At 37.3% G+C, this 144179-nt stretch overlaps 9 protein-coding genes, 1 long non-coding RNA gene, 1 other non-coding gene and 2 pseudogenes across 22 annotated transcripts; 10 read left to right on the top strand and 3 right to left on the bottom strand.

Moving 5' to 3' along the window:
* The first annotated feature begins 38459 nt into the window (after window positions 1-38459).
* Window positions 38460-40181, top strand: LOC130745662 (homeobox-leucine zipper protein ATHB-7-like). The gene is made up of 2 exons (XM_057598026.1): window positions 38460-39063; window positions 39502-40181. The coding sequence occupies exons 1-2, from the start codon at window positions 38686-38688 to the stop codon at window positions 39844-39846; spliced, it is 723 nt and encodes a 240-aa protein (XP_057454009.1). The 5' UTR covers window positions 38460-38685; the 3' UTR covers window positions 39847-40181.
* A 1931-nt stretch (window positions 40182-42112) lies between these two features.
* Window positions 42113-42192, top strand: TRNAL-UAG (transfer RNA leucine (anticodon UAG)). Its single transcript has one exon. It is a non-coding gene; the product is annotated as a tRNA-Leu (tRNA).
* Window positions 42193-55797: 13605 nt separating this feature from the next.
* Window positions 55798-59728, top strand: LOC130745642 (pyridoxal reductase, chloroplastic). The gene is made up of 9 exons (XM_057598005.1): window positions 55798-56047; window positions 56127-56355; window positions 56979-57072; window positions 57258-57381; window positions 57660-57761; window positions 58133-58284; window positions 58398-58491; window positions 58973-59154; window positions 59255-59728. The coding sequence occupies exons 1-9, from the start codon at window positions 55937-55939 to the stop codon at window positions 59256-59258; spliced, it is 1092 nt and encodes a 363-aa protein (XP_057453988.1). The 5' UTR covers window positions 55798-55936; the 3' UTR covers window positions 59259-59728.
* Window positions 59729-61483: 1755 nt separating this feature from the next.
* On the bottom strand, window positions 61484-63869 carry LOC130745633 (ubiquitin-60S ribosomal protein L40). Its single transcript, XM_057597993.1, has 5 exons — window positions 63711-63869; window positions 63533-63619; window positions 63222-63324; window positions 61852-61918; window positions 61484-61742 (listed from the first exon to the last, which is right to left on the bottom strand). The coding sequence occupies exons 1-5, from the start codon at window positions 63811-63813 to the stop codon at window positions 61716-61718; spliced, it is 387 nt and encodes a 128-aa protein (XP_057453976.1). The 5' UTR covers window positions 63814-63869; the 3' UTR covers window positions 61484-61715.
* A 14130-nt stretch (window positions 63870-77999) lies between these two features.
* LOC130744655 (protein FAR1-RELATED SEQUENCE 5-like) lies at window positions 78000-79397 on the top strand (annotated as a pseudogene).
* A 2674-nt stretch (window positions 79398-82071) lies between these two features.
* On the top strand, window positions 82072-85219 carry LOC130732005 (probable 6-phosphogluconolactonase 4, chloroplastic). The gene is made up of 3 exons (XM_057584147.1): window positions 82072-82421; window positions 82531-82666; window positions 84640-85219. Exons 1-3 carry the CDS (start codon window positions 82087-82089, stop codon window positions 85102-85104), a joined length of 936 nt encoding a protein of 311 aa, XP_057440130.1. The 5' UTR covers window positions 82072-82086; the 3' UTR covers window positions 85105-85219.
* A 4512-nt stretch (window positions 85220-89731) lies between these two features.
* On the top strand, window positions 89732-93634 carry LOC130745581 (probable 6-phosphogluconolactonase 4, chloroplastic). Of its 4 annotated transcripts, none has more exons than XM_057597941.1 (4): window positions 89732-89873; window positions 90436-90735; window positions 90851-90986; window positions 92954-93634. In XM_057597941.1, the coding sequence occupies exons 2-4, from the start codon at window positions 90590-90592 to the stop codon at window positions 93416-93418; spliced, it is 747 nt and encodes a 248-aa protein (XP_057453924.1). In that variant the 5' UTR covers window positions 89732-89873; window positions 90436-90589; the 3' UTR covers window positions 93419-93634. The 4 variants fall into 4 exon arrangements, with proteins under 4 accessions (XP_057453924.1, XP_057453906.1, XP_057453915.1 ...); XM_057597923.1 differs by having other exon boundaries at window positions 89733-89873; window positions 90364-90735; XM_057597932.1 differs by having other exon boundaries at window positions 89734-89873; window positions 90367-90735.
* On the top strand, window positions 89740-103767 carry LOC130745609 (DNA-directed RNA polymerase III subunit RPC10-like). The gene is made up of 4 exons (XM_057597962.1): window positions 89740-89873; window positions 102534-102728; window positions 102803-102893; window positions 103426-103767. The coding sequence occupies exons 2-4, from the start codon at window positions 102615-102617 to the stop codon at window positions 103554-103556; spliced, it is 336 nt and encodes a 111-aa protein (XP_057453945.1). The 5' UTR covers window positions 89740-89873; window positions 102534-102614; the 3' UTR covers window positions 103557-103767.
* A 1347-nt stretch (window positions 103768-105114) lies between these two features.
* Window positions 105115-111093, top strand: LOC130745574 (bifunctional fucokinase/fucose pyrophosphorylase-like; annotated as a pseudogene).
* Window positions 111094-111400: 307 nt separating this feature from the next.
* On the top strand, window positions 111401-113523 carry LOC130745602 (protein LEAD-SENSITIVE 1-like). Its single transcript, XM_057597952.1, has 3 exons — window positions 111401-111524; window positions 112090-112269; window positions 112910-113523. Exons 2-3 carry the CDS (start codon window positions 112176-112178, stop codon window positions 113386-113388), a joined length of 573 nt encoding a protein of 190 aa, XP_057453935.1. The 5' UTR covers window positions 111401-111524; window positions 112090-112175; the 3' UTR covers window positions 113389-113523.
* A 591-nt stretch (window positions 113524-114114) lies between these two features.
* Window positions 114115-114696, top strand: LOC130744640 (uncharacterized). The gene has a single exon (XM_057596810.1). It carries the CDS (start codon window positions 114115-114117, stop codon window positions 114694-114696), a length of 582 nt encoding a protein of 193 aa, XP_057452793.1.
* Window positions 114697-122336: 7640 nt separating this feature from the next.
* On the bottom strand, window positions 122337-124261 carry LOC130745556 (dof zinc finger protein DOF2.5-like). Of its 2 annotated transcripts, none has more exons than XM_057597872.1 (2): window positions 124107-124261; window positions 122337-123561 (listed from the first exon to the last, which is right to left on the bottom strand). In XM_057597872.1, the coding sequence occupies exon 2, from the start codon at window positions 123521-123523 to the stop codon at window positions 122717-122719; it is 807 nt and encodes a 268-aa protein (XP_057453855.1). In that variant the 5' UTR covers window positions 123524-123561; window positions 124107-124261; the 3' UTR covers window positions 122337-122716. The 2 variants fall into 2 exon arrangements, with proteins under 2 accessions (XP_057453855.1, XP_057453864.1); XM_057597881.1 differs by lacking the exon at window positions 124107-124261 and adding an exon at window positions 123699-124091.
* A 10457-nt stretch (window positions 124262-134718) lies between these two features.
* Window positions 134719-141884, bottom strand: LOC130745511 (uncharacterized). 8 transcript variants are annotated; one of them, XR_009021802.1, is made up of 8 exons: window positions 141564-141884; window positions 140072-141401; window positions 139613-139680; window positions 138758-138871; window positions 138399-138467; window positions 138189-138316; window positions 135798-137613; window positions 134722-135733 (listed from the first exon to the last, which is right to left on the bottom strand). It is a non-coding gene; the product is annotated as an uncharacterized LOC130745511 (long non-coding RNA). The 8 variants fall into 8 exon arrangements; XR_009021808.1 differs by having other exon boundaries at window positions 134719-135733; window positions 138758-141236; window positions 141305-141401; XR_009021797.1 differs by having other exon boundaries at window positions 134720-135733; window positions 135798-135987; window positions 136136-137613; window positions 138758-141401.
* Between the last annotated feature and the right edge of the window lie 2295 nt (window positions 141885-144179).

Below are 144179 nucleotides of genomic sequence, written 5' to 3'. Positions count from 1 at the left end.
CGGGCCGGCTATTACTGGCCCACCCTGGAGAAAGACGCTGCCAACCACGTCAAACACTGTGACCCGTGCTAGAGGCATGCCGACCACCGCTTAGCCCCACCCGAACAACTCTCGACTATGGTCTCCCCTTGGCCTTTCCACCAATGGGGAATGGACCTCTTGGGACCTTTTGAAACCGCCCCGGGACAGTTGAAGCACCTGGTGGTCGCGGTGGATTACTTCACCAAGTGGATTGAGGCGGAACCCCTTGCCATTATCACTTCAGCCCGCATACAACGTTTCTTTTACAAGAACGTCATCAGCCGGTTCGGGGTTCCTGGAGTTCAGGGAGCTGGTGGACGGACTTCATATCAAGCACCACTTCACCTCGGTGGAACACCCCCAGACGAACGGACAAGCGGAAGCGGCGAATCGAGTAATCCTTAGAGGGCTCAAGAAAAGACTGGACGACGCTAAGGGCAATTGGGCGGAACAGCTCGATCATGTCCTATGGGCATACCACACAACTCCGCACTCTACGACTGGGGAAAGCCCGTTTCGCCTGACTTTCGGAACCGAAGCGGTCATCCCAGCGGAGATTGGAGAGCTGAGTGCTCGCACCCTGAGCTACGACCCGGGGGAGAACGATCAGCTCATCAACGAAGACCTGGGCCTTCTCGCCGAAAGGAGAGCCATCGCCAACTGCAGGGAATTAATCGCGAAACAGCATGCGGCCATCCGCTACAACAAGAAGGTCGTCCACCGCGCGTTCCTACCCGGGGACTTAGTCCTCCGCAACGCCAGCATTGGAGCCCGAGGGACCGAGAGAGGCAAGTTGGCCGCCAACTGGGAAGGCCCATACAGAGTAACTGAAGCAACCGGCACCTACAAGTTGGAAAAACTCTCTGGGGAAGAGATTCCCCGCACTTGGAACGCCACCAACTTGAACCGCTACTACAGTTAACTCTGCCAACCAAATGCTTGAAACCCGGTTTTTTCTTTTTTAAATGTTCTTAAGTCTAGTTTCATGAGAATCAAGGAACTGTTTCCAGTCCTCCTCTTGTAACCGAAAGGCACACTGGCATTATTTAAAGAATCAAGAAGGAGCGTTTTGTTTAAGTTATTTTCGCATGGATGCCGATCGAAGCAATTTAAAAGACCCACCGGGCACCAAATTTAAAAGACCCACCGGGCACCAAAATTAAGAGACCCACCGGGCACGAAAATAAAAAGACCCACCGGGCACAACAAATTAAAAGACCCACCGGGCATGGAATCTAAAAGCCCTCGGGGCACGATAACTAGAAGACCCCGCGGAACACAAAAATTAAAAGTCCCACCGGGACAATCACAAGACCCAACCGGGCAAGTCAAATAACATAAGTCGGAAATGAAACAAACCGAACAATCTATTCATTACTAATAAAAGTTGTCATTACAAACGGTTACCCATTACAATTGCCCAGAGCAACTCAAAACACTTAAGTAAAAAAAAAAAAAAGAAACAAAGACTAGAAACAAAACAAAATTACAATCCCCTCAGGGTGCCTGCTCCTCCGGGAAGGTCGGGGTGAATTTCCCTTTGGAATCCACAGTCCCGATCCGTCCCCAGAGACCACGTTTCGATATCTGATCGGACCGGTCTCCAAACCCGGGTTGACAACCGTAAGCTGGCTCACCGCATTGTTGAAGGAAGCCTTGTTGATATTTGACACGGTGGCCGCCAGCTTCTTCTTGTCAGCCTCCTGAGAGGCGACCCTGGCCTCAAGCTCCTTCTTCACGGCAGAATTCTGTTCTTGCTCCAAAAGCCGAGCGGCCTCTACCTTCTTCAAGCGAGCCGCACTAGTCTCGACGCTCCCCTCCGCAGTCTTCAGCCGCCCCTCCAGGTCTTGGCGAACCGCATCGCCATCCAGGACCTTCTTCTTCAACTGCTCATTCTCAATCTTCATGTTGTCCAGCGCCTTGCTCAACTCTTCGATCGTGGAGCACCCCTCTTCCAGCTCCCTGCTCATGGCGGATATTAGCTGATCGTCCTTCTCGACCTTCTGCCTGAGCGCCTCCAGTTCAGGCAAGGTCTCCAACTGGAGATACCGGACAACATAAGCGGTCTTGAGCGAGGCCCGGAGAGCATAATTGAGGAGCCCATAAGGGTTCTGCTCACCCAAGTATTTCTGGTCACTCTCCGTCAGCACGAGGTCGTCGATCTGATCCAGGTGCTCCTGGCAGTTGGCGGCCCTAGGACCCCACATCGAAATTCTTGTGGGGGGGCTATCACGGTGACAGGCTCTGCCCGCTCCGGCTCGGAGTCCGGCCCTTCACCCTCGGCATGGTCTTGATGGCCCTCCACCCTCCGCTTCTTTGCGGCCGGGTTCCGGGTATCCTCTTCCTCGTCAACAGCCCGCCCTTCCCCCTGGACGGGAACGGACCCATGATTGCCTTCCAGCGAAACCTTCTTTGCCGACCCAGAAGTCCCCCCAACGTCAACCCCTCCCCCATCCTTAGGGTCGGGGATGGGCTGATTTTCAGCACCCCCCTTTCCCCCTCGGCAGCCTCAGCCTCTTGGTCCACCTCCTCATCCGTGGACTGCCCGTCTTCAACCTGCATCGCGTCCAACAAGGTTCTGTCAATGTCCGCCATGTCACCTGCCCAGGGATCAAAACAACATTAGCAAACAAAATAATGAAAGAAACGCCGAAAGGTATAATAAGTGAATAACTTACGCAGTAACTTAGCATTCCTCCGAACGCTGAAAGAACACAAGTCATAACAGCGAAGGGGACGGACCGGGACTTTCTTGTCCCCCTCCATGACGTAACGGACGGCACCCAACAACAACTGCTTGAATTTCAAGTCAGTCTCCGATAGGGAGCCCTCGTCTGAGAAGCTGAATGACGTCACCTTTTCCCTATAATGGGCCGCGTTCCAGGCCAGTGGGAACCGCGGCCGCATTCCGCCACTCGGCCCCTGCTCGAACCACCAGAAAGGAGGCGTCGAGGTCGGCGCCACCCGGTAGAACTGATCCTTGAAATCTTTATACGAATCGGCAAAGGCTTTAAATATCGGGAACACCGTCCTCAGGGTCACCATGCCGTAGTCGCCGTGACCTTGGGTATGTGCGACCGCGAAAAGATGGAAGAAAAGAGGCAAGGACGACACCTGCCCAAAAAGCACGCAAGCGGTCTCATAACCGCGCACGAAACCCCAACCCCCCGGGTGGAGTTGGGAGGGCGCCACCATCATATGCCTAAGCACCGCGACCTGGAAGTCGGTTAGCGGCATCCGCACCTTCACCTTCTTCATCGTATAGATGTTCATATAGATGCCGAACGGGGGGGTCTGCGGGAGCCTCTCCGTCTTGCCAGGGGCAAAAACGTCATGCCCAGGACCGATCTACTTCTGTGACAGATAATACTGTCTCCGGAAGTGCCCCTCGTCCTCGTTAGCATAGTAGGACTCGATCTTCAATATCTCCCTGCATCAGTCGTCCAATGGCGCCAGATCACCCTCCAGATGGGGAAACTTCTTTCTATCGATTCGCTTCCGTTTCAGGGCATCCTTACTCATCTTCGGCTTGGAACCCCCCCCGACCGCTTTACCCTTTTTCTTTTCCACTCCTGTCATACATAAACCTGCGCAAGGGAAAACGTCGTTTCAATATTACAAGTTATTGACCACGACTCAAAGGGGAAAACCACCAGGATCCGCCTTTGTCCCCGGCAGGGAGAGCAAACCCTGCGCCGGAGGACCGGCCCACGGACCGCCCCTCCGTCGCACGGGGGGAGGAGACAACTCTCTCCCACCCGAAAAGACGCACCCTAGGAACCCCTAGAGAACGGAACTAGGAGGAGAAGGAGAAGAAAAATAAAATAAAAGACAGAAGACGTTGAGAAGAACTTACCAAGTAACTGACGAGGACGACCACCGGGAAATCAAGAACGACCGCCTTGAAAGCTGCGTCTAACGACGTCGGAATACAGAAATTTAGAGGAAGAAAAGAGGAGAACTTGAGGTGCGGAAGAAGGAAAAAACGCAAATGAAGCCCCTTCTGCCCTTTTTATAAGGGAAATCAGGAATGGGAAGCGACGCTTCACCAAACCCTACGATGGTAATGATGACGCTAGGGGAGGCGGGAAAGCTCTCGACCAATCAGCTTCCGCCACGTCAGCAAGGGGAACGAAACGACGTAACGCGTGCCACATCTTGTCAGACGCATTAATGGCGCTGCCAAAACGTCGCTTCAAGTAACTGTTGCGTAACGTTTGGGATTCGGGACCACCCCGTCGTCCCAAGACCATGGATGGTGCCGATCGGTTACCCCTCACTCGGATCCAATGTGTCGGGCCATCCTGAACTCCGACCGGTCCGCCTACACCCGTCCGGACACAACTCTAAAGCTCACGCCTCACTCAGGCAGTGAGGCGGAGCTGGGGGGCAAGTGTTCTGGTAAGGGCTGGCAGGAACCGACCAGAATGACGGAGGGACGCTCACGTGAACCTTACTTAAAGCTCCTAGCCCACTGCTTTAGTGGGCTAGAGCAGTGGGCTAGAGCTGGGGGACTACTGTTCTGGGACGGGCGGACCACGCATGGGAACGACCACTACTGTTCTAACGCCCGATTATGATCACCCGAGGGGGACCCAATGGGTGTAAGATCAAGTTTTGATCTAGTAGTACAACTCTATGTTTTGATGATTACAAGTTAACCTTTTGATATGAACAATTGTGGTACTCTAACGTGTTTTTCTGAGTGTGCTATTTACAGGCTCTGACCTCTATTCAATCTCACACAAATCAGAAGCACTGTGCTTAAAGAGTGTCCCAAGCAACGCTTTCGCATTCACCATGTTCAATATGAACAGTGGAAAAGCTTCATAAGTTCTGAAGTTATACAAACTCTAATGTGGACTCAGTCACTAGAAGTTCTGAAGATCCAAAAAGTCTGATAACCAAGAAACACTGAAGGTTCAGATGTTCTGATGGTGTAGAAGACTCTGAAGATCCAGAAGCTGATTAGTGAAATTCTGATGTCCAGAAGCAAGATACTCTGAAGACCATGTACTTCCCTCTGAGTTCAGAATCAGAAGATACAATGGTCAGAGGATCTGGGCTTTCCCTCTGACTCTGATCAACCGGCTTCACAAGTTCCAACATGAAGTTTTCTCCTGATCAGAAGTCTCCTAGGTTTAAAGGTCAAGTCGCTATCCAAGTACAAAAGCAAATGTACCTTCCTGACGACCTACCTAACAGTCTCAGACACAGCAGAAGCTGGATTTTCCAGAACTGCCCTCCAACGGTAGCATTTCCCATGCAACGCTCAACCCTAATCCTTGGAGTATATAAAGAGGCTGAAGACTGAAAGAAGCAGCTAGAAGCATTCACATACGCGCAAGACAAATTCAAATTCTTCTAAGCTTTCCTTCATCTGAAATTCATTGAGTTTACTATTAGCTTTTTAGAAGCAAATCTCTTGTAAACAATTCTTTGATAAACAGTTTGTTTAGTTCCTTTAGGAGATCAAGGTTGATCGGATCCTAGAGAAGACTAAGAGAGTGAATCTTAGTGTGAGCTAAGTCAGTGTAATTGTTAGTCACTTGTAGGTTTCAAGTGCAGTTGTAACTCTTACCTGATTAGTGGATTGCCTTCATTCTAAGAAGGAAGAAATCACCTTAACGGGTGGACTGGAGTAGCTTGAGTGATTTATCAAGTGAACCAGGATAAAATCCTTGTGTGCTTTTCTATCTCTTATCTTTAGCACTTAAGTTCTCGAAAGATTTGTCAAAATCTTTAAGGTGGAAGGTTTATCTTGAAAACGTTATTCAAACCCCCCCTTTCTACCGTTTTTCATACCTTCAATTGGTATCAGAGCGCAAGTTCTGATTACCACACCTAACAGTGTTCAGTGATCCGGGCCGGTGTGAAAAACAATGGCTGCCACCACCAGTGAAACTCAAAGAGATGGTTACAATGCAAAGCCTCCTATGTTCGACGGTCAAAGGTTCGAATATTGGAAAGATAGACTGGAAAGTTTCTTTCTGGGTTTCGATGCATATCTCTGGGATATTATTGTGGATGGCTACGAGCGTCCAGTTGATGCAGATGGCAAGAAGATCCCAAGGTCAGAGATGACTGCAGATCAAAAGAAGCTGTACTCACAACATCACAAAGCAAGAGCAATTCTTCTAAGTGCTATTTCCTATGAAGAGTACCAGAAGATTACAGATCGTGAGTTTGCGAAAGGCATTTTCGAATCTCTGAAGATGTCTCATGAAGGAAACAAGAAAGTCAAAGAATCAAAGGCATTGTCTTTGATCCAAAAGTATGAATCCTTCATCATGGAGCCAAATGAGTCCATTGAAGAAATGTTCTCCAGATTTCAGTTTCTTGTAGCTGGCATACGACCTCTCAACAAGAGCTACACAACAAAAGTTCATGTCATAAGGGTCATCAGGTGTCTTCCTGAAAGTTGGATGCCTTTAGTGACTTCAATAGAGCTCACGAGAGATGTTGAGAATATGAGTTTAGAAGAACTCATCAGCATTTTGAAATGCCATGAGCTGAAGCGTTCAGAGATGCAAGATCTGAGGAAAAAGTCCATAGCCTTGAAATCTAAATCTGAAAAGGCTAAGGCTGAGAAGTCAAAAGCTCTTCAAGCTGAAGAAGAGGAATCTGAAGAAGCATTAGAAGATTCTGATGAAGATGAGCTGACTCTGATCTCCAAGAGACTCAATCGCATATGGAAGCACAGGCAGAGCAAGTACAAAGGCTCTGGAAAGGCAAAAGGAAAGTCTGAATCCTCAGGTCAGAAGAAGTCCTCACTTAAGGAAGTCACATGCTTTGAGTGCAAAGAATCAGGGCACTACAAAAGTGACTGTCCAAAGTTGAAGAAGGACAAGAAGCCAAAGAAGCACTTCAAGACAAAGAAGAGTCTGATGGTGACATTTGATGAATCAGAGTCAGAGGATGTTGACTCTGATGGTGAAGTCCAAGGACTCATGGCTATTGTCAAAGACAAAGAAGCAGAGTCAAAGGAAGCTGTTGACTCTGACTCAGAATCAGAAGGAGATCCTAACTCAGACGATGAAAATGAGGTATTCGCTTCTTTTTCTACCTCTGAACTGAAACATGCATTGTCTGATATCATGGATAAGTATAACTCCTTATTGTCTAAGCATAAGAAGCTGAAAAAGGACTTATCTGCTGTTTCCAAGACTCCTTCTGAACATGAGAAAATTATTTCTGATTTGAAAAATGATAATCATGCTTTGATCAATTCTAACTCTGTGCTTAAGAACCAGATTGCTAAGTTAGAAGAAATTGTAGCTTGTGATGCCTCTGATTGTAGAAATGAGTCTAAGTATGAAAAGTCTTTTCAAAGATTCCTAGCTAAAAGCGTGGATAGAAGCTTAATGGCTTCAATGATCTATGGCGTAAGCAGAAATGGAATGCATGGCATTGGCTATTCTAAACCAATTAGAAATGAGCCCTCTGTGTCTAAAGCTAAATCCTTGTATGAATGCTTTGTTCCCTCTAGTACCATATTGCCTGATCCTTTACCTGCTAAAGTTGCTAAAAACCCTCTTAAAAAGGGATCTTTCTCTATGTCTAAATATCATGCAAATATTCCTTTAAAATATCATGTTGAGACACCCAAGGTGATCAGAACCTCTGGGGTAACTAACAAGAAAGGACCCAGAAAGTGGGTACCTAAGGACAAGATTATCTATGTTGCAGATATCCTTGATAGCTCCACTGAAACACCAATCATGGTATCTGGACAGTGGATGCTCGCGTCACATGACGGGAGAAAGGCGTATGTTCCAAGAGCTAAAACTTAAGCCTGGAGGCGAAGTTGGCTTTGGAGGAAATGAAAAGGGTAAAATTGTTGGTACTGGTACTATTTGTGTAGATAGTAGTCCATGCATTGATAATATGTTATTGGTAGACGGCTTAACACATAACTTATTGTCTATAAGTCAATTAGCTGACAAGGGTTATGATGTAATATTCAATCAAAAATCCTGCCGGGCTGTAAGTCAAATCGATGGCTCTGTTCTGTTTAACAGCAAGAGGAAGAACAACATTTATAAGATCAGATTATCTGAGTTGGAGGCTCAGAATGTGAAGTGCCTTCTGTCTGTTAATGAAGAGCAGTGGGTATGACATAGACGGTTAGGGCATGCCAGTATGAGAAAGATTTCTCAGCTGAGCAAGCTAAACCTTGTCAGGGGCTTACCCAATCTGAAGTTCGCTTCAGACGCTCTTTGTGAAGCATGTCAGAAAGGCAAATTCACAAAAGTCCCTTTCAAGGCAAAGAATGTTGTCTCAACCTCAAGGCCGTTGGAACTTCTGCATATCGACCTTTTTGGACCAGTGAAAACTGAGTCTATAGGTGGCAAGAGATATGGGATGGTTATCGTTGATGACTATAGCCGCTGGACATGGGTAAAGTTTCTAACCCGCAAGGATGAGTCTCATGCTGTGTTCTCTACCTTCATTGCCCAAGTACAAAACGAGAAGGCTTGTAGGATTGTGCGTGTCAGAAGTGACCATGGTGGAGAGTTTGAGAATGACAAGTTTGAGAGTCTGTTTGATTCCTATGGAATTGCACATGATTTCTCTTGTCCCAGAACTCCTCAACAAAATGGTGTTGTTGAGAGGAAGAAAATAACTCTTCAGGAGATGGCTAGAACCATGCTCCAAGAAACTGGCATGGCTAAGCACTTTTGGGCAGAGGCAGTAAATACAGCATGTTACATTCAGAATAGAATCTCTGTGAGACCAATTCTGAATAAGACTCCCTATGAATTGTGGAAGAACATAAAACCCAACATTTCTTCTTTTCATCCTTTTGGCTGTGTTTGTTATGTTCTCAATACTAAGGATAGATTGCATAAATTTGATGCTAAATCTTCTAAATGTCTATTACTTGGTTATTCTGAGAGATCTAAAGGTTTTGGATTTTATAATACTGATGCTAAGACTATTGAAGAATCTATTCATGTTAGATTTGACGATAAGCTTGACTCTGACCAGTCAAAGCTAGTTGAGAAGTTTGCAGATTTAAGCATTAATGTTTCTGACAAAGGCAAAGCTCCAGAGGAAGCTGAGCCAGAGGAAGATGAACCAGAGGAAGAAGCTGGTCCCTCTGACTCACAAACTCTGAAGAAGAGCAGAATCACTGCAGCTCACCCTAAGGAATTGATTCTGGGCAACAAAGACGAACCAGTCAGAACCAGATCAGCCTTCAGACCCTCTGAAGAGACCTTGCTTAGTCTGAAAGGATTGGTGTCCTTAATTGAACCCAAGTCCATAGATGAAGCTCTTCAGGACAAAGACTGGATTCTGGCCATGAAAGAAGAATTGAATCAATTCTCCAAGAACGATGTTTAGAGCTTAGTGAAGAAGCCTGAGAGTGTCCATGTAATTGGAACAAAATGGGTGTTCAGAAACAAGCTGAATGAGAAAGGAGATGTAGTCAGAAACAAGGCAAGGCTAGTTGCTCAAGGCTACAGCCAGCAGGAAGGAATAGACTACACTGAAACATTTGCTCCAGTAGCAAGACTAGAGGCAATCAGACTGTTGATCTCTTTCTCAGTGAATCACAACATAGTTCTACATCAGATGGACGTGAAGAGTGCCTTCCTAAATGGTTATATTTCAGAGGAATTCTATGTTCATCAACCCCCAGGTTTTGAAGATGAGAAGAGGCCAGACCATGTGTTCAAATTGAAGAAGTCACTCTATGGTCTGAAGCAAGCTCCCAGAGCATGGTATGAGAGACTCAGCTCATTCCTTCTGGAGAATGAGTTTGTAAGGGGAAAAGTAGATACAACTCTCTTTTGCAAGACTTATAAATATGTTATCTTAATTGTGCAAATTTATGTTGATGATATTATATTTGGTTCTGCTAATCAATCTCTATGCAAAGAATTTTCTGAGATGATGCAGGCTGAATTTGAGATGAGTATGATGGGAGAACTCAAGTACTTTCTGGGTATACAAGTTGATCAAACACCAGAAGGAACATATATTCATCAGAGCAAGTACACTAAAGAACTTCTGAAGAAGTTCAATATGCTGGAATCTACAGTAGCCAAGACTCCAATGCATCCTACATGCATTCTGGAGAAAGAAGATACTAGTGGTAAAGTATGTCAGAAGCTCTATCGCGGTATGATAGGATCTCTTCTATACTTAACTGCATCTAGGCCTGATATATTATTTAGTGTTCACTTATGTGCTCGTTTCCAATCAGATCCAAGGGAAACCCACTTAACTGCTGTTAAGAGGATCCTAAGGTATCTGAAAGGCACCACTAACCTTGGCTTGATGTATAAGAAAACATCAGAGTATAAGCTTTCAGGTTATTGTGATGCTGATTATGCTGGAGATAGAACAAAGAGAAAAAGCACTTCTGGAAACTGTCAATTTCTGGGAAGCAATTTAGTCTCATGGGCAAGCAAGAGGCAATCAACCATTGCACTATCCACTGCAGAGGCAGAATATATCTCAGCAGCAATTTGCAGCACTCAGATGCTCTGGATGAAACATCAGCTGGAGGATTATCAGATCCTTGAGAGCAATATCCCAATCTATTGTGATAACACTGCTGCAATCTCATTGAGTAAGAATCCTATCTTGCATTCAAGGGCAAAGCACATTGAGGTAAAGTATCACTTTATTAGAGATTATGTACAGAAGGGCGTACTTCTTCTGAAGTTTGTTGATACTGACCATCAATGGGCAGATATCTTTACAAAGCCCTTAGCAGAAAACAGATTTAATTTTATTCTGAAAAATCTGAACATGGACTTTTGTCCAGAGTGAAGATGGATCAGAACCTCTGACTATGATACTTCTTGATCAGAAGATGTCTAGTCCAGAAGGTAACTCAATCAGAGTGTGTGTACCCATTGGTACTGACTCTGAAGCTGAGACAGCAACACGTGTGTCAGTATTTCTGATGCATAGTTCCTTGTGCCCGTGTGACAGTCTGTCATGTTGCGTGTAGATGTGCTTCTCTCCTGTGTGTGATATGTGTATTTACTGTTACTATCTATCTTTAATTTTCAACCGTTGATTTTAAATTGCTTTTTGAATCAACAACGGTTATTTGTAAAAACCCACTATACACACACGATCTCCTTCACTTTCGGTTTTTACTCTCTCTCTTGTTTTTTTTTTAAAAAACCGCTTACTCTCGACTTCTCTCTCGCTCTCTCTTCATCTTTCAACCTTCATCTTCTACCCAAAACCTTCAACCGTTCCAACAATGGTGAGACAAACCAGACGAGATACTGCAGATGCAGCCCAGTTCCCTCATATGGTAGTGGGTCTAGCAACAGGTCAAAGGAGTCCTCAAAATCCGAATCAAGATCAAGGTCAAGCTCAAGAACAGATCATTCCGATTGCAGAACGGGGCTGTGTCGTTCACTGCGTATATGCTCCTGAGGAACTTCAAGTACTGGCAGAATGGAGATTCGACCTCGACAACCTTGCTACAAATGGGTATGATCTTCGTCCTGAAGTTCAAGCTCAAGGTTGGGAAAATTACTTCAACAGGCTTCGAGGACCGGTGTATGATAAACTGATCAAGGAATTCTGGAAGCACGCTGACTGCGATGATACTCAGGTAGTCTCTCACATTCTTGGAAGAAAGATTATAATTACAGAGAAGTCTTTCGTGAATCTGCTGGGTGCAGAAACTGCTCGTGGGTATCGTTTCCAATTCAATGAATCGAAGCTGAAACCCAAGACGAAGGATGAGACCAACAAGGCCCTGTACACCAATTACAAACCGGGCAAGACTAATTACAAAGTGATGGACCTTCATCCCAAGCTCAGGATCTGGCACAAGATTCTGCTGAACTGCATCAACCAAAGACCAAAGGGCAGTTCCCCAGATTACATCAATTTCTGCCAGAAGGCAATGCTTGTCTTCATCCAAGACAAGAGGAAACTCTGCCTCCCTTTCTTCCTGTTCTCATACCTGAAGGAATGTATCCGGAAGTCAAGGACTACTGCCTCCATCAAGTCCGCAATCAAGTATATCCCTTTTGGGAGATTGTTGTCTGATCTCTTCATTGAGAGTGACCTTATTCAAGATCTAATCAATGCTGGATGCGTAGAGGATTTGACCACCATTGTCAGTGATGTCTTCACTGCAAATTCTCTGAAGAAAATGGGTCTGGTCCAGAAGAAGATTGCTCCTGCCCATGAAGACACATCCTCTGAAATCCGAAAAAGGAGAGTCCCTCTGAATGACTTTCCTGTGTGGACCCAGGCAGACAACCCTGAAGCAATCAGGTGTTTTGTTGAGGATTTGAGGAATCAAGGCTTTGAGATTGATGTTGATGAGTTCTACAGAATGCTGCCTCCTGCACCAGAGCTTGATTCTCCTCTCAAGAAGAAGGTTCAGAGGAAGATGATCCTCGAAGAATCCGCTGAGGAATCAGATGTCCCTCTGACCAAAGGGAAGAAGGCTGGTCAATCCAAGAGAAAACATGATGAAACCAGCAAACCAGATGATGATGATGATGGTGATAATGAGGATGGTCCTCCTTCTCCCAAGAAGAAGAAGAAGCAGGTCAGAATAGTGGTGAAACCTACCCGGGTGGAACCAGCTGCTGAAGTGATCAGAAGGATTGAAACTCCTGCCAGAGTGACAAGATCATCAGCACAATCAAGTAAGTCTGCAGTTGCTTCTGATGATGATTTGAATTTATTTGATGCACTCCCCATCTCAGCCATGCTCAAACAATCTTCAAATCCACTCACTCCCATTCCTGAGTCCCAACCAGCTGCACAAACCACCTCTCCACCACATTCCCCAAGGTCTTCATTTTTCCAACCTTCTCCAACTGAAGCACCTCTCTGGAATTTGCTCCAGAACCAACCATCTAGGCCAGATGAACCAACCTCACCCATCACCATCCAGTATAACCCATTAACTTCTGAACCCATCATCCCTGAAGCTATTGAAGAAGCCAAAAGAAAGAAAGAACAAGCAGAAGAAGCTGCACGTCAAGCAGCAGCTCAAGCTGAACAAGCCAGATTAGAGGCAGAACGACTTGAAGCTGAGGCTGAAGCTCTTAGATGCCAAGCACTTGCACCCGTAGTTTTTACTCCTGCTGCTTCTGCTTCCACTTCAGCTCCTCACGCTGCTCAGAATGTTCCTTCTAGTTCTACACAGCCAAACTCGTCCAGACTCGACATTGTGGAACAACGTCTTGACACTCATGAGTCTCTGCTGATTGAAATGAAGCAAATGATGATGGAACTTCTGTGTCGATCTGATAAACCCTAGCTTTAGGATCTCTTCGTTTTGATTCTTTTTCTTTTTCTTTACCTGTGTTTTATTTCATTAACCCCTGGTTCCTTCTTGTTAATCTTTACTTTGCTCGTTTGTGATTATCTATGCATATATATCTATCTGACATTATGTTTGCAATTTTTTATTATTCATCATAAACTGCTTTTACATCATACATGTCTGTCTTTTCTCTAACAATCCTAGAATGGAGGATCCCTCCTCATTCTTCTGCATTCCTGGCGCTGCTCTGACCTCTCCTTCTCCAGGCGATCCAGTGCATACTGGATGTTGTTGAGATTGACAATCTGCTCATCCCTCTCCAGAATTTCTTCTGCACTCTTGAGCTTCTTTTCTATGCCTTCCTTCTCTTCCAGCAGCTTCAGTTCAAGCTGGCTGAGTTCTTGCACTTCCTCCACGAAAGGCAAGAAATTCCCGCAAGTCTTTCTTCAACTCTGGACGCAGGTCCTCCTCCAGCAGTGTCCGTGTTAGCTCTGAGATAGTCTTTGCACCCTCTGGATGCCTAATGTTAAGGAACAAGTCCTCCTCAAAGGCTCTCTTTCTCAGCTCTTCTAGTGCAATCATGTTTGATGCCATTTCTCTTTTTATGGTATTGTTCGAGCTGTGAAGCTTACCCCATTCTCCATCGCTTTATATAGGCTTCACTTTCTCTCTGAAAGTTAATGCTCCTACAGTTTCTCGAGGTTAAGTTCTTGGTAACTGATCCTTCTCTTTACTCTTTTGGCTGGTGGTAAACCGTTCCTCTTGTGCATTAACTCTTCTCTTTATTTCGCCTAATTCTGATTCATGCATCGTTTTAATTTTCTTCAAACTTAGACCTTCTCTAAGGGGGAGTACCTTGTACTTCAAGCTAAGTTTTTCACACCCCAAGCTTTTTGCTTATGACAAAAAGGGGGAGTACACCCAGTTTTTGATGTGTAAGATGTGTTAGTGTGATTTATTTTTTTTTTGGAGAATTTAAGAGTTCCACCTTTATGACCATAGATGTGTCACTGGGCAAATACAAGGAATACATTTCACTTCTTCTGAAGTGATTTTAGTTTGACTCTGATACCCAAGACTCTGATTACTTATGCGCTCTGATTACTCTATTTTCATCTATGTCATAAGTTTTTCACTCTGAACTCTTATACCATTTAGCTCAGAATCTAGACTTTACTAACGTTTTCATCAAGTATTAGATTCAGGGGGAGCTAAGCTCAGAATCAAGCAGTGACTTGAATTCAGAATGAGCAAGATAAACTATTCACATCAGGATAAGTTTTATTCTATATCCCTAAACTCTGAGTGAATTCAGTTTATTGTTTAAGAATTGTTCATCAAAAATCTTAGTTTTGTCATCATCAAAAAGGGGGAGATTGTAAGATCAAGTTTTGATCTAGTAGTACAACTCTATGTTTTGATGATTACAAGTTAACCTTTTGATATGAACAATTGTGGTACTCTAACGTGTTTTTCTGAGTGTGCTATTTACAGGCTCTAACCTCTATTCAATCTCACACAAATCAGAAGCACTGTGCTTAAAGAGTGTCCCAAGCAACGCTTTCGCATTCACCATGTTCAGTATGAACAGTGGAAAAGCTTCAGAAGTTCTGAAGTTATACAAACTCTAATGTGGACTCAGTCACTAGAAGTTCTGAAGATCCAAAAAGTCTGATAACAAAGAAACACTGAAGGTTCAGATGTTCTGATGGTGTAGAAGACTCTGAAGATCCAGAAGCTGATTAGTGAAATTCTGATGTCCAGAAGCAAGATACTCTGAAGACCATGTACTTCCCTCTGAGTTCAGAATCAGAAGATACAATGGTCAGAGGATCTAGGCTTTCCCTCTGACTCTGATCAACCGGCTTCACAAGTTCCAACATGAAGCTTTCTCCTGATCAGAAGTCTCCTAGGTTTAAAGGTCAAGTCGCTATCCAAGTACAAAAGCAACTGTACCTTCCTGACGACCTACCTAACAGTCTCAGACACAGCAGAAGCTGGATTTTCCAGAACTGCCCTCCAACGGTAGCATTTCCCATGCAACGCTCAACCCTAATCCTTGGAGTATATAAAGAGGCTGAAGACTGAAAGAAGCAGCTAGAAGCATTCACATACGCGCAAGACAAATTCAAATTCTTCTAAGCTTTCCTTCATCTGAAATTCATTGAGTTTACTATTAGCTTTTTAGAAGCAAATCTCTTATAAACAATTCTTTGATAAACAGTTTGTTTAGTTCCTTTAGGAGATCAAGGTTGATCGGATCCTAGAGAAGACTAAGAGAGTGAATCTTAGTGTGAGCTAAGTCAGTGTAATTGTTAGTCACTTGTAGGTTTCAAGTGCAGTTGTAACTCTTACCTGATTAGTGGATTGCCTTCATTCTAAGAAGGAAGAAATCACCTTAACGGGTGGACTGGAGTAGCTTGAGTGATTTATCAAGTGAACCAGGATAAAATCCTTGTGTGCTTTTCTATCTCTTATCTTTAGCACTTAAGTTCTCGAAAGATTTGTCAAAATCTTTAAGGTGGAAGCTTTATCTTGAAAACGTTATTCAAACCCCCCCTTTCTACCGTTTTTCATACCTTCAATGGGGACGACCAGGGTAGTATGTCCGGTCCCTGACCACGAGCAGGACGACACTCTCCCCTGACCCTGGGACCTGGACCCCACCACCTAGGGGTTGACCTAGGCCAACCACCCTACGGAACTAGGGTGGTTGGAAGGTGGGTCCCTAGGCAATCTAAGCCGTTTGATCACTGGCTACCACAGAGGGAGCAGAAGGATCCAACGGCCCTTGACCCGCCGGTACGGACCATGCATGACGTTGCATGGCTCCAACCCTAATGCTCCAACGTGTATATAAAGGGGGCAACTCACTCACTCTAAGGTACGTTATTCTCTTCACTTCATTACCCACTTACTCGATTCCCCCTACTTACTTTGGCATTGGAGTCCCTTGCAGGAGCCCCTCCCGGGATCACCCGGCACACCAGCACACTGGTTCCACCCCTTCACTTGGCTGCCCCATCATCCCGTGATCCTCCCGATCAGTCTTTGACCTATTTTCTTCTATAAACAATGGGATATTGTTGGGGAGTCAGTAGTCAACCTTATTCAGGGTTGCTACGTACTTGAATCATAGCAAGCTCAAAAATTAATGAGACATTGATTGCCCTCATTCAGAAAATTGACAAACTTAATAGTTTGAAGCAATACCATCAAGTTATCCCATGTAACGTCATTCATAAAGTTATGATGAAGGTTTTGGTTAATAGGTTGAAGCTGGTGCTGAATTTATGATAATATTGTGATTGCACATGATGTCTTTATTTTATGTGCACGCTCTGTTGGAAGCGAGATTGGGTGGCTGTGAAGGTTGACCTAGAGAAGGCCTATGATAGAGTAAGTTGGATCTTTATGCAGAATACTCTTCTTGACACTGGCTTTGGGGGAACACTTTTTAAGATATGGTTCTAAGTTGTGTGAGTCTATGCTCTTTCCAATGGTGGTTGGGGTTGTGGTGGTGATCATGGTGGTGGAGGTGGCAGTGGTAGTGGTGGCGATGACAGTGGAAGGAGGTTGTTTTGGCGGTCATGGTAGTGTTTGTCATGGAAGTATGTAGTGGTGGTGGCGGTGACAATGGCAGTGGAGGGTAATGATGGTGGTGGAAGGTGGTGGTGATGATGGAGGCGGCGGTAGCAGTGGTGGTGATGGCAGTGGAAATAGCGATGGCGGCATCATTGGTGGTGGTGGAGGTGGTAGAGGTGGAGGTGGGGGTGGCAATGGCGATAGCGATGACGATGTTGACGATGGCGGTGGCGGCAGTGGTGGAGGTGGTGGCGATGATGGTGGAGGATTGTGGTGGTGATGATGGAGGGTGGTGGTGGTGGCAGTTGATTAAATATTTTCATGTAGCTTATACACCACACTCTTATCATGCTTAATCCATCATTTATAGGGTGGATTAAATAATTCATCACTTTAATGTATAAGAGGAGATTGATGTATAAGCTTATACAATACAATGTTAGCACCAAACAATGGATAAATCCATAATGTATTGTATAAACTTATATTATTATGCTTAATACGACGTACTAAACGAGCCTTAAGAGACACCAATTTTTTTTCTAAAAAATCTTATAATTAGGAACGGGGAAGTATATCACTTGTCTCTCTCGTCTTTCTATCTATTTTTTTATTTGAGTGGATATCAAATGTGATGCATTCATTACTCATATTTTTCACTACCCGGCAGTCCATGCTAGCTTACCGATCAGTGCACTATAGCAACTTTACTATTGAAAAGAACTTTACTATAGCAACTTTGCTGGCGACCTTGTGATTCCTCAAACCAAAATCCTGCCGCACCAACAAAGTTATAATTGGAATATCAATATAATCTGTGCATTTTAGTGGGTGAAAAGTAGGAAAAGTGAAATTAGACCATGATTCTGCCAACAACTTAACAGGCGATGCAAATAAAACCTAAATTTCCAGTAATCACTTTCTGTTCCACCTAAAATTAAAACATATATAGAAAAAAAAAAATCTTATTTTCCCTTGTCCGTGTGTTGCGCACCTGAATCCCACTAGTGATCATATTAAAGATGTTGATATGCTTAAATTGTAGTTTAGTCATCCCTGGTTTATTCACTTTATTGTGGTCAAGTCGAAGGAAGTAATTGATTAAGTACGTAATAGACTAATTAAGCAAGTGGGTTGACTTAATGTAGTTCAGCATTTTGTTAGCAATTGGTTGGAGGTTTAGTTCTCAACTCTTGTAAATAATAAAAACTCATTGGTCAGCAACCTCCTACCGTTTAGTGCGGTGATGATGGGGTAGCTATCGATTTTCTGATATCTTAGTTAACAAAAAAAAAAGTAATTAACTTAAAAATCGCCAGCTGCTTGCTGGTCTAGAAATAAAGTTATTTAATTTCAATGTTTGGTGAATTTGGAAATCAAGAATAAGTTCATTAAAATGAAGCTGCTTCAATTTCTGAAAGCTAAGTTAAAAGGCAAGCACGAACTGTGTAAGATCAGAGTGTCTTTATCCTAGGGACAAGGAAAAAAATGAAAGGGTCTGACACCTCACATTGAACTTCTTTTTTATACATATTGCCATGAAGCTTTATCTTGATAACCAAGGAAACTATCCGTCTCTGCTTTGTTAATTCATGTTTGGATTGTAGCAGCAGCAAGGGTGTTCTATAGTTCAGTGTACACTAGCAAATTGGCTGTAAAATAACTGCAAATTAACTAAGGATATATTTCGGTTACTAATTTCTCAGCTAATTGAAAGCTATTTCCTAAATAATTATATTGTCATGTGATCCCTACAAGAAAAAGTATGACAGCCTTAACGTCAAAATTTAGCGTCGGTTCCAACGCCAGCACTAATTTTCAAAATTTAGAACTAGTTGAATCGATCAAAAATGTCGATATCTAGCTATGTTCCACTTAAAGATAGTGTCGATTGGCCGACACTTACCGACACTTATTAGCGTCGGTTCATTGTCCATTAGTATGAACTCTAGATGCTAAAGTCATCAGTTAATATAATGTCTGCATGTTGTCCATTAGCGGCGAATCCAAACAAACACTAATGTTAAGTGGCTCTGACCCATCTCTTGGACCAAAGCTAGTGTCAATCTGGCCGACGCTCATGTTCCATGATTTCTTCGTCCAAGAGGAAGATTGTTCAAACCTTCTCTCCTCTCGAATCCTCACACCCTTACTCCCACCTCACCATCGACAACGCCCCAAGGATTCTTTCACTAATCTTTATCTATCCTTTACGTATGTTAAAAGTTAGTTTTGTGAAACAAAAATGATTGTTGAACATCATATTTCTGCAACACGATGTATACACTAATAATTTGTGGCGATTTTTGACAACTATAAATTGCAGAATTTATAAAAAAAAAAAAAAAAAACTCTATAATTTGTAGAGGTTAGCCGTGAGAAACAATTACAAATTATTGGTCGTAGGTGTCACTAAAAATCTAGTGTCAATCAATCGTGACGGTTTGTGAAATGGCCTGGGTACTTAAGTTGCCTATCATTTTTTTAGTTAAATTAAATATTTTTTGGTTTTTTTTTTTTTCGACGTATCTCTACAGTCGACAGCTATAAGACTAATTAATTCCATCAAGACTCAAATATCATATTCAATGAGTAGGTCTCTTTCATTCAATTCGATCTTCTCCATTACATGGCTGGAAAAATCTGCATTTCTTTACTTCTAAAAGATAATTAAGATTAATGAAAGACTACGACTCCTTTTATATATTATTCAAACATAACCAGAATTAATTTGACATGAGCTAAGGGGATATATTAGGTACACATAAAGAAAGGCTGAAAAGAGAAATTCAAAAGATCGATTTTTTTTCAAAAAGACAGCAGAAAGAGGTCTCCTTTTATAAAGAAAGAAAAGATAGCAATAAAATTGAATCTATTCTCCTTTCAAAAAAAGATTGAATCTATTCTACAGAATTTTTTGTCACACGCTAGCTATATGCTTCTTCAACTTACTATTATCCTAGCCTCCTTCTATTAGTGGCTTCCACTTAAAAGTAACTTATTACTTAAATTGACCAAAAAAAATTGAAAGAAATTCTAAACAAATAATTGAATATTTAGTAAAGCTGATGAGATGATGGAGATCAACACAGCAACCAGCTAACCTGGAATTCTTCACACCAACAACCAAAGAAGAACCATTTGATGAAATCAAATATATTATATTATTACAAAAAAAAAGATTATATTAATAATTGATTTGTATGGTATGGAGAACTAAGCATATAACTTATAAGCCTAAGAGGTTAGCTATATGAAAACCCTAAGAAACTAGGGAAAAGGATGAGAGCAAGAACCTATACATATAGACAGACATACATATAAGGTCCTCAAAACCATCATGCAAAATTCAGATCTAATGATATAGAAAAGCCAAAAATAGTTTGCATATATAGGACACTCAAACTGAGAAATTAACAAAACATGATCATAGCCAGAACTGAAAATTAAGAAGTAGAACTCAAAAGCCAATGATGGCTACCTTTTTCAGTTCTGTTGAAGACAAGAGCATGTGCAGTCAAACCTTTTCATCATTACATAGATCTCACACAATAAAATCTCCACAAGGTAAGACAACACATTAATTATGTGTCTGAAAATCTCCCCTCTAGCTTCTGAGTTTTAGAATTGATTCTGAGAAGTTAATCGAAATTAAACACACTATGAATGAATAACTAGCTAGCAGTGTGTGTGGATGAAAATTGAAAAAAATAACGAATAATTATGATAACTTACCTCAGAGAGAAGAAAAGAGAAGATCAACAGCAGCAACTCTATTTGTATTGGTTTAGATGCATATGGAAGCTATAATTGAGGGGAATGAAGCCTGGTCCGAGGAGACAATATATAAATCATGAAACAGAAACACAATCAGGAGATGTATCGATATTGTTACATCTGAACCGATCTGCATTAAGTTTGTGAAGATATAATAGGTCTCTTCATTCTTGTGTATCCTTGGACCAGGCGGCATTCCCCACAAAAGATGAGAGCTTCCTGATCATGATCGATCTTTGTTGTTCACAATAATCTAAAATCTGATCTATAAGGTTGTGTTGTCAGTGTTGGCTCAATTTCTGATGTTCAAGGAGTTAAGCAACAAATTCCTTTATATGAGGGAATGCAATGATGAAGATAATCATTTGGTTTTAATAGAAAGTAAAAGTAACATTTGAGAGAGAGAATAAGGAATAGTGATGGATGGGGGGTGGCGGTCATGGTCATTTCTGGAACATATTATATACAGCTGTAGTTGTTGTTGGGTGAGGTTTAAAGCTGCCTCTTCTCCCTTATATATGCCGTATCATATTCATTTCTTTATGATTTCGAATTAGAAGAGAGATCAACAGAATCATGCAACAATTGGATGGACTCAATTCTTTCTAGTTCAATTCTTACCATAACATTTTGGATCCTTAATGACTCATTTCTTTATGACTCATGATTAATGTCAATGGTATTAATTAGTCAAGGGTAAGATAAGATAAGTGGTAAGTAAGCTAGATCCCGTAAGTATGAAAGTAGTAGTTCAAATCCTGGGAAAAACATTTGTTTAGGGAGACATGCAACCGTTTTCTGAATGAGGAGCAACATTCGTCAAAGATCAAAATCAAACCAATGAAGAATATGTCCTTTGTTCAAAGATGAGATAAATTAGCTATTTTGAAGCCAAGCAAGCCTTAAAGAATGAAAAGAGTAGAATTCAAACTATGTAAGTCGAAGGAGTTGAATCTGTTCGAGTCGACATAGGTCAATATCTCATTCGAAGTTTGAGGAGTCTTAAATGGATGGCAAAAATGATCATCAAAGGGTAAGCACAAATTGTCTTAGTTATGAAGAATTACTGCAAGTGACCGACTCAAGATGATAAGCCCCTAAGACACAATTGTCACAATTCCAGGAGCACTTACCCATGATCAAGCAGTTGCACATGAAGATTTCTATGTGCCCACACTCTCAACTTACGATTACACAGAAGTGCGACGAATGAGATCAAGAAGCACCAAGTAGTTTGAAGCTTCGTGCAAAGTTCGAAGCTTCAAGGATATATCGAACGAATGACTTAGATTAGTCGGGTTTTTCTAGTTTTATTTATGTTTTTATGATTAAATTTGCAGTTATCATGTAAATACTACAAATAAGACCTCATATTGGAAAATGGTTGGATATATTGACTACTAATACTCTAAAAGTTTACGCCATACGACCTCACAACGCTCATGTAAATAGATGTCCTCCCACTTTTTTTTAATTAAATCGTACTTTAATTAATTTTCTTTTGAAGTTTTCCTTTTAGTTCAGATCATGGCTGGCCCAAGGGTAAAGGCACCTAAGCAAGGGCTTTAGGCCTCCCAAATTTTTTTTACTTAGTAAATAATGCCCAAAAAAACCAAGCATTAATACTAAGTTAAAAAAAAATCTCACCTTAAAGTTGGCTTTATGCCTCGTTTAATGTTGATACTTTATTTTCTTTAGCCTCAACATCCTTCAAGATGTTTGATTTTTAACTTAGTATTTTGATCTTTGTTCACCGAAACTTAGATCTTGTGAGATATCGTTGGATAACTTGGTAATCCTTCATATGCAGTCAGGGACGGATGCAGATGAGAACTCAAGGGGTCAAGTGCCCCCACTAGATTTTCACTTTTTTACAATAATATACTAGACTATATAATATCAAGTGAGATTAATTGCCCCCACTTAAGAGTTATGCCCCCATTCTTAAAATTTATCAAATTTTGTTCTGATTTTTTCCTCCAGACTACAGTATCCACCGGGTATCTCCACACTTCTTTCCCTCACTTTTTCTTTCAACCGTACATATACTATATAGATAACTTTATTCTTACTTCTTAGTCCAGAAGTGTAGCATGTGAAATTTGTCAAGAAACTAACTATCCCAAAAACTTAAGCTGTTGTGTAAGAAAAATGAATTATTCTATAATATTCTAACAAAACTGTACTATTATTTCTTAATAGCTTTTCTTTTGATCAATCCCTTCTTGAGGGCTTGTCTTCTCTAATTTTTTTAACTTTTACTTCTTAAATGCATTACTAATGGTTATGATATAGTAAGATAGGCCACGTATTATAATTTTAATACTATATTTTTATGTATGTTTTCCCCCACGACTCAAAATCTCTGGATCAGTGGTGGATCCACTTCACAATGAGGGGTACATATGAACCCCCCCAAAAAACATTTGCTCTTACTCTCCAATATAATTTTTTTTAAACCCCCTGAAAATTTTAAATTATACTAATAGACCAAGTTTTGCACCTATTTGCACCAAAGACTCACACTCACTTACTCCTCTTACTCTCTCTCACACTCAACCACTCACGACTCACCCTCTTGAAATGTTTAGGACTTGATAAAGATTACACATTCAGCAAATTAGAAACAATGTTAAATATATTTACCCCTTCATCTATAGACAAGTTCATGATATTTTACAAAGTTGAGTATTTTTTTATGTAAAAGATAGTTGCTATTTTACAAGTTCATTGTTAAATCATTATTTTGAAAATTTGAAATAAATTATTCAGAAGTGTTTAGCTAGGTAAGAAGAATGATTTGAAAAACAACTCTTAATGCCTCTAGATTAAATTCTGTGTAGCAATTAGTTTTCTCTTTGTATCTGATGCATCAAGCAACATAGATAGATGTGTGGCTCAATATTGTGCCTTGCTCAATATTGTTCTTGCTTGTCCTTACTTTCCCTACCCTTCTCCTTCTAAGCCTCTAAATTGTGAAGCCTCTGGTTCTCAAACCTCCACCACACTCTCCTATAATGAAGCCAACACTTGATAGATTTTGATGGGGTTGAAAGTTGAATCTTGGATAATTATGTGGAAAAAAAAAAATAGAATTACAAAGTCAGGTTGACATGAAAAACAATTAACCAGTGGTGAGCTAAATTAGCTTGAACCTGTTAATTGGTCAACTTGTTCCCTGACTTCTACTTTCCTCTAAGTCTCTAACATATAGTTATGGCTGACTTTTGGTCTTAATATTGTTAGCAGGTAAATCTAGTCCTAAATAGGTTTAAATGCAATTTTTTATTACTAAAGGCATTTGGTATCCCATTCTCATTTAATGTGGGAACTGTCCTAACTGACTTGTATAATTTCTGATGTATAAAAATATTAAAGTTGTTTTTAATTATATTTTTACCGATATGTTCATTTGAAAAATTTGAACCCCTATCTCTGGGTCCTAGATCCGCCAGTGTTCATATATCACCTTAATGACACATTTTCAAAATCACACTCAACACATAGTACATTGCAAGTAAACCATCAAATTTAATAAGTCTTACTAGGAGGACCTAATCCAAGTTTGAGGTTGCTTTGGATTCATTTGTTAGCATTTGCAATTTTTATGCTTAACCATATAGATTTTTTTTAAAGCGGTTACTTCATGAGATGGTTGTTCTCATGCGACTTTTTCTTCAATAATATAATATATTCTGCTTAACCATTGGTCGTGTGCTCTTTTCATGCCCGGTGGTGGCTCGTTGGTGGCTGGCCTATCCTTTTGGGGTGCGGTTTCGAGAGGAAGATACACACGTTTATGATTTCATGGCTCAACTTTTCGAGTGTGATGATTCAGGTGTGATTGGAGGCTACCTTATGTTCATGTGTGCAGTTTGGGAGTGTCGGAATCGGATTCTGTTTCATGGTTGTCAGCCCACGACGGAGGCGGTGCTGCGGTTACAACATTTGATGACGCCTCCTAGCTCTTCTAGTGGGAACACGACGAGGACCATGGAGTTTGGAACGGTATGGAGACCTAGGTGAACTGTATCAAAATTAATTTTGATGCTTCTTTTGTTGATAATGTTGCTAGAATGGGGATGGTGGCAAGGAACCATGAAGGCTTGGTCATGCCTGCAACGTGTGCTTACTCGAATATTGATACTTTTTCAGTGCTTCTAGCAGAGACTTTAGCTTTCTGATGGGCGTTGTCTTTGGCTTTGGACTTGCATTTTTTGGAGGCATGCTTTGAAACAGATTGTTTGCAGTTATTTGAGGCTTGGTAGAAGGGTGTGCAAGGATCTTCTTATTTTATGTCTGTTATTTCTGATTGTAGGAACTTAGTTTCATCTTTTATTTCTTTCATTTTTTCTTTTGATCGTCGATCCGAAAATTTTGTGGTTGATGGCTTAGCCAAAGACTCTTCTAAATTCTCAAACGCTGTTTGGATAGAAGAGGTTCCCACGAAGTATGAGACTTTGGTTCAATCTGTTATAAGCACCAATTTGGCAACTTAATTTCTTTGCTTAATGGAATTACGATTCAAAGAAAAAATTTATTGACGGTGTAATACACAGCTGTAAGTTTTTTTTTGTGGTCAAAACACAGCTGTAAGTTTAAAAGCTCAGGAGAAACTGGAGCATACCCTTAATTAGCCAAAAGCCACAGGCCAAATTTATAGGCAAGCCCGGTTTGTTTTCTGGGGATTTAAGCCCGGTTTATTTAATATTTTTAAGACTGCCTCGGATTTTTATTGTAAGAAATGTTACATGTCCAGCGAATCATTTTTATTCGTCATTACCTACTGGTGAATAAAGTCGTTGGAGCCATTTTTGGTATGAAACTAAGCCCAACAGTTTGCGTGGGTTTCTTATCCCAGTGACCCACAATTTTTTCAACAATAAATAATAGTGAAAAAGAAAAATAAACAATTAAATTAGCCAATTAAGATGTAACATTAATCAATTTCAAAAAATTTCATAAAAAAAAACACTAATCGTATTTTTTTTTGTAAAGTGTATAAAGAAAAAGGAAAAAAGTGTGAAGCAGCCCGAGCTTAGGCCTCATTAACGAGGTCTTCATCACATCAGCTGACAACAACAATGTTTATTAGTTACCTAAATTTTCACATTAAATATTTTAGAGATTTGGAGTAGTCTTTGTAAGCAATCAGAGGTGTACATGGTACTCTGATTTTTTTGTTTCCTTTGTTTCTTTTCCTATTTGTATAATGGGTTGTAGTACCCTTGTACTCTCTTTTAATACATCTTTGACTTATAAAAAAAAACTCAATTAACTAACAAAACACATATTCGGGAGGTTGTGATCTTCTAGTTTGGGTTCCTGTAGTCACTTATTTCCTACTTTTACGCATTTATAAAATTTGGACCATATGATCAAGATTGGTCGACTCATATTTTTCACTAAATTTAGACGATAGAGATATCTTACAATTGATTGGACAGTTCAGATTCATTGACAGTGTGAATTTAGGGATTATCCGACTACGAGCAATCCAAATTTGTAATATTTCTTTCACGTTTTAGTGTTCACATTTTGGAATCTGCAATCTCTTTTTCTGAGGTAAGTGAACATAGTCTGTCTTCAAGGTGGAAGCCAACCATTTATTTCTAAACATAATTTTTATGTTTGAAAACACACATTTACTTACTATTTATGAAAATGAGAAAAGTGTTCAATCTGAACATGCTCTTTAAAATGGTCCCGGAAAAAATTCATAGATTTCAGTTCCGCTTTTTCTTTTTATTTAAGTTACTCTCTAGAACGTCATAGCCCATATTTGACATATTTTCACATTTATTTTAGTTATTCAAAATTCCTTTTAATCATTTTTTTTCCTACACGTTCTCATTTTTTTTCTTCTTTTTTTTCCTTTCCTCTTCTCAACCACCATCTAACCTCCACAACCACCACACAACATACACATCATTTCCCCACCTCACCCAAACCTTCTCCCGCCCCTCCCTTTTCCCACAACTGTCGTATAATATACACATCATTGTGGAGGTTAGGTGGTGGCTAAGAAGGGAACAAAAAGAGGAAGAATGAGAAAGTGAATGACAAAAAATATCAAAAAATAGTGATTTAAATGATTAAATTTGATGTGAAAATATGTCAAATACGTGTTATAACATCACAAAGACTAATTTAAAACAAAAAATAAAGACTAAAAGCTATGAATTTTTAGGGACCGTTTTGGATTCGAATGCATAAGTCAAAGAGTAAAAACATATTTAACTTTTTATTAAAAGAAGCTGAAAATGAGTTATGGATAAGTATAAACTTTTATTCATTAACTAATTTGAACACCAACTTGGATTGACACAACTGGCAACATATTATAGGTTTAACTCTCACATCTAATAGGTTGTGAGTTCGAACCCCCGACATCTACTTAAATCTTAATTGGTGGGCAACTCTCCTCAGGAAGGTCCCCTAGCCCTTCCTGGGCCATGTTGGCATAATGTGTATCCGCTTGCGGTAGTAGCCGACCATGTTACTTTGGAAAGGGTCTCTTTAGTCTCTCCTCTGGAGCATGCATTGACACCCAATTTAGTTTTGGATGTGTTTTCTTTCAACATAAAGAAAATAAATTATCCGAACTTCAAAAAATAATTTTAAAATAAACTATATGAGTTATAAATTATATACATAAATACTTTCAAACATTTACATAAACACTTACATAAACACTTACAGTATATTTCAAGTTTTTCAAGTTTGGCTGCTGACATAAGTTTCCTGTGCCAATCCGTTCTCCAATGTCTATGATTCATTTCACAATCATTAGACGAATCTAACACAAAGTAATAATGATTGGAAGAGCAGTCACTTCATTTTGGACTTTGAGGCACCTAATACCTAACCATGCTCACCAATGGGCTTTGAGGGCCACCCTCTGGCGCAATTTGCTCCTTGACACCTATTCCCTCCTCAAAAGCATAAGGACCCATGGCCGTAAGATTTTATTAGCTTGATGTTTACAAGAAGAAGACCAGCTTCTGGGATAATTCATACTTGCCCAAACGGAAAGCAAGGTTAATCATGGCCGTTTGTGGACAAAACTCTTGTCATTTTCCCAATGAAATAAAGGTTGGCATGGATGGGGAAATGCTTCTCTCCCCACGCAGTTTCTAGCACAAAAAGATGAAAAGAAAGAAACCAAAACATAAAATAAAATAAACTAGGGTATAATGAGGTTGCCCGGTTTCTTGGACTTGACAAGGTCCGTTTGTCCTACCTTTGTCATTTCAAAAATGATACCTCAAACACCCTATTGTAACAAACACCTAAGGACACCCCTCATTTAATGCAATCAGAGAAATTGTAATGTCACATGACCATCTCTCAATCGTTGATCTTTGCACATGTTCTGGATACATGTTCATAGGTGTTTGTCACTATAAGTGGTTTACATATCAAAACTCTTGTCATTTGGTATTGTGTATTAGTTGATTGCAATATGAAGAAAATTTCATGATAAGAAAGTTTCAGTTGAAGTGTACACTAACGTCTATTTGCACTGATGGTTATCAAATATCTAAATATAGTCTTAATGTGTTTGGATACTAAGTGCAATGCGAATAAACTTTTATCAATTTATAAAAGTTTAAGGCTTTGTTTGATTTTCTACTAGCCTCCTTCAAAATACTTTCATATTGCATAGAATTTTACATCCACTTATTTGGCTATCTTTTTCCTCAGTTGACTCAACTGAATTTGAGCCTTGAACATGAGTTTGATGAACAGATTGAGCATATTACTTCTGAGTTGGTTGGATAATTGATATTAAATTTTAAAATTGACAAATATCTTAACTGATATTATTACCCTCAATTGCTTTTGACAATTAAAAATGAAGGATTATTACTAATGTCTTTTATAGTAATTATACACACTTAATTTTTTAAATTTTCTACTAGCCTCTTCAAAATACTTTCATATTGCATAGAATTTTACATCCACTTGTTTGGCTATCTTTTTCCTCAGTTGACTCAACTGAATTTGAGCCCTGAACATGAGTTTGATGAACAAATTGAGCATATTACTTCTGAGTTGGTTGGATAATTGATATTAAATTTTAAAATTGACAAATATCTTAACTGATATTATTACCCTCAATTGCTTTTGACAATTAAAAATTAAGGATTATTACTAATGTCTTTTATAGTAATTATACACACTTAATTTTTTAATTAATACTCACTCCGTTTCTATTTATAAGAAACAAATGGGAGGTGCACCTTGGTCCTTTTTATAAGAACCAACTTAGAGTTTGTGGTGAATTAATTAATTTTGTACAAGAATGCCCTTATTAAATGAATTTTCTCTCTCTTTCCACTTTCTATAGTATTAATGATGCATAAATATTATGAATAATGAGTGAAGGGTAGCTTTGGAAAACTCATATAAATTGAGAACAAATTTAATGCAATTACCTAAATTTACTAAATTTCTTAAGGGGTGTGAAGTTGTTGCTTGGTTCTTATATTAAGGAACGGAGGGAGTATAATCCAAAAAAAAATTCTTTTTCTCAAACTTACTTTTGAGATAAATATATCTAAACATAAATTTCATTGCAATAAACACATTTTTAACCGAACTATGTTTTCTAAATTCACATTGACTCAAACTCTCTTTTACAAATTTAAATCCAAACATACATTAAATCACTTTTATCTTAAAGTATTACCAACGTCTGTTTAAATAGTGTTAACGGAGTTTCAAAAAAAAAAAAAAATAGTGTTAACGGATATTAGATTTTGGTTAGATTACATGTGTTTTAGTTTTTAACCAATTCACCATGTATTCTTAAAATGTTCGGTTTCATAACTCAAATCTAGAAAGTAATTAAGTGTGTGTTTATGTAGACTTTCGGACGTGTTTGCAAACACTTTTTCTGCGTTGGCTCACATTTTAAAGCCAGATTTGTGAGATTGAGGATTTGATGAATTAGAAAAAAAAAATGAAATTTTCTCGGGTGCAATGTGTTTACAAACACACTCTTCATCCTCAACGTGAAAGTTCTTTAAAATAATTCTTCTCCAACATTGAGTTCACGTTTTCTATATCATTTAATGTGTTTTCACGTTTTTCGTATATGAGAACCCGCACCAATGGATTGTAACAAAAAACAAACGTATTTTGTCACTTGACATATGGTGTGTTTGTAATATAGTTCTGCTGAAAATAAATATGCTTTAAATTTATGAAACTTCATGGATGCTTTCATATTTTCTATTTAGCAAAGTGGGATCTTACTTTCCAATAAAAATTAAAAGTATTTTTATCTCAAATTAAACAAACCAACATTCGTCTTAGTTCATAATAAAGTTCCTGGCGTTCATTTTTTATTTTGAAGAGTGTACTAACCTTCATTTGCATGATGTTGTTAAATGTCCAAACATAGTTTTACTGTGTGTTTCCATACTATAATTGAGTGTGGTGCGAATAGTCGACTTTTAACTTAATTTATTAAAAAAACCGCTCCTCATCTCCCAGACATTTGGCATTCTAGGAGAGTAATGATATATACACACCTCATCTTTTAAACACTTCATTTCCACCTATTTTTATTTCTACCTCTCTCCTCTTATCATCTATCACATCTCATACGTTCTCTCTCTTACTTTTTCTTTTCTTCCTATCTCTCTCCTCCTCCACCTCCTTCCACCTCAAAATGAGGTGTGAAGAAAACATTTTCGATTCTAGGACCTTGGAAGATGCATAGAATGTATAGGCTTTCCTGAGTGTGGAAAATGGCTTCACAAAATGTTCCAAAACTAAGCTTGCAATTATGACATCTAAGTGTAGCTAGGGGCATATCAACTTCTGCACCTAAGGGCTTTTGTCTTGCTTGTACACATGCTATAGAGACACATCACCAAACACTTATAACCACCAACCATGACACCAACATAGACCTGCCAATTAATCTGCTAATGCCACAAACCATGGATCATAAAGCCAACTTAAAACATTGCTAGAGCCTTAACCTGATAAGGACTTGTAGCCGTAGTTTTTGCTACAAAACAGAGCCTGGAATTAAGTGGTTTTTTTTTCTATGGCCAAGTAGTATGATCGGCAATAAATGTAAAAACTCGCTTTCTGTGATTTAACACCACAAAGTGACAGTGTTTTTGTTTGTATTAGGCGACATCTATTGCCCCTTATCTTGTGTGTGATGGAAGCTCTACATTATTCTTAAATGAATCCTATCTCTTCTTATCTTCTTATCTAACCAAGTGACTGACACAAATATAAAATATTACTATACTATAGCTTATTCACTGCTGCTGAATTGCTAATTGTAGTAATGTAGCTAACTGCCTCCAATTGTGTATATATAAAAAAATTGCTAATGCTACAAGCCTACAACAACCATCATTCTAAATTAGCATTTTAAAGGAGCCAAGTAAATGTATCTTTTGTTTAAGCATAACTTTTATGTATATTGTGTACTTTAACTAAGATTTTGTTTGGATGCGGTAAAAAAACACTTGTTAGAATTTATTTAATATTTTTTAGTAGAGAAGTTTTAATAAGTACTGTTTTACTGGTATCCAAATACCTTCCTATGCACCTTTTTTTAAAGCTTAAATAAGTTTTTGCTAGCTCCCTATCATTTACAAAATGCATGATTTTCGTCCCTCGCCGGAGCAAAGGTGGGTTTTAGTCCCTAACCTTTGCCAAAAGGTTTGGTTTTCATCCCTCCGGAGTTCTGGGTAACGCCGGAGCTCCGATAGCCCATGTGGCATGACCACGTGGGATTAATGAGCTGACGTGAAATTTTTTTCATTTAAATAATAAAAAACCTAATTAACCTAAATAATTAATCCCTAATTAATTTTATAATTAAATTAAATAAAAACATTAAAAAGGGGAAAATGAGGGATCTGGTGATGCAAGAAGATTCCAAGAGGAAGAAGACCCTGTAAATCCCCTCCATCACGCCATCCGAACCTCCATATCCTTCCATCACCACATCGTCGACGGTGAGCCAAGCCTCAACCTCTCGGATCTCCTCCATGGCTTTCTACTCCTTTGGCACCACCTATGATATGCGCTCACACTACTAGGGGAACCACAGTGATGTCGACCTCTTCGCAGCCTGGAGCCACCGTGCAGCAATCGATCCTCCTATCACCGCCAGGCACCTTGCTTCGCCGCTATTATCGTTCGCCTTCTCAATTTCTCTACATTATTCCAAACCCACAGAGGCACTGAAGAACATATCTGGGTTGGGGTTTTGGGGTTGGCTCAGTGTGGGTGTGGTTGGGGGTGGTGGATCTGTATGTGTGGTGGCTTTGGTTTTTTTGCAAGGGCTGGAGTTGTTGGGTTTTATTATGGGATTTTTTGCAGATATGGAATGGTTACTGCTATGTCCTATGGGTATCTTTGAGAAGTTTGGTAAAGAGATGTTAATATCTTATTAATAACATATTTGATTTGTTGGTGTCTCATAAGATAGAAATTCAAATGTTAATGTTTTCTGTTTGTTAGGAGATACCCTTTGCATCTTCAAGTTCAAGTCTGATTTTTTTTCCATGTATCCTAACTCCTCTGTATTGATACAATATAAAAATTTGTTCCTGCTATCTTCTTGCTATTTGCCTCATTCGATTTATTATTTGGGCTTGAAGTAGAAGGTTGATTTATAGTGCTACTGGTGGCTTGATAGAAGGTTTTTTTCTAGGTTTGTTGAAGATGAGGATGAAGAAGCACTGGTTTTTTTTTTTTTGGCTTGATGGAGATGAATATGAAGATTAATGATGAAGAGCAAAATCTGGGTTTTTGATGAAGAAATCATGGAGATAAAGAGATTTGTAATTGATAATTAGGTGAATGATTTAATTAGGTGAAAGATTACTTAGGTTAATTTCTTTTTTTTTTTAATTTAAATGAAAATAAAAATAACACCTGGCTTCAGTGTTATCAGACTCGGACCGGTAATCGACTCGGTCGAGGCACTGGGTCAATGAGTCAATGGTTCAACCACTGGGTCACTGGTTGAACCGTTTGACTCGGTTGACAATAAAAAAAAATTTAAATACCATAACAGAATACCATAACAAAATATCACAAAAACAACAAGGAATGTTTTACCACAACAAAATGTCACAACTCCAAATAACATGTCACGACTCACAAATAATTGAAATAAGTTTTGAGCATCATCAAACAACATCGGTTTGACGCTTTAATTATAACAAAAAGCACATAAACAAGCTTAAAACATAATTCAACAACCAAGGTCTTGTTACCAAGGTTGACAAAATCGCGAGTCAACTCGTAGAATCGCACGATTCTACGATGTTACAAGCCCCTTACGTGTTGAATCGGTAGCAGAATCGCAATCTGGTAGAATCGAGTGGAATCGCCGTTGTTACCGGTAGAATCGTGGAATCACGAGCCGTGACCGATTCTACTTTCTGGAAACCAAGCCCGCTGACCCATCAAACCGGATCCGACCCGGGATTTTAAATGGAACCCTACAATTTTAGAAGTATCAAAACACGTTTCTCTTCCATTCACAACTCACGCCGCTGCTTCGTTCCGGACCTTCACTCCTCCGTCGTCGTGCTCCTCCGTGCGGCGACGCTCTTCTTTGTTCTGGTATGCTTCATCGTGCTCCCACGCTCTTCTCTCTTCATTGCACTTTATTGTTCTTGCTTACCTCTGGTTGATGTATTATACACAGAGTAGCCAAATCAATTGGCAGATTTCTCTTTTCTTTTATTATTTGTTTGTGTTTTTGTGAAATAAAGATGCTATTGAATTGACTCAGGCTAGGAATATAGATTGAGTCATATTCCAGCTTTGCTTTGTTTTTCTCGTGAGAAATAAATGAGGCCAAGAATGCAGCATAGAAAAATGAAAGATAAAGAAGAAACTGTAAAAGAAAAGATGAAACCTGTTGAGTGTTGATGAGCTTAGTAGGGCCTGTTTGGTTTACCTTGTTTCCTGTACACAGTTTCAAATATATCTCAATTATATTTTGGTACATTGGGATGTAATGCTTTATTTTGGTACATTTTGATTTTGGAACTTGAGTACTTTATGACAATGACAATGACAATATTATAGATTATGCAAGTCTATCAAAGTGTTTGTTATTATTTAAAGATATTTTTATTTTATGTTAAGGTATTTTGTATGCATATATATGAATTTATATGCATATAATATATTTATACATATTTGTGGAATCGTAGCGTCCTTGTTACGTTTATACGAGTTTACGATTCTGCACCCCCTTTCCCGTCCTACGTAGAATCGCGATTCTGTCAACCTTGCTTGTTACAATGCTAAATATAGCAATAACAATGCCAAGTTTCTTCATGTCCAAGTAGGAAAGGGAGGCAAAGCTTCATCCAAGGAAGGCATCACTTCATCATCAAATAAACTGAAAGTTTCTCCAGCATTACTTTCATTCCCATTTGCACCTTGTGCATCCTCATCATCATCATCAGTGAAAAACCTGTCCTAGAGTATATGAACATCATTCACTTCAAGAAATCTAAGTATTAATGCTCAACAGTCATTTAAAAATTCTAGTTAAGAAACCTCAATAATGATTCAGTAGGTACAGCTTACATGAAACTTGGAATTCATGCTTAAAAACAAATGGCAAAACAAAGCATAATAAAGACCACAATCAACCACTCGCACATGCAAATTATTGTTATCAACATCAATCAGAACAATGATAACATGAATAAAGCAGATTGAATAATTTGGAACACAAGAATAACTAGAAACAAATCTTATAACCAACAATTTCTTCAAAACTCAAAATCTGTAACTTTGGAATACGATTAATCCTAGAAATATCCGAGACAATTTAAAGAAAAAAGCCAAAACATTGTCAAATAAATACTAGAAATCCAAACTAAACAATAGCATTTGCAGCACTTGCAATCCTAGGCCACAGATCAGCACACTCCTTTCCAATTGGACCAGTGATAGCAGAACCTACAATTACAAAAACAACCATAATAAAAACCAGAACAGAATGCACAATATGTACACAATCAGCCCTTCAAATATAAACCTATTAAAATCCATTCCAATCACAGTCCTTCAACAAATCGTTTGAAGTTAATAAAATCAAACTATCAAACACCAATTCCAGTTGTCAAAGACACAAGTAAAAGGCATTTTAAATAGCTTGTCTAAACCTTACTTAAGCCTCCATTATAAGCAAAGCATTCAAGTAGGTGTATACAAGAGATAAACTAATAATGTATTTGAACTGAGATAGCCAATTACTAATTTAAGAAATTGAACTCAGATAGCCAAATGCAATTACTGATTTAAGAAATTGAACTCAGATAGCCAAATGCAATTACTGATTTAAGAAACAATCAACAATGTATTTGATTTAAGAAACCAAGAATTTAATCATTCATATATGTTTGGCAAACTGTATATCCAGGCATCATCAAATGAAATTAGCAAAAGAAAAGCAATCAGATATGAAATTAGCAAAAGAAAAGCAATCAAATTGTAAAATACAGCATATAGCCATAGTAATGCAACACGAATATACTATGGTGATGAAATTGTACTGAATTATTGTGGTATACTATGGAGATGAAATTGTTCTGAATATAGCATTCGTGTTATTAAGAAGCACGAATAGAAAGATTGGCTGCACCAGTAATAGAAGGGGAAGGAAGAGCGTGCACGGGGGGTAGGAAACAATATAGCATATTTAAGAAATTGAACTGAGATAGCTTAAAATAGAAACACCAAGAAAGGAGAAGAAGCTCACCAGGAAGAAGAAGCTGAACCGTGAACCGCGAGCAAGGCGTGGTGGAGCGGCGGCGGAAACAAGCTTCACGTGGTGGAGCGGCGGCGGCGCAGGCACTGAAAGATGAGGAAGATCGAATGGGTGAAGGATGAAGCACTGAGGTTGAAGATCGAACGTGAGACGGTGAGAGTTTGAAAGTTGAAATTGAAACTTGAAAACCCTACTCTGCTGAAGCCTGAAACGACACAGTTTTGAGATTTTTCAGTTTTCAGTTTTTTTTTTAAATAGCGAACCGGTCCAACCGTAAGGACCGAGTCACCGGTTTTTTAATTGAACCGGCCGGTTTTTTCCGGTTCGCAGCGGGTGAATTGCACGGCCGATCCAATGCTCGGCTCGAACCGGTTTAGGGTCCGGTTCCCGGCTCAACCGGTCGAACCGGCCGGTTCGAGCCGAGTTTTATAACACTGCCTGACTTTTCATTAATCCCACGTGGCCATGCCACATAGGCCACCGGAGCTCCGGCGTTGACCCAGAGCTCCGGAGTGATGAAAACCAAACCTTTTGGCAAAGGTTAGGGACCAAAACCCACCTCTGCTCCGGCGAGGGACGAAAATCATGCATTTTGTAAAGGATAGAAACCAAAAACTTATTTAAGCCTTTTTTAAATTAAGAATGGCTTAAGAATGGAAGCCATTTTTATACATTTCTCATTTCTACTTTATAGCTCACAAAATGCATATGGTATTCCTTCATTTCCCTTCAAGCATTAGTACAAATTAGCATGTGGCTCAGCCTTAGATATTGCCTCTTTTCCTATAGTTTTGCAAGCTATTCTGCAACCGATTTTTTAAGCTATAATTAATTTTAGGGAGAAGTTTTTGTGATTAGCTTTTGAGTGACGGAATTGATTTTGAGAAAAAAAATAAAATGATCCAAACATGCTACTAATTACCTCAACTTGGCCAATTAAACAAATTACCATTGATGAAGAAAGCAACATACAAATTACCTCAAACGTACTTTGTCACTTGATATCTGGTCAGAGGATGTGTCTTCATTTTGCCGCCTAATTAAGTTCAGAAAGCAACATAAGCATAGTGACACAGGATAAGAATTCTTCGTCCACAGATCCAAACAACAAAAGAGAAATAGGTCCACTATTGACAGAAACATCACTCCTTTGCTCATGACAAAGTTATCCAATTTGGCTGGAACGTACAATCAAACAAAGTAACATCTTTTTCAGCTTTTGACACCCATTGAGTGAGAGTAACTCAGCTGAATGAATGATAACACTAATGTGCCTTCAATTTACTCTCATGGCCTCAAACGTGTTGCATATGCATACACTTGTGTCCGTTTCTAACCATTCTTTCTATTCTTGTCACTTTTGATTCTAGATATCATATAACCAAAACTTCTACATGTGTGGATATTTGCAGTTATTTTAGATTATTAGTTGACCCATTTTGCTAAAAATCAAGCGAGTTCACGTGCTTATACAAACAAAACCATGTCACAAGAGTTCAGAACATCATAACGGAGGAAACTCTCAATTTCATCTTTACCTTGACAAGGTTTTTCACATTCATCCCTATACTAAATAAACACAAATAAAGTCCTCAAACTATACGTACTTGTTGGTCATCTTATATATTCCTTGACCTCTAATATTTTGTCAGTCATATTAGTCCTTCATTACGTACTAATGTGAGCATCAAAATATATGCAGAAGACCTTTATCCTTGTTTTTTTTTTAAGAGTATCAACTTCATCTTTGAAACATTTTGCTGCCAACAAGTTATTCAAGCTGTTGTAGAGACTAATTAACATTCAAACATATTTCCTCCTTCCATATATTAATTGTCAGCGCAAAATCTTTTGAAACCAAATTAACCATTTACTAATTTCTTAATGTGGGTACATAAAAAATCTTGATAAGGTGACATATGAAAATGAGATTCACTACATTATAATACCACTATTACCACTAGTAGTTGAAAGAATATCAAGAATGTACTAATACTATGCTAAAATATTTATACTTAATAATAATTAGTTTTAGAAACTACTTCCACAATGTATAAGATTAGTCCGGTGCATTAAAGCTTCCACAATGTATGTGCTGTGAGAAAAGTCCATCTACATAGTCTAATGTATGCTACTTTATCTTATTTTTCGTAACTTAAATCCATGACCTCATTCGCATGACAACAATTTTTGCCGTTGCGCCAAGTGTTCAAACTAATTGTATTATTTTTTTCTTCTTGCTAATTATAAGAAGGCTTAAATAACCTTTTGGTCCTTGAAATTGTAAAGGGAATCAAATCTGGTCCTTGTAAAGTTTTCGCATCAAATTGGGTCCCTAAAATAGTTTTTTTAATCTAATTAAATCCTTTTGCTCAATTTTGACCGGTCAACAGTCCAGTGGCAAGCCTAGTCAGCTAAGGACGGCCACGTGGATTTTTTCACATCAATTTTAGTCCCTTGAAAAGTATTTTAATCAATTTTAGTTTCTGTTCTTCCACCTTCATGTTCTTCCACTTTCACCTTCTTCCTCTTCCTCCATAACTCAAATCACATAAATTGAAAAGGAAGAACAAGGTGAATGTGATAAACATATAGTTTTTTTTAGGGTTTTGAATTTCTAGGTTTAAGGATTTGAGTTATGAAGGAAGAGGAAGAAGGTGGAAGAGGAAGATGGAAGAACAAGGACTAAAATGGATTAAAATATTTTTTAAGGGACTAAAATTGATGTGAAAAAAGTGCATGTGGTCATCCTTAACTGACTAGGCTTTCCACTGGACCGTTGTCTAGTCAAAATTGAGCAAAATGACTTAATTAGATTAAAAAAATAATTTCAGGGACCCAATTTGATGCGAAAATTTTACAGGGATCAGATTTGATTCCCTTTACAATTTCAAGGATCAAAAGAGTATTTAAGCCTTATAAGAAAGCAACAGAGACGTGTGCCATTGAGTGTGACAACTGACAAGAAGAAGTTCCTTCCACATATAAACAAAGATAATTTCTTCCAACATAGAAAAAGATAGTAAGCACTGCACGGTATCTAATCCCATAGGTCACTATGATCCTTCCATTAGAAGTCCCCAATAACGTGATAGAAATTGCCTTGATATACTTTCTTTATTGCTAGCTATATATTCTGCACCCCATTCCCCCATACCAGACTTTTAAACCAAACAACAATTTCTTTTATACCAAAATCCTCTCAAAAGCTGTGAAATTCAATTCTTTCTCTCTCACTATCCACATGATGGAAGAAGATGAGAATATTCAGGCATCAATAGGAGAAAATGTAGAAAGCTTCACCTGCAGCTTGGAGCCACCTCAAAACTCAAGGAAGAAAAACAGGAAAGTAGAGAACAAGAGGAGATTCAGTGATGAACAGATTAGATCACTAGAATGCATATTTGAGTCAGAGTCAAAGCTGGAACCAAGAAAGAAGATTCAGCTTGCAAAAGATCTTGGATTACAGCCTCGCCAAGTTGCAATATGGTTCCAGAATAGAAGGGCAAGGTGGAAATCAAAAAGGATGGAGAAGGAGTACAGGAAACTCAAAGATGAATATGACAATTTAGCATCAAGGTTTGAGTCCTTAAAGGAAGAGAAGGAGTCTTTGCAATTAGAGGTAAATCATGTCCTTATAATAAACAAGAATCCGGGTATAAGAAACTAATATCTCTAAAATATATCTGATGTCTAATTTTGGCAATGAAATATATTGCCATAATTACAGAGAAAAGTATCCTAATCACATCCTAATTAGGAACTGAGATTAAGAAATATATCTGATATGTAATCAAGGTACTTTATCTCTGTAATCAGAGAGAGATATAGTATCCTAATTAGAGAGAAAAGTTTCCTAAATACATCTTTAATTAGGAAAACTGAAAAAACTATCTCTAATTAGAGAAATATAGTACCTTAATTACATATAGTGCCATATATATATTTCGTGATCTTGGTAGGGATATAATTTCTCTTGTACTCAAATTCTCTTTTCTTTAACAATGACTCCATACATACTCTAGGTACATCTTAACTTTGTTATTTGTTTTTCAAACAGTTGCAGAAGCTAAGTTATTTGATGGAAACATCTCATGATGGTGGGAAGGTTGGCAAAGAAAATAGCACAGAAGATGGGGGTTCAGGAAGTGGGTACAGCAATTGCAGGGGTGAAGGAAAGGTAAGGTTTTCAAATGAGGGTTTGGAGGACAGAGTAGGTGTGTATTCAGATGATCAAAATGAAATCAGCAAAAGGGCTGAGAAACCTGACCAACTTCTGAGAATGGATGATGATCATGATGCAGAGACTCCATTCACATCACTTGAAAAATGGTACAGGGTGGACCCAAGTGGGATCTTAGACCAGGCATGTAACAGTTCTCAGTGGTTAGATTTCTGGACTTGAAAAGTTGCATGCACCAAACTTCATGTTGCAGCATGTTTGGTGTTTGATGCAACATGGAACTTGAAGCACTGGTACTCAAAACATGGCATCCTCAGCAGGATGTTGAAACTTGAAACTCATGTCTGTTAGGCCAGGAAACTCTCCAAGTTTTGTAGGCTTGTTTTGATAGAGAAGAAATTAAGTTAAGATAGCCTCACTCAATTCATTTGTTCACACTGATTAGGGAGAAGAAATAATGTGCAGTGTTAGTTTCTGTTTATTTATCCTACCATGCCTTTCCAATTTATGTCTTTGCTCTCTTCCATTGATTAAGCAGGATTACCATTTCTTGTTCATCTGAATTTTCACTTTAATAATTTCTTGAGACTCTAAAAGGAGGAGGGTGATTCAAGAGCTAATTCTTGAATAGTCACCTTTCGGATGCCGACTATTAAGTGGTACATTTAATCACAATTAAGACTCTTCATCTCTTTTGCGAGAGTTCTTCCTGCACACTCAATCTGCATTATCAATCGAGCTACTCATTGTGGTTGTAAATTTCAGTGTTCAATTTCGATACGAAATTGTAAACTAATCAAACAGGTGTGACTGAGGGCTTAAAGAAAATTCATCAATATAAGTAGTGCACTCGAAACACAACACAAGCAGGGGTATGATTACGTTGTTATTACAAAAACTTATTATTTTTCAGGGCGAATCTAATTTGTAGAAAATTGTTGAAAAAAATAATAAATTATGGTTGTGTTATCATGGTTGACATACCAACGGGTTATGTTAGTCTGTGTGTGGATGGTAGCTATCGAAGCCATGAGCATTGTATGGGGGCAGGAGGGTTACTGCGTGATGAGCTAGGGTAGTGGGTGAGAGGTTTCCAGGCTTTCCAAGCAGGAGGGAACCCACTGTCATCAGAAGCTTGGGCCTTGAAAATAGGATTACAGATAACTTGGGATGCAGGCTTCAGAGATGTGATTTGCAATTTGGATTGTGGTGAGCTTCTAAAATCCTTGGGAGAGGTTGACAGCAGACGTTTCCTCCCTATCTTGGATGATATTATTCAGTTATTGGATAGACCGTGGAGAGTCTCTTTGAGTGCCTTCAGCCGTGATTGTAACATGCCTGCTGACTGGTTAGCCAAAAGAGGAGCTTCGAACCCAGAACTGCCTTTTTGTCTGCTAGATACTCCGCCTATGGAGCTTGAAACCCTCATTATGAGGGATCGTTTGGCTGCTTTGTAGTTGTTCTTGTTGTTGTTTATTTTCCGATGTAACAAAAAAAAATGGTTGACATACCAAAAAATAAATAAATAATGAAATAGAAAAACAAGACAGAACAATGACATATTGTGACAAATCTCCTTAAGCTAGCCATTAGAACCTACAAATTGGATTGTGTCTCACCATGAATTTAACCAACAAAAAATGGTAGGAGGACCGGTTTGAGCCAGACATACATTTTCCTTAGAGATATTTTCTGGGATTGGATTGTGAAGTTCATGCATTTACCTTAGAAGCGCAATAATGTGGTGAATGCTTTGGCGCGACAAGCTTTAAAAGGGATCGATCATCCTTGCGTTTTTTGAAGTTTTCCCCCTTCTTTTGTTAATTATAGTCTTCTTTTTTCTTAACAAAGCAAAACTACACAAACCCCAAAGAATCACGCAGAAACAGAGTCTGGAGGTCTGGGCAAGGATCCTCCAACACCGTCAAGCTCGCCGGGAGTGGCAAAAGCTTAGCTAAGATCAAGACATGCTTGAGCAATTTCTTTTAATTAATTTTCCAAATGTAAAACAAAGAGTATTTTTTTTTCTGGAACAATACATACACACATGCTTACATGATAGTTAATATTTAGTTATGCATAGCCTCATTTGAATGTTTCATAATACTTTTTTTTATGTATTATATTATTAATATTTTTAATATATCTGAAAATTATATCTTTTTTTATCTTAAAAATTATATCTTAAAATCATTTATTTATTTTTTAATTTATTGTAAAGATATCTGGTTCAACAAGTCCTGGAACGGATATTTGAAGGGATTTTCTAACTTACTAACAACTAACCACTAACATTTGCCTATAGAAAAAAAAAAACCAACTTGAAGTCTTGAATTTGAAGTTTGAACGAATGTATGTCGACTTTAAGAAAATAAAACAAATCTGTAAAAAAAAGAACTTCAACGAATGGATAAGTCATAAGTAGCTGAGTGTTACGCTAAATCAAAATTATTAAACTAATAATTAAATTACAAATGTTTCACCAACAGACAGTTTGGCCGAGTGGTCTAAGGCGCCAGATTTAGGCTCTGGTCCGAAAGGGCGTGGGTTCAAATCCCACAGCTGTCATTTCTATTTTTATTTTTGTTATTTATTTTTCTTTAGTTTAGTTTTTTTTTTTGTGTTTTGTGATTTTTGTCAAAACTCGTTCTCATGGAGTTGCTGTTACTGTCCAGAACCTCCCCATGACCCCATGCTAGCATAAAACAAAGGCTCCTTGATGGAAAACAATGTCACACACTGTAGTAATGAATTCATTGATTCCTACCTGCCTGTTCACCAAATTGTCTATTGGCAAAAAGGAGCTAGCCAGCTTGAAATAGTCATTGTCTCTTTAGTGCTGAATGAGGCTAAATTCATTAAGGTTGCTTTTGATAATTTATTTACTTATTTTCATTTTTCATGTATTTTTTTTCTTCCTTGCCTCATAAGTACTGCTGGAAAAAAAATGAAGAAGAAAAACACCATAGTAGTTGCTGAAAACACTAAGCAAATGTTAGACGAGTTTTCTTAGTTTAGGTCACCCCTTTTGCATGGGGCTTTATCTTGAATATTCAATCTCATATATAACGAATTTTAGCGGTAAATTCAAGTTTTATCTTCCTTTTGCATTGCATAAGATGCATATTACTTAATGGCAACAGACGAATGAAATTTGAGGTTCATATTTTGGGCTAAGAGTGTTGTTCTTTTATGTAATCTTGAGTTATATAATAATGCATGGCTCTCGATGGTGGCTTTAATATTTAAGGATGATGTGATTTTCTGCTCTCAGAAATTTTTTATTGTGAAATTTTGTGCTCTTTGGAACAACAAACTTGTGAGGATAAGGAATTTTTATGCGCAAAGGATAAACACTAATAAATACTTTACAACATATAAACCTAACAAGCCGAAGAAAATGCAGTCATCCATAAAAATAGAACTTCATACTTCGTAGTGCGATTTTCGTTTATCTAGGTTTCATTTTTCTACCTTTGTTTTGAGTACACCAGAGAACAATTGACATTTTTTCCTTGCCAAGTGTGACATGTTCCGAATACGGTGGCGGTCGCACCTAATAAATGACTTTTCTAAAACTTGATCTTGTGACATCACCCTTACGGGGATCGAGCTTGCCTACCACTAGACCAACACCTTGTTGGTAAAACAATTATCTTTTAATCAATATGATCAATATTAAATGGTGTAAATTACTTTCCAACAAACAAGTTAAATTTTGAAAGAGTTTTTTAACATTTGTATCACCTTAGAGTCATTTGCTCGCTAGATGTTGATCTCTTTGCCTGGCATTGCAACGACGCACAAACTACACAATGAGTGGTTGAGCTTCAAGTACATGGCAATTGGCTCTCAGACTGCAACAGGATGGGAATTGGCGGTGTTCTTGTGACTCTGTTGGTCGTTGGTTAATAGGTTTGTCAACTTGTCTTGTTAAAAGATGTCCTTTTCATGTGAAGCTTGTAGAGGTAGAGAGGAGTCTTCTCCATGTTTAGGAATTAGGGCATAGAGAGGTTACAGACTTAGGGATGGCAATGGGTCTCGGACCCATACGGTACCCGTAAAAAATACCCACTATGGGTAGGGTAAAAACCCGCTAGATGGGTATGGGGTTGGGTATGGGTAATTACCCGCAAAAAGTAATGGGTATGGGTGCGGGTATGGGTACTATAGTACCCAACCCGCCCCATACTCGCACACACATATTATTATTATTATTATTATTATTATTATTATTATTATTATTATTATTATTATTATTATTATTATTATTATTATATGAACAAATTAACTTAAGCTATAGCTTTCAAACTTAATTATTTTAAAAAATAGGTGACTATTTAAGTATTCATAATCATTGCTAATTTACTCCTACTTATTTTAAAATTAGTGAGTTAAAACCTACAACTTTAGGACTATATTATAAATCCAAAATTAAAAATTAAGTTATATCTTTCTTGCTTATTCGTTCTAAAAAAATATATTCTTAGTTGAATGATTTTATTTGTTACGTAGATAATCTTTTGTATTTATATTAGTGTTTTTTATTTAAAAAGTTAGTTGTATTTTTTGTTTTCTATTAACAAAAATAGTGAAAAATATATTTTGGTTAGCTAAATTGCGGGTAATGGGCACGGGTACGGGCATATAGGTACCCAGAGGGTACGGGGACGGGCATTCAAGTTGCTACCCACGCGGGTATGGGGACGGGTACAGGTAATTTTTTAAAACGCAGGTATGGGGATGGGTACTATAGTACCCTACCCAGACCCTACCCATTGCCATCCCCAGTTACAGTTACTTATGTGTCAGATTGCAGGGATGTTGTGGATCTACTTAGGAACAATGTTGTAGTGCGTAATCACTGGTAGTGGAATGATATTGTGAGGGTCAGGGATCAGTTGAGTTGGGATTAGAATGTAATTTTTTTACATGTTTTCCATGAGCGGAACATTGTTACTAATGTTTGTGTAATTGTTTTGTTTGTCGTTCAGTCTTCAAAGTGTACCAAAAAAATACAATTTAGATTTGTGGTTGTTTGGAGTCACGAATAGAAAGTTTTATAAAAAATTCATATAGTGTGAAACATCAAACTTCATTTTATTAAATTTTAAGATTTAAATTTTGGACATGGGCTTTTGGCCCAAACTAGCTACCAAACCCTAGTTTAATATTCCTTTAAATTGACACAATGACAGTACAACAACGCCGCTGAGTCTCAAGTCTCAAGCACCATCACATTTGTGTGCCTTTCTTCCTCCTTTTTCCTTCTTTCTGATTTTGTCTCTGTCATGCTTTACTCCTCTTCTCTTGTTGTATCTTTTCATTTTTTCAAGGTTGACCCACAAAGATGTGACGTTGTCGAAGATCGGGGAAGATAAGTGGTACTTATGTTTGGAATCGGCCAAATTTCTCCTCTAGGGGTTTGATCCCTGAATATTCTCCTCCCCAACCCACATGGTCGATCTAGAAGACATGATGGTGTTGCAGCCAAAACATCCATCGGTAGTGTTCAAGTTTTTTTTTGCACTAACCAATTATAACTGAATCGGTCAATTTGGCCTATTTCTACCTGATTATTTGATATGCTATGGGTAAATTGCATATTGATCTCTCTTGTATAACCAAATCAACCATGTTTTTAATTTTCGGCTGAGCAGGTCCAATCAGAATTTTCATATCAATGATTTGATTGTCTTCATTTTATTGCATCTTTAGGAATTCATAAGCATTGCAAATTTACTTTATTTTTATACAATAAGTTTTTCAAATTTAAGCATTTCTTTCTCTTATTCATCATTTTGTATCTTCACTCATCACTTTGAGATTTCAACAATGAACGGTCGAGTCATTAGAATCATTCAAAGAAATAGAAGATCCATTTATTATTTTTACTGACACATATCATTATTTAACAGGTATAACTAGTTTTGTGATGAGAGTGTTTTTGTCTCAATAATAGTGTTTTTATTTAATGTCGTTAGTGAGGTTTTATTAAAAATGCTTCTTCGGGTCTCTATCCTATTAATTTGTATCGCCAATGAAATTTTAAATTTACAATAAACAAATATTTGAGTGTGTTCAATGGTAATCGTCAATTTGATAAAGGGAGTGTCTTCAACATAAGACTTCTTGCTCTTGAGGTATTTTTTTTAGTTTTTTTATATTTGATTTTTTTTCATTATTTTGTTGGATGTTTCTTTGTGTTTTCCAATTTTGACAGGTTCGTATGGTTGCTTGAAGCTATCTTGTTGTTTATGTAACTTGTTTTCTAACCTACCCTTATCTTTCTCACCAACATTGTTGTTGATGTACAATTGTGGTTTCCTTTGTCGTTGTTGGTGCTAATGCGGAGCTTATCTTCCCAGCTGGTCGCCCTCCGGTGGTGTTCTTTAATGTTTTCGCTCCTTCTCTTAATCCCACCGTGAGGAAAGGCGGAGCACAAAGTGACTTCGATTCATCCTCTATTGTAGACAACAAGCAGGTCCTACATCTGAATCTGGTGGATCTTGACCTTAATGTTGCACCTCCGCCAGAGATTGTCTAATCTCGACATTAACCGATTCTCTATTTAAAATAGATATCGGAGAGTGATGATGATGATTATTATGATATAACTCGATCGCGTAACCCATCAAAACCAACCAACAAGCCCAAATCAGGCATTCAAGCTATATCATGATCATCATCATCATCAGTCTCTGATCTCTGTTTTAAATACAAAATCTGATAAGGTAGAGATCATGAAATCTCTAGTGCAGGTGGGGAATTAAGGTTAAGACCCACCAGGTTCGGATCTAGGACCCGCTCGTTTTCCACAATAGAGGATGAATTGGAGTTGCTATGTGATCCTTCTTGCCTCACGACGGAAGTAGGAGCAAAGGCATCAAAGGACACCACTAGAGGGTGACTAGCTGGGAAGATCATATTGCAGCTGTTAGAAACCGCCACTAGTGTTTTGGTCGGAAGGGTGTACAGCAAAATTGTATGTTTGCATCTAGTTCTCTCACTCTTTCTCTCGTAACCCTACCACTCTACATTCCAAGAGTTTTAAAGCCTTAACATTCCAAATTCCAATTGCAAAGGAACATGGTCCTTCCAAAGTTCATTCCTGGTTGCTCTGTTCTCTCTCTAGAATCTAAACCCGAGTATAATTTCAAGCTCGTTTGTAGCTATAGTGGCAAGATCCTTCCTCGCGCCACCGAGGTTAAGTTGCTACGTCGACATCCTCCCTAGAGCACATGAAACCATTTTCATCCCTAACTCACTTGCAAGTTCTGTGATAATATTATTAAATTTTAAATTTTGGACATGGAATTTTTGCCCAAACTAGTTACCAAACCCTAGTTTAATTTTCCTTTAAATTGACACAAGACACTGCAACAACGTCGCTGAGTCTCTCACACCATCACATTTGTGTGTCTTTCTTCCTCTCTTTTTTCTTCTTCTTGATTTTGCCTCTTCCATGCTTTACTCATCTTCACTTGTTGTGTCTTTGCATTTGTTTCAAGGTCAACCTACAAAGGTGTGATGTTGTCGATGATTGGGGAAGATAAGTAGTGTTGATGTTTGGAATCAGCCAAATTTCCCCTCATCAGCCCACATGGTCGACCTGCAAGACATGATGGTGTTGCGGCCAAAACAACCATCGGTAGTGGTCAAGTTTTTTTTCCCTAACCAATTGTAAATGAATCGGTCAATTTGACCTATTTCAACCTATTTATTTGATGTACTGAACAAATCAAATCGGAATTTTCATAACAATGATTTGATTGTCTTCTTCATTTTATTGCATCTTCATGACTTTACAAGCTTTGCAAATTTTCTTTATCTTTTACCCAATAAGTTTTTAAAATTTAAGCATTTCTCTCTCTTATGTTCATTCAACATTTTGTATCTTCACTCATCACTTTGAGATGACAACAATGAACGGTAGCGCCATTAAAATGATCCAAGGAAATAGATCCATTTATTATTTTTGCTGAATAAATTTTTTTACTAGTTTTGTGATGTGAGTATTTTTGGCTTAGTAATATTTTTTTATTTAATGTTGTTAATGAAATTGTATTAAAATATTTATTCATGTCTCTATCCTATTTATTTGTATACCAATGAAGATTTAAATTTACAATAAATAAATATTTGAGTGTGTTCAAAAGTAATCGTCAATTGGGCACATTGAGAAAGGTAGTAAGTTGCTAAAGGGAGCGTCTTCGGCATAAGACTTCTTGCTATCGCGGTATTTTTTTATATTTGTTAGTTTTGTGATATTTTTTTATTTTGTTGGGTGTTTCTTTGTGTTCTCCAATTTTAACAGGTTTGTATGGTTGCTTGAAGTTATGTTGTTGTTTATGTAACTTTTTTTCCAGTCTACCCTTATCTTTCATGTCGTGGTTGTTGCTGATGCTACAATGGTGGTTTCCTCTGCCTCTATTGATGTTAATGCGGAGCTTACCTTCCTAGTTGGTCCCTCTGGTGGTGTTCTTTGATACCTTCCATCTGCTCCAGCTCAAGCTTCCGTCGTGAGGCAAAGCAGAGCATAGAGCGACTCTATTTCGCCCTTTTCTGGACAAATAGTGGGACCCAAATCTGAATCAAGTGGATCTAGACCTTAAAGCCCAACCTCCTCCAGAGATTGTATAATCTCGACGTTAACCGATTCTCTATTTAAAACAGATATCGGAGAGTGATGATGATGATGGTGATGATGATGATGATGATGATGATGATGATGATGATGCAAATACCAAAATATGAGCCTGAAAAGGGTATGGCTTTACTTTCTATCATTTACATACTTTTTTTTTATAAGCAAAGAATATATTGAAATGAAGTACAAGGGGTACTTCAACCCAATACAAAAGAAGAGAAGGAAAGACTGAATTACAACTCAAAAACAAAAGCTAAAACAGCCCCCTTGGAGGAAAGATTGCATAAGCTAATGCCTCATTAAAACCCTACTAGGAAAATCCCCTTAATGAAAACTTAGTGAAGAAAAAAGAGTACATAGTTTATGCAATCAGAACAACACCTCCAAGAAGTCCAAAATAAGTGCTCCCTAGTACATGAGTCACTCTCTAGTTATCTCCTTAAAGTAGTCAAATTATATCATCAAGTCACCCCACGAGCTCACAGGAAGCTTCCAATATCCATATGCTAGAAGGAGAAACACGTATTCAGAGGCCAAATAATTGTTTCTATCATTAACATACTTAACTAGTTTGATTATTATAAGGAAACTTTTTAGGGGCTATTAATTGTATGTTGATGATTATGTATGAGGCAAGTATTTGAACTAGTGGTCTAATAGGGGATGAGATAATAATTCTCAGTTTCTTTGTGATGAAGTGGTCTAATTGCTAAAAAGTGACTACAATTGGCAGCACAACTCATACACATGCACCATTCTCTCCAACATTTAGCCCAAACGGATCAAAATTTAATTTGGTTCTAGAACAGAAGGCAGCCCACCAAAATCTTTATGTTCTTTACCATGCCATGCTTAAGTAGATCAACTTTTTTTGTTCTGCAATAATATCTTTTAATTAGTTAGATGTGTTTTGGTCTCATATTACAAAATGAAGTGTTGGTTTTGACTTTTGATTTGTTTGGAGGTAGTCTGTTGGGTTTATGTGAATTCAGATGTAGAGAGAAGCAGAAAAAAGAAGGTTTTGAGGTAATATTTTTGTTTTGTTTCTGCATACGTTTAATTTATGTTTGTGTAATTGAGAGACAGAAAGGGTTTAAATTTCTCTTTTAAACTTGTCACAATTAGTATTATGCTTCCACTCGTCAAAGAATAAGAAATTTATTAAAAAAATTGATAGGTTATTTCTTCTATAACTTTATTGTAGATATGTTTTGTCTTCATTATTTTCGATCACAACATCAAATATTTTGATTGTTGTGGGTTTGGAGGGGATGACATGTGATCTTGAAAAGGCCTTAACTCTTTATATTTTCCAAGTCCATCTATAGATCTAAGCGTGCTAGGAATAGTGTATGTTTTGATTGGTTGATTTTTCCTCATAATCTCTGAATAAATATTTTCATCCATCATTTACATTTCAAGAGGTTAAATTAAATTTTGTTGACTGATTGACATTGACAAGAAGATGATGAGAGAGGTGGCTCATATAAGAAAGATAGAGGATCTTCATTATGGTCAACATATACAAGGAGAACTACTAAATCAACTCCAATTTTCTTGCTAAAATGGGTACAGGCCGTACAGCTTCTGTTGGAGTAAGTAATTATGGACTAGAGCAGGTTCTGAAGATACATGATTAACTAACAAATCGTGGAGTTCCCTTTAGCTCGACCAGGTATAAAATTACTGCATAATTGTATAAATTTCAAATTTAGCTTGATGTATTGGGAGTATTCATTTTAATCCCATTAGCGGGTAATAAGCATGGTTTGATTATCAAACCAGTCACAAATATCCTTGAGAGACTTAAACAAAAAAGGAAAAAGATCAACTTGAAAATTCAGTCATTAATTGTCATGCTCTTCTGGTGTTTTCTGATTGACCTTCTTTGTAGTTTCAACATTTAAGGTGCAATTTTCTTTGCTTACAATGGGCAAAGATCAACTTGAGATCAAGAGCATATGTGATTCTCTAGGTATTCGCATGATTGCTTATAGTCCTCTAGGACTTGGAATGCTTACTGGGAAATACTCACCATCTAAACTTCCAACTCGGCCAAGGTGTGTTGACATAGCCAAATACATTATTAGATCTTTCTTTGGTATTATATTTTTACTAATCACATTTCACTGGGGGTTGCTATTTAAACAAATACTTCCAGCACTGGATCCTTTATTCAGTTCCATGACAGACATTGCAAAGAAAGGCAAAAACCATGTCACAAATCCTTTATCTATTTTTTTCCTTTTTTATGCCAGTGATTTTGTATTCACTATATTTTGATTATCTGTAGTTAGATACTGAAAATGCATTATCTGTCTGAAGGTATATGTTGTATATCTTACATGAATGTCTGCTTTGTCATTAAAGATTTATCACTGGATTACTAACTAAATCATTTAAGTTTAATGCTTTTTAATAGATCCCTAGAAAGTATATTTTTGTTGTCCAATTCTTAGTCACTATTATGTTAGGAAATTCAAGGTGGATGATTAAATTTTACATTTGTTTAAAATGGAATAAACGATGATAGTATAAAGAGGAAAAACACATTTATTCATTTCCTTAAGCTTTTTGGGTGAATATGTGATGTCAAGCTCACTCTTATGATCTGTTATTTTTCCCTTGATACTAGAGAAATACTAGCAAGTGGCTACCTAATGCACTCTTTTCAATACACTACTTGGTTGTTGAAATTTATATGGAATCCATTAAGTCATTTGTGTCTCACTCTCAGTTTGGTGTCTCCAACTCTTAATTTGGGTAGGACTCACATGACTTCCAGAGACTAAGAAAGTGTGTTGAAAAAATGTGTTGCTAGTCGCCCTCTCGATACCAATGGTGGTTAGATGGTTATGTTGTGGAGCCATGATGTATGGTACTTGGCTCTTGATAAATAGCCATTTGCAATCAATAAATAGATAGTTCTTTAAGATTTTCTCTCCTTTCTGTAGATTTTATTTCCTTCCATTCATTTTTCTGAGAATCACACCAACTACTAAAATATATTTTTTAATGTTTTCATCCATCAAGTACATGCTCTCGATTGCATCCAATCTGGCAAATCTAGACCCTCTCAGCTTGGCCTGTCCCTTTGAGATCATGATATGATCCAATGTTGCAGTCATACTCTATATGCATCTTTATTGGGCCTCTTAATCAATCTTTATTGTACTCTACACCCTTTATGCTCATCTAAGCTCCATATCAGCAAATATTATTGTGGAGATGCTTGTGCACAAATACTATTCAATTAAATATCATGCGATATCTCACATCATTGATATCTAAATTTTGGTGTCACAAAGGAACTGCTTTATCTTATCCACAAGAACATCTAAACTACTTTTACTTCATTAAGAGGATCATCATTGATATGTTGTGCCTTAGGTGTGTGACAAATGACAAATGTTGACCACTTACTTTGACCCACCTTGCATGAAATACTTAATCATCTAATCCATAGCTTTATCATGTTAGATTGCTATTAATTGGTGCATATGGTGCAGGTCCAATCCCTAGAGCCAGATCAGTAACACAAGCAGAGGAAAATTTGGGTGCTCTTAGTTGGAGTCTGTCCTCATACGAGTCGCTTCAATTGGAATATGCAGCAGAGGCATCACCTCGCAGTATGATCAAGAACATTTTCCAAACCAGATTTACATATTATCTCATTTGGAACTTACATATCAGATATTAAGAGGCTAATTTCTTTTGAAAAAATAGCTTTAATTTCAAGTCGCTTGGCTTTCATAGCAGATAATCAGAAGGATCAAGGCCTCAGCACACGGTGGGCACTCATAATAAAGGGCAAATCTGGTGCTATAAAACTCGCGTTATGGGTAAGGTCCAGGAAGGACCCGGATCCACTTTGTGTGGACTCAGAATAACAAGGCAAATTTTGTCTGGCTGAAGTTCTACATAGTTTCTATCATGAAAATACAGAGAGTACATAATTGAACTGTTTCCATTTTACTCGTCCAGGAGATATACCAGCTATAAATCACTGTAAAAACAATGGCCATCTCCTTTTTTTCTCTATCAATAAAGCTTGCATTGAAAGCTAAGAGGGAAGCTAAATGGCACTTGCATCCAATGGGGATCTCAAACTCGTTGTAGGCTTGATTTGATAGTTAGAGAATTAAGATAACCTTACTCAACTCAATTGTTCAGAGATTTGGAAGATAAAAGAATGTGCAGTGTTTGTTTGCTCATCATCCTTGCATGCATTACCAATCTATTTGTTTGTGTTGTGCCATTTTCAAAGGGTTTAAATCTAGAACTTCTATCACTTTAGCTACGCCATTGTATGGTGACAAAATATGATTGGTTGGTTTCAAAATTTGTTAACTTGGTGTTGTTTGATTCCCTTCCTGTTAAGATAGTAAGATCAACATGGGACAATATTCAGTATAAGGAAATTTGTCCCATAATAAAGTGTTGAAACTAGATTACACAACCTTCTTAAGTAGTTAGCACAAATGAAGCAGAGCTGTATTGCTGCAGATACATAAGTAAAGTAAAGGAAGAATTTCATTGCATCTGATTTTGATTTGGATAACTTGTAAGACTCTGAAAAGAGGAGAATGATTCAAGAGAAAATTGTTAAGTGTAAAATTCAGTCTTCAATTTCTCTACTAAAATAAGCACCGAGTATAAGCTAATCAACCATGATAGAATAGGATATTCTTCTTGTAATTAAGCCTGATTTATTGTAATTGTAATTACACCTAGGTTTGACTTTATTTGTAAATGTACTCTTAAGTCTTAACAATGATTAATGAAAGGTACCAAAATTATTCCATATTCTTAGAAACCAGGTGTGTGTGACTGTGAGGGCTTAAAGCAAATTCATCAGTACAAGTTTTGCACTTGAAACACAACACAGGTGGGGTTCTGATATACGGTTCAGGTTAGAACTTTTACGTGCAATATTAAGATATAGTTGATCTCATGGAAGATTTTATTAATTTTAAGAGAAACTTATTTGTAAAGCGATAGCTAGTGAAATTGTCAATACTATTTTATAAGCAATATGTGTTATGATCTGGCTCTGCTGGTGTGATGACTTGACTTCTGAGTCAAATGATGGTTGGCTTCAAGTGTTTAACTTCTTGGAATGGTGGTGATTACATGCAAAACTGACTCTGACGCTCAAACTAGTTTAGAATTGAAACACTCAAATCAATTTCAAACTGAACAAAATAATTGTAAATAAAAGTATGCATACTCCGAAGTTTCAAATAAAGTTGTTACTTGGTGGTTATTTCCTTTTATTCGAATAATCCACAACATCTACAAATGCAAACTGATTTTAGGAGATGAGATCCTTATCTTCTTGTTGGTATGACATTTGGGCCAAGCCAAACCCAAATTAAACTTTTTTTTTCGAAAGGAGAAAATATATATAATAATAATGAGGAAACTGATAAGATATACACCAAAACAACCTCAACACGGTATCAAAAACCCACACGACCAAGGCTGCCCACCAAAAAGAACAAAAAAAACCAACCCAAAACAGCGGCAAATAAGAACAATAGCCTCAAAAACTAGAAGCCGCAATTGCAACAACTACAAAAACCAAAAGTCGTTTGCAATACCCAAAAAACTCTCAAAGGACTAGGAAAAAACCTATACAGCCCATAACTCGCCACCACCCCAAATCTCACCCTCAACGACGCAGAGAAGCTTTCCGCGCCTTGATCTCATTGGCAATTTGAAAGAGAGGGATATCATCAGGGCAATCATACCTCAAGCCTAAGCGCTTCCCCATCAAGACGGCACTCCTCGCTCTAGTCAATACGCCATAAGGCTCCGACATCTCCGTCGGCAACACCATCAGCTCTTTCCCTGTCTGCTCTGCATCAGTATACCCTGCTTCCATTGTAATAGCACCACCAGAGCTCCCAGCAGCACCTTGCTTCTTTCTGCCTCCACCATCACCTTTCTTAGGTCTTCCCCTCGGGGTTTTCACATGATCCCTGGGTACGGAAAACCCAGTATCATGAGAAACCCCCAGTTCAGAAGATATGGAAACCATATTAGATGTGCTACCAGGTACAGAACAGCAAGAGGCAGCTATGGGTACATCACATAGGACACCCAAGGACGTCAGCATCACGTCTTCCCCCTCCACCGTCTCAAAGCCCCTAGCATCCGCAGAAAGCTCCACCGTCTCAATACCCCTAACATCCGCAGAAGAGGTTTCTGGGAAAAGCACCGAAGTTGAGAAGCTTGGGGATGGAGAGCCGCCTCTAAAGAGGCCAGAAATCATCAATTCTTCACTCTCGGAAGAAGACAACTGACGTCGATTCCCCACTTCCCCGATTCCAGCAAGAACCCCAGCATGCTCCGACGATCTCTGATCTCTAGCCGCAAACACCCTCGAACCAGCAACTCCACGCCGCGGAAATCTCGCCCAAGCAACCGACAATGGCGTTCCTCCCAAACGAAACCCATCGAGGAGGTTAATCGCCTGAGAAGCAACCTCCAAAGAAGAGAATCTAGCAAACCCGAACCTATGGCTTCTCCCAATCTTCCTCTGTCTCTGGATAAAGACATTCAAAACCCTCCCAATCTGAGCAAAAAGACCACGAACCTGGAGATAATTGACGCCGTCAGAAATGCCATCAACGAAAAGGGTGAAGATCGAATTACAGTGGAGGTTATTCTCCTTCTCCAAACCGACGTCGTCGCTCCTCGAGAAGCCGCTGCACGCAGCTACTTTCTCCTCCCTTCGAACCTGGATGGAAGCGTCTTTAGCTTTTTCTCCACCCAGGAGAAAGCCGTTTTTCTTCCTCCGGTCAGAACCGTCTCCGTCGCTCGTCGTCTCGCCGCCATCTCCGTCGCCTTCTGCTTGGGTATCGTCCTTGGAGGGAGATCCGCCGCCATCAGAGTTTGGAGCCCTAGCAGAGGTGGGTTCGCGACTCATTTTTTAAGCTTGTGGGAATATCAAACCCAAATTAAAAATTAAACTTGTGTGCGAGGTTGTTTGGTCCCGTTGAACATGCTTGGCTAAAGTAGGTTGGGCCGACTATCTTTGGGTCTGATTGAGTGAACCATGAATTTGGTACATAATATGAGCATTTCTAAAAGATTCAAAATCCTCTTATGTAATTGCTAGCTTGAAGAGTGATGATCACATTAAAATGGGACTATATATTTTAAAACAAAACATTTAATCTCTAGCCCGGGTAAAATATTACTTCCTCCATCTCTTATTATGAAACTCTTTATTGTGAGACAATAAGAGGTCTTATAGTTGGGGGCAGAGCAATTAAATGCTAAGGTTAATTAAGGGAGGAACTTGTACCCAAACTAAAGGATAGTTTACCAAAAGGATTTTCACCCTTATATTAGTACTTACTAAATATCTAAAAATGTCAGTCACACTCTTTTCGGTAAACTTTCATTGATGAGTTAAAATTTAAGTAGAGTTTACCACACTATGGAATCCCACGAGTTTTAACTAATTAATAGAGAATGTTAAAGATTTAAACCAAAGTGTAATTGACTCACCATGAAGTGATCCATAACGAGTTTGAGGATCAATGGTTACCACATGCACACGATCAATCACCACAGCGAACAAAACTACCACCAAACTGACCCCTTTTCGTGTTGAAAACTGTTGTGTGAGTGTGTGAGTTCTACTCAGCAATGGCACTCTCAGCTTGCAGCAGTCTTGGTCCCTCAAATATCAACCCTTTAACAACACCATCTTTCTCATTCAGCTCTCTCAAATTCCCTCCATTCTGGCCAACGCAAAAGGTATGATTTTCATTTGAATTTGAATTCTACCTTCATGTTGATGTGGGTAGCAACCAGCAAGCTTCTATGGTTGTTGCAGGTGAAAATGGGTCCTCTGAGTGTGTCTCCAATGGGGTTTGGAACATGGGCATGGGGGAACCAGTTGCTTTGGGGGTATCAGCAATCCATGGATGATGAGCTTCAACAAGTCTTCAACTTGGCTCTGGAGAATGGTATCAACCTATTTGACACTGCTGACTCTTATGGCACCGGAAAGTTTAATGGGCAGAGCGAAAAGCTTCTGGGAAGGTTCATTCGAGAATTTCAAGGTTCATCACACTTTCCTTTGATTTGGTCTAAATTCATCCTTGTAGGTTGCATTGCTGGTGTATGTAAATTCATTGTAACTTGTTTAATTGATGTTAATTTGTGGTGTCATGTCATAATGTGTATTCATTACCATTATTATGTTAATTCAAAGTTTGTTCCTTTAGTGTCTTGCGCTTTTTTGGCAAAACAAATCCTCATGTGAGAGTTGATGTTACTGACAAGAACAGTTAAAGGCTTCTCCCCATAGCTCTCTCATAAATGTCTTAGGGAGCATTTAGGCAAATATAGCTTAATTAAGTGCTTATGGCAATACGCGTTTATCGCATGAATGTTCATTTATAAGCTAATTTGATAAGTTTATTGAATTAAGCTCGAAAGAGATTATTAAGTAGGTATGAGCGCTTATTTGTAAACTAATCTGAGCAACTTAGGAAAAAAAGCTCAAAACAGCTTATGGGTAGGTTAAGCTATTGGCATGTGCTCAGCCAAACATAGCACTTATGTTATAAGATAAGCTTAAATAAGCTCTTTCAAATAGGACCTTAATGAGAAGATATATGACGGGTTGTAGTGAATTCTTAGATTCCCACTTGTTCACCAAATCATGTGTTCACTTTCTCAGAGCAAAAAGGGAGCCAGCAGAACATAGTGATTGCTACTAAGTTTGCAGCGTATCCATGGCGCCTTACACCAGGGCAATTTGTCAAAGCTTGCAGGTATTCGTTTTTGGTTGTTCCTGATATATTCTCATTCTGCTTGACTTGAATGATTGTACTGGATTAATATAATATATCCACACCTGTCAAATCCTTCCTGAGCTCCCCATTCTTCTCCCATAGAAGTATTTGCTTGATTTATTTCTGTGCTTATGATTTTAAACTTGAATGGAATAAATTTTCAGGGCATCATTAGATAGGATGCAGCTTGAGCAAATCGGGATAGGACAACTACATTGGTCAACTGCAAATTATGCTCCTTTCCAGGAATCAGCTCTTTGGGATGGTTTAGTGGCAATGTATGAGAAGGTTACAATAATTCATGTTTACAGTAGTTTTATCTGGTGTATATGCAATAATTCAACTACTGTTGAAAGGCTAGCAGTATTGAATGTGGATAAATTCACTCAGGGTGCTTTTGATAATTCATTTACTTACATGGAATTTCATTTTCCATATATTCTTTTGAAGTTTCAGATCAGCATATTTAAACATTGAGTTCCAGTGTTATTTCTGAAAGAAAAAACAATAGTTTTGATTTCTTGATTGATCAAAATTTCTAACTTCATATTTATATTGTCATTTAGGGTTTAGTTCAAGGTGTTGGAGTAAGCAATTATGGACCAAAGCAGCTTTTGAAGATACATGATTACCTAAAAGAGCGTGGTGTCCCCTTATGCTCAGCCCAGGTATGCATAATTGGATTCGAATTTCGCTCTACGTATTAGGAAAGTTCCTTTAGATCCCAGTAGAGACTAATAAAGCATGGCATGATTGTCAAACCAGTCACAAATATCCTTGTCTTTGAGAAACTTCAAAGCAAAGAGAAAAAAGAACAAGCAGAGGAAAGGTAAACATAACAAAACTAATAACTACAATATAGTACGACGCCTCATTGAGTTTCTGAAAGAGGTTTCAGTTTAATGAAAAAGAGTTACTGAATAAGTCCAATGAGTTGTAATTCCTGCACATCATTTTATCAGTATGCAGCAACCGGTCAGTAATTTTCATGGTCTACTGGTATTCTCTCATTGGTCTTCTTCATGTTTCAAAACTTCAGGTGCAATTTTCTTTGCTGAGCATGGGGGAAGATCAACTTGAGATCAAGAGTATATGTGATTCTCTGGGCATTCGTGTGATTGCTTATAGTCCTCTAGGACTTGGAATGCTTACTGGGAAATACTCACCATCTAAACTTCCATCTGGGCCAAGGTGTGTTGATATTTTAACAAGTGCTTTAGAACTCTACTTAGTGATTATCTTCATAGCCAATTACATTACTAGATCTTTTTCTTAGTATCTTTGTTGTTGATCACATTTCACAGGGGGTTGCTATTCAAGCAAATACTTCCAGGACTGGATCCTTTATTGAGTTCCCTGAGAGACATCGCAAACAAACGGCGCAAAACCATGTCACAAGTAAAAAAAACAAATCTTCTCATTTTTCTCATGTGTGCTGCTAATTTCATATCAAATTATTCTTGTTTCGATTCAATTTCATATAAAAGTATTGTTTTTTTCAATTCATTGTGAGGCGGATTTCAGTTGAGAGTACTTTTAAGTTTTAACCATTGCTAATAGGAGTCCAAACACACACATGGAGTGGTCGGCTAATAGGAATCCAAACACACTAAATTTCATATAGAACTACTGACCAAACCACTTGTGTGTTTTTGGATTCCTGTTAGCAATGGCTAAAAGTACTTTCAACAGAAATCCGTCTCACAACGGACTGAAAAAAAAAGAGTACTTTGACGTGAATGCAACGGATATCCAAACAAGCTTATTATCCTTGTTTTAGGTGTGTGACAAGTGACAATGCTGGGTGCTGAACTTTTACTCTGACTAATCTTGGCCTGAACATACTTTATCATCTAATGCATCTCTTTTATCATGCCAGGTTGCTATTAACTGGTGCATATGCAAAGGCACAGTTCCAATTCCTGGAGTGAAATCAATAACACAAGCAAAGGAAAATCTTGGTGCTCTTGGCTGGCGCCTCTCCTCAGACGAGTTGCTTCGGCTGGAGGGTGCAGCACAGGAATCACCGCGCAGGATGATCCAGAACATTTTCCAAACCAGGTATGCACCCGTATTATTCCATTTGAGACATTACAGCTAAGACATTAAAAGATTAATCAAAAAAGTGCTAAATATAATTGAGCTTGGCTTTGAAACACAGATAATCATGAGGGGCGAGACCACAGCACAAGGTGTGGAGTGTGGACCTATATAAACTGAATGAAGGCTACATTAGTTCCTATCATCTGGCATCGTGAGAAAGCAAGAGCAGGTAATTGAACCATTTCAATTTCGCTCGCCCAGAAATACCAGCAACAAAGCACTCTGGTGCATGCGTATTGTGACAGACCAGCTCAGTAATTTCAGGAGACCGTGATGGCTCAACGTACTTTTGTATAGACATTATATATAAATTCTTTTACAATTGATTTTAAACTTGGAATCAATTTTGATTAGAAGCATGTGTAAGTACAAACGTGCTAATAGTAAAAGCTACTTCCAGCAGCATGCTAATACACTATAGTCATGTTAGTACATTACGTTTTTTTTGTTCAAATGTTAGTACATCACATAACTCCCACATTTTTATGAGGAACGTTGCTCTAGTACCTTTATAAAAATATATGATTTGATATTTTAGTGTATTGTATTTTTTTTTACATTGAAAAGATAAATTACACCCTCCAAAGATTGAACTCTAGACCGAATCCCCAACCCATATATCCCCTAACTCTTTACTACTTAGTTAGCTATCCTTTGGGGATGTAGTGTTAATAAACTTTATTTCAACGTCAAAATTAAAAAAAAACTTTATTTCAAAAGATAATATGATACATCAAGTTAAGAAGGTTACGGAAACACATCATATTATGACGGAGAGAATTATGTATAACAGTAAAAAACGTTTTATTGACACAAACATCTGCTGCAAATATTTGAGATATCACGGTTGAAAACAATTTTATTCAAATATAAATATAATTTACCGCTTAGTGCGTTGACCGTGGGGTGAGGGATTAATCTCACGACTATCGGCGGTGGGATACCTTGGTCAATATAAAAAAAAAAAATTGAGCAAGGAGTTCTACGTTATTCACTAAGAATCTGTTTAGATTGCACTACCTATAAGGCTATTACACATGGTAAACACCTAGATTCTTCCATACGTATATTAATTTAAATAAGATTGAACAAGGAGTTTTATGTTATTCATTAAAAGAATCTATTTAGATTGCACTACCTCTAAGGCTATTACACATGGTAAACACCTAAATTCTTTCATACAATCCTACAAAAATCATTTAAAACTTACTTGACAATACTAAAACAATTGTAACGATCTTAACATGAATTATCTTAGTTCTAGTTAACTATTAAACAGGCACACTAGGGATGTCAATGGGTACGGGTGGGCATGGATAGTATATACTCACCACCCGCTCCATATGTAAAAATTTATATCCATATCCGCTCCATACCCACATGAATATCCATTTAATGGGTTTCAACCGGATTTTAAACTATCCGTGGATATCCATGGGCACCCGACACCCATGAACATAAATGAATTCAAATATATTTATTCAAAAGAAAATTATGTTAAATATAAAATTTAACATTGGACTTTACAGTCAATCAATGTGTAAATGAAAATACTTCTTTTCTACTCTTTTTTTTGTCTAAGGGCTTCTTTTTACCATTACCATTGTATAAGTTTACTTGAAAAAGAACTATAACTCAAACACAAATTCATTAGATATTTAATATACATCTATGTATATACATATAAAAGATATTTTAATATTTTATATATCGGGTGAGTATCCGTGGGTATGGATACATCAATATCCGTACCCACCCCATTAATAAATGGATAGTGAAAATATACATGAAATAAATCCGTGGATACCCGTGGGCAGGGGTAATTTTACCCATAGCGAGTTTTTATCCGCGGGTATCCACGGATGTGGGTAATTTTGACATCCCTAGGCACACCCTTAAAGGTTGGCTACAAAAAGTCACAAATACAATATAGGAAAATTGAGTCTTCCTTTTTTCCTAATTCTTAATCTGTGAACTTCACGTCAAATGGAAAAAGCAGCCAACCAACCCCCCTTTAATAGTATAAACTAAGAACAGCTCCTAAGGAAACTCATGGCACTCAAAATCAATGAAGTGATCAACAGGTTAAACTGACAGTAATACTAGATGGCATGAGCACAAAAGCTTACGTGCCAGATTTCATATCACTTTATTCACTCACCAAGTCAAAACCTCATTGATTACAGTCATACAACAAAATTGGGTAAAATGATTTTAGTTGCTTGTCCCATGCCATCATGCAAGGAATGAGATGAAAAAATAAATAAGTGGTTTGAGGGGAAGGGGGTTCACGAGAAACAAGGATATCACGCATTATCATAAGCAACAAAATTGTCATCGCACAGAATTGTAGCATAATAGATTTCAACCCGTCTCAAACTGAAAACAAAAATCATAAAGAGTAACTATGCCAGTCCAATTTCCAACAAAATTCCTACATTGCTGAGAAAGTAATTATCAGGATCACAAGACATCCAGCAATCCATGAAAACACTACTCATTCCTGCAATCAGAACAGTTTACTTGATCTTCTTCTTCGGCCTCAACTGCAGTACCAAATAAAAAGGCACCATTATGACCAAATGATGATAATTAAAACATGAAAATTCCATTCAGTAAAATAAGAAGCACAAGCTATTAACACTAATAAAAAACCTGGTTGCTGTGTCCACACTTCTTTTTCCTGCAGTTGACAGCACGGGGATGCAGACGTGCATAACACCTGCAAAGCACAATGATTGTGAATTAATACATGGCATATCAGTGTACACTAGTCTCAGTTCCAATAAACTACACACAGATGTTTTTCAAGTAGTCATTGAAATTGAAAATGAATAGTACAAAGTTAATGCATCACATGATGGCTTCTAATATTCACCTTCCAACGTGAAAGACCTAGGTTCTCAAAGAGACCATAGTTAAAGAATATTATCATTCTTGTTTTCAAGAAATAATAGATGGTTTCAAAATTACATTTGCTTTGTAACACTACATTTTAATTGAACAACACATTTCCTTACAAATAACATGTTTGATTTGATTTGCTGATTGAAAAGGCGTCATTTAATAGGAAATGATTTGCAAATCATATCAATAGTTAGAAAATTTACAAACAAACATCACAGGCAATATGATTCAATGAATTATACTTAAATACTCAATTCAGTCATGTTTCACAATCCACTTGCAAATGAAATTATTTCTTTCATCACAACAATTTAACGACAATTAAGCAACTATTTGAAAGTTTATGTTATAATACATTCAGAGTCATCGGAAAATTTCAATTGCCCAAGGTGGTCAAAGGTTCAAAATTGTCTTCTCTGAAAGGATACATGTGGTCTAGACAAAAAGGAGGAAAAAGGTTCCCTTGTGTGTTCGGTATTGAGCACCTATAGGACAGAGATGCATAAAGTGCATGTCTCACTAAATACCTGACTATGTATTAATTAAGTATTTAAGCTGTCTCAAAGGCAAGTTTACGTTTTTAAACATTTGGACTATTTTGACTACCTTTGGCATTATGTTCTTAGACCGAAATTTTTGAGATTATCAACAAGGCCTGCTAAAGGAACCAAGGAAGTGTTCTCACAGAATTACTCCTTGGGCACCAGTCAAATGAGGTAATTCAATGAGAAACTTGATTTCCTTTAGCATACCTCATTGACAACAAACATTTAAAAATCATCAAACCCGAGAACATGCTAGACTTGTTTGGCACCACGATTCAATTCATGACAAAGGAGATAATACAGTGACGAAGACTCTTCAACCCCAAGAACATGCTAGCCGTGTTGATCTTTTTATCCCCAATTTGAATGTTATGCATACTTCAATTATACGAAAAAATAATACAAAATAAAGGTTCATTTTATGCATCATTCTCCTATAGGTGCTGAATACCCAAGCACATAAGAATCCTGAGAAGAGCCATGTAAACAATTACCGGAATAAACCAAATGCCACTAGTTACACTTCAGGATCCACAACACAAATAACATAAAAGCTAAAGTCTATAAACTTACTTGCGGCAGATCATCTTGTCCTGGTTATACTTCCTGGCCAATGCCATCAGAGATGGCTCAATAATGCCACCACGAAGCCTCAAAACAAGATGCAAGGTTGACTCTGCAAAACAGAGAACACAAATCTAATAAGATTCACAATCTAAACCAAACAAATTCAGCATGATTCAAATTGAACCTCCAATCTACAAACATTCAATTACCATAAACAGAGCTTAACACAATTTCCACAACCCTAAACTAAACTAAACAATCAAAATGCCCAAACAGCATGCATGAAATCTCGAATTTCGATGTTACGATTTACAAACCTTTCTGGATGTTGTAATCGGCGAGGGTACGGCCATCCTCAAGCTGCTTCCCGGCGAAGATCAACCTCTGCTGGTCCGGTGGAATCCCTAAACAACGAAAAAGCGAGAAATGAATCAAACGAGAACGAACAAAAGAGAAGGAGAATGAATCAATGGTGATCGTTCAGTTGAAGCTCACCTTCTTTGTCCTGGATCTTCGCTTTGACGTTGTCGATGGTGTCGCTTGACTCCACCTCGAGGGTGATGGTCTTGCCGGTCAGGGTTTTCACGAAGATCTGCATCTTGCTGCTTCTCTGGTTCTCTCTTCCTCCACAATCGGCTATTAGGGTTTCTGTCGTCGTTCGTATGTATTTATACTGAGTGAGGATTTTGAGATTAGGGTTTTTCAGTGTGTTTGGTAACCCATGTTAGTTTTTACCTTTACTTTTCCTCTCTAACCGTGTTTACTGATTCCGTTGTTTGGTAAACCATGTTACTTTTTGTTTTCATAGATTTTTTGATAAAAAAAAAATACTTCTTCTATCCAATGGAAGCAATATCAACGGGGTTTGGATTTGTCACCCCACTTTAAAAGTAGGGAAATACTTTAATGCCCCTCCGTGTTTTATTTCGGAATAATGATTTTCGAAATTCTTCATATGCCATGTTTCTGATCTACTTCATAAGATATAATTCCGAAGAGTGTTAGTATTAAAACATAAGACGGGTTTCATGTTTCAATTCCATTTCACTCTCTACCTTTGAAACTCTTCTCAATCTTCGATTTCCAAAGCAGAGCGACCTGGAGGGCAATTTCAACCCCAAATTCAACCCTTCGATCGGTTCCATATTCAAATCGTAGAGGTAAATGTTGTTGTTGTTGTTATAATTTATATATTAGGGTTTGAAATCGGAAAATTTGGGTGCAATTTGGGGATTGAAATTTGAGGTTTTAGGGATTTAGGGATTGTGGGGTGTTGTTTGGGGGTTTGGGGATTGTAATGCCTTTTGAATTAGGGTTTGAGGGGTTTGGGGGTTTGGGGATTGTAATGCCTTTTGAATTAGGGTTTGAGGGGTTTGGGGGGTTTGGGGATTGTATTTTAGGGGAATTGGGGAAGTAAGTAGCGAGTACAAGTTAGTGGGGGTAGAAGAGCCTTAAATCTTTAGCATAGATTAACAAGCCAAATTGTTTAGTGTGTGGTTGTTGTGAATTTTATTAAACTAAACTGTTTAGATCTAAGTTGAACTCAATGTGTCAAATTCTTACTCATTTGGAATCAATCACATTATATGCTGAATTGAATTTTCTGTTTGCAATATGTGTTTCATGTGGATTTGTGCTTTTTACTCTGATGACGGTTGAAAGAGTAATCTTTCCATAATTTGTTTGGATTATTGAAACTTGAATGGAATGGAATGGAATGACAAATATTGTATATAAGGAATGTAATATAATTGAATTGATAGATAACACATCACCTATCATTTTTGTATTTTGTAATCCAGTTATGTGTTTGTGTAGGAAAGAGGAGAGTAGAAAATTATTTCGAGAGAATACATGATTTCCTGGTTATTTTATATTCCTTTTGTGATTCATCTGAATAAAAGTCCAAATCATTTCTTCATTGATTTTATATTTTTCATATTCTATGTTTTTTTCTGAATCTGTGCATTATTAATCAGGCTTATATTTAATCTTCTATTGATATGAGTAGATGACTCAGCTTGGTCCTAGGTGGAAATAAGTGTGTCTTTTGGATTAAAAGAGGTGGGTCTTGTTAGCTTTTGAGGGTTAGTAAAATACGCCAAGTAAAACCTGTTAATCTGTAAGTTTTACCAATGATCTCTGAAACACAGATTTTGGTATGTGGCATTACATTAGTTAGGTAAGTTTTGAGTTAGAACAGATTGTTGAAATTCAAAAGTAAGAACAGGATTTAACATTTTGTATACATATTTTATATGTCCTGGTTTTTATTCTTTGAGCATGTTTACATTTATTGATTCAACATTTCAAATCACTTCTTTCCTTCATTCAAGTTTCTGTTTGGGGATTGTAATTTTGCTACTGTGTGGATTGAACTCAAATCCAAATTCTATTAATAAGCAAACTTATTTGGGGATTGTAATTTTGTTGTTGTGTGGATTGAACCCAAATCCAAATTCTATCATTCCTTTATTCTTGTTGTTATGCTTCTTCTCATACTTAGATTTGGTAAGATTTCCACATTGCTGGAGTCCCTAATTTCCTATGCCTTTACTTGAATTGATTCTTATGGGTTGAGTAGTTTCACATGAATGGTGCAAACAATAATTATACAATTGTTTGAAATCGAATTCGATGTGGAAGTAGTTGAATTTAGCATTAATCATCCATACAGTTGTATTTAATGGTATGTTATCTTGAGCTTTACCGTTTATATTATTTGCTATGTATCCTGCGCAATGTCGTGTTTGACTCACCTTGCACTATTTTTACTCATATGCAGATCACAGGTTAAGCAATGAGTCTCCCTCTGGTGCTCGCCATCCATGCTGATTTCCCGTCCCGCATTGGCTGGTATCTCGAGCCCAATTCAGGGTTCTGCTTTTATAATGGGCTAATAATGTTGCGGTGTAGGGCACCAGGATCTGATGACATAGGTTATGTGGTGACGATCTCTCTAGCATTCTCATTTTACATGCCATGGCACACAAGGAGGTTCCGACCACCAGTTCCCGATCCACCACCACAGCCTCAGCCCAAGGTGAATCCAGTTCCTCAGTTTGGTGCAGATTCTGATCCTCAGTTAGGAGTGGATCCCATTCCTCAAAGGGGACCAGTTCAAGCTACACCAATTCAGGTCAGGAGTCTGCAACAGCCCTTTACACCCGGTCAAGCATCACGAGAGTATGTGGGTTCACCACCCCGGAGGACCTCTCCATGCCTTAGGACCACCGCTCGGAAGAGAGTGCATTCACCTAGTTTTTCTAAAGACACTCGGATATACCATCAAAGGTTTTTGAGAGCAGACGACTTGGGGGAGAGATTACCATTACCAGTGCATGAGGAGGGGAACAACGGCGAGATGGAGGAGGATCCAGAGGAGGAGATGAATGAGGAGTGAAGCGTACGGTCCGAAGAAGTTTCTATCAGTTCTTCTTGTTATTTAGTTCGACTTTATGATGTCTGGTGGGGACATGTGTGTCATCTTTTGAACACTCTATTTGATTATGTCATGTGTACTCTATGGTGGCCCAGGCCACGTATGTTTGTGTGTGTGATGCTAGTTATTTTGTCACTAATATGTTTGTTTTAAATGCATGGTCATTCACCTGAAGGGTTAGAAGAGAACTCTTAGACTGAATACGGTCTCAGTGGTCTCTGAGTTTAGATCATAATCAGTAAGGGTTGGCAGTAACTTGACAAAAAAAAAACGTCGTGTCGCTCGCTCCTGAGGTGATAGGAGTTGGGTGAAGTCGTCACTCATGGAAGGGGGACGTGACACAATATGGCCCCGTTTGGATAAACAGCTTAATTAAGCGCTTATGGTCATAAGCGCTTATGACATAAGCGCTTATTCATAAGCTATTTTTAAAAATTTATTGAAATAAATTAAAAATAAGCTGTGTATAAGCATAAGCTGTTTTTCATAAGCTATCCTGAGTAGCTTATGAAAATAAGCTGAAAATAGCTTATGGCAGACCATAAGCTGTTTGCATAAGCTCTCCCAAACACTGGCATAAGAGCTTATGCTATCAGATAAGCTCAAATAAGCTCTTCCAAACTGGGCCTATATGTATATTTGTGGATTTGTGATTAAGCTATTATTGAGTTATTGATTTGCCATTTTTATGCATTGTTAAGTTGTAAATCATATGTGATTATTTTCCTTTGTAACAAAAAAAAAATCATATGTGATTGCTATATATTTAAAGTTGTGGAATTGGTATTGACCAAAAAAGAAAGAAGTTGTGAAACCGATGAATCGAACCAATCCAAACCATTCATCATCAATTCGGTTCGGTTTGGTTTTGGAATTTTTTTTGCTAACAATGGATTAAAACTGAACCAATGAATTTTGATTTGGTCAGTTTTTGGTTTCACTTAAAACTGATCCAAGCCGAATCGCGAATACATAGCCCTAGTTAGAGGTGTACAAATTATATACTTTTTCACTTTATTACTCTTAAAATATTTATTTCAGATTTCATATACAATTTTTTATTAGTCATTAATGTGGATGATAATGTGTATACTACTAATGTTCCCAATGTACACATGTTTCTTATACATTCTTTTTTAAGACAAAGACTTATAATAATACTAATAATAAAAATACAAGTACTATTTAGACATAAAAATATATGGAGAATTCAAACTTTGAAATATTGAGAAGCAATTTTTAAGATTATGAATAACTTATAATAAATTTCCAATATTCATCTATATATGAATTAATTTAGTATGTATTTTTTATGTGTGTATTGTTGATAAAAATATTATAAGTATTATATTAAAAGTCTCATTTCAGCCACTGCAAATATTTTCCCCAATATGTGCCACTAGTTTTTGATTGGGTTTATTTGGATCGGTTTGTCGGGTTTGATTGAATTCGATCGACTTATGAACACCCATACAAAAAACTACTAGATTCTGTGGTGGTTACCGTATAAAATATTTAATTAACCAAAATATGATATTTGAATCACCAACAAAAAGCAAACAAATTAAATTTTTATTTTTCTTAATATTCACCAAATGGTAGATCATTTATTGATAAAATAAAATTTAACGCATTAAAAAATAACTATATTATTCAAATAGAAACCAAGTAATAAAGGTAAAAAAATTCATAAATATAGAAATTATAATGCAAAAACATGTTAAATTCATTAAAAAAGGTACAATTTTTCCAAAAAATGTAGTTAATAACTATATACGACGACACCATTATCTTCCTCATCCTCTGGCCACATAAGATTGAAAAACAGGTAGTTGGACTCCCTCCCGTTGGCAGTCTCCATCCTGAAATAAAAAAAGCTACGCTTCAACATCTTGAACTCCAGTGCCACAAAATAATTTACATGGTACTGGTTGAAGATGATGGTGGTTAGTTCGTCAGTGAAGAACCCTCCATTGATATCACTGCTGATGTTGTAGAAGAATGTGTTGCCCGCTACGTCTTGGACTTCAATTCGAGGGAGAATACAATGAAAAAAAATGGAGGGACTCAGCTGGAGGTCTTGGGAAATAAAATAAAAAACATATCAGAAGTTGGACAAAATGGAGTAAAATAACTACTTATGCGGATTGTTTCAGACATCGCATGGTATTCATACAATAGGGTTCTTCTAGATGATCCTGAATTTGGTTTAGTTTTTACGCCAGATTTGTGCTTCCATGGTGGTGAGATATGTGAATGTTGAAAGACGGTGAAGATGTGTAAACTGACGTGAATAATTGGAAACACAGTGAGTTTATAAAGAGATGTTGGAGAGAGTTATTGGGTGGACATTCATTAACTGGAGTTGTAGTGGAGTATTAACCCGATGCAAATCGCTGCAATTTTCAATATCAGGAGTGGCTTTGTGCATGCACTACAAAGAAAGTGAAGGGTTTTAACGTATTGATTTAAACGTTATATTAAAAAATTTGGTAAATTTTCTTCAAAATAATGTTTTATAGTGGTTAGGTACTCTGCTAATAGCCTCATAAACTTGGTTCGAACCTGCCGAAGGTCATTTTGTGTACCATGATTTTCTTTTATGTCGAGTCCATGTTTGTATCTAAGTTCGTTATATTTTAGTATTATATAAAGATAAGATTTCTTTCTTGTGCCAGTGCTATGAGACTTTACATATTGCCTCCCAAACATGGTTCGAACCAGCCCCATGTAAAAAAAGGCATAGATATATGGATTCTTGTTTTCAATTTTTTTTTTCACATGCAACTATTAGCTTTTATGGTGGTTACCAAATACTACATATCCATAACCACAATCCAACATACGAATAACCAAATAAAAGCACACAATAAATTTTTCTTTTACTAATATCCACCAAATGGTGGATCGTTTATTGGTAAAACAAAAGTAATGCATTCGAAAAATGCGCATGTCATTCTTTTATTTGAATTTTCTTTGGTTTCACAATAATTCACCGGCAGTTAATATGGTAACCAAATACTATGTTTGGTTTACCCCGGTTGGTTGCGTAAATACCCATGATAAGACAAACAAAATAAATGACTCATTTTCTTAATATTCACAAAATGAATGTTAGAGTTTTGATAAAAGCATTAGTAACGAATTCAATATAATTCAATTATGTTGACTTCTAACTTTAAATCTCTAATTGTCTAGGAAAAAACAGCGACTTCTGTGCTAGTAACCAAATAAGTGACTGATTAACCAAAGAAGGTAACACGATTCATTACTAGAAATAAGATAAAATAGTTTTTTGTATTTTTAGATTAACCAACAAATGATTGTTAAAGTCACATTAAAATAATTAATAATGAAATAAATTAGGGCTCACGACTTTGTATTGTCCAACTAACCAAATATATTCGAACAATATTTTGTTCACACCTCATTTTTTAGGTGTGAAGAGGTGGATATATATTCAGCAAAAAATACATACAAATTGATTTTAAAAAAATACACACAAATTACTGGATATTTTAATGTTACTAACCACAATATATCTCAGGCTTACATTTTACATATATTAGATTCAATATAGTTAGGTTTACAAATTTCCATTGTTTTAAAATTCCGATTGGCGATTTTTCCCCTCTTAAATGTGGTCCAAGGTGTTTGGGATATAGAACTTTCCATGCATCTCCTGGGTTGGTCTTTAAGTCAGGTGTACATGTTTGAACGTGGCTTCTCAAGCAGATTATCATCGGTGCATCATCAGTCTACATGTTTGAACGTGGTTGCTTAGGCAAATTATCATCAATGTCATCATCTGTATGCATGTTTGAATGTGCAAATTATCATTGGTGTCATCATCAATTTACATGTTTGAACGTGGTTGCTCAGGAAGATCATCATCGGTGTCATCATCAACATGGGGTATAACAAGACATTCAGCTAAACCTGATACATTAAGATATTGGAATAGTAAATAAACTATTCTACATATTCCATCATAAATTTTGACATTACAATCATGCATGAGATACATTAAACACACATGGACACCAACCCCTAGTATTTTTATCATCCTCATTTGTTGAGGTAGTGTTTTTCCAGTCAAGCAAAAGAGGTGCTTCTATCTCAAGGAATGATATCTTATCATCTAATAACTTAAGCTGTGAAATAAAAAAATCATGTTCTCGTTTGCCCTTTTTCGACTCAACAAAGGTTGGACACCAATGGCAGAAACCACTAGGTGCCTTCTCTGTAGCTTCCCTTAAAATATCATCATGAAGGTCCTCATTTTCTACATTCATTTCTTCATATACCTATCAATGTGAAAATGCAACAACAAACTAGTGGAATTTAAAATTCTTACATGACAGTGTAAACTATACAACTTCAACATAATCCTAAACTTTCTTATGAACAAGTTTTAAACATTGTTGACAAATTCCATCTTCCGTGTCACAAGGGGATTCCAGTCCAAAACTTGAGGAAATTTATTTACCCCACAAGTGGCTGTGGATATCTTAGGTGATAATACCAAGTGTTCCAGAGCCCAAATCTAAATGTTAAAAAAACACGATATAGTAAAGATACTAAACAAGCATAATAAAAAAAATACACAATGTACACCATATGAAATTAAAATCTTATTTCCATAGGAGATGTGTACTTGTAATACTGCTGCAGAGCACAACCTAAGATATTTATCTCATGGGAATTTGTTGCCTCCTTCAACCATATGGCCATAGAGTTCAAGCTATCAACCAAAACATCGTACACAAGAACACCCCAACTATATTTATGAAGAGAATGTACGTTAGAAAGTAAAATCCTAAATAGGGCATAAGAGACAGTATGTTTTATGTTGGGGAAATAAAATAAAGCAAAACCAAGAAGCACATATAGCCCGACAAAAGTCATCAACATGTTCATCAGCCTTGTACTTTTGAAGTTGGGCATAGATGGTTGATGAGGTGATTTCCTTTCCTTTAAACAACTTTTTAGTATAATAGTGATCCTTAACCTCTTCATCAGATTTTAAACTCGGACTTTCCCATAATATGCGTAGGCCAACTGCTAAGCAGACAAGGGAGTAAATGACACTAGCTTATTTTTGTGTTTTAAAAGCCAAACTCCACTCCCATAAACATTTTGGAGACTTGTCTTACAAGTAAAAAAAATTAGGATAAAGGAAAAAAACACGCGCAACTAAAGTTTGATTATTCGACATGTAACGCCCCAATTTCTCAACTGAGGAATCACATTAGTAACCTAACAAGTCTAAGGACTATTTAGCAATCCCAAAATACAAGGGTAATTTTTTTGAAAAGAATTAAACGCTTCATCGCCAAAGCGAATACTTCTGTCACTTGTTTGATAAGATACTTCCACCGTAGGTTTCTAAATATAGCATAACCCTTAAAATTAAACCTTTACCCAACATAATAATATACATAGTCATAGGGAAATTCACGATATCATGAACAAGGTTCAAAATAAGTACGCACACTTAGACAAGTGGCAAAAGCAATGTTTTAGTAATAGAGTTTTCAGATAACAAAGATGACTCAAATACAACCCTCAAAAGAAAATTAAACTCCTCCTTCCATCTTCACACCGCCGCTTACTATCTCTCATACGTCTCGTGCATGGCTAAACATCATCGGAAAGCTCTTCATCGCCTAAGAGCGTTAAGCGCCCAAACAACAAGTAGCAAACAGAAAGGGTTAACTCCATGCAATTACCACGTATAAAAGAGAAAACATGTTATTTAAGTTTAATTACATAACATGATAATTAAACTAACGACTTATATCAAGTTAAATGACAATTCATTGAACAACATAGCATCAAACCAAACATCAATATCATCGAATGTTAGTGTCCTATAATGCGACTATATGCTACTACCAATATGGATCGATCAATATCGTCTCTCAAGACGGGACAATCACGTGGGACCACACCCACCTCATCGCCACTTAGCGTCACTATGGACGGAACAATCGCGTGGGACCACACCCACCTCATCGCCACTTTAGAACATCTCGAAAGATGGGACAATCTCGTGGGACCACACCCTCCTCATTGCCACTTTATAACGCCTCGAAAGACGGGACAATCACGCGGGACCACACCCACCTCATTGCCACTTTTCCTATATGCCAAGTCAGTCAACGACAATTTCCACATCAATAATCAACTCAAAATAACCACATGTTATTCATAATTTCAACAATAACTAATGACCAAAGCCCCAGAAAACGGAGATGCATGTCTCTATTGTTTAACAACGACCTTAGCCTCCGAAAACATGTGGCACAAGTCTCAGAAAACATTCAACATAAGCAAGTATACAACATAGCAAGCATACCAATATTTCAATCAATTGCCAATCAAATTAAACACCTTCATCTCAAACGCATGCAATGCGATAAAAACATGCAAGACTCAAAGACGCGCTAAAACCGAGTTACCCTTACCTTCGTGAGTAGTAGTAGTGCATAGAAGTTGCAAACCTTGTGACCCTTCAGATCTTAGAAAATTATTTGCTTTCGTAAAGCTAAGCTTCAAGATCCTAGCTTCCGCTCCAAAAACTCAAGAACCTCCTCATAATCAAAACATACACTCTAGAATTTTCACCAAAACTAATGATACAAAACAATTGTATGATAATGTTTCTCTATTTCTCTCTCTCGTCTGTATCCTCTGTGTTTTTTACATCAAACAAATACTTATTGCTGCCTTATATAGGCCTCCAATTCAAAGCTTAAGTGTGAATGAAAATTACCAACAAGTGACACGTCCAACTTGAAGAAAGGAGGAGGTGGAATGCTATGAGATCAAGCTTGCTTTGTCATGCTTTTTCAAAGCTAGTGGTGGAAGAAGCAACCAGCTAGGTGGAGTGTTTGCAGCATGCAATTTAAGTATGAGGTGTTACTTGGAGAAAAGAAATGAAGCATGAGGTGGATGAAAGTTTGGATAGAATTGAAGCATGAGCAAATTGGCAACGAAACAGAGTTTGGAAGGAAGAAAAAAAAAAAAAAAAAATATATATATATATATATATATCAATTTAGGTAGTGTAGTATTTAACTCATAGACCTATAGGAAAAATATTAGGAAGATGAAATATTATCCTAAAAATGATTAGGAACTCTATGATATAATTTAATATCACTTTGAGCAAGTTTAAGTGATCAAGGAACAAGTGTCAACTCAAATACTATTATTAAGTTAAATCATATATATATTCCAAATCACATAAACTTTTCAACTTGTTACTTTCTTCTTCTTCTTTTTTCCCCCTTCTATGTAAGTCACTTACGTGACTCTTCCTATATTTTTCTTTTTTACCTTGCAATTTTCTTTTATTTTATTTACTTATTTATTTAGGGAAAATAATAATAATAACAATAATACAATCAATTTTATATAAACACACAAGGCACAAAAACCACATCAACTTAAGCTTATTAGCGCTTATCGCCCTTAAGCCGATAACTAGTTAATTAAACTTTTAATCTATTGGGGTCTTGCAATAGTAATTATCATCATTAGAGGGGAAAAGAAAAACTTTAGATAGCTCACAGAGTATTGAATTAAGCTTATCCAATGAAACAAAGAGTTATATGACTTATTAAGAATAAGAAGACTATAATATTATTTCTATTTTCAAAGAACACTAGAAAATAAAACATTTTAAAATTAATTATCATTTAAATAATTTCCATGATTCGCAATTAAATTCGAGTCAGGAAAATAACATAAAAATAGTAGAATATAAACACTCAATTAATTAATATGACAAAATTAAATAAATAAACTAGCTATATATTTCAGGATCTTACACGACACCAGATCAAACTTTTAAATACCTTTAAAGGACTTTATCTTGGCACATTGCACAACAACGACAACATTGGTTGCATCAACCGATGCAAGATAACCAACAACTTCAGCAACATACTTTCCAAAAAAAGCGCATTCAATCCGAACCCTATTAAAAAATTGGGAAAATATAAAACCGATTTCATATAAATAAAGATGGAAAAAATGTGAATAAGCATTGAACATTGAGTGTACTCATCTTGGTCAAGTTCAATAGTAATTCTTTTCTGCTTTGTACCATCTTTCTCAAACTCTTGTTCACCAGTTGCACCAGTGAGAATTCCAATTACATCTGCTCAATCATAAAAACATTAATCCAAATTTAAGAACAGTAATTTAAAACTCAAAAGGCTACAAAAGAGTATATACCTATGAGAAAAGACGTATCAATGTCCTTAAACATTATATCAGAGATTGACATAAATGAGTAAGGGCTTAAGTTGATAGCCTTGTTGGGAACCAATCGCACAGAAGTATGAATATCAAAGTTGTTCTTGAATGGATGCGAGGTTCGACGGAAATCACGACCGCTTTCACCAACACCAGATAACAAAATCTGATATACACGTCATTCACTTAGCAAAGATTGGAATCGATATATAAGAGTCTTTCTAACCGAAGCGTGAATCTTACAACCCTGAGATTCAATAAAAATAGAACATAAGAGATTTACCAACCATTAAAAAAAGAACTTAAAACATGGTGATTATGTGAAAAAAGTGATATACCTTGTAACGGAAGCTTCGAGCCATATAAGCTCGGACTAAGCCATAAACGGTTCACCTTTGCAACAATAGTCCATTTCTCCTTCGAGGCATCGATGGTGGCGAGATCGTCGATTGCCATCAGAACAAAGTATATTCCAAAGCTAATAGTTGGTGGGAAATGGAAGGATTGATGAAGTTGAAGAATAGCATGAATTGATTTATATAGAAATTTCAGAATTAGGGTTACTGATGAATGTAAGTTAAAAAAGGAAGGAAAATTAGGGTTACTACTGCACGGTATTTGAAATTGGTAGTCAATTACCGCGTATAAAAAACCTTGAAATCAGACTTAATTCTTTGTAATTTTCCAAATAAAGTTATTGGCTAAAATTATGGAATTAAATTAGGTCGTTTTAAAAAATATTGAAGGAATTTGACTATTGTAACAACATTTAATCATTTTTAATCATCTTAATCAAGATCATTGATTAAATTATGGAGGAAACTGAGTGGCTACGTAATTGATTAAAAAAAGACTATCAGAGAAACGTTAAGGAAAGCCGTGGAAACGCGTTATTAATGATTTATTATTATTTATGGAAACACGTAATTATAGGAAACAAATGCTACATTTTTTATACTACAAAGACTACGTAGTTGATGGTTTGCTGCGAGAGAAAATTGATGGTCGTTTAATTCCGGTGGTAATTCTACGAAATTAAAACTGAAAATTAATATCATTTATGGGTTCATGTTTGAAAAACGGTCATTCTATTTAAACACATGGATCTAGTTTTAAAAACATCAGTTATTTGTAATTAAATAGTTGAAATAGTGAAAATGTTAATCAACCATTAATGTGCAAATTTTATGTTAGCAATTAATGAGGAGCTAAAAAGAAAATTAAAATCAACATTCAAAAGACTTTCAATAAGAGATTAATGGTAGTACACTGACAGTGTAAACCATCTTTACACATACATCCAATAGCAATATTTCATTTTGCCACGTAAGACTACCTTTTAAAATAATGTTGTTTAATTAAAAATTAAAAACAAAGAGAACAAAGCACGTGATCTCAACCTAACTTGCAGTCAAGTATTCTCAACCAAAACTAGCTGTCTCTCACCCCTGTCACGATCGCAGTTTTTTCCATTGCTATCACGCAATTTTGTGAACATTGTATGTCTCATCTTAACTGATTGTAGCTATAAACAATATGTTTATTTCCAAACCCGATGAATATATGGGAAAGGGTGACGATCAATGCTTCAATCTCATCAATGATTCTCTAGCATATGATCCTTTCATCAGTAATACATGTATTCATTGTAACCACTCAATTCCTAATTTACTTATTGGGAAATCATTGTTTATTAATATGTTGGAAGGTAGCATAAAATGCCATTGTGTTTGTCGCACGGTACATGGAACTTATGTCTATTTTTTTTTCTCGTTATTCACACAGTGCATGTAACTTGTGACTAATTCATGTCATTCTCAATGTGTTTCTTCGTAAATCTGTATAATGTGGTTGTTTATTGTGTTTTAATATTTATATTATAGGAAACAGGAGTACTGATGATCATGGAGACTCCATCATGATTAGTTGTGATGAAGGACTTGAAAATGTTCCTAAAACAGACCATTTGAATCCCAGACTACCATTAGAGCCTCCTTTAGAGCCCTATGAAGGAATGGAGTTTGAATCGATTGAAGATGCAAAACGTCAGTCACTACACAAGTTATGCGAAGAACAAAGGTTTTGGTTTTCGTATGGGTCGTGTTACTAAGTCAATAACAAATGGTGTGGTAATTGATCAAGAAATCCTTTGTTCAAAGGAAGGTTTTCGTGCAAAAAGAAAAGAAGAATGGGAAAGTAAAAGCATTGTAGCACATGGTGAAACAAGGGTAGGATGCAAGGCAATGATATATGTAAAGAAAAGTGAAGATGGTTGGCTTGTTTCTAAATTTATAAGAGAGCATAATCATGAACTTTCTTCCCCCCGAAGTTCATAGTTTCTTCGAGTTCATAGAAAGAAAACTAAAGTTCACAGACAACTTATTGATCTGCTTGATGATTCTGGTTTGCGTCCTAGCAAAATAACGTCTGTCTTATGTGCTGAAAATGGTGGTATTGCTAATGTTGGATTTACCCAACAAGATGTTATTGATTACTTAAGTCAAAAGAGGCAAAAGCTGTTAGAAAAAGGAGATGCTCAGTTGATGCTATCATATTTTAAAAACTGTCAATTGAAGAATCCTGGTTTTTTTATGCATTTCAGATGGAAGTAGATATGTAATTAGCAAATTGTTTTTGGGTTGACTCACGGTCCAGAATGGCTTACAAATATTTTGGTGATGTGGTGACTTTTGATCCCACATACTTGACCAATAGGTACAAAATGCCTTTTGTTCCATTCACAGGAGTTATTCATCATCAACAATCCATTCTTTTTGGATGTGCTCTATTATGGGATGAAACTGAAGAGAGCTTTGTTTGGTTGTTAAATACTTGGTTAGAAGTAATGTCTGGAGTTTGTCCTAAGACTATTATCACAGACCAAAATGTCGCTATCACTAATGCAGTAGCAAAAGTGTTTCCAGAGGTTAATCATCACTATTGTATGTGGCACATTCTGAAGAAAGTTCCAGAGTAGCTGCATTTATCATGAACATGCTGAATTTAAAAATCAATTCTACAAGTGCATTCATCAATCTATCACTGTTGAAGAGTTTGAATCTGATTGAGAGGCAATGATAGATAAATATGGGTTGCAAGATAATCAATGGTTGCATAAGATATATTCCATTAGAGAAAAATGGATTCCTGCTTATGTTCGGAACAACTTTTGAATAAGTTCTTCAATGACTTTTTGAATTCGAGCACACCGTTGAACAAGTTTGTGACACAATATGATAAGGCAATTGATTCACGTTATAACCAGGAAAGAGAGAAGACTTTCAAGACAATGAATTCAGAACCAATTTTGCGAACTTTATATCACATGGAAAAAGAAGTTTCAAAAAGCTACTCAAGGAAAGTATTTAGGATATTTCAGGATGAGTTGGTTGGCTCTCAAATGTTTAAAGCTGAGAAAGTCAGATTTTCCTCTGAAGTGCTCACATACAAGGTTCATGAAATTTGCAAAGACAAGCCTAACTATTATGTGACTTTTCATGTCAATTCAAAAGAAGCAAATTACATATGTCACATGTTTGAATTTTCTGGTATTCTATGTAGACATGTCTTGGCTGTGTTCATAAAGAAAAATGTCTATTCTCTCCCTTCGCAGTATATTCAACATCGATGGACAGTTAATGCTAAGAAGGAGAAATTTAATAAGATAACAAGTGAAGAACTCCATGAGGACAGCAAAAAAAGTTGCAGTACTGTTCTGTTTAATAGTGTTATGATTCAAGCTCTTGAACTATCTGAAAGAGCTTCCAGATAAAAAAAGCATCGTGGTGTTGCAATTGAAGGTTTACAAAAGCTAATTGAAGCACTTGACCTATTGGAAGTTAAAGATTTAGAAGAAGAGCCTGGTAATTCGTTAACCCCAGTTATCCCAATAGTCTCCGACAACATTGTAACCTTGCGTGATCCTCAAGTTATAACAACTAAGGGGCGGCCACGAAGTTTGAGAATGAAAGGTAGCTTGGAATTGCTCAAAAGGTTCCACTACTTGTAGTTCTTGTAAGAAGAAAGGTCATAACAAACGTAAATGTCCAAGTTTAAGTCAAGCAAGGTGATATCATTTATTTTGGTGATTTCTTGTAATTCTATTTATTTCATTTTCATTGCAGCAGACCCTCTAACATTGTTGATATTATTGCAGATAACAGTTGCAGCAAGTGACACAAGGCAACTCATAATGCTTAGTAGCTGGATCTGTAATTGAGTCTTCGAACATGGATGATTTTTATTTATTTTTTGAATTGAGAATTTTTTACATGTACTTTGGTAAACAATTTTTTTTGCATTAGTTTGTAACAGATTGAATATTAACTTTTATTGTATGAGCTTTCAACTTTTTATCAGTATGGGATTTTAGTGTTGCTTGTTATTGCTTAATGGTATGGTTTAAGCACAATAGTGTGGTTGAGGTTGTAATCATGATCACTGAGAACAAGGTGCAACAACATGATAACTAATTTTGTGAAGAAGATTTCTTTCATTCTGTCTAATATGATCCACTTTCTATCAGCATCAAGTCCAATTCTTTCATTGGTTATTAGACAAGTATCATTTTGTCTAATATTTGTTTCATTGGTTATTCTGGATAGCAGCTTTTGCAAACGGGTTCTGGTTTGGTTTATATTAATACAATGTTTATAAGCCTATGTTCGAGATGATGTTGATTTATGGTTATCATTTAACCTTGACGTGCAACTTGAAATTACAATTTTGAACCATTTTTCACTGATCTTAGATATAATAATCACGTCATTGATTTTCATCAGAATGTTAATACACATATTGAAACTTCAAGAGCACAAAATAAACCATTTCAAAAATAAATTAAAATTCAAGAATCTCAATAATGTAAATAGAATAATAATTTGTACATGACAAAGACTTCTATATTAGAAATACAATAGCTCTGTGCTAATATCCCTAAAGCCTTTTAGACTATCTACTTTGATTATGCTATCTTTTTCTTCTTCTATTGGTGCATATTTGATTCAGCCTTTGACAATTCAGATTTCAGTATTGCTGCTGCAAGTGCTTTTTGCTTCTAGCTGCCCACATTGTTTTGTTAATGCTCTATCATAACTTATCTTGTTTCAGAATCATGAAAAGAATTGAACCATGCTGCTGCAAGTTATTGTTGCTTCTAACTCTCCATATCGTTTTGTAAAAAAATACATTTAACTGCTCTATCATAACATATGGCCTCACTGCATTCCTTTGTTAATTTCCCTGAAATGTCTCTCAGAATTTTATCCTACAAAAAAATCACGAGTAAGTAGTAGAATCAACATATTAAGAGACCAAATGAGAAGTTAGCTTGAGGAAATGCTAAAAGAATTGGAGAAACATAGCTTTAATAGCTTATCATGTTCAATAGAGGATTACTAATCACCATATATAGAAAAGAACAAGGGAAACACTTCTGCAAGCCTTAAGTTATGAAGTAATTTTATGTGGATGACAGGAATCATAGATATTAAGCAATATACAACTTATGCTATAGGTACCAACTCCCAAAGAATTCACACTACAAGTAATCTCACATAGTCCAAATCAGAACACACATGACAACATAAATACATGTATGTCTACTCCAATTGTATCCATAAATAACAGTACCAAACCTTGCATTATGAAAGAACAAAAATTATCCAATATTTATTCAACGTGGTAAAGATTCAAAGGCAATTCAACAAATAGTTAGAGTCATAAGCAACATGGTAAAAATTCAAAGGCAATTCAAAACTATTTTAGGATCCCTATACTGATAGTATGGCAACCAAAAATAGATAAGAACAAGAAGCTGCAAAAAGTAAATTTTAATAGGCAAGAAGTGATTTTTATAGATATAGGTATGAATCAAACAAAGGAAATGTGAACCTAGTCAAAGAAAATGTTCCAAAACCAAAGGCTTCAACCTGATGTTAAGCCTCGTTTTCGATTCTGGGGCTTGGTTCACAATTCTGACATGCTCACTCTTGTATACCGCCTCATAAGAACAGGGCTTGCTTCCAATTGAGATGATGAACAATAAAAGAGAGAAAAGGAAAATTAGAAAAGGACTGAAAGCACAATGATCTCTGAAACAATCTCCCTACCTTTGGATTTCCTAAAATTCCAAAAAGGGGAAGAGGGAGAGCCCTATTTCCTGAACGTTTGGCAAAGAATAATTATAAGAGAAAGAAGCAAGAAGCAGAAACGACGGAGGGTGGTTCATGGTGCTTCTCCCTACTTCACGGTCATGCTTTGCTTTGCGACACAAAAAGGGGTGAAAGACGACGAGTTTAGGTTGAGATCACGTGCTCTGTTCCCTTTGTTTTTAATTTTTAATTAAACAAAACTATTTTAAAAGGTAGTCTGACGTGGCAAAATGAAATATTGCTATTTGATGTATGTGTAAAGATGGTTTACACTGTCAGTTTTATAGGTTCGTGTTTGAAAAATGGTAATTCTATTTAAACACATGGATCTAGTTTTAAAAACATCAGTTATTTGTAATTAAATAGTTGAAATCTTGAAAATGTTAATCAACCATTAATATGCAAATTTTATGTTAGCAATTAATGAGGGGCTAAAAAGAAAATTAAAATTAGCATTCAAAAGACTTTCAATAATGAGTCTCCATACAAAACTCAAATGAAAATGAGCTTGTAATATTTTGGTCCAAATCAATATGAGGGTGACACTTGTCAGGCAAAGATGGAAGTTGGGTGAGAGTTATTCTTGGAGTGCCAAATCAGCTAGATGAAGCTCACAAAGTCCTCTTTTCTAAAGTATATAGATATTGATTCATACATAATGTTAAAAAATCAACTATTAAATACTTTAAGAGCATCCATTATCATGAAATTTGTTGGTAATGGATTGTGTTCCTAACATTTTTATTTCTAATCACATTTGAAAAATGCTGCTATCCAAAAATGTTAGTATTAATGAATAAGCTTAGATCATAAAATCGGATTAGATGCATAGAAGTTGAGAAACTAATGTTAAGGTTGATGGTATCGCCCAAGGTCATATGATGAGCCGAGGGTTCATTTCAGGGAAGAAAAATGAAGTTATTATAAACCAACAAAATGGTATGAAAAAACTTCAACATTGGTGAGTGATTTGACCGCCACTATAAGAACAACAACCCTGTGGGTCATCATGGCTCACACTCACTCTTCCTTGTTGCTCTCCAACACTCCGCGAATCCAATTCGCACCACCGTCCCTGTCAATCCCAACCCTGAATCCACCCTCCTCTCGATTCTCCACCTCTCACCCCTTCAGATTCATAGGCCTCACTTCCAAACCCAGCATCAACAAGCTCGTTTGCCAAGCTCAGAAAGCTTCAATGGCGGCAGCGGTTGAGGTTTTCGAGAAGGAGGAGCTCGCGACGTCTCTGGCCAAATACGTCGCCGATCTTTCCAATAAGTTCACTGCTGAAAGAGGGGCTTTCACTGTTTGTTTGTCTGGTGGGTCTTTGATCAGCTATCTCAGGTGAGTTTCATATTAAGGTTCCTTTTTTGTTGTTGAAACTGAATAATGATGATGATGATGATGATCAATTGAGCTGAAAAAAATGGGTTTTTTGTTGTTGGGTTTTCAGGAAATTGCTTGAGGCTCCTTATGTTGATTCTCTTGAATGGTCTAAATGGCATGTGTTTTGGTTGGATGAGAGGGTTGCGCCTAAGACTCATGAAGATAGTAACTACAAGCTTGCTTTTGATGGGTTTCTCTCCAAGGTGTGTATGTTATGTTTTGTTATCCATGACTTTTGTTTTTGGTGTTGGATCATATAATTGTTTATTTTGCTTGAACATTGTTTTCCAATTGTTGAAAATTTATTTTCTGTTCATTATGTGTTGTTGTCAGAAGTTGAGAAATTTATAGGAGGATAGTGCAAAAACAGCCACTAGATTTCTGTTCATTATGTGTGTAAGATGGGTATTGTTTGGCATGTTTAAAGAGAAAGGATGAGTATTGTTATCGCGTGGATGAAAGCCACCAGTCCCTATTTCACTAAATTAAAACCAGATAGAAGGAACTAAATGTAGATCGAATGAAAAAAACAACTATAGCTCAATTAGAAAATGGTATATTTAGTTATACTGAAAATAAAACGGAGCAATTAATACTAGTAGTTCATGAGAAAGTTGTTAGGGTACTGATTGCATCTGATCCTTCATACAGAACCTAGCTAAATTCCATTCAAATGTCTAATACCAGATTTAAAGGTTAAATCCTCTATATGAATTAACTATGAGTTCCTTGGTTAGTTAATCATCTATTAATCAAATGAAGTCCCTAATTCCTTAGTAACTTTTGATGAGAACAAAGGAATGATCAAAATTCAAAACAATAGGGTTTCAGCAAAAGCACATCAAATTACTAAATCAATTCCTAGATTTAACATATTAATAGTAGCAAACCTTAGATCTAGCTCATGGCAGAAATTTTCTATTCATTTGTAAACCCATTTTCAATCCTTGGCTAGATACACCAAAGAAGCATTAATTAAGCAAAGTGCAAACAGTCCTCAAATCTTGGGAAAAGGAGATTAGATTGGAAAGTCGAGCATTCTTTACATAATCCAAAGTGAACTACAACACTAACTGGGAATTTAGTTGTAAACTAATGCAAAGCAAAAAAAGATTAAGAGAGGAACACCATTGATGAATGAAGGAAGAGATGTTGGTTGATGGAGAAGAGTGGATCACTGATGAAGGAGGAAAGAGATGTTGGTTGGTCGCCCAGAAGGTGTACTTCAATTGCCTTATGTATGCAAACGGCAAAGTGTACTTTCAGATCCTTTCCTTCTTCTATTTAAAGCTACAATTCCATTAAGTGAGATTTTACTGATGGCCCTTAAGCACTGCAAAGCAAAACTCAATTTTTTCGGCCATTGATATAGCATTGGATTCTCAATGCTCAAGCACTGGGTATACAAAGACTCGGAGAAAATTTGCTTGTTTCTTATTATCAAACTAACTTCACTGCCTTCCTCGCTCCTTTCATCAATTATATTGCCTCTTCAATGAAATTTAAGTCATAATATGGACTACCAACCTTAAATTTCATGAAATTAGCATAAAACTTAATTAAAAATCTACAACTTACAGCAGAACTACAATTGCTTAAGAAAAAGTATATGTTAGGAACAATTGACTAAAAAGACATCAATATTGTGGTATATGGGCATGTTTTCATTCAGGCTAACTGCAAGATGTTAGGGGCAGTGATATCCCTTCCAAGGACAAGGGTTGGAGCATCGGTTACTCCACTTGTTGGGGTGGTCTATCCTTATATTTCCATATTTGAAGTGATTAGTACCAAACCTGAAGGATGTCATGATATCCTTGGAAACTAAAATACATATAAAACGTATTTTAAGTGGTGAAGTGAATCCACAAGTACAAACATTTCAGAGACTTCTAGTCTACACTGTAACAATGGTCAGGCAAATGAGTCCCCTTGTTGGATAGGATGGTATTACGTTGAGAAGCTTGTTAAATGTATTGTTCATTCCTATAAATTGATGCCACATGAAAAAAAAAAAGAATCGCTATCGGTTTCAAGTTATATGCTATATTTCATTCATGTCTGAGTCTTCTTTTTAATGATTGGATGACAAGTGTACCTCCCTAGTCTTCTGTTTGGATGAGATGATTTTATCTCAATCTAACATGTTGGCACTTTCATCACGGTTCTTTGACAGGTTCCGATTCCACCCGGTAATGTTTATGCAATTAATGATGCCCTGTCAGCTGAGGGAGCAGCTGATGATTATGAGACATGTCTCAGACACTTGGTCAAGAGCAATGTGATAACTTCATCAGTCAGCGGATTTCCGAAATTTGATCTCATGCTGCTGGGCATGGGCCCTGATGGGCACGTTGCTTCTTTGTTCCCAGGGCATCCTCTTGTGGAGGAGAATAAAAGATGGGTTGCCTTCATCAAGGACTCGCCAAAACCACCACCAGAGAGAATAACTTTTACCTTTCCGGTGATCAATTCCTCTGCTTATGCTGCACTTGTGGTGGCTGGTTCTGGTAAAGCAGATGCAGTTCACTCTGTACTGCGTGGCGGATCGCAAAACTCTAATAAGCTTCCTGCTGCATTGGTTTCACCTGAAGGGGAGTTGAAATGGTTCTTGGACAAAGGTGAAGCCTCCAAGCTGTAGATCCTCCATGTAAGGTGGTTAATCTATATGTTGTGCTAGTGTATTTTTACCTTTACAATATTGAGTTTTGTATGAGAACACATATCTAGTGCTGGATCTCCTTATCTCAGTGATAGGGATGGCAACGGGGCGGGTTTTCGAACCCGTACCCGAACCCGCAACACTACCCGCGGGTAGTCGACCCGTATCCGTACCCGTTAAGCGTCAAACGGGTACCCGTTTACGGGCCTTAAACGGGTTTGGATACCCGCGGGTACCCGTTAAGCGCCAAACGGGTACCCGTTTACAATTTTTTATTTTCCTAAATTACTGCAAATTAACTTTTTTTTTTGGGAAATTTAAATTGATTTCAGATCTTTAATAACACCCATATAATTGAACATTAATTGAGCGGATGAAGCAAATAAATATGAATTAATTTCAATTAGTTTGAAATATCAAGTTCATCAAAACAATCCAAGATTATAAATATTCTTCTCAAATCGAAACTTAATTACCACCATTATACACCAAACTTTGCTTATATTTTACTAAAAAATAATTATAGAATATTGACTTTGAATAATAAATTGAAAAAGAAAACATGCCAGACTAATTGCATTCAACAAGAAAAATAGTCTCAAATACCAAAATGGTAGCAGCAATTTTAAAACATGTCTACAATACCAAGAATCCACAAACTGATAACAACTACCCAAAAAACCGCTCTGGTACATTAAGATTTCCATTAAACAATGTAATCCAGAGGAAATAAATTTCAATTGTGCCCAAAATAGGTCAATAGCTCCGGATAAAATTCTACGGTAAGAAAATCAACCACTACGGCCCTACCAGACAGGGCCTGCAAAAAAGTTAATGTGCATCAAGACTCAAGTGATAAGATCAACCTTTCAAGAAAAGTACAACTGAAACTCAGAATATAATAATGTCAATGCCCTATGTAAATATAATGGCCATCATTTGAGGAAACAACATTTTTTGGATTGTTCACTCCTAAACTGTAAAACAAATCAGGCACTCTTACCTTCATCATCCCTCATTCCACTAATATTGATCAATCTTCATTAACTTTCACCACATGGCTCCTACAAAAGTATACAAATTAAAATCCAACCAAGCAATATTATTATGAAATTCAAAGAGAAAGTATGAAGATAAGACTAACAATGTCAACATCCATATCTTCCAATATTGTGGTGGAATACTCCATCATTTTACTCATATCCATTGATGGCGAAGAGCCTGAAAGTGGAAAACAAATAGTTTATTAAAAAGGGGTTGCAATAATAAATTAATTTTTATTAACTTAATGTAATACACTTAAATACCTTTCAAATTACTCCATAGCCAGTTTTGGTAACAAATCATTGCTTCCAAAGTATCTGGCCGCAATCTACTGCGATGTGGAGTGAGAAATCTACCACTAGTGCTAAACGTAGACTCCGAAGCAACAGTGGAGATAGGAATTGCTAGGAAATCTCTTGCGGCCATTTGCAAACTTGGGTATTTTAAGCCATTTTGCTTCCACCAACCCAATATATCAATAGGTTCTTCAAAAGGCAAAACCGCTTCTTCTAAATACATATCTAATTCTGACTTACACTTTCCTTTGGCCCTCCCCTTTTGCGCAACTTGATGACTTTTATATATTGACTGCCAAGGCACTATTCCAGCAACACTTTTTTCTTCCACTTCAGGGTTTATGCATGGAGATATATTCATAGCTTCCTTTCCCTTGAGTTTCTTTTCATACTCTTTAATCAAATCATGACAAAACTCTTTTATCTTAACAATTTCCTCAGAAGATTTTTCTCCATAAATGTAAGGAAAGTAAATGTCGATAAAACTAAGTTTTAACCTGGGGTCTAAAAGAGTACCAACAACCATCACATCAGTGACAACACCCCAATACTTGTCAAATTTGGCCTTCATACATTTAACCATTTCAACAACAACTTCATATGTAGAACTACTCCACATACCCAAAGCATTTTTAATCTCACAAATCTTGGGGAAAAGGACATTTGCAGTGGGATACATTTTATTTTTCCTATCATGTATTGCAGGATACTTTCATTTTGGAGGGGAAAAACTGTTTATTGACATTGCTAATTTGCTATCATGTATGTGCTTGTTTTTTCTGATATTTAGGGCTCCTGATATAGCAAAGGTGAGACACAAGATGGTGTATGCTAGCTCTAAGGACAGGTTCAAGAGGGAACTTGATGGCGTTCAAGTTGAGTTGCAAGCAACAGATCCTAGCGAGATGAGCCTTGATATCATAAAATCACGAGCACTATAAATGTGTCACACCTAGCTAATCACATTTCATCCTTTTCCAGTACAGCTAGCTTTTGCAGCAGTATAATACTCATTTTCTTTTCTTTTTTCTCTGTTTTTTGTTGTTGTTGTTTTTTCGTTCTTTTTGCTGAATGGTCTACATTCTAGACCCATAGTTTTTCAATACAATGCTAAGAAAAACACACTGCCGTGCATTTCAGACGATCTATAATTAGATGGCTTGGCTTATTGTATACATATACATTCTTTGGCTTCTTATAAGATTGCACTCTGTGAGTATATTGGTGTTTTTGGTTCCAAATTTGAGTCTTAAAATTAATTCTCATTGATTAGAATTACTTTTAGGCGGTTATATAGATGTTTGCCAATCAACTTAGAGAATCGATATTAGTCCCAAAAATTAACCATGTAGAAGAGTTAGAAAGAGGGACTTCTGCCTTAGACATAATCAAATGTGAAATTTCATATCACAACATTACCATACATAAATCATTTGTCTTGATTTCTCATAAGCGTATCTAAAGATAAATTACTCCGCCATCAACTTGTCTTAACTCACTTTTATTATAATCAATTTTATCAAAATCAAATGTATCTAAAATCAATTCTGAGAACATTTATCCAAACACACACTTTGATCTTGTGTTTCTGTAGTTTTTTTTGAGTTTGCAAGGCTCACTGTTCATAGACACTGAAGAAGTTAATGAAAACTGTGTAATTGGTTGGCTAGTAGTTTTAATCATATAATGAATAGCTGATGCTAATCAAAGGTTGAAGTTAAATTCGTTATCCTTGCAGGCACTATTATGAATGAAAAAGCAGAGAAGGATCTCCAAGATTTCAACACTCCCACATTATTTTCAAACCTGTAAAATACTCTAAACTGCTCGTTTTAAAACCGGGATCAAATATGTATGTACTTTAACACTATATTCGAATATCAAAAGAGATAGGAAGTGGAGAAACTGAAAGAAAGAAATGAGTTGCAAGAGAAGGATTAGATAAAGATTATAAATTGTTTAGATAGGTACAAATAAGAAAACAAAAGATATCAAAATTTCTCTTTGCTTCTTTAAACAAATAGAGAAATTAATTAAATTTGGATAAGGAGTCGACTTTAGCCTCTAGATTTAATGTTTAGGAAGAGAATAAGGGTAACAATGACAAATGATTCATTTCTTTCTTATTATTTTTGGTGAAAATTTGGTTTTCCTTAATCTTCTATTAACCAAATGAGTGTTAGACTTATTTCTCTTTCATTTCTTATTTCCTATGTTCTTAAGTATTCTTATCTATAAATATGAGGTTAGATGGACAACAGTCCATTGAAATACTGCACTAAATACACTTCACGTTGCTACTTTAGGAAGGCGAGCAAAAGGTATCATGGCAAGAGATTGGAGAAGACACATTTGGCCTTTATGCTTTAGATTTGGTGTTTCATGTTTTTTTGGACTGGTCAGGGGTGACAAGGCTAAGACCTAAGAGGTTTCCCAAATTATGTGCAAAGTAGGGCATTATCTTCTTTTGGTTGCCTCTATTAGGCCCTGGCGGGTGGAGGATCCGTTGAAAGGCTTGGCGCGATCGTGTGAAGCTTAGGAGCATTTAGAGATTACTTCATCATGTGAGCGACCACCCACCGACGTCTTCCTCATCCAACTAGAGATTTCTTCATGCAACATGTAGTGTCCTCATTGGACGAGCTACAACGTCTTACTTGTAGTGGTTCATATAGGCTTGGGCAGCATTTGTTAAGGCCCAAACCTTATGAGGATTTAGGGTAAGGGTCATATTCTCCTTACTATAAAAAAGAAAAAAAAAATTGTTATTAATGATGTTCACTATGCTAAAAAGACAATTAGGTTTAGAATCCAAATTCCAACATGTTTTGACTTGATCATTTCTTCCTTTTATGTAACATGAATAAGCTGTAAGTCTAATTTCAAAACAAGATGCAAGTGAACATAAGACTAAACAACTTTTTTTTTGATAAGCAAGACTAAACAACTTAATTAAGCACTTATAAAAATAAGCGCGTATCGCATAAATGTTTATTTATAAATTAATTTGATAAAGTTATTGAAATCAGTTAAAAATAAGTTATAACTAAGCATAAACTCTTCAACTCTTATTCATAAGATAATCTAAACAACTTATGAAAATAAGTTTAAAATAACTTAAACTTAAACATATATAATGAATCTCAACTTTTTTGATTTAGTGCACATAATGCTAGAATTATTCCATAACCTTAATTTATTATTGGAAATGAACATTGATTCTCTGTGGAATTTTCCCTTCCTATATAAACTTGTGTTATTGCACAGTGCATTTCTTCTTCCTTATTCTCTCCCTTGATCATCAACCCAAAACGCTGTCGTTTCGATCTCTGCAGCGTTCCTCTCTTCCTTTCACGCGCGACGCCACACCAACCTCTCTCTGAATCTCTGCTGCTTCTGGACACCAAGGTTTTCCCTCTTCCTCTAACCTATTTCATCATTCGTTTCTTCGAATTAGGTTTTCAAGCGCTGAATTGGGGTTCAATTTTGATAAGGGTTTCAATTTCTCTGCAAATTCTGTTTTGATCGATTTTTAATTTTCTTTTTGTGTATTAAGAATGTTGATGGAATATAAGGATTGAAAATGGTGTTTATTAGTTTTAGGTTTTGATGCTTGCATTTTGTTCCTTCTTCAAGTTTGGATTGACTGTATTGGTGAAATCTGTTTGGGGAAAATGTAAATTAGGTATGGGCATGGATTCCCTAATTTTCAGCGTTTTCTCCTTCGGTTTATCTAGGTGAATGGATTTAGAGGATTGTTGTTTTTAGAGTAGGGAATAGAAAAATAGAGCTAGTTGCACGCGAAGAGCAATAGGAAGAAAGCTGTATAGGTAGACATTCATCTTTACCACATTGATTCAACTCTAATGCTTGCTTTCCTTTCATAAAATCGATGTAGTAGTATTCCCATTTGTACAACAACCCTGTGGGTCATCATGGCTCACACTCACTCTTCCTTGTTGCTCTCCAGCACTCCGCGAATCCAATTCGCACCACCGTCCCTGTCAATCCCAACCCTGAATCCACCCTCCTCTCGATTCTCCACCCCTCACCCCTTCAGATTCATAGGCCTCACTTCCAAACCCAGCATCAACAAGCTCGTTTGCCAAGCTCAGAAAGCTTCAATGGCGGCAGCGGTTGAGGTTTTCGAGAAGGAGGAGCTCGCGGCGTCTCTGGCCAAATACGTCGCCGATCTTTCCAATAAGTTCACTGCTGAAAGAGGGGCTTTCACTGTTTGTTTGTCTGGTGGGTCTTTGATCAGCTATCTCCGGTGAGTTTCATATGAAGGTTCCTTTTTTGTTGTTGAAACTGAATAATGATGATGATGATGATGATGATGATCAATTGAGCTGAAAAAAATGGGTTTTTTGTTGTTGGGTTTTCAGGAAATTGCTTGAGGCTCCTTATGTTGATTCTCTTGAATGGTCTAAATGGCATGTGTTTTGGTTGGATGAGAGGGTTGTGCCTAAGACTCATGAAGATAGTAACTACAAGCTTGCTTTTGATGGGTTTCTCTCCAAGGTGTGTATGTTATGTTTTGTTGTCCATGACTTTTGTTTTTGGTGTTGGATCATATAATTGTTTATTTTGCTTGAACATTGTCTTCCAATTGTTGAAAATTTATTTTCTGTTCATTATGTGTTGTTGTCAGAAGTTGAGAAATTTATAGGAGGATTGTGCAAAAACAGCCACTAGATTTCTGTTCATTATGTGTGTAAGATGGGTATTGTTTGACATGTTTAAAGAGAAAGGATGAGTATTGTTATCGCGTGGATGAAAGCCACCAGTCCCTATTTCACTAAATTAAAACCAGATAGATGGAACTAAATGTAGATCAAATGAAAAAAACAACTATAGCTCAATTAGAAAATGGTATATTTAGTTATACTGAAAATAAAACGGAGCAATTAATACTAGTAGTTCATGAGAAAGTTGTTAGGGTACTGATTGCATCTGATCCTTCATACAGAACCTAGCTAAATTCCATTCAAATGTCTAATACCAGATTTAAAGGTTAAATCCTCTATATGAATTAACTACGAGTTCCTTGGTTAGTTAATCATCTATTAATCAAATGAAGTCCCTAATTCCTTAGTAACTTTTGATGAGAACAAAGGAATGATCAAAATTCAAAACAATAGGGTTTCAGCAAAAGCACATCAAATTACTAAATCAATTCCTTAACATATTAATAGTAGTAAACCTTAGATCTAGCTCATGGCAGAATTTTTCTATTCATTTGTAAACCCATTTTCAATCCTTGGCTAGATACACCAAAGAAGCATTAATTAAGCAAAGTGCAAACAGTCCTCAAATCTTGGGAAAAGGAGATTAGATTGGAAAGTCGAGCATTCTTTACATAATCCAAAGTGAACTACAACACTAACTGGGAATTTAGTTGTAAACTAATGCAAAGCAAAAAAAGATTAAGAGAGGAACACCATTGATGAATGAAGGAAGAGATGTTGGTTGATGGAGAAGAGTGGATCACTGATGAAGGAGGGAAGAGATGTTGGTTGGTCGCCCAGAAGGTGTACTTCAATTGCCTTATGTATGCAAACGGCAAAGTGTACTTTCAGATCCTTTCCTTCTTCTATTTAAAGCTACAATTCCATTAAGTGAGATTTTACTGATGGCCCTTAAGCACTGCAAAGCAAAACTCAATTTTTTCGGCCATTGATATAGCATTGGATTCTTAATGCTCAAGCACTGGGTATACAAAGACTCGGAGAAAATTTGCTTGTTTCTTATTATCAAACTAGCTTCACTGCCTTCCTCGCTCCTTTCATCAATTATATTGCCTCTTCAATGAAATTTAAGTCAGAATATGGACTACCAACCTTAAATTTCATGAAATTAGCATAAAACTTAATTAAAAATCTACAACTTACAGCAGAACTACAATTGCTTAAGAAAAAGTATATGTTAGGAACAATTGACTAAAAAGACATCAATATTGTGGTATATGGGCATGTTTTCATTCAGGCTAACTGCAAGATGTTGGGGGCAGTGATATCCCTTCCAAGGACAAGGGTTGGAGCATCGGTTACTCCACTTGTTGGGGTGGTCTATCCTTATATTTCCATATTTGAAGTGATTAGTACCAAACCTGAAGGATGTCATGATATCCTTGGAAACTAAAATACATATAAAACGTATTTTAAGTGGTGAAGTGAATGCACAAGTACAAACATTTCAGAGACTTCTAGTCTACACTGTAACAATGGTCAGGCAAATGAGTCCCCTTGTTGGATAGGATGGTATTACGTTGAGAAGCTTGTTAAATGTATTGTTCATTCCTATAAATTGATGCCACATGAAAAAAAAAAGAATCGCTATCGGTTTCAAGTTATATGCTATATTTCATTCATGTCTGAGTCTTCTTTTTAATGATTGGATGACAAGTGTACCTCCCTAGTCTTCTGTTTGGATGAGATGATTTTATCTCAATCTAACATGTTGGCACTTTCATCACGGTTCTTTGACAGGTTCCGATTCCACCCGGTAATGTTTATGCAATTAATGATGCCCTGTCAGCTGAGGGAGCAGCTGATGATTATGAGACATGTCTCAGACACTTGGTCAAGAGCAATGTGATAACTTCATCAGTCAGCGGATTTCCGAAATTTGATCTCATGCTGCTGGGCATGGGCCCTGATGGGCACGTTGCTTCTTTGTTCCCAGGGCATCCTCTTGTGGAGGAGAATAAAAGATGGGTTGCCTTCATCAAGGACTCGCCAAAACCACCACCAGAGAGAATAACTTTTACCTTTCCGGTGATCAATTCCTCTGCTTATGCTGCACTTGTGGTGACTGGTTCTGGTAAAGCAGATGCAGTTCACTCTGTACTGCGTGGCGGATCGCAAAACTCTAATAAGCTTCCTGCTGCATTGGTTTCACCTGAAGGGGAGTTGAAATGGTTCTTGGACAAAGGTGCAGCCTCCAAGCTGTAGATCCTCCATGTAAGGTGGTTAATCTATATGTTGTGCTAGTGTATTTTTACCTTTACAATATTGAGTTTTGTATGAGAACACATATCTAGTGCTGGATCTCCTTATCTCAGTGATAGTTAACACCGGGGAGATGAGTGTTTGTATGTCTTTTGTATTAGCAATAAGAGGACTAGAGTGAAGATACAGAGTGCAATAAAAAGTTTGTTTGCTTCAAAATTTATGAATTCCTATTAATGTGAAGCAATCAAACCACCCTTCCCTCTTCATCCAACCGAGATGCACTCAGCGAAAGCCTGAGTTTTCTTCATGACTCGCCTGATCAGATTCCTATGTCTGGCCAGTCTGGGGATGGAATCAATGAATGAGGTCACATTTGAAAGAGCTTATTAAACCTTATAACATTAGTGCTTTCGCTGTTTCGCAAGTGTTTGGGGAAAGTTCTGAAAATAATTCTTGACATACCTACCTATAAGTTGTGTTAAGCCTATTTATTTTCATAAGCGGTTCATGGTAGCTAGAATAAGTGTTTACACTAATTATAAGTTATTTTGAGTTTATTTCAATCAACCTATCAAATTAGCTCATGAATTAACTGTTTACTTAATACACATTTATTATCGTAAACACTTAATTAGGCTATTTACTCAAAAACATCATAAGTGGACTTACATTACTTTCTTTCAAGTCTTGCTTTGAGTTGTGTTCATCCTAGTTTTGAATGTCATGGTTAATTGGTCTCATCTTTGTCATTTAAATGAATCAAGTGATCATTCCATGCTAATTTTGTTTCTTCCTGATTTTTTCCCCGCAATCAATGCAAGTTATTGACCCCTGCATGTTCCTTGATGCTTTTTGACGGGCATATCTTTTTTTGAGTTGTGTGTGGTATTGTTAAATGATGGATGATACGTTATTGTATTATAATTTATAAGGACTTGCTTTCTACCACAAGTCCACGAGCGTAGGGATATATATAAATTACAGGAGAGTGCTAAGCAATTTTTTGTTCATCCACACCGTTTCTTATCAGTAATAAGATTCATATAAAATTAGGAGGTGATCTATCAATTAGCAATAAGTCTACGGTTATAATATAATGAAACTCACATTAATTATAAATAACCAGAAATAGTGTGTTGAAAAAATAATGTTAAGAGGGCGTGTAACTAGAATTTCTATGTAGATTATGCAGAAGAATTACTGAGCTGAAAAGTCAAGATGAGAAGTAAGATGATAACCGAAGAAAGGAAAACGCAATGCTTGCATTCTTACCTTGTGAGTGAAAGAGTAACTTCCTTTGAGACCCGAGTCATAAGATTCGGTGTTTTTCTTGTTGTATACACCATAACCAAGGTTTAAAGCTCCCACAAGTTCGCATCCATTGGATGGAATTCGGATCATGGTGGCCCAACCCAAGTGCATTAGCAGTTTAGCACTTCACCTTGTTGTTATGTTGTTTGAGCTCTTATTAGCAATTTTTCTTAGGGCGGGTAGAAATCAGGAATTCGTGACATTCAATTGACATACACTTTAGTGATACCGTGAAGTGAAAAAAAAAATATTGTTAAACACGTGTCTCGATTGAATATCGCGGATTTATGGTGGTTAACAATCATTACTTTTTTTTTCAGGCATGAAGTTTTCACTCTTTTTTCATTTTGTTTTTCTCTCTCTTAACAAGGCAAAGAACATATACAACTGCTGATGAATGAGTTCATAGCTTTATTTTAACACATAGGACTAGGGGAATTTCCTTTCCTCATCAATAATTCTGAGTTTTCAAATGATTCATTCAGAAATTCGTGACACTCAATTGACATCCACTTTAGTGATAACGTGAAGTGGGAAAAAAACATAAAACATGTTTAGTGGGGGATTTTCAACCGTCGAGAAATGTGTGTTGTGTTTTATTTACACTCTGTGTTCAGCGGAATACTGCCGCTAAACACGTATGTCGATTGAATATCACAGATTTATGGTGTTCAACAATCATTACTTTTTTTATTATTTTATTTTAGTTCTTTGTATTCACTAAAAAATCATAAAGTTTTCACTCTTCTTTCATTCCCTTTTTTTCTCCCTTAACAAGGCAAACAACATATACAACTGCTGATGAAGGAGGTAATAGCTTTACTTTAACACATAGGACTAGGGGAATTTCCTTTCCTCATAGCTAACCTGAGTTTTCAAATGATTCATACTTGGATTAACTTTTTTTTTTATCAGAATTAGTATTGACATGTAAGAACCATTCACAGAAACTTCTCATCAGAATTGATTAGGTCTTTAGAAATTAATTATAAAAGAGTTTTCAAACATCCACTAACCATGGACTCATTTAACATGAGATACATATATTTGGCCTTCATCTCATCCTTAACAGCCACTCCAGGAATATCCACATGTTAGAGATAAAAACACCTCCGCTTGACTCAAGCTTAGTGAGTAAGAGTCAAGCTTAGTAGTAGTAGTTTTGTTAGTTATACTACTGTTATACTTGTTGAAGTTAGTTAGGAATTAGATACATTAGATTGTCTAGGTTCATTCACTTTGTATCCAAGCTGCAACTATATTAAGCAGCATTGTATCTTGTTCACAGTATCAATAATATCACAATGTAGTTTCTACATTTCTGTTATGGTATCAGAGCCCCATGTGGGGATTCTGTCATGCTTTCCGCACTGTGATTTTGCATCGTTTCTGCATTCTTCTTTTCTGGATCGTCTTCCAATGGCGATCATTCGGTGATTTCTGGATCGTTGTTCAGCGAAGCTTTGCTTCATTCGAGTGTCTGTTTCAGCAACCGCTTGCGATTTTCGCTTCAGATTCGACGGGTCTCTGATTGACGTTTTGTGCTTCATCTTCGATTGCGTTTTTTGTGTCTGATTCAGGATCAGCTTCTACTTCGGGTTATGATTTCTGGTTTCATGAGCGTTTTGTGATTTGCATTTTGGTTCGTGATTTGAGATCTTCTTCAGTTTCGATCTTGTTCTCAGTGCATATGGATTTCGCATCTTCTCAGCCTCACGTGTCTGATTCACGACTTGCATCTGAATTGCGATTTGTTCGCGATTTCGCATCTTTTCTGACTGTCTCTGTTACGCATTCTGATTCGTGGTTTGGTCTAGGATTCACGTTGTTTGATTCCGGCTTCTCTTCATCGAAGCTCATCTTCTTCAATCTCGTTTCTGCCAGTTTCAGATTCGGTTTTGTTGTAACCGTTGGTTCAGGTTCGCGATTTCAGGTTCTTATTAGTTCGTGATTTACTGATTTCTATTTTCCTGCATCGCGATTTTGCATCGTTTTTGCCTCGCGATTTCGGATTTCTGTGTTGGTCTTGTTGCGTATTTCACAGAACTCGTACAGTTTGTTGGTGATGAGGAATCTGCATCCTCTTAATTTGCAGTTGTTGGCTTCAATTGATTGAATCTGGCTTCGATTGCTTCAGTTTTCTGGCTTCGATTGCTTCAGATTTTGGTCCCGATTGTTGTTTCCTGGTTTGTTCTCTCTACGTCACCCGTGGTAGAGCTTTTATGCAGTCGTCGATCCTCGTTTGTTCGTCACTGCAATTGGTTTCATTCACACCGCTGCCTATGTACGTGTGATTTGCTTGTTGATTTCGGTTTGATTCTTGCACCAATGCCTATGTACTTGGTGATTTTGTTGTATCTCTGCTTCTTTGTTCATGGAATTCAGCCATGGACGCCATGTGTATGCGGCAATGCACTGCAGATTTTTTTTCTGGTTTCTGTTTCAGTTCTGGACTTGCACAACATGCAAGCCGCTTCTGATATAGATTTGCATCTCTTGCTTGAATAATATCCATCACAAGTTTTCCACAGGGTGATTTCTTCCCTTTGTATTTGGTGCTTTTATGCTTACCTTTGGTGTAGTTTTGGGTTTTGCCTCTGCAATTGGTGGCATTGGTATGATGTTGCAATGCATTCCATAGAGTCTCTACTGACAGGATATGCAAGGAGAAATGATGTTACTGTGTCATTCAAATTTGTTTCACCATGTTGCAGTTCCAATCCTCTTGGAAGAGTTTACATCTTGAACTTTGTTGAACTTTCTAGATCTCACCTTGGGAAGTCCGTGCTACTTTATTGATACCACGCTTCAGATGTTACTGATTTTGCTTCAGATGCAAAAAGAACAGATCTTGCTTCAGATGCTGCTGATTTTGCTTCAGATGCTGCAGCAACAAGAAGAACAGATTTTGCTTCAGATGCTACTGATTTTGCTTCAGATGCTGCGGCAACAAGAAGAAACTCCACTAGAATTAGACATCAACCAACTCATCTCAAGGATTACATCTGTTCTTCCTCTTGTGCAGCCATTCCAACATCTTCCAAGATTTTCTTGGCAAATTTCATGATATGGGAACATTGTCCTGGAGACCGTTAGAATTGAAATGGGTGAACCACTTTGAGCAGGACCTCTGTACTGCACAGCTAGAGCTGGATTGTGTACGATGTTCTTGAGCATGCTGTAGTAAGCAATTGAGAGCATCCAAGGACACCACCTTCCAGCTACAAATTTTCTCTTGTCCAAGCTTGGAATGTATGCTGTACATTCCAGCTTGAGGGGGGGTGTTAGAGATAAAAACACCTCCGCTTGACTCAAGCTTAGTGAGTAAGAGTCAAGCTTAGTAGTAGTAGTTTTGTTAGTTATACTTCTGTTATACTTGTTGAAGTTAGTTAGGAATTAGATACATTAGATTGGCTAGGTTCATTCACTTTGTATCCAAGCTGCAACTATATTAGGCAGCATTGTATCTTGTTCACAGTATCAATAATATCACAATGTAGTTTCTACATTTCTGTTACCACACACAACAAATTGCAGCTTCTTGTAAAATAAGCAAGAAAAGGTCCTATGAGCACATGGGCAGCGCAAGTTTGGGGATGCATACAATGCACTATTTGCCTCGATTTCACACTAATATTTTCACACGACGTTTTATGTGTCTTTTGTGGTTTTAGATGGCATTGGTTTCTGCAAACCTTTCTTTTCCATACAAAGTACATACAAGTTTCTAATCCTGCATTAGTTTCTAATAATATTGCCGACGATTCCACCGCCATCAACTTGTCTTAACTCACTTTTATTATAATCAATTTTATCAAAATCAAATGTATCTAAAATCAATTCTGAGAACATTTATCCAAACACACACTTTGATCTTGTGTTTCTGTAGTTTTTTTTGAGTTTGCAAGGCTCACTGTTCATAGACCCTGAAGAAGTTAATGAAAACTGTGTAATTGGTTGAGGCTCACTGTTCATAGACCCTGAAGAAGTTAATGAAAACTGTGTAATTGGTTGGCTAGTAGTTTTAATCATATAATGAATAGCTGATGCTAATCAAAGGTTGAAGTTAAATTCGTTATCCTTGCAGGCACTATTATGAATGAAAAAGCAGAGAAAGATCTCCAAGATTTCAACACACCCACATTATTTTCAAACCTGTAAAATACTCTAAACTGCTCGTTTTAAAACCGGGATCAAATATGTATGTACTTTAACACTATATTCGAATATCAAAAGAGATAGGAAGTGAAGAAACTGAAAGAAAGAAATGAGTTGCAAGAGAAGGATTAGATAAAGATTATAAATTGTTTAGATAGGTACAAATAAGAAAACAAAAGATATCAAAATTTCTCTTTGCTTCTTTAAACAAATAGAGAAATTAATTAAATTTGGATAAGGAGTCGACTTTAGCCTCTAGATTTAATGTTTAGGAAGAGAATAAGGGTAACAATGACAAATGATTCATTTCTTTCTTATTATTTTTGGTGAAAATTTGGTTTTCCTTAATCTTCTATTAACCAAATGAGTGTTAGACTTATTTCTCTTTCATTTCTTATTTCCTATGTTCTTAAGTATTCTTATCTGTAAATATGAGGTTAGATGGTTAGAGCGGTCCATTGAAATACTGCACTAAATACACTTCACGTTGCTACTTTAGGAAGGCGAGCAAAACGTATCATGGCAAGAGATTGGAGAAGACACATTTGGCCTTTATGCTTTAGATTTGGTGTTTCATGTTTTTTTGGACTGGTCATGGGTGACAAGGCTAAGACCTAAGAGGTTTCCCAAATTATGTGCAAAGTAGGGAAGAGCAATAGGAAGAAAGCTGTATAGGTAGACATTCATCTTTACCACATTGATTCAACTCTAATGCTTGCTTTCCTTTCATAAAATCGATGTAGTAGTATTCCCATTTGTACAACAACCCTGTGGGTCATCATGGCTCACACTCACTCTTCCTTGTTGCTCTCCAGCACTCCGCGAATCCAATTCGCACCACCGTCCCTGTCAATCCCAACCCTGAATCCAATAGAGAAATTAATCAAATAGAGCTAGTTGCACGCGAAGAGCAATAGGAAGAAAGCTGTATAGGTAGACATTCATCTTTACCACATTGATTCAACTCTAATGCTTGCTTTCCTTTCATAAAATCGATGTAGTAGTATTCCCATTTGTACAACAGAATGTTTGGAAACTCGTTCGGAAATTATGGTGAAGGAAAAGTCATGGTGAAGAGAAGTTACTTCCCTTAGCTTCTCCAATAGTAGAATCGAGTTTAGGTCTCCAAGACATACAACCAAACTTACACTAGGTTTGCATGAATGCGGATGAAAATAGTTTGAAATTATCTAAAAAAAACAGTAGTTATTAGGTTAGTACAAAAAGGGGAAATTTTGGAAAGGACAAATGAAGAGAATAAGTTATAGACAGATAATTCTGTGGTGCTCTACTAATGTGTGCGATGTTTGTAACGCATGTTAAGGACAAAGAATATACCACATGTTAACAGAACTTGATTACACAAGCTGAAAACCGTCTCTAAATAGATTAAACAAAAAAAGGGTACGATGGACAAAGATTCAATTTAAAAAAATCCAAGTGATGAGAAATCCTTTGCAAGTAAGGCATCATGTTTTAAACTTCAAGAGCATAACAGACCCTCAAATTCTTCCAAAACAAGACTCAATTTTGAATCTGGGATATGAAGAACTAACTAAGAGTTGTATGCATCTGAAGCTAAATTCTCAATTTCTTATTCAACAACTAACCAGGAAAATAAAGGACATGGAAAGAGAGATATACAGGCTATGAAGCACGGATTCGGATACGGACACAGACACGGACACGGACACGATACGGACACTGCGACACGGCTAACATTCAAAAAGCAGGATACGGGGACACGGCGTATATATATATATAATATATATATATATATATATATATATATATAATATACACACATTCTCAAATCAAGACAAATTAGGGTGTATTTATAAAGAAAACATAAAACAACATCCTATGCTCTATACTAATGAACTTATTACAAAAAAGTAAGACTTATTTTACAAAGTAAGCACTATGTCTAAATGTAAAATGTATTTTATAATAGTAATATGAGTGTCCCATAGATGTCTAGCCAACAAGAGGTGTCAGCTTGAAGTGTCCGAGCCGAAGAAAAAAAACGTTTTGCTCGGACACCACAAAAAAGTGTCGGATACGTGTCGTACGGGTATCGTACGAGTGTCGGTGTCGTGTCAGTATCCGACATGGGGACACGTCTTCTATGAGAAGTATCCGTGCTTCATAGTATACAGGGTATTGGCATACTGAATATCAGCTTCCAGAGCTTTCAAAGATTCTCAAAATAGAGTTTGGTTGTAAGAAATACAGGTTCTTGTTTCGGTTGATGACCATCCCACAAATATGTGGAAGTCACTCTCTCGGAGTGTTAGGCTATGTTTGAGAGTTTTAGAAGGGGGGGGGGGGGGGGGGGGGGTAAGCACTCCCCTTCGTTGGAAGTTTAAAATTCCACTAAACACCCCAATTTGGGGGAACTTCCCAAAATAACTAAAGCAGGGTCTTGGAGGGTTTTCAAAAATTCCCCAAACCTTTTTCTCCTAAAAAACTCCTAAACAAGGAGAGGGCTTCTCATAAGCCTCCTCTTTCCCTTCCCTCCCCCCGAAACTCAACTTGCAATCAAAGCCTTTGGTGATCATTCTTGAAGTTTTGGGTAGTTTAAGGAGGTGAAGTGGATACTGTCTGTTGTAGGTAATTTCCCATTTCCCTGGACAAATGAAAAAAGTATTTATGGATAAACCTTCGGTATGCATATGGAGTTCCCTTATGGATATGAATTTGATCCTTTAACCATTTTTGCATTCCCTTTTAATGATCTAATTGAGGTGCTGGTTAATGAGTCTAAATAATGATGCTTATGTTTCTGTTTTGTTTTTGTTTGTGCATGTTCAGTTCTTCTTGTTTAATACGTTGCTACAATGACAATTCGGTCATATATAAAGTGAAAGCCCTAACCCTACATAATAATAAAATATCTAAACACTTAATGCATTAGATCGCCCCTAAAATATGAGGTCGTCTGAGTGTGAGATCGCTCTACACATATAGGTCAACTTTGAGAATCAGCATTTTGGGCTTGCGATCGCTACTTTGAGTCCATCTTGCCATCTTTCCCCCTGCAAGACTCCAAACCTTAAGCATTCATGCGAAGTGTGTGTCTTTCAAACCATTTTTTGTCAATAGAGGTTAGATTAAATTGTGAGCTCAAACCTACAAATACAAGTAATCATATCATAATGAAAGCAATACTTCATAGCACTAAAAACACTTTCCTGATTAAACTATTTTAAAACTACACATTGACAAAATTCATGTACAGTTTTATCATTTATGTATACTGTTTTCACTTTTCTCAATTAGAATACGACACACGACCTAAAAAACAGCAGTTCGGGAATAATAAGATATTAAGTTGGTGGTTAACTGAGTTTTTTATTGGCCAACAACACAAACAACACCGAAAAATCGGTACCCAAGTTTTTTGGTTACAAGAGGAAAAGGGTGTTGTCTAAGGTGCATTAGGGTTTTAATATGTTGTTTTTATTTTTTGAAGGGACCTAAGTTTAATCCATTACACTTAGCAATTGGTATTTTTTTTAATATAATCAAGGGCAGTAGGGCACGAATTAAAAGGCCAGAAGGAAGTTAAATAAAAGGCCCAAATAGGCATTTGTTGATGATGGTATAAAAACCCTACCTACAATCCTATTCTTGCGCTGCGCAGGTGTGGTTGGTTCGATTATCCCTCCTCCAATTGATCCTTCTCCTGGCTGCAATCGCGGTACTCGGTAATATTTGATAGAAGATGGAGTTTTGCCCGTCGTGCAGTAACATGCTGAAATTTGAACTGCCCAATATGGGTCACAACTCAAGACTTTTTTGTCAAACTTGCCCCTACGTTTGCTACATCGAGAAAGGGGTAGGAATACGATTCCACTCATCTTTTCTTTTATATCTTTGCTTTCTTATCAATTTTGTATTTTCAATTTTCAGGTTAAGATTAAGAGAAAGCAGCGCTTGGTCAGAAAAGAGATTGATCCTGTTATCTCTTATGATGACATGAAGAATGCCCCCACAACCGAAGGTACATTACCCCTGCTGCCAATACATGTCAAAATTTGGATACTTTAATTAAGAGGAAACTGAATATTTTTAGGGAAATGGTCATGAGTTAGAGACTAGCATATTATATGACAGTAGTGATTAGCAACTCTCCCACTAAAAATAGCTTATTTCTCTTTATATAGTATAGGAAAATGAGAAGATCGATAGAAGTACCAATTAGGAGGGTTGACCAGATGGAAGATAGTTCTATAGCTAGAGCTTGAGGGAATCCAATTAAAACTTTAAGTCAAACCATTAAGAGAGCTTTAAAGGTGAATGTTTTTCTATCTTTAGGCTTAATGCATGACATAGTTTTATGGCATTACATAATTTATGTTGCTGACACCATCTAGCCGGAAAAAGGTTTGGTGGTTGTGGTTCTTGTTTCTCTACAATATAGTAAGTATTTTTAAGCGATGATGATGAATTATGCTAGATTTTTTTTTTTTATTTTTTGCTTTGTTCTTTCTTGATCACCATTTCCTTTTCTCACTTCTTCCTTTTTCTTGTAGTTCGATGCCCAAATTGCAGTCATGATAAAGCTGCCTACACAGAAATGCAGATTCGATCAGCTGATGAGCCCGCAACTATATTTTACTGGTGCTTGAATGAAAAGTGTAGGCATCAATGGCGTGAAGATTGACTTCATTCTTATGCAATGTATTATTTCATTGTTAGCTGCTTCTAATTGGGATTACATGACAGCTAAGGGATTTTTGGATTGTTTTTTATTTCACTTTTTCTCTAAAATTACAAAAATAATGCTCTGTTTTTATTCTGTCATCACAGAATTTTGTTTTAAGGATTCAAAATTGCCAAATGAGTTAAAGTAACTTTGCTGCTTGATGTTATAACTCCCATCAAGATTAGAATCAACACAGTTGTCAGTTTTTCATGCAAGTATAGTATGCAACAAATCCTTGTGCTCTTATTGGTCTTCCAAGCTAGCCAAACTTGGACAAGAATTATACTCACCCCCAAAATTAGCATTTTCAACAATGTTTAACATGCAGTTGCTCAGCTCATCTATTTCAAAAACCTCTCTTTGTATAGTATATCAAACCCAGAAAAGTTATATTGATCAAAAACCTATTCAGAGGAAACACTAGTTACATATGGATGTGGCATTAAAGTTTGGTCATCTTCAAGCATTGGAGAGCCCCCATACGGACATAATCCTCCTCTTGAGGAGTAATCAGACGAGGGGCTCCACCCAGGTAGAGGTTTCATTATCAGGTAATCAGTATGCACGGCTATGAAGGCTACATCATGAACAATAAGATTTTTTATAAATAAATTAATAAATAAAATATAGAAATTCTAACTCACTTATCTTCAAAGAGAAAATGTATATTCCTTACTTAACCTACAAATAACACAAGCACTATGTTACTGGCTTATTGCTATATTGCAGATGAAAAGAAATATTGCAGATGAAAAGAAACATGGAGGCAATGCATATAGAAAATAGGTCATACATTGTTCACCACCACTTCACAAATTCACCTTTCACCCCTATAAAAGAAAGAAATATAGAAGAAAATTGTGAAGAGGAAAAAAAGAGCATATTGTCACCACTTAAATTCGCAATATGCAAGATCAATAATTGGCTTCGAGTGTTGTGTATCTCCCGTGTTACCACTCATGATAACTTGATCGAAAGTAAGAACTCATTATCGAGCCTCCCAGGTTACCAGCCATAAAGAACCAGCTAATTAGTTAGTGGAAGCCAAAGGTCGTGAAGCCATGGTAGCCAATAAAAAATATCCATTCGTGACCCCAAGAGTAATTAATTCAATCATTACCACTCTTAATATGAAATAAACTACTTAATAATAACAAAGCGACCAACAACCAAGAGATGATAAAAAAAATCTATTAACAAGAGTACAAAGGAAATCAACAGAAAATCATCTTCACTCTACACTAATCATGGGTAATTGTTTAATAGCTTAACCACAGAGCTTGAAATTTCCAAAATTTAGGGAGAACAAGACATGAAGTTAATGGAAATCGACTACAGAGTTCCAATCATGTTTACGTTTCTTGGAAGTTAAAAATGTTATTTGAATAGCTATTCAATTCCAAACATTCTAGTTTGCTTGGTTATGTTATTTTTTGTGGGAGAAAAAGAAACTTCTTGTTGTATGCAATGCAAGTAGGTTCTTTCCATATTTTGTTTTATTGTTTTCCTCTCTTTTTAGTTTTTACAATGTTTTGTTTTACAGTTGCGGTAGTTATTTTGTGTCGGTAGGAATAATAATTTGATTCCTCTTCGTCGTCTTCTTCTTCTTCTCTTTTCCTCACTCTCACCCAAATCATGGTACCATCTGAGACTATCTGTCCGTCACCCATCTAGGGTTCCGCCATCGTCCTCACCGCCGCTAGCCCCGAGCAAGCTCACCTCTACACCGGGCCAAGCGCTTAGGTCGGATCGCCCCATCCACCGTCACCCTCAATGCCATTCACGCCCTCGCTCTCCGTTACCACACCACCGCCCAGGTACCCTTCATTTCCTATTTCTCAGAACTCAACCAAATCTATAACCATTTATTTACTTTCCTAACTTCACTGTTTTTACTACCAATGGCAGTGATGATTCTCTTCTTCTCCCAATGGCTAGCTTGCTGGCCAATAAGCATATACTGTTGTTCCATGCTGGAGGTGATTCTAAAAGAGTGCCTTGGGCTAATCCTATGGGGAAAGTGTTTCTTCCTCTTCCCTACTTGGCATCAGATGAGCCTGATGGCCCAGTTCCCCTGCTCTTTCACCACATACTTGCCATTGCTTCTTGTGCAAGACAAGCATTTGGGGATCAAGGTTATTTTCTTCATATATGCATTCATTCAAGTCAATGTATTTTATTTCCTTTCCATATGTTGACTTGGCATTACAAGATATCCAAGTTATATCAATTAAGTTTTACTCTCCACCACTGCTATTAGTTGTCTGCATTCATATATAATGTGCATGTTTTAGGGAATTCTGTATATAGATCAGGGTTGTTAATTGCGGATAGCCTAGCGTAGCGGCAAGCCCAAAAAACATTATTTCAAGCGCTATAGCGGTAAATAGCGGACAGTAGCAGTGGAGTAGCGGTGAACCCCCAGGGTGCTACGCTATAGCGCTATTGCGCCGCTATAGCACGCTGTTAACAACCCTGATATAGATATATATTCAACATGGCATTACTCATAAAAATTTAATTTAACCAAAAACTTAACAACATTATCATTGTTCTTTCTCAATGGGATTTATTTGCTGTCTTTTTCTCTGGGGTTACCTGCTGATGTTTGCACAAAAATTCCTTCAATCCTCTCAGGTGGAATGTTGACCATGACTGGTGATGTTCTACCATGTTTTGACGCCTCTGTGATGATTCTTCCTAATGACACTTCGTGCATCATCACCGTTCCGATCACCCTTGATGTTGCTTCAAACCATGGAGTTATTGTTGCAGCTGAAACTGAACGTTCAACTAAGAGTTATGCAGTCAGTTTAGTAGATAATCTCCTTCAGAAACCTACTTTAGAAGAGCTAGTTGAAAATAAGGCAGTTCTAGCTGATGGTAGAACACTTCTTGATACCGGAATAATAGCAGTTAGAGGTAAGGCATGGTTGGAGCTTGTTACACTTGCATGTTCCTGTCAGCCAATGATTTCAGAGCTCCTAGAAAGCAAAAAGGAGGTACACTACATTGTTTGGTTTTTATGGGTGGAAAAGAAATGAAATGAAAGTATTATATAATTAAATTCTTTGTTATGCTTTTGTATATAGGGAAAGAGAACAAATTGCTAAAACCAAGTTTATTTGATTTACAGAACATAATCATGAAGTTTATTTGTGCTTTACAAATTTTGTACATTGGCGATAGTTGTTAGTCAGTTTAAAATAAAACTATTTATTGATGTCAAGATTGTCATTTAATATAAAATAGATATATATTTTGATATTCTATGCAGGACTTAAAATATGGTGCAGCAGCTTCCATCCAAATCTGTCCACTTATAGACAAAATGGATTTTTTTTTGGGGAAGGGGTATTTCATTTCCTCAGATTATAAAGTAACAGACAGAGAAAGATAGGTTGCTTTATGTTCATTGCACACAATTCCATTCAACCATACAAATCATGAATTTTATGTGTTATGAGTGCCATGCCAGTAATATCTTTGAGGAGCTTACTTTGAGTGCTCTCATAAGCCATGTTTAGTAAAGCATCTTTGTAAAATACACAATTGAACTGATATCATGAGACCTGTATTCGTCGTTTTAAGTAACAATCTTTATTATAATGGTAATATTGACTCAGTTAGGTCCTACTGCAGCTACTTTGGTTGACCTTGCATGTAATAAAAGATCACTTTTCTGATTTAACGAAACTTTATATATTTTGGTGTGTGCCCATATGCTGATATTTTGGTTATCCCACTTTTCCCTTCTTTCTCATTTGATTACTATTCATGTTGTTAATTTTTCTTCAATTTGAGTGTAAATTTCAATTAACAAAAGAAATATTGTTATATAAATACCTACGAAGTCTGCCCATGTAAAATGCTCGTGTTCGTTTGAGGAACAATGAAAGTATTTTATCTAAGAATAAATGCTTTGTGCTGTGCAGATGAGTTTATATGAAGATCTGGTTGCTGCCTGGGTACCTGCAAAGCATGAATGGTTGAGAAAGCGCCCTTTGGGTGAAGAACTAGTTAATAAATTGGGAAAGCAGAAGATGTTCAGCTACTGTGCCTGTATGCCAAGCTCAATTTCAGTCTTCTATCTGTATCTGCAATTCTTCATCATTCCTATATCTATCTGTACAAAGTAAAACATTGATTCGCTCATATATTATGCCATTGCAGATGATTTGTTGTTCTTACATTTTGGGACCTCAAGTGAAGTGCTAGATCACCTCAGTGGTGCGGGTTCAGAATTGGTTGGTAGAAGACACCTGTGTTCTATTCCAGCTACAACTGCATCTGACATTACAGCATCTGCTATTATTCTTTCTAGTGAAATTGCACCTGGTGTCTCAATTGGGGAAGATTCTCTCATATATGATTCGTCTATTTCTGCCGGAATACATATTGGCTCCCTGTGTATAGTGGTTGGAGTCAACATCTCTCTAGATGACTATATAAGCACTGAAGATTCAATCAAGTTCATGCTTCCAGATCGCCATTGTCTTTGGGAGGTTCCCTTGGTTGGAAGTAGTGAGCGAGTTCTTGTATATTCTGGTCTTCATGATAACCCCAAAAGTTCTCTTTCTAAAGATGGTACGTTTTGTGGGAAGCCCTGGAAGAAAGTTTTACATGACTTAGGCATTCAAGAAAGTGACTTGTGGGGGTCCTCAGGCTCTCAAGAAAAGTGTTTATGGAATTCAAGAATATTCCCCATACTTCCTTATGCTCAAATGCTCAAGGTTGCGATGTGGCTGATGGGCTTAGCTAAACATAAAAGTGAATACTGGGGCATCAGTCTGGAGGAATTGCATAGATCAATTGATTTCTCCACAATGTGCATAGGTTCACGTAATCATCAAGCTGATCTCGCAGAAGGAATTGCAAAAGCTTGCATTAGGTATGGAATGCTGGGGCGCAATTTGTCTCAACTATGTGAAGAAATTCTTCAAAAGGAGGGTTCTGAAGTTGAAATATGTAAGGATTTCCTAGCTATGTGTCCAAAAGTTCGGGAGGAAAACTCTAATATACTTCCTGAGAGCAGGGCATACCAGGTGCAAGTTGATCTCCTTCGAGCTTGCAATGACGAAACAACAGCATGCGAGTTGGAGCACAAAGTTTGGGCTGCGGTGGCTGATGAAACTGCTTCAGCAGTAAGATATGGCTTTAAAGGTACATGCTTTAATCATGCTCATGTCCCAAGATGCCATCTTCATGAAAAATAATTGCAAACAGTTCATTGCTGCTGGCATTTTTTTTAAGGTGAAGCTGGGAGGATTCTTGCTACAGCTTTGGCTTTTGATGATTGAGTTTTGCTTGAGTTAGTACTGAAAACATAAACATGGTTCATTTAAGGACTTGTGCTATAGCTTAAGATAACATCCATGATATTTTGCTTATTAGCATGATAAGTACAAAACTAAAAACTACCTGTTGGCATCAAAATAGTGACCGAAAGTCTAATGTGTGGTGACTATTGAAAGAATTAACTTTAAGGTTAAGCGATTGAGAGCCCAAGTTTTCTGAGAATATAAATTAGTGAGATATTGGAGATAGCAATTATAGCATCTTTATGTGATTTATGGTGGTAGTATTAGTTTCTCATAGTATTATCTCTCTACAATCAACTCTCAAAATACAGACTTAGAGAAAGTGTTATCTACGATTAATGCCATTTAGAATTCATTTGACCTCAAGAGTGGTTACAACTAGCTATCTGAGTGTTTTGTTTTAAAATCTTACATATCACATCCATTCCTATATTTGAATGAATGGACAATTGCTTCTAAATATTCATGTGAAAAATTAGAGAACTGATTTTTCTGAATTCATTCTCTTTGTGTAGAACATTTATCAGAGACTCCCGGTAGCCTCTCATGTCAGGAGTACCAAAGTAATGGGCGCACTCGTCAACCTTTCCATCCTAAAAGAGTAAAAGTAGAATTACCAGTTCGCGTAGATTTTGTTGGTGGTTGGAGTGATACCCCTCCATGGAGCATTGAACGTGCTGGATGTGTTCTCAACATGGCAATAAGCTTGGAAGGTTCTCTTCCAATTGGCACCATCGTAGAGACGACAGATACAACAGGAGTATTAATTACTGATGACACAGACAACCATTTATACATTGAAGATTATAAATCTATATGTACACCATTCAATGGTGATGATCTATTTCGGCTGGTCAAATCCGCATTACTTGTGACTGGCATTATTCATGATAACATCCTTGCGGATATGGGCATGCACATTAAGACATGGGCCAATGTTCCTCGTGGTAGTGGATTGGGTACTTCTAGTATTTTAGCTGCATCAGTGGTGAAAGGGCTTCTTCAGATAATTGATGAGGATGATAGCACTGACAATGTTGCGAGACTTGTTTTGGTGTTAGAACAACTCATGGGGACAGGAGGTGGCTGGCAAGACCAAATTGGGGGTTTGTATCCAGGGATTAAATGTACTTCAAGCTTTCCCGGAATTCCATTGCGGCTTCAAGTGGTCCGGTCCCCCTGTTGGCTTCACCAGAGTTGATTTCTGAATTGCAGCAACGGCTTCTTGTGGTATTCACCGGTCAAGTAAGTATTTGTTTGTTCATATGAAAATGCATTTTGCGTTCCTCCATGCACCACCAATAATTGCCTAAAAGCTTGTAGTGTACGCTTTGGATCAACATGATTTTTCCTCATAATCAATTTTACACCGCCACACACAAAAGTTTCTCCCCGTAATTGAATTTGGCTTTAGAATCAACTGTAATATTTCCAAACATGCACAAGGACAGGAATTAAAGCTCCTGGGAAAAAGCTGAAATATTGGACAAATAGCAAAATTAGCAAGTTTCCAGATTAAAATTTCAGGAGATATGTTGTTCATGTTTTGTTTTGAATTTTTGTTTCTTTTTTAACATATATAATTACACATCTTATTTAAGGTTGTCATTTTGAAGCTAGTGTGGCCATTCACTTAATTCAACATCCTGTATTACTAACTTTGATTTTGGATTTACATGGAATTGTTTTGCAGGTTCGGCTTGCAAAGAAGGTGCTGCAAAAGGTGGTAACTAGATATCTTCGGCGGGATAATCTGCTAGTATCGAGTATCAAGCGTCTTGTTGAGCTGGCAAAGATTGGGAGAGAAGCTTTGATGAACTGTGAGATTGATGAATTTGGGGAGATAATGTTGGAAGCTTGGAGATTGCATCAGGAACTTGACCCTTTCTGCAGTAATGAGTCTGTTGACCGGCTATTTTCTTTTGCTAGTCCTTACTGCTGTGGCTACAAGCTGGTTGGAGCTGGTGGTGGAGGCTTTGCTCTCTTACTTGCCAGAGACAAACAGCTAGCCAAGGAACTTAGACACAGGCTAGAAGATGAGAAGCATTTTGAAGTGAAAATCTATGATTGGCAGGTATCTCTATAATATGTAATGATAGAACTTCAATTGTATTTTTGTTAACAAAATTTATTTTAATATTCTTTATTTGTATAAAAGAAAAAATGTTTATTCACACTTATTCCCCCTCTATCTCTAGATGGAGATAAGAATGTGATAAAAAAAAAAAAAGGAGAGATATAGGTAAAAAGAAGGGAGAGACTAATCTCTAAAGTAGTCAGAACCATTTGCTTAAGACTTAAGAGACTAGAGCATCTTCCACTTTCACCAAGATATTATTTTATGTACACAGATTCTGTATCACGTGAAGATGCGAGAGAACGTGTTCTGCGTTGTGCTAATCATTTTCCATCTTAGCCCTTTATTAATTTATTTTTAATAATATAATTTTATTTTCTTTACAGAAAGTGATGGCGTGAAAAGGAAGAGTGATGTAAACACCCCATAATTGAAGGAAGCAAAGGGATCACTTGATAGTGTGGCAAGGAATCCGAAGCTCCATGGGTCGCTTTTCCGCAGAAACTTCGTCCCCTCTCACCCTTTAAGGTCCACACTCCACAATACGTATCCTAGTAATTTCAGTAGTTTGTTAGTTGTTACCTACAAATATACATTCCTTTTGGCTTGTTAGTTTTTCCTTTTTTTTTTTTTCTTTTCTTATACTTCCTATCAATACAATCATTGCTTATCTAAAAAAAAACCTACAAATATACATAGAAAACTGAAAAAATAAAAATTATTGACCGAGGTATCTCACATCCATAATATTAATCCTTAGGATCACATTAAGTGAATAAATTTTTCTCAATAAATCATTCTCTTTACATATCATTCATAAAATGCAATTGCTTGATCATGATCATCACGGTGAGAGCTTATTATGATTTAGATTGGTTGAGAAAAGTGAAAAGTTGTTGATGAGAAGAGAATAATAAACTTTGATGTGTTTAGTTAATTCACATGAATAAATAAATATATTATATAGCATGCATGAATATGATGATGAAAATTGAAAAAGAATATAATTGTTGTGGATCAAATCAACAATGGTGTGTGTGTGTGTGTGGGGCCGAGTGATAACAACGTCCAATACAACGATCACAACAAGCAGGTCGGAAGAAGAAGAAGCGGTGTTACGGCGTGAAGCACAAGTGTTGGTTTCTTCAGTGAGAGTGAGAGTGAGAGTGTGAACTGAAAATGGGTTTGCTTTCGCACAGAGTAGAGAGACATGAGATCAAGCCTGGCGATCACATCTACACATACAGAGCTATTTTCACCTACTCTCACCACGGTCTCATCTTCTTCTTCTTCTTCTTCTTCTTTCAATTCACCATTTTTCATTTTCTCTCATTTTCTTGTAATTTCCCGTTGGTATATAGATTTAGACTCTTTTAATGTATTTATCATTGGAACTATCAAGATCTGAGCTAAGCTTCATCTGATGAGATTTGACCAAGCTCTGATGCTTACATTAATAAAGACCTTAGCTCTAATTTTGTTAGACTCCTCTCATAGATTTATGCTACATACTTAAGTTTTCAAGGTACAGATGTAGCTAAATAATTTAACTAGGGAACTTATTTTTACTGCATAAGGAAAATTATACCAAATCACTATATTGTCAACCATGCCAATTATATCAGACATCTAATCTTTTTTATGCTACAACTAGCTGTTCTACGGTCTTAAATTTGTAATGGTTCTTGTAAACCCTAAGACCTCACTTCTGCCTTCTAAGTGGCCGTTCTGTGTGTTTCTGTTTACTCTCCAGTTTGTCAGAACCTACTGTAAGATGACAATGTTTTGCAGTATAAGCCTTTTCTGCAAAGTTTTCCACTGATACAAGACGTGTAACTAAATTCTCAAGGGTTTTAGAAGATCTTGTATGTGGAATCAATCTTAAAACTAAGTTATATTGTAATACCATGCAGGCATTTTTGTTGGGGGGAGCAAGGTTGTACATTTCAGACCCGAGAGGAACTTCAAGTCAATCACTGAGACATCTTCGAACTTGGATGATTCAACATCCACTCCATGTGAAATATTTCCTGATTGTGGATTCAGGCAGCCAAATAGTGGAGTAGTTCTTTCTTGCTTAGACTGCTTCCTTCGAAACGGATCTCTTTACTGTTTCGAGTACGGGGTTTCACCAACAGCATTTTTTACCAAAGTAAGGGGTGGCACGTGCACTACTGCATCATCTGATCCACCTGAAACTGTTATCCATCGCGCAATGTACCTTCTTCAAAATGGCTTTGGCAATTACAATGTTTTCCATAACAACTGTGAGGATTTTGCTTTGTACTGCAAAACTGGTCTTTTGATTTTAGACAAGGAAGGGGTTGGAAGCAAGGTAATCAAACTCGAGAGTTTAGGAAGGGGTTGGAAGCAAGGTAATCTGATAGAATAGGATATTATTTATTCTCTTTGTAATTACGCCTGTAATTAAGGTTTAATATTTATTATTAGTCAACTAGGTAAGTTGTATATATAGGGTATTTCATTATCAATAATAGTCACGGAATTGATTTCCTTCATGGTATCATTGAACAGGTTCAGATTCTCTTTTCTGACCTAATTTTTTTTTTCTTCCTTCTGTTATTTTCCTTGCTACTTCCGCCCCTCTTTGTCCTTCTCTTTGCCCAAGCCGCCGCCGCACCACTCCTTCAATAGTGTTGCCGCCGCCGCTCCAACCTCCAGCCGCCGCGTCTACCGTCGCGCCGCCGCTCCGTTGTTGCTCTCTCTCGCAACAACCGCTGTGCACGTGTGCTTCCCGTGCCACTCCACAGCCAAGATACGCGTTTTTCCTTCTTGGAACGTCGATCCCGCCGCGCCACGCCGCTGCCTGCGCCGCCCAGCCACGCCGCCGCCCGCGCCTCCTAGCCACACCGCCGCCTGCGCCTCCGTGTCGCACGCCGCCCCTGGACAAGGAACCCGTCACAGCATCACCTTCATCTTGCTGTGCAACAACCCGTTTCCCACATCCAAGATCCGACCCGTTTTGCATTAAAGCAAAACCGGTCCGACCGGCCCGGTCCAACCCGGTCTGCCAGTGAACCCAGCCAGCGGTTCACCCAGGAATCTTAAAAAAAAAAAAAAAAAAATTAAATTCCATTACATTTATTTTGCAGATTCCATGGCCACCTCTAGTTCTACCCCTGGCTCTCCACGCGGCACCCCAACTAGTGACACCGCCACTACTATGGTCACTCCACCTATTCCGCCGGTTAAGCCTGACTTTCATCCGGCCCTTGCTGTGACTAACATAAAAAACAACATCCCTTTCAAACTCGAGCTCGACAAGGATCATTATGCTTTGTGGGCTGAGTTGTTTGAAACTCATGCTCACGCTACTCAGGTGCTCCACCACATCATTCCTCAAGTTGGCATGGAGCCTCCTACGCGCACCGATGCTTCCTATGCCCGGTGGGCCACTCTTGACTCTACTGTCAAACAGTGGATTTATTCCACCATCTCCTTTGACCTTCTCGCCACTGTTATGGAGAAAGGTTCTACTGCTATGGCTACTTGGAACCGTATAACTTCTATGTTTGAGGACAATCAGAACTCCCGTGCTGTCGCCCTCGACCAGGATTTCATCTCCACTCGCATGGAGGATTTTCCTAATGTTTCGACCTATTGTCAACTTCTGAAACATATCTCTGATCAGTTGAGGAATGTTGGTGCCCCTGTTAGTGATCATCGTCTTGTTCTCTAGTTGGTCTCTGGTCTCACTGAGCCTTTCCGTGGTGTTGCCACCCTGATCCGTCAAAGTGAGCCTTTGCCTCCTTTCCTCAAGGTCCGCTCCATGTTGATTCTAGAGGAATCTGGTCTCGCCAGGATGTCAGGTCCGGCCTCTCAGACTGCTTTGCACACCTCTGCTTCCCGTCCACCGGCCTCCGTTGACTCCTCTCAGCAGCGCCCCACCTACCGCAGCGATCAGGGCCACTCCAACCATCGTTATGGGTCAGGGCAAAATCGCAATTATCAGGGTGGTTCTGGTAAACCTAGGAAGAAAGGTGGCTCCCGTTATCCTGGATCATCTGGCTCCTCTGGTTCCTCTGCTGCATCCCCTCCACCCTGGCGCCCCCCACCGCAGGCATCCTGGAATCCATGGGGTTGGGCTCCTCCCCCTGGTTGGGCTCCTTCCCCTTGGGGCATGCCTCCTTGTCCTTACCCCACATCTCAGTGGTCGCGTCCCATGGGTGTTCCGCAGCAACCCGGCGTTTTAGGTCCGCGTCCTCAGGCCTACACCGCTACTGCTTCTCCAGCACCCACTGATATCGCTGCTGCCATGCACACCATGTCCTTAACTCCTCCAGACACCACGTGGTACATGGACACTGGCGCCTCGTCCCATACTGCGGCATCTCAAGGTACTCTCACGTCTTATTCTAATTTAAGTCATTTAAATCAGAAACTGATAGTTGGTAGTGGTCAGGGCATTCCAATTCAGGGTTCAGGATACACTTCTATTCCTACCCCTCACAAACCTTTAGCACTCAATCATGTCTTGCACACTCCGCGAATTATTAAAAACTTAATTTCTGTGCGACAACTCACTACTGACAATAATGTTTCTGTTTCTTTTGATCCATTTGGATTCTCGGTGTCTGACTTCAAGACGGGGATGCCTCTCCTGAGATGTAACAGCCTCGGCGACCTCTACCCAGTCACTCGCTCCTCTCCCTTTGCTGGTCTTGCTTCTAGTGTCTGGCACAATCGACTTGGTCATCCAGCTTCCTCAGCTTTAAACCATCTTAGGAATAATAAACTTATTTTTTGTGAACCTTCGCGTTCTAGTTCTGTTTGTGACTCTTGTGTTTTAGGCAAACATGTCCGGTTGCCTTTTAGTTCATCTGCAACTATTACTTTGAGACCATTCGATATTTTGCATAGTGATTTATGGACGTCTCCTGTTTTAAGTACTGCTGGTCATCGTTATTACGTTTTGTTTTTGGATGATCACACTGATTTTTTATGGACGTTTCCGATTAGCAAGAAATCTCAGGTTTATGAAATGTTTACTACTCTTGCTACACTTATTAAAACACAATTTTCAGCAAATATTAAATGTCTTCAATGTGATAATGGACGTGAATATGACAATGAATCCTTTCATCGGTATTGTGATGCTAATGGTCTTATTTTTCGCTTCTCTTGCCCTCACACTTCTTCTCAAAACGGCAAAGCAGAACGGAAAATTCGCACCATTAACAACATGATCCGCACCCTCCTCGCTCATTCGTCAGTTCCTCCTTCATTTTGGCATCATGCCCTTCAAATGGCAACATATCTTCTGAACATTTTGCCACGCAAGACTCTTCAGAATGATTCTCCTACTCAGCTGTTGTATCATCGCGACCCTTCCTACTCCCACTTACGTGTCTTTGGTTGTCTATGTTTTCCTCTATTTCCTTCCGCTACAATAAACAAATTGCAACCACGATCGACTCCGTGTGTTTTTCTAGGGTATCCGATGAATCACAGAGGTTATAAATGTTATGATTTGTCACACAGAAAAATTTTAATATCGCGGCATGTCATTTTTGATGAAACCCGATTTCCCTTTGCTGACCTATCCTTGACTCCTGCCCCTTCTTATGAGTGTTTCACCGAGGACCTCCCTCCTTCCTTGATCCACCATTGGCAAACCGTATCCTCCCGCCCACCTGACCCTCCGGTCCAGCCGTCGAGTCCCACTGACTCTTCGCCTCCCTTATCGGCTCCCGTCTCCCCTACCGCTTCTCCCTCACCTTTGCCCTTGCCTCCGGTCCCTCCTGCACCACCCGTACGGACCATGACTACCCGTAGCATGCACGGCATTTCCAAACCTAAAAAGCCTTTTAGTCTTTCGGTCTCTATTGATGACCCGTCCATCTCACCCTTGCCTCGTAACCCAAAACAAGCCTTATCCGATCCAAATTGGAAGTCCGCTATGCAGTCTGAATTTAATGCTCTTATTAGAAATAATACGTGGGAGTTGGTTCCCCGTCCTTGTGATGTTAATGTTATTCGTTGCATGTGGATTTTTCGCCTTAAAAAGCAGTCTAATGGTTTGTTTGAGCGGTATAAGGCTCGTCTTGTAGGTGATGGCAGGTCTCAGATTGCAGGTGTGGATTGTGATGAGACATTCAGCCCCGTGGTGAAACCGGCTACCATCCGGACAGTTCTCAGCATTGCTCTCTCCAGATCTTGGCCCATACATCAGTTGGATGTCCAGAATGCTTTCCTGCATGGTGATCTCCATGAGACTGTCTACATGCATCAGCCTTTGGGTTTCCGCGACCCTCACCACCCGGACTATGTCTGCCTCTGAAGAAGTCCCTTTATGGTCTGAAACAGGCGCCTCGTGCTTGGTATCAGCGATTTGCTGATTATGTTTCCTCTATTGGATTCCGGCACAGCACTTCAGATCATTCTCTTTTCATCTTCCGGCAGGGTTCTGATATTGCCTACATACTTCTCTATGTTGATGACATCATCCTGGTTGCATCATCGCATGATCTCCGCAAATCCTTTATGGCACTTCTTGCATCCGAGTTTGCTATGAAGGATCTCGGTCCTCTGAGTTACTTTCTTGGCATCGCTGTCACTAGACATGCAGGTGGCCTTTTCCTCAGTCAGAGCACTTATGCTACTGAGATTATTGCTCGCGCCGGCATGGCCTCATGCAACCCTTCTGCTACACCAGTTGACACCAAGCAGAAGCTCAGTTCTTCCTCTGGGACTCCTTGTGAGGATGCCTCCCTATATCGGAGCCTTGCTGGTGCCCTACAGTACCTCACATTTACTCGTCCTGACATTTCCTATGCTGTTCAGCAGGTTTTCTTACATATGCATGCACCCCACACCGAGCACATGCTTGCCCTCAAGCGGGTTCTCCGCTATGTTCGTGGCACATTGACTTATGGGCTACATTTGTATCCCTCCCCGGTTGAAAAGCTTGTTTCTTACATTGATGCTGACTGGGGGGGCTGTCCTGACACCAGACGCTCCACTTCTGGTTATTGTGTTTTCCTCGGTGACAATCTCATATCTTGGTCCTCCAAGCGGCAACCCACTCTCTCTCGCTCTAGTGCTGAAGCTGAATATTGCGGTGTTGCTAATGTTGTCTCCGAGTCCTGCTGGATCCGCAATTTACTTCTGGAGCTTCATTTTCCTCTCTCTCAGGCAACATTGGTCCACTGTGACAATGTTAGTGCCATCTACCTCTCTGGGAATCCAGTGCACCATCAGCGTACCAAACATATTGAGATGGATATCCATTTTGTTCGGGAAAAGGTCGCGCGTGGCCAGGCTCGCGTCCTTCATGTTCCTTCCCGTCATCAGATTGCGGACATTTTTACCAAGGGCCTACCTCGACTTCTTTTTGATGATTTTCGTTCCAGTCTCAGCGTCGGTGAACCTCCCGCTTCGACTGCGGGGGTGTGATAGAATAGGATATTATTTATTCTCTTTGTAATTACGCCTGTAATTAAGGTTTAATATTTATTATTAGTCAACTAGGTAAGTTGTATATATAGGGTATTTCATTATCAATAATAGTCACGGAATTGATTTCCTTCATAATCAAACTCGAGAGTTTAGGTAAACTCGTGGAGGGGGGTAAACTCGACTCGTAAACTCGTAAGAGTTTACCGCATGCAAAAAATACATATAAAAACACTATAATGGTGATGAACACTCATTAACAACTATAAAAATGAACCAAATCACCAACAATAATGGTAAGAACAAGTTCAAACCATAAATTAAATTACCAACAAGTTCAAGTTCATACATAAAAGCACTAAATAATCCAAATTTAAGGTTTCGCAAGTCATAATAAAACATTAAACAAAAGCCAACAGGTGAGGTCAGGATATCAAATTTCAGATACTTCAACATCTTGAAATCCATCATCATGGCCATATCAATTCAGAGTTCAGACTATAGTGTATAAACTTAACAGAGAAGAATATAAAATGACTGAAAAATACCAATGCTGGGCAAAGGTATGATGACGAATGACGAGCAAAAGGTGGAGACGTGGAGGGAGGAACGCCAAACACAGAAGCAAAAGTGGAGAAATCGAAGAACGGCGAACCAGAAGCAGAGAAACTCGACATACCAAAAGCAAAATCCAACGTAAAAGCAGAGGAAGGCAGAAGCAGAGGAACTCGACAAACCAGAAGCAGAGGAACTCACAGAACCAGAAACATGGAGTCGTCAATAGAGGAAAGCAGAAGAAAAACTATGATGGTTCAGGCCGTTTCAAGTTATGAAAAGCAGAACCCTAAGTCCCTAACCTTGTAACTCTCAAAACGACGTCGTTTGGGTTAAAAGTAGAGGAATTTTTTTCTTGTTCTAAACTCGCTGAACTCGTTTTGAACTCGCGATTTTACCCGATTTTAACGAGTTCACTCCGAGTTCACCCGATTTTACCCTAAAACGAGTTTACACCCGTTTTAACTCGATTTCACCACTTGAACACGTAAAATCGTACGAGTTTACGATTTAAAACTCGATTTTGATAACCATGGTTGGAAGAAGTGGTCAAGCCTCTTCCATTGTTGGTGCTCCATTGGCTGCAATGCTTTCTTCTCCACTCAAGTTGTTAATGCCGAGTCCGGTCGGCGTGGCGACTGTAACGGCAGGAATGTACTGCATGAGCAGGTATGCAACTGACATTGGCGTGAGAAGTGATGTGATCAAGGTGGGGGTGGAAGACTTGGCTGTGAACCTGGGATGGACTTGTCCTGAAGAGGAGATAGCAGCTGAAGATGAAACTTCAGACTCACTGATTACCATATGATTTACCTAATTCACCCTTATGAACATGAAATTGTTGCATGTATTATTGCTAGTAGTTACACTAGTCGATAGCAGATATGGTCTTCCTCTTCTGGAATCTGGACTACTATATAAGGCTCAATTATTCCTTGCCATTATTGGTGTCTAGTTATTCAAATTGTGTAAGGGATGAAATAGCAATGATACTTGGAGTAGTAACTAATGAAGCATAATTATATATTTTCCTTTGAGATGATTTTCTTTCTGGTTCCCCGAATGCTACATTCTGCTATTACATTCAAATATTAGCTCATATCTTGTAAACTCTTCAAAATTTATCAAATTTTTCACTGAAATCAGAGAACTTAAATATCTGGAAAGTCAATCATAATTTAAGAATTTTAGGTTACACAATTGATGGTATATACAGACTTATTTAAAATTACGATTAAGACAGTAATATTACAGACTTACTAATCTTGTTGTACATAAAAGAACTATTTGTGGTAAATCCAGAATGGTTTAGTTTTAGCTTGTATTAGTTCATGTTAAATTTAGGATTTTAGGTTGCTTAATGCATTGGCATCTATATTTCAGACTTCACAAAATAAAATAAGTCAGAGTCAGTTTCAACCAATGGTCTAAATATAATGTTTATAATGTGACAGCGTCTTTTTTTTTTTAATTTCTTTCTTCACTGATGCAAAGTTTTCTAGTTGCCAAATCCAACAACTAAAGAGGCCTTTGGTCAGTTGTTGGAAGGTGACATGTTAGTTGTTAATTCTTAAATTTTAATTCAAGGAAACTATAACTATTAAATGATATAGTGATATACGTTCCTTTAACTATGGGTGTGAAGCATTGGGTATTTAAGACTATAAAATGGACAAAAGATGCCAATTCCTCTGAGTGGTTAACTGAAAATTAGAATATCTATTCTATTCACAGTGGTTGAAACTTGAAACACCTGAATTTTTTTTTTACCAAAAACAAGAAAAGAAACGCCTGATTTTCAATAGGTGCCACTCCCAATTACTGTAGTTTCTTATATCCAATAGGATATCCATAAAACTTATAGCACTTCATATCCTTGATTAACACCTTGGAGTTGAATTTTAGCCAGTCTGAAACTTCGGACTGTAATTGAGTCGTAGTACAGTTGAATAAAGAATTGCATTATCTAAAATATCCACATCAAAAGGAAAGTTGTAAAAAAAAAAACATTTTTAGTTCTAGGAAATTATGTAAATAAAAAAGGGGATTTTGTTCATATGTGTGAGATGACAATGTCAAGTGAAACATTGTGTCTAATGTCTATATCTCTTCTCATATATATTCAAAGCATCCTACATATTAATAAATATGAAGAGAGAAATAAACACAACTTCAACATGAGAGAACATAAAAAAGTTTTCACATGAGAGGATCAGTCCCCGAGGGTTAGCTCAAGTGGTAAGAGCTAAGGGACATGAGGGTTGGGGAGGGGAAGGTCCAGGGTTCGAATCCTGGAAGGGATATTTGAAGGGATTTTCTAACTTACTAACAACTAACCACTAACATTTGCCTATCAAAAAAAAAAAAAAAACAAAAAACAAAAACAAAAACATGAGAGGATCATTTATCCTAAAAGGATTATGTAACGATGTGAATACATAGAAAGGAAACAGGACATAAAAAGATTAATGATACAAATTATTGTGATCAACGCAAATGTGTTAGGAATTACACCTACATTTTACTTCAATTTCCATAAACAAAATCATTAATTCATTTAAAATGAGTTTATTTAACCATTGTGGTAAGGTAAACAACCCTTAGTTTAAATTGAGAGTTGAACTCCACAAAATTAATAAGGGTGTGATTACGCGGTTACTAATGATAAATAGGGCAACTAGTGACTATAGTCAGGGCAATAGATGTTTATATGAATACATAAGTTTTAACAACTTATCTTCATTTCATAAAAAAACAATGTATATCTTGGGTTCAGAATTTGTTAAGAATGTGGAAAGAACATTAAGGTTTTCAAAGATATTCGTGCACCCGAAGTAGAAGAAGAAAAAGATAAAGAGACTGCGACATATGAAGAAAGCCAACATATTACAAAATGTGTTTTGTCTGCCAATTGAAGTTACTCGTGGTGAAAATACAATAAGAGATCATAGCCAAGAAAATAATGAAGTTAGGAAGTGATTTCCCCTAGACTCAAAGGAATGTTTGAGGGTCCCACTCTAATACCGAAAGAAGTAGAATTTTCTTTCGTCTTTACACATACATACTATAATTAAATGCAGGTAATGGAATTAATGATTGTCGCGGGTCTTTCCATTAAAATGAGTTGCAAGTGGATGAACATATATGTTGTATTTGATCATTGTTTGGTTGGGGCAGGTAATTGATATTCCAGTTTCAATATTATACTAATTTTCTTATTGTGATAAACATATATGGTGTCTTCCGAATAATTCTACCAAGTGCTTTCATAGTTGGAGGAATCTTGGATAGTTGGATGTGATGATCTAGATTTCAAAGCTGACACAACCCACTAAACTTTGTACACATACAAATAGTAATAGGAATAACTTGAACAAAGCTCCACTCAATCAATATATAGTAATATTATGCATGGTTACACTTACAAACTCGAACATCTAAGTCTTTCCTTCCTTAATCACCAAAAGTCATTCATAAAGCATACACCAATAAAGGTGATCAATCTACTTAATTCTGACAGAAGAATTCATGAATACAGGTTGTATGACTCAAGCAAGAGCAGGTCCTATATTCACCTCTTCTTCTATCTTTAAATATATAATAAAAAGAAAAACAAGATGAGAGCTGTAAAATCCTCACATTGCTCGAATATGTATCCTATTGTTAGTTCTGAACACCTTCAAACAGGTCATGCTGGATTTTCTTGTTCTCCCTTAATTACTTTCCTTAATTACCATGATGATGACCCTTCACCAATCATTAATTCCAGTCCAATATCCAGTTGAGTTATTTCCTTCTTCTTTATTACTGTGTTCCACTTCAAGTTCAACACTAGTAGTTGTAGCAGAAAGTTGCTTGATGTCTCCTCCGAAAGGGAACAAATGTCTCCCACTTCCACCATTATTCTCATGGACCCCATTATATGATCTGTTTTCAAGCCCATCAAGTGAAAAGCCCAGCCCAAGGGTTGGTTTCATTTCCTGCATGGGGAACCCAGTCCCAGATGCAGGGTAATGGGAATTTGAGCTCATTGGCATCACAACATAAGGATTCAAACCCCTAGAACCCACCAAGCCAGACCTTAATAAATCAATTGGAGCTGCAGAACAAGAAGAAGAAATATGGTAATTACTGGTCTCATGACCCATTTCAACATATGGAGATGACATGCCATGACCATGATGATAATTCCCCATAGCTGGAAAAGCCAAATTAAGATCATGGCCTACTTGTTGCACTTTATTAAGGCTTGCATTTGGAATTGGTGGATTTAAGTCTGGAATAACCTTTGGTGAAGCTGAGGTAATGATCCTCTTGTTCTTCCTTGAACCACCTCCAACTGGGACATTTCTGAGAGACCCTCCTTCTGTCCAATACCTTCTGCATGTCTTGCAGAAGTATCTGGGTTGTGTGAGGCTGTAGTTGTTGTAATAGCAGAACTTAGTGTTGGTTGAATTGCACCTTAGACAATTCACTTGCTCTTGTGGTTGTGGGCTTGTCTTCTTCTCTAACACTCCCCTTGTTGTGCATGAATTTGGAGCTAACCCTGCTTCCATTGCTCTCTCACTGCCAAACTCCCAAACAGATAGGAGATCTACATAATTACATAATAATTAAAGTTCATATGTTACAAAAATTAATCCATGCAAACAAAAGATTTCTAGATCCTGACTCAGTAATACAATTTCATTGCAGAAACAGATTAAGGAGATAATTAACAAGAGTACTAGCCTGGGTTCCAACTTCCAACAAAAATAATAAATGAACCGTTTTTATTTTCTTCTCTTTGACGACATTTATCGAATGACTCATGGGTGAAAAGGTAAAGGAGAGGAAAAGAAGGAGTGGTGCTTTTGTATACTTAGGACCTCATCATAACTTGTTTTTTTAAGTTGGTAGAAAAGGGAGAAAATAGGATACTAATATATATATGATGCACCTTCCTGTTACCATGAACACCATCTCCATGAAGATACAAATTAATAACCCTTAAATTTAGTGGAACTTCATATTTGTGTCAGTTTTGAAGAATTTGTGCATCAAAGAAAAGACATGAGAAAAAATGGACTTTCAGAGAAGAAAATCACAAAGAGAAAAGCAATGGATGAGTTTAGAGAAAGAGAGAGAGAGAGAGTTCACCTTGTTAATTTGTGTGCAGCTAGGTGCTCTCCTGGGTGGGTGCAATAGAAAGAATGTTTTAGTTGGTTTGTGGGTTGGCTTTATCTACTTTTTGAATGATGCATAAAGGAAAAAGAATGAGAAAGTTTGAGAAGAAATGTGTCGGTTTTGACCATGCTTTCAACTCCTCTTCACTCATGATGTTTTATTCTCTTGGACTCACTTTATATTTTGTTAATTTCTCTCTATGACACCTATATAAAAGGGGAGGAGTTTCATATTATTTAGATTTAATTTTCATAATTTTTTTAAAAACAAATGTTTACCATTTACAATTTAGTTATTTATATTCTAAATGATAAATTAAAGGGTTCCAAACTCTCCCATTTTAAAAAATACTCGAGCAACAGTACAGCCATTATTTTTTTAGTATTTATATATAAGTGTCTTTTTTTTTTTTTTTGAAAGATAAAGGAATATCTATTAATATCCACAAAAAACCCCTAAGGACAGCACCCTTAGGGAGAAAAGATAACCAAAAAAAAAAACGAGTTATCTCAACGATCAAAAGAGAACCCACTAGGCCGAGAAAAGGAACAAAACCGGGTTAAAAACCAATCCGGACAGCAAAGGAAAAACCAACAGCACACCCTAGGAAGCCCAAAATATAGCCCGGAAACTACACAGATCAAGCCTTGAAAAGATCAAGCATTGAAATGATCCTCGTACACCTTTTCCAAACCTCGAATAGCCTCAATGTCGTTACCCTCAAACTCAAGCCCCAAGACTTTGCTGAGAACCTTTTATTCATATTAATTCCAAATTAATCTCGTTTTTTTATCTGCTTTTGTTTTATATAAAGTGGAATTACGAAAATAAACAAGGAATAAGGGTCTTTATCTAATAATAAAAAAAAATTGTTTTAAAAACATTAGTTCCATATGTCCCAAATGGCCATATAAGGTCTAATAGCATCTCAGTCGATCCGAAGGTCTTGCAACCAAGCAAGTACCACAATGGCGACTGAGATGACTTAGCTAAGTAACAACTCATTCAGCCTATGTTGAGCGAACCGTTTTGACTCATTAAATTAGACACTACAAGGTTACTTAAAAGTAAACATCTTATCGGCAGACCTTCCTCAAGGCTTCCTAAAATTCAAGTCACAAATGCGACAGTCATCAAACCTCTAAATAAAGGTTTAGTCATTCACTTACTTGAGCATTACTCATTATATATTCAAACTTTGGGTTGTTAAGGCTTTGAAATTTTCTCTTTGCTCTCTCACACACTTGAGTGTTGGAGTGTCTTTTGCAAGTACACTCTTGTTGTGTCAATACTGCTATGGCGTGCTAGAGAAGCCTTCTGATACTGCACACAACCACCGAAGAGTAGACGAAGAAGCACCATGAATCCCAATTCAAGAATAACAAATAATATGTCATGTAAGCCAAAAAAAAAATTGTTGCACAAGTTACCCCCACTAAAGGCAACCATGAGACTAATCTTTTGAAGGTCTGAGATCATATTAAGTAGGTAAGATTCTCCTAACAAATCTTTCTCCATACACGTCACTTAAGGATCAAACAGTGAACTAAATGCTTAAGGAGTTTAACTATCTACCAATTATGCTAGACATTGTTCACACTCATAAGCCAATTTGTTGAAATTAACATTCTATCACTAAATTACAATTAGGATATATAATTTTATTTCAATACTCTCTTTGCTAGCTAATACATAACATACCCATGTGAATTTCATGTAATTTGAGTGAAAGCATTAATAAAAAAAGAATGCTGTATACGGAACTTAAACGTGAGAAAATGTCTGACTTGTAGTCTAGAATATTGTTTAGGAAATAAGCAATGTGCTTGAATAATCAGCCTTATTACGTGCAAAGCAAGAATATCTATTTACATAAACAGAAGACAGTGTCCTTTGGAGGGAGAATCTGTCTCATTCAAAGTGTTCTGACTGCATTGCCTATTTTCTTTCTCTCTTTTTTCAAGATGCCAACGGGGATAGTTAAGAAGTGTACCAGGCTTATGCGTAATTTTCGATGGGGTGGCTCAGATGTGGAAAGAAAAATTGCTTGGGTAAAATGGTCTGATGTCTGTAAGCCCAAAGAACTTGGTGGTCTTGGGATAAAGGACTTGTCTGCCTTTAATAAGGCTCTTATTGGCAAATGGAAGTGGCGTTTTTTGAATGAGCCAAATAGCTTTTGGTGTAGGGTGATTAAATACCAAATTATTGGTGGTAGATGTTCTTCCCCTTGGTGGAGGGGTATTCTTTCTTTGTGTTCAGAGGATAACTGGTTTGAATTGGGAATTAGGAAAACACTAGGGGATGGGGATGCAACTAGTTTCTGGCATGATGATTGGCTTGGGTCAGGACATTTGGAGGGGAGATTTCACAGGTTGTATAATTTGTCTCAAAACAAATATGCTATTGTAAAGGAGTTGGGGGAGTGGAGAAATGGCAGGTGTGACGCCCGGGGCCGACGAGGGCGGGGAGTGATCGCCGGTGCAGTGAGGCACAGACAAGGAGCGGCTCCTGGCAGGCTTCTAGGCGGAGGGGCACATGAATGAACCGATCTCACACCCGAACAAGAGGTATTCCGAGACTGTATAGGGATGGACTATACAGTTGAGGAAGGCATATATGATTTGATTGTACTACCCATAACAACAAGTTGCAACTTCTTTTCGGGAGCCCAACTCATAAGAACTCCATGGTTAAGTGTGCTAGCCTTGGAGCAATATTATGATGGGTGACCTCCTGGGAAGTTTTCCCGGGAAGCGCGCGAGTGAGGACAAAGTGCGTTGAAAAGACTCTTGTTGTTACCGTGAGGTCAGTCGTCAAGTTAGGATGTTACAATTCTGTGACGCCCGGGGCCGACGGGGGCGGGGAGTGATCGCCGGTGCAGTGAGACCCGGACAAGGAGCGGCTCTTGGCAGGCTTCTAGGCGGAGGGGCACATGAATGAACCGATCTCGCACCCGAACAAGAGGTATTCCGAGGCTGTATAGGTATGGGACTATACAGTCAAGGAGGGCATAAAGGATTTGATTAGTACTACTCATAACAACAAGATGCATCTTCTTTTCGGGAGCCCAACTCATAAAAACTCCATAGTTAAGTGTGCTTGACTTGGAGCAATATTGGGATGGGTGACCTCCTGGGAAGTTTTCCCGGGAAGTGCGCGAGTGAGGACAAAGCGCATTGAAAAGACTCGTGTTGTTACCGTGAGGCTAGTCGTCAAGTCGGGATGTTACAAATGGTATCAGAGCCGACATCTCCCAGTACGGTGTAGTTCGGGGACGAACCAAGCGGAATCTGGTGGGCCTGTGACGCCCGGGGCCGACGAGGGCGGGGAGTGATCGCCGGTGCAGTGAGACACGGACAAGGAGCGGCTCCTAGCAGGCTTCTAGGCGAGGGGCACATGAATGAACCGATCTCGCACCCGAACAAGAGGTATTCCGAGGCTGTATAGGTATGAGACTATACAGTCAAGGAGGGCATAAAGGATTTGATTAGTACTACTCATAACAACAAGATGCATCTTCTTTTCGGGAGCCCAACTCATAAAAACTCCATAGTTAAGTGTGCTTGACTTGGAGCAATATTGGGATGGGTGACCTCCTGGGAAGTTTTCCCGGGAAGTGCGCGAGTGAGGACAAAGCGCATTGAAAAGACTCGTATTGTTACCGTGAGGCCAGTCGTCAAGTCGGGATGTTACAAATGGTATCAGAGCCTACCTCTCCCAGTACGGTGTAGTTCGGGGACGAACCAAGCGGAAGCTGGTGGGCCTGTGACGCCCGGGGCCGACGAGGGCGGGGAGTGATCGCCGGTGCAGTGAGACATGGACAAGGAGCGGCTCCTGGCAGGCTTCTAGGCGGAGGGGCACATGAATGAACCGATCTCGCACCCGAACAAGAGGTATTCCGAGGCTGTATAGGTATGAGACTATACAGTCAAGGAGGGCATAAAGGATTTGATTAGTACTACTCATAACAACAAGATGCATCTTCTTTTCGGGAGCCCAACTCATAAAAACTCCATAGTTAAGTGTGCTTGACTTGGCGCAATATTGGGATGGGTGACCTCCTGGGAAGTTTTCCCGAGAAGTGCGCGAGTGAGGACAAAGCGCATTGAAAAGACTCGTGTTGTTACCGTGAGGCCAGTCGTCAAGTCGGGATGTTACAGCAGGTGGGAGTGTAATTTTAAATGGAGAAGGGCGTTGCGTGGGAGGGAGGAGTTGTGGTTTGATACCCTGTTGAATATTATTAATAATGGTAGTTTGTAGGAGGGGAGGCCGCTCTTTTTTGCAGGTGAGTGATTTAGGAGTGTCCGACATCGATTTTCAATCAATCTAGTCTGCATTTGCTCCCTCAAAGGTTAAAGCTTTTGCTTGGCGCATGCTGCTAAATCGGATCCAGACCAAGGTAAATTTAAGGAGGAGAGGTGTCATTCCGGCAGAGGTGGATGTATTATGTCCTTTTTGTAATTGTATAGAAGAGTGTTGTGATCATTTGTTCTGTACGTGCTCACGGTCTTTTGATGTCTGGAATGCTGTCTATCGGTGGTTGGGGTTTGAAACTGTATTGCCATCTTTATCAGAATCACTTTTTAGCCAGTTCTCCTTTGTTGGCAGAAACAAGAAACAACGACTTGCTGAAGTAACAGTGTGGATGGCGTCTTGCTGGTCCTTGTGGATAACTCGTAACAGTGTTATTTTCAAGGATAGTGTTTGGGACGGTGGTTTGGTTGTGGAATTAATCCAGGTTCGAACTTGGCATTGGTTAAAAGAGAAAGTAAGGGAGTTTCATTATTCATTATATGAATGGAAGTCAAATCCGGTCATATGCCTCTCTTCTCTTTGAATTTTTCTAGGGACATGGGTTTTTGGCTAGTGTTCGTGGTACGTTTGGAGTGGAGGTTGGGTTGTATTTTTTCTCTTCTGCTGTGTATTTTTGGCATTGGACGTCTGTTGTCGTGGTTGCTTTTTGGGTTTGTATGTTGCTGCTATATGTTGGGACATTCTTGGTTTATTTGGAGTAATAGTTTAAGTTTGTAAGGGAACTTAATCTGGTTTGGATTGTGTAGATGAGTTCTTTAAACTTTGTTTATTTTTTTCTTTCTTTCTTTATTTTTCTCTCTTTCTTTTCTTGTATTTGGGTTTAGCACCCCTTGTGCTATTTTTTAATACAATTCTTTGGCTTAAAAAAAAACTCTATAATTAAGAAAAAAATTCTTTCATATACTCGTTATAGCAAAACAGCACTAGGTAGATCCTTAGAGGGTATAAAACGTGAAATTTAAAATAATCAATGGCTTGTTGATTAATTTTGGTAAATTGTCAATTAGAACACTGAAATAATATAATAAAATATTCATCATTCTAAAATGTGTGAATGCGATGGAGAATTTAATTTTGAAATTACATTTTTATTTACGACAGTTTATGACTATATATAATGGAAAATCAATAATTTTGCATCCTAAAATCAGCTACAGTGTACCATGATTGTGCTTGTTCCTAATCCATGACCATGACCATGACCATGACCATGGCCATGAAGGATGGCATTATAGTGACTGGTCTGAGAGGGAGAGATGGGAGAAGTTTTGAATAGCAAAAAGGGGCAGCCGACAAGAGGCGACAAAAGGAGGACTTGCATGATGGGTCCTAATTAAATAATGCAACGCGCCTTCGAATAGACTAATTTTATATATAAATTTAGGGGTTGTCTAAATAACCAAGGGTAAAATTAGGGTTAAATAACCCATGGCCTAGGTAAATCAATCACATTTAAGATAAATTATTTAAATTTTTAAATTTTATTTATTTAGGGTTAAATTTGTTTTTGTCCCTAACCTATACAAATGAACTTAAAATAGTACCTGGAAAAAACACAAAGGTTTTAGTCCTTAAAATTATTTTTCACATCTATTTTGGTTCCTTAAAAAAATTTCAATTAAATTTAGTCCTCCTCTCTCATAATTATTTCAAAACCTAAAAATTGATAACTTGATCCTAAACTAAAAAACGCAGCCATGGTGGGGTAACTATTTTATACTTCTAGTCTTCTACAATTACCTGTGTAGGATATAAAATCCTATTTGCTTTGTTCTTTTTTAAAGGCCAAAAAGAATTAGCAGTAAGGGTCCTAAAAATTCCATATACACACAGGAAAAGGGCAGAAACAGAAACAGGGTCCTCCACAAAACAGGCCACACCCTGCACAAAGAAAATACAAATCAACTACCTTTGATGAAACGCTGCTGGTGGTTTATGCTAGTATTTGGAATACTCGATACTCTTGGCATATAGTTGGGATCCTATTTGCTTTGTGTTTCTTATTCTTTCCCTTTTTTTTTTATGAATTTACGAGTTTTTGGATGAAAATATGATTTTTAGGTTTTGAAATGATTATTATAAAGGAAGAAGAACTAAATTCGATGGAATAAATTTTGGAGGGACCAAAATAGATGTAAAAAATCCATTATAAGGATCATTTTAGATTAAATAAAAATTTTGAAGGACTAAAACGTTTGTGTTTTTTCTTAGGTACCGTTTTATATTTATGTGTATAAATTAGGGACAAAAACATATTTAACCATAAATAAAATATAAAAAAATCAACCAATTTATCTTAAATATGATTGGTCCACCTAGACCATGGGTTATTTAACCCAAATTTTACCATGGGTTATTTAGACAACCTCATAAACTTACAATCTAATTAAACATTTATGGCAATAAATACTTATCATCTAAATATTTATTCATAAATTGATTTAAAAAATTTATTGAAATAAACTTAAATATGTAAAGAATCGCACTACAACATTTTTTTTTGGAACAGTTGAAAAGTGTAGACATAAATACAAAATGTAACGGTTTTTGTTTTTTACAACTTCACGCAACACTTATTGGTTGTCTCATGTTCTGGCGTTACCTATTCCTTTTGGAGACAGTTTTTTGTGTTCTCTAGTACACTATGAGAAAATGTAATCTATTGTAGAGAAAAAGTAACAATTATCACGTAATAATTGTTCCTTATTATTACATAGAGAAAACTTATTTAGTGTTGTTATAAAATGTGTTGCCTAAAACGAACCATTTATGGCAACATGCACAAACTAATTCTTGAGACACTTTTAGCAACACTTTTTACTTGTTACATATATCCTTGTTGCTAAAAGTAAAAAATGGTGTAGTGGGATCAAACATTTTAAAAAGTTTAAAATAGTTTAACCGTATATCACACTTAGGGGTGGAAATAAGGCAAGCCAAGTCAAGCTTTGTGTGGCTCAAGCCTGACCTGCATTGTGTTTCCGTGGCCCAAGCTTGGCTTGTGGCATGTCAACAAGCCAAATTTTAAGGCTTGGCTTGACTTATTATAAAGCCTGGCTTGGCCTACTAGCATACTTAAAAGCCTATTTAACAAATGTTAGACAATTTCATCTGAAGAAGGTTAATAGATTGGCGGGCTAATAGGCCAACGTGACTAAAACGGTGGTGGTCGTGACTCACGGATGTGGAGAGCAGGTGGACTTTGGCCTCGGCAGTCGTGGCTGGTTGCGGCTTGTGTGCTTGCCTGTTGTTGCTGTGCGCCTGTGCCTCCTATGCTATGCTAAAATTCCTAAAGACTTCTAATCTAGGTTAGAGACTTAGGGTTTTATGTTTTATACAAAGTAAAGTAAACATCAGTTTTAAAAAAATAATATAGTATATTATTATATTATATTTATTTAGAATATTAATAAAAATAATAGATTGACAAGCCTATCTATCAAGCTAAATAAGTTTTTATGATAGCTTGGACCTGACCTTTTTAGTTAATTAAGCCTTTTAAAAAGCCTAAGCCCAACTTTTTTAATAAACAAGCCAAGCCGAGCCAAGCCAAGCCACAAGCCCCCGTTGGGCTGCCTGGCTTGTTTCCACCCCTAATCACAGTGCACAACAGTACTTGACTTTTAAACACGCGATCTTTTATGAATATCTTAAGCATTTATTAACATTTGTATAAAAAAATAATTTTAATATAATATTTGAGTTATTACGTGTGGAAGGTGGATATCATTTCACAATTCACACTATTTTTTTTTTCCTCAACTCCCTTCTTATGATTGCGATTTTGATAATTTAAAATGAGGTTGTCCAAATTAACTATGTTGATAACTTTCCTCAAAATTAAATAACTAATGATGTTTAAGAAAATATGTTTTTATTTTAATTAAAATTAAAAATGAATGTAACTCTCTCTCCTACGTGACAAACATTGATTAGATGTCAGTGTAAAACTATTTTACACTGACATTGCATATCCATTAAACTCTTTTTTTTTTGTACATGGGAAAGATAAATTGTACTCTTTAGATATTAATCTCTGGTTCTTCCCCACCCAACCCATATATATATCCTTAACTTTTACCATTTGAACTATGAGTCGGTTGGAAAAAAAAAACTATAAGTCGGAAAAAAAAAGTGGATTAGTGTGGAACAAGGCTACGGAATCTCACTAACTTTAAGGTCTAGATTAGTGCCTCTTTCTTGGAATAGCTAGCTTAACCTCAACTATTGACATTATTCCCATCATCTCGTGTGAGCTCAAATTTTTGTATTGCATTACTAGAAAAAATAGATTTGGTGTGGTAACGGAGTTTTGTGATAAAAAGTTATTCCTTTATACTAATGACTAGTACTTGTGACCCGTGCGATGCACGGGGGACATTCATTTTTGTTTATCACATGAAGTCGTTAAAAATCTATGTTATTTTTATTATGTTTATTAAAATATGATTTATGAATTGAAAGAATAAAATTAATTTCAGACATAGGAAAACATAAATTCGTAAGATTTTTTCCTTTCATAAATGTATTTGTTTTTGTTTTGTAGAAGAAAAATTCTTTTTGTTTGTGGTTTTTGTCCTTGTATTATATTTTTTATGCTTTGGAAAATTATACTTGTTTTACCCAAATGTTGCATTTCTTTTTATATAAAAGTTTAATAGTTTGAAGTAACACATGAATTACTATGAAGTTTTAAGACTTATTTAATAACATTTTAATAAATTTTTCTACTATCATTCATATGAGATCTTAAATTTATTGAAATATTTACAAAAGAAATGACTGAATTTTAATTATGCAAGCATTTTCGTGTAAACCCTTTTTTTCACATGTAAAATAATGCAAGCACCTTTGAGTAAGAAGGATTGGAAAATTAAATATGAGTTTGAATTTGAGATTATCTTAGTGATAAATTTTGGGTTTGAATGAAGCATGATGATTTTTTTTGGGGTTGATGAAGAGAGGGAGAGTTTTGGGTTTAAGTTTTTATTTTCATTTGGTGAAGAAGATGAACGAACAGGGATGAAGATGATGAGAATAAAGATGATAATTTTTTTATTTTCTTGATTTGTGTTTTTTAGTAATTTTTTATTAAATTTTTACTTTCTAGATTCATTATTTATTTTGGGATTTTTTGGGTTTTGATGAAGATGAAGATGATGAATAACTCCATGAATGCATGGATTTATAATTTTTATTAACTTTTTATTCCAGAAACCGTTAAATTCTTGACGGAATTGGACGGAAATCAAAGTTGCAAGCGAAAGTGAATGTCGGGGTACCAAAGTGCAATTAATTTTTGTTAGGGACTACTTGCACGCCAAAGGTATAAGTGGAGGACTAAAGGTGCTTTTAAGCCAATGAGTTATTAAGGTATGAAACTTTTGTTCTCAACTATTTTGAATACATTATTATATTAAAATTGAATTTGTTACCAACAATATTATTATATAAAAATTGTTTGGAAAGAATATAGAGTCCTTAAAAGAGTATTAGATCTTGTAATATATAAATTCAAAATTTATATTAAAGCCCTTAGTTGGTATAATATTTATTTCAGTGCTGTGATTTTAAACGTAGTTTTAAATTATGAAATTTTATATATATGTTATTAATATGGTTTTCATTATTGTGAGATATATTCTCACTCTTAGACACATTTTTTTTCCTTTGGCCACCAGTCTCCATGGGGAAGGGGCTCCACGTGACTAATCTGTCTCGGAATACGACAATGATGTCTCTGACCACAAAGGTATTTTTTTTTTACCTCAGAGGGGATCGAACCCGGGCCAGAAGTCTAGACGAAATCCCTTAAAGAAATGCACATTCACCACACTTGTGCCACCCCTTGTAGTTTTAGATACATTTAACTCAGTAGGAAAATATGCATAAAAAATTAAATAACAAAATAAGATAAACAAAATTTTCAAATATTTTAAGAATTCTATAAATAATATTTGATTTGTAATCTTTTAAAAATAATAAATTATATTAAAGTGTTTTTTTTTTCTAGTTACTAAAATTTTAATAAGATCATGGAATTTATAAAGGTCAATCTTCTTTTACACCATAACACTGAGCACTTACACCTTAGCTACATAAAAAAAATTGCACAAAAGTCGAGAGAAATGGCCAAATGCAAATGAAAAAAACTCATCTATGCCCTACCCTGCCTACTCATTTAGTTGTACTTTTCCCCAAAATGACAGTAGCTATTTTACACCAGCCTAGGTCCAATTTAAAGCAAAACATTGAGAGTCAAATATCAAATACTTGATAGAACAAAAATCTATTAACCAAACGTAAAATAACAATGATTGACTTCGTTAGCAAACTGTTAATTGCAGCTACAATTCCCAAATCTTACAATAGAAAATTCCAAACCCATAAAAAGACACCTGAGCAACCCAAGCAAATTAGTTAACTAAGAAAATAGCTGAATGCAACATTATCCATTCCTCAAATGTTGCTTCACACTCTAGCCTTATTGATGTACCAAGCTGCATTTTTACAGTCTTGTATAATGAGTGTTGCATAATGAGTGTTGCAATGTCAATATTATGAAGCTACACATTGCATCCTCAAATGATATCTTGGAGTGGCAGCTCATATTACCACTACTGCAATAATCTTGCCACCCACTTCTAGCCAGCAAACCAACATACAGACCGAATACTTCATAAGGAGGAAGCATTCATATTTCATTTCTTCTTTAATAGAATTTTCAAAAGTTCCACCAACTCTTCATTTCCTTCACATATTATATCCAAAGAAATTTTTCATCCTAAATATGACAGCTTGGTTATCCACTTCTATATCATCAAAGGTCATCTTTTAAATCACATGCTAGATATGAGCATCTAAAGACTGATATTTACCAAGTCTTCTTTCGCAACCCACACCCTCCAAAGGCAGAGATGTTAAAATAAACATCAAAAAAATAGTTAGGTTTGAGTTGTTCTATCAGTATTAGATCATATACTATAAGTGTACATATTGCTTCAAACACAAAAAAAAAAAGAACCATTCAACGTAAGGGGAGAATCTATGATCAAAATCTAGATCATGTAGATAATAAAACTTTAGCAATGTACCAATCAAAATTAGCAGCAAACTTTTAGCAATGTACCATTATCAGAATCAAATACGGTGTTCCGTCAACCCTCAATCCTAGGCACAACTCTAACCATATATATTCGCGGGAAATACCATAAACCCTTAACTCAGCATATCAAGATCAGACTCAATGGTGCACGAAGACATGATTCCAAATTGTACAAAGCAAGCTGCAAAAAAGGAATGTGGATCAAGCTCAGATATACACAATTTTTCACTTTAAGAAATTCATACCTTGCGGGGAAAAGTGGCAGGGAAAAGCATGGTTCAAGGAAGAAGAGCAGCAATAAATATTCTAGGAGAGGTTCGAAACAAAAAGAGCAGTAAACATTCTTCTATCAGAATTTTAAGACGTGGGCAAAGCGAAGAATTTGTGGATGGAACTTGGAAGCCATTCATACCATTCCAATGGACCATCAGAGATCTGTCAGCATGGATCATATTGTCAATGTCAAAATCATAAAAATAACACACAAAAATTTCCTAAAAAATCAAACTGTCTAGCAATTTATGTTACAAAATACAGAATTGAGATCTTTTTGTTGTTTACATTTGAAGAGCAAGACAAATACCTTCTTTTAAAGAGGCATTCAGATCAGCTACTTCATCAACACTTGGGGCCATGAAGCTTGATGGACCATTTTTCTTTCTCAAATAATAGAGAAAACTAATTAACAAAGAGTTCATTTAAGGGAGCGTATATTTTCATTCCATTGGGAGGGGCAAATAATAGAATTTGATGGATGATATAGGACATGGGGATTGCAAAATTGCAATGTCATCTCTCTTTTGCTGATCTTCAAGTCTTATTTATTTAAGATGTGTCACTCTACTCTTACAGGCCAATTATCAGTATTATTTACTCAGTTATATAACATTCCAAACTCTTTTCTATAGGAAATGTTGTTTTTAACCCTCCACAGATTAACTAAATAATTAATTAATCACCATTACCATCTAGTTTGGTTATTTTTTCTATTATGTTTTGTAATTTAACATTTGTAGCCAAAGGAATAAAACTATGAAGAAGATATATTAAAGAAAACAAAGCTTCAGACCCTCCCCCTAATATTGTGCATATCTATAGCAAAACAATGAATCCCAATCTCTGATAAAGGAACCAAACACTACAAAAAAATAAGCATTTTTCGGCGCTTCTGGAAGCATTTTGCGGCGGTTCAAACCGCCGCAGAATGTATAATGAGGCGTTTACTTGAGCACCGCAGTTACGAGCGTCGGGGGGCATTCTGCGGCGGTTTTGACCAACCGTGGGAATAACCGCCGCAGAATATAGCGGCGGTTAAAAGCGCCGCAGAATCTGTAATTCATTCCGCCTCTGTTTTGCGGCGGTTCTAAACCGCTACAAATTTCTACAGTGATTTTTAAAATATTTTCTATTTAATCATTGAATTGCGGAAAATAGTTTTTCAATTTTTGTTAAAAGTCAAATTATATATTCAATCAATAAATAAAATGAAGCTTATAATCTTTATAAAATGATCTCTTTAAATAGAGTGAAGCTTATAATCTTTATAAAAGAGGGGTATTCAGAAAAACTAGCATATTCACCTAACTTAAGAAATACAGTGAAGGAATCTAGTAAGAATACTAATTACTCAACCATCAAAGTACGCAATAAAAAAAGGAATTAAGCTCAAACTAACCTATGAAATAAACATGCATATGGCTCTAGAGCTGGTAATCCAACAACAAGATGCTTATCCAGAGCTGTTGTTGGAGGAGGAAGCAAAAATGCAGGAATAGCATCTGCTGTTAAAGTAGCAGTTTCATAGCGAGAAATCTCAAGAGTGTTTATGTGATTATGCATGACAGAAGTTAACATTATGCCAGCTGAATTATATATTACTTATGAGCATAATATATCAATTAATCAATAGAATGACTGACCTCATAAAGTTTCTCTATGATAGCAAATGCAATCACTGGATCCTCAATACCCATGTCTTTGCAGAAGATTATAGCAAACTCTTCAGGATCACTCTCAAAGTTGTTCAAGTCCTAGAATACAATGATATTAGACACACACAAGCTGAAACAACAAACAAGATTAATATGGTAGAGTCAGTACTGTTCCACCCAGGGATCTTTGTCATAGTGTTTTTGAATATAAGTATAAAACAGAGTATAATACATATAAAATTATTGATGTATGTATGTACATAAGCTGCTTGGTTATATCCAATAAAAAAGCATGGCCAAGCAAATAAATCATAGACAAATGGATGAACAAACACATGCTAACTAATCAATTCCCACTGATCAGGAATGAACAAATACGGCTCCTCCACACATTTCCCTCAATCTTATAAAGTTCCTCCCCAAACATAATATAACAACAACAACACTAACATAACGTGTGTGGATGTAACGAAAGAGAGAAGAGAAGAGTTTCACTTTCAGTTTTGTTATGTTTGTGTGATATAGTGTTGTAATCATAGCATAGCATTCAACCATCCAAAAACTACTAGTGTGATTTTTCAACATTATACAACCAGACCAGAATAGTTCATCTGTTTAGAGTGATAATCAAATTCGAACATACATAAACAAAGATTTTGCACATCTGAGAGGAGAAGAAATTGAAACCGAGAATGAGGTGCTTACCTTCAATCCAAAGCTAAGCGGAGAAGAAACTAAAACCCCAATATGAGAATCTGAGTGAGATGGTTTAGAATCAGAGCACAACAGGGTTCAAGAGAGATATGAGAATGCAAATCTGAAATCCCTAATTCCTAACCAAAACAAACGGATCCAAATCAGAAACATGAAATCTCTAATTCCTGATCAAATCGCGAGATGAGACGAAATGCATACCTTATCCTCTATTTTCATAATAACTGTCATGTGAATAGCGCACCACAACTATACAAACTTGTATCAAATCTGCATACATAAAGTCAATGAAGAAATAAGATACTAAGCTAAAAAATCAAGCAGAAACTTCAAAATTAAGAAGGCCCTAGACCTACAACATATAATCCCTTCAAAGAAACTCCAAGTAAACAAACTCCACTACCACCAACAGAATCCAAAATACAAATAACTAAGTTGAATTCATTGATGCAACTTATGAAGATACAGGTAGTTTGTTTTTCCTATCAAAACTTATAGGATATTGTTGGATTAACGAATCTTTTTGTAACATAATGGCAAAGAGCTAATTGATGTAGAACCTGCATTTTCATTCCATCCTCAGCCACCCAGAGATAGTCTTTGATTCTTGAAATGTGATACTTAAATGCCTTGGAATTGGGGTCCTCCAACTAGCAACATATCATGTTTAATACCTGTTTTAGAGGGCTTGTTAGTTTAGAGCATAATGTTATAAGTTTAGAGGACTACCTCTCAATTCAAATTTCTAAGAAATTCAACAAAATGTTATAAGTTTGCAACTACAAATGGTGACAGACAAAATGTTCAGTTAGGTGATATGATCTTTTCCCCGATCTGGTGCTTGATGAAAATGTTTTGAATTAGGCATATTTAACTCAAAGAAAACCACTACTATGATCTTTATTATATAGCTGAAAGAAGTAATTTAGAGCATATGTTGATTAGTTTCTCTTTCATCAGAATCAGTTCTAAAATCGAGAAACTACACATAAAAGCTTCTCCCCAAAAGTGATTTTGGCTGTAACGATCACCAAACTTAGTTTAGTGCCTTCTCCAAGCTGTGGCACAACTATATTGAAAATGAAACAAGTTTACCTTTTAGTCGCTTAGAGGATTAACAATCAGGATTCAAAAGCTGCACACATGGTTAATTACTTAGTCAGAATCTATAATTGTTGCTCTGAATCTATGACACATACGAAAATGTAGCAACAGTTAGGACTAAAGTTGAACACAATGATTTTATAAGAGCTTAGTCAAGCACATTTTCAAGGTTCAAAAATGACTTCCGTAGAATGAATGCGGGAGGGAGCAATGTGAAATCAAGTAATGATAACACAGGAGAAATGGAAGTCCAAATCTAGGTTCCTAACCAGGTACTTTTTTCATGCCTACCTAGGTTCCAAACCAAGTACCTTTTCCATGCCAGCAAAAAAGAAATGGGCGTCCCCCTTTGATGCTTGAATTGCAAACTCTCAATGACCTATGTGCAGAGCATAAAACTTTTTGGATAAAGCTTTTCAATGTTACAATTTCACCTTGTAATGATTAAGATGGAATGAATAGCAATATATAACATATATGTCAATTCTATACAACATGTAGCAATAAAAAAATAAGAAAACTACATCCACAATGTCAACGAAGAAATAAGATACTAAGATAAAAAATCAAGAAGTTCAATGGGAGGTTCTCCTCCTATAAGAAACTATGATAAAAAGGTTACTCGCAGAACTAGTACAACATTATCATCAATCACTCATTTTTTCCTTTTCAAAAAAGGCAAGTTATTCACCACCTTCTAAGAAAATGAATTGCCTATCACATAATTAACATGCATACAAAAAAAATGAATGGTGAAAGAGGCTAAAAACCTGCCACTGCAGAGACTCCATCATAGAGAATCCCCTATCAAGATTGCACCTGCAACTTCAAAATTTAACACGTTTTGACTTAGTAACAAAATTTAATAGGAGGAGAACCTACAATGAAAGAGAAAACCAGAATCCCCTTTCAACATTGCACCTGCAACTTCAAAATTAAGAAGTTTCATCTACTTCCTGCATTAATCTTCCAACATCTAGAGATGATTATGCAGAAATTAATCTAAATCAGAGGCAAAACGAAGCATAAGGAAACCCTAGAAAGTGACGAATTTTGCGAATACATGTTTGTAGAGAGAGGAGCGAGGGTTGAGTTTCTAGGGGAGGAGCGTGGCCATGGAAATATGAAGAGCTTCCCGAAGCTTCGAGAGAGGTGTCTCTTGAATCAAGGCTCCACAATCATCACCGACTGCACTCCATACTCCGCCGTCGAAACCTCCATGTCGCAGTGGTACTCGACGCAGCAGCGGATCTGAAACCGCGATTCAACGGGAACCTGAGGGTTTTTGTTGGCGGCGCAACGGCGACGAGGTGAGCGGTGGCGGCGAGGTGGGCGGTGGTTCGCTGAACGACACGAAGGAATTGGTTAGCAGAGGGGAGCGAGTGAGAGTCGTGAGAAAGAAGAAATTTTCAACTAATTATATGATTTTCTTTTTCCAATTTACAAGTTTGACCCTTTAGAAACCGCCACTAAATGAAAGAAAACCGCCGCTAAATTAAATGAAACGGTCGCAATTATAAAAACCGCCTCGGGAAGCGCCGCAAAGTGGCTTCTAGCAGCGGTTTTCTTTGAAGCGCCGCAAAATGACCGTCGCTAAAAACCAGTTTTGTCGTAGTGAAATTTGATTTAGAACACACAGACATCCACAAACACAAATGATACCTTCAGAGAAACTGTGAGGAGCCGACAGAATTTCATCACAGCTATACCTTATCATCATATGTGTTCCATTGATATGCTTTACTCTAATGATTAATCAATATAGTAGTAGATTAATGTTGCAAAAAGAGAAAGGGATAAGGGCAAAGCAGTGTCAATTTTTTATGTTTCATGTGAGAGTTGAAAGGAATAAGAGTTGAGTTGAGAGAATCAAAGGGGAAAGGGGAAGGTTTACCTAGGCATCTGTGATGTTGGTGAGAAAATGGCTCGCCAAGGCTGAGGAAACATAAATGAATGGGGTTAATTGGGAAAAAAGAATTGAACTTGAAGGGGAGAAAGTTTACCTTTGTCTGCATTGAAATATAGGTCCTTAGTATTCATGGAGCAATTGGTGAGGGTAAAGAGCATGTAACTGATGATGCAGCGGAGATGGAACTTCACCTACAAAAACATAAACCTCATCTTTGTTAATTGGGTTGGGCGCGGTAATGAAATGTGTGGTGTAAAGGTGCTTTTGAAATTTGGAAAATGAAAAGGCGTGCTTGGAAGACCATTGTGCTTTTAAGCATAGAGAGAGAGAAGAGAATGGTGAAGTCACCTCACCTGGTTCTTAGGGGAGTGAGCGGCGAGGTGGGGAAGGTGAAGGCACGCTTGCCATCTTCTTCTTTGCTGAAACTCAACAACTTTGGAATCTTCTTTTAAGCTTTTGCATTTTCCAATTGCCACTCACTCAATTTCAACCAACAACCCCAAAATAAGAGTGTTTATCACCACTGCCTTTCGATTTTGAGTTCCCACGTCATTTATTATTTAAAAATATATTGTTAGAATGGAAGAGCAAAAGGGAATGAAAGAAGAAAACGATGGAATGGAAGAGTAAAAGTTGCAGAGAAGAGAAAGTAACGTTGCAGAGAAGAGAAATGGTCGACAAAGGTAATGGAAGAAGAGAGTGAAAAAGGTGAAAGAGTTTCGTTCGTTTCAGATGAAATGGAAGAGTAAACGTCTGATGCAATTGGAGATCCAAATACTTCTAAATCAATGGTTCAGATTAAATCTAAGTGAAATAAAATTCATTTTTACTAAAATATCCATGCTCATCTTTCACAATTTTTTGAATTAATTGTTGAATGACAGGTATGCCCCCAAGGTTGCACAAACTCTCCCTTTATATAGTTTATAGATAGATAGATAGATAGATAGATGAATTTATTCATTTAAAAAAAATGGTTAAAGGTCATATTAATCCCTGTGTTTGTAAAAGTGTTTGATTTTGGTCCTTTAGCCAAAAAATGACGTTTAGTGACGGTTTTTTTACAATTACTGGCGGTTTATAATACAATTACCGACGGTTTTTTGACTGAGGGACCAAAATCAAACGCTTTTACAAATACAGGGACTAATATGACCTTTAACCCTAAAAAAAATGATGAATTTATTGACAGATCCAAGGATCATATGGGAATTGTTTTTTTTGTGATTGGTGACAATATTGAATCATTTATCCAAATGCAAGCAAATTTATTATTTAAAAAGATAAAATTTTATTACATACATATAACATCATCATTTATCAAAATGCAAGAAAAGTAAAGAGATGAGAGGGGTTTATTAAAATCAATAAAGCATTCTTCACACGATGCTGTCATCATATAAGACATTTTGTACCTACCAAAAAAATATAAGACATTTTGTCATTAGCTTTGAGAGAGACAGCCACTTATTTGGTTGGTGAAAATTTCCAATATTTTATTTCAAATAATCTCTTATGGTAGGAGATTCGTGCATGATCCATAAAGCAGTGAAGGTTGATGGCCTGATGGGTACATGTCAGTCATTACGAAAGGCCGTGGATTCTTTTTGGAAGCCCATTTATTTATCACAACATCCTATTTTTTTGTCCACATACTAATATCCACCTAACTCTTTCAGCCCAACCCATGTGTTTACCTCTTAATGGTGCAACCATGAAATTGGTTTTATTTAGTGTTTAATTGATATACATTATTTGTGTAAAACAGTTTTATTTATACAGACAATCAATCACATCATGTCATGTAGGAGGAATAATAATTTTCACTTAAAATTTAATTAAAACAAAAATATATTTGTTAACATGGCGAAATTTAAATAGTTGATTGTGCAAACAAAGTTTACAATGACAGTGCACACACATTTAATTATTTTATTTATGAGTAATGACATGTACATTTTATTTTCTCTCTCGTCTCATTTTTACATATTTTTCTTCTCATCTCTCTACATTTACTGTTACGTCATATATCATATCATTTTTCTTTTTCTTTTCATATTCATGTAGAAGTGAGAAAGAAAACATTATTGTTTTATTTATTATTTATTGTGGGCATCAGACATTACTGAATTGATCATTATCAAATCTATAACTAACTAAAGCTAGAGGGTTTTGGGTATTGTTCATCAGAAGAAATCTGCAAGGGCCGGGTCAAGGGTCGGGTCTTGGAGCGGTTTTTTCGATACCTATGTAGAGGTCCGAAAACGTAGCTGCAAGGTACGGAGTATCTTCCCTGCAGATTGCAAATCTGCTGCTGCAAGCTTCCCCTCTTCCCCATTTGCCCCCCTTTCTCATCTTCTTTCTCTGTCAAATGCTTACCATGGCAGCTATAAAAACCCAAACGGTGATCAGCCATTGGCACTGCTTGAGTCATCGAGTAATCCCTCCGATAGTCTTCTCGAAACACCCATCTTTTGTTGAGGTTTTGGTGTCATGGCTTTGTTGTCTCGAAATACCCAGATTTGGCTCTATTCTTCCCTCTCTGTTGTGTTTCCCTTTCAATAACCGCCGCCCCACTTCACTGGAGAACCGACAAACACCCCCTTCAACAGCCGCAAGCATCCCCGACGACCCAACCACCGCAAAACCCAGTTTGGTAAGTTTCCCAGTGACCCCCAATCACGATTTCTCTTCCCTTTTGTAATGTGATACTTCCTTTCCATTTCAATTTCTTAATAGCACATGCAAGAAAGGTCGATGTTAAAGTTTTCATTTTTGACAAACAGCTAGAGGTTCCAGCTTGGAGGATCCCCCAATTTTGGTACCCTAATTTTAGTATAATCGGTTTGTTACTAATGTGGGAGGCTCATATGATGTTGTTTACAGTGTCAAGGTGAATGCTCCTAATGGTGTTGATGTTAGTGTCTCACCAAAGCAAGCTTGTGTTCAATGCTGAGAACAAGACACAG

Source organism: Lotus japonicus, chromosome 1, assembly GCF_012489685.1.
Source record: "Lotus japonicus ecotype B-129 chromosome 1, LjGifu_v1.2".
Lineage (NCBI taxonomy): Eukaryota > Viridiplantae > Streptophyta > Magnoliopsida > Fabales > Fabaceae > Lotus > Lotus japonicus.
This window is presented reverse-complemented; position numbering and strand designations above follow the sequence as displayed.

Excerpts from the sequence above, each read along its gene's own strand:
- LOC130745662 (XM_057598026.1), top strand. The coding sequence starts at position 38,686 with ATGATGGAAGAAGATGAGAATATTCAGGCATCAATAGGAGAAAATGTA. Across the intron at positions 39,064-39,501 it reads AGGAGTCTTTGCAATTAGAG|TTGCAGAAGCTAAGTTATTT; the intron begins GTAAATCATGTC and ends TTTTTCAAACAG.
- LOC130745642 (XM_057598005.1), top strand. The coding sequence starts at position 55,937 with ATGGCACTCTCAGCTTGCAGCAGTCTTGGTCCCTCAAATATCAACCCT. Across the intron at positions 57,382-57,659 it reads TAGTGGCAATGTATGAGAAG|GGTTTAGTTCAAGGTGTTGG; the intron begins GTTACAATAATT and ends ATTGTCATTTAG. Across the intron at positions 58,285-58,397 it reads AAACTTCCATCTGGGCCAAG|GGGGTTGCTATTCAAGCAAA; the intron begins GTGTGTTGATAT and ends CACATTTCACAG.
- LOC130745633 (XM_057597993.1), bottom strand. The coding sequence starts at position 63,813 with ATGCAGATCTTCGTGAAAACCCTGACCGGCAAGACCATCACCCTCGAG. Across the intron at positions 63,325-63,532 it reads CGATTACAACATCCAGAAAG|AGTCAACCTTGCATCTTGTT; the intron begins GTTTGTAAATCG and ends TCTGTTTTGCAG. Across the intron at positions 61,919-63,221 it reads GACAAGATGATCTGCCGCAA|GTGTTATGCACGTCTGCATC; the intron begins GTAAGTTTATAG and ends TGTGCTTTGCAG.
- LOC130732005 (XM_057584147.1), top strand. The coding sequence starts at position 82,087 with ATGGCTCACACTCACTCTTCCTTGTTGCTCTCCAACACTCCGCGAATC. Across the intron at positions 82,422-82,530 it reads TCTTTGATCAGCTATCTCAG|GAAATTGCTTGAGGCTCCTT; the intron begins GTGAGTTTCATA and ends TTGGGTTTTCAG. Across the intron at positions 82,667-84,639 it reads TTGATGGGTTTCTCTCCAAG|GTTCCGATTCCACCCGGTAA; the intron begins GTGTGTATGTTA and ends GTTCTTTGACAG.
- LOC130745581 (XM_057597923.1), top strand. The coding sequence starts at position 90,401 with ATGGCTCACACTCACTCTTCCTTGTTGCTCTCCAGCACTCCGCGAATC. Across the intron at positions 90,736-90,850 it reads TCTTTGATCAGCTATCTCCG|GAAATTGCTTGAGGCTCCTT; the intron begins GTGAGTTTCATA and ends TTGGGTTTTCAG. Across the intron at positions 90,987-92,953 it reads TTGATGGGTTTCTCTCCAAG|GTTCCGATTCCACCCGGTAA; the intron begins GTGTGTATGTTA and ends GTTCTTTGACAG.
- LOC130745609 (XM_057597962.1), top strand. The coding sequence starts at position 102,615 with ATGGAGTTTTGCCCGTCGTGCAGTAACATGCTGAAATTTGAACTGCCC. Across the intron at positions 102,729-102,802 it reads TTTGCTACATCGAGAAAGGG|GTTAAGATTAAGAGAAAGCA; the intron begins GTAGGAATACGA and ends TTCAATTTTCAG. Across the intron at positions 102,894-103,425 it reads GAATGCCCCCACAACCGAAG|TTCGATGCCCAAATTGCAGT; the intron begins GTACATTACCCC and ends TTTTTCTTGTAG.
- LOC130745602 (XM_057597952.1), top strand. The coding sequence starts at position 112,176 with ATGGGTTTGCTTTCGCACAGAGTAGAGAGACATGAGATCAAGCCTGGC. Across the intron at positions 112,270-112,909 it reads TTTCACCTACTCTCACCACG|GCATTTTTGTTGGGGGGAGC; the intron begins GTCTCATCTTCT and ends AATACCATGCAG.
- LOC130744640 (XM_057596810.1), top strand. The coding sequence starts at position 114,115 with ATGGCCACCTCTAGTTCTACCCCTGGCTCTCCACGCGGCACCCCAACT.
- LOC130745556 (XM_057597872.1), bottom strand. The coding sequence starts at position 123,523 with ATGGAAGCAGGGTTAGCTCCAAATTCATGCACAACAAGGGGAGTGTTA.